General features: G+C 57.1%; 9 protein-coding genes across 29 annotated transcripts; 5 read left to right on the forward strand and 4 right to left on the reverse strand.

The window, feature by feature from the left end:
• Nucleotides 1-2,903: 2,903 nt before the first annotated feature.
• NPDC1 (neural proliferation, differentiation and control 1) lies at nucleotides 2,904-25,752 on the forward strand. 3 transcript variants are annotated; one of them, XM_071453607.1, is made up of 9 exons: nucleotides 2,907-3,109; nucleotides 15,936-16,079; nucleotides 21,212-21,319; nucleotides 21,436-21,609; nucleotides 21,725-21,791; nucleotides 22,748-22,832; nucleotides 22,983-23,062; nucleotides 23,163-23,259; nucleotides 24,210-25,752. In XM_071453607.1, the coding sequence occupies exons 1-9, from the start codon at nucleotides 3,016-3,018 to the stop codon at nucleotides 24,285-24,287; spliced, it is 927 nt and encodes a 308-aa protein (XP_071309708.1). In that variant the 5' UTR covers nucleotides 2,907-3,015; the 3' UTR covers nucleotides 24,288-25,752. The 3 variants fall into 3 exon arrangements, with proteins under 3 accessions (XP_071309710.1, XP_071309708.1, XP_071309709.1); XM_071453608.1 differs by lacking the exon at nucleotides 15,936-16,079 and having other exon boundaries at nucleotides 2,908-3,109; XM_071453609.1 differs by lacking the exons at nucleotides 22,748-22,832; nucleotides 22,983-23,062 and having other exon boundaries at nucleotides 2,904-3,109.
• Nucleotides 25,753-29,812: 4,060 nt separating this feature from the next.
• LOC139603136 (POU domain, class 5, transcription factor 3-like) lies at nucleotides 29,813-35,099 on the forward strand. Its single transcript, XM_071453625.1, has 5 exons — nucleotides 29,813-30,310; nucleotides 31,854-31,965; nucleotides 32,367-32,497; nucleotides 33,005-33,169; nucleotides 33,919-35,099. The coding sequence occupies exons 1-5, from the start codon at nucleotides 29,813-29,815 to the stop codon at nucleotides 34,168-34,170; spliced, it is 1,158 nt and encodes a 385-aa protein (XP_071309726.1). The 3' UTR covers nucleotides 34,171-35,099.
• A 2,069-nt stretch (nucleotides 35,100-37,168) lies between these two features.
• On the reverse strand, nucleotides 37,169-40,327 carry FUT7 (fucosyltransferase 7). The gene is made up of 2 exons (XM_071453603.1): nucleotides 40,021-40,327; nucleotides 37,169-38,514 (listed from the first exon to the last, which is right to left on the reverse strand). Exon 2 carries the CDS (start codon nucleotides 38,468-38,470, stop codon nucleotides 37,427-37,429), a length of 1,044 nt encoding a protein of 347 aa, XP_071309704.1. The 5' UTR covers nucleotides 38,471-38,514; nucleotides 40,021-40,327; the 3' UTR covers nucleotides 37,169-37,426.
• Nucleotides 40,328-43,230: 2,903 nt separating this feature from the next.
• ABCA2 (ATP binding cassette subfamily A member 2) lies at nucleotides 43,231-77,753 on the forward strand. Of its 5 annotated transcripts, none has more exons than XM_071453573.1 (49): nucleotides 43,231-43,479; nucleotides 50,753-50,846; nucleotides 53,134-53,245; nucleotides 53,668-53,834; nucleotides 54,037-54,164; nucleotides 54,333-54,437; nucleotides 54,904-55,089; nucleotides 55,171-55,389; nucleotides 56,019-56,353; nucleotides 56,600-56,759; nucleotides 56,971-57,099; nucleotides 57,382-57,549; nucleotides 58,282-58,378; nucleotides 58,728-58,901; nucleotides 58,982-59,084; nucleotides 59,636-59,750; nucleotides 60,099-60,289; nucleotides 60,528-60,678; nucleotides 60,977-61,181; nucleotides 61,638-61,802; nucleotides 62,114-62,297; nucleotides 62,564-62,776; nucleotides 63,092-63,288; nucleotides 63,369-63,551; nucleotides 63,969-64,147; nucleotides 64,236-64,356; nucleotides 65,097-65,384; nucleotides 66,408-66,626; nucleotides 66,779-66,881; nucleotides 67,225-67,550; nucleotides 68,006-68,219; nucleotides 68,398-68,503; nucleotides 68,799-68,910; nucleotides 69,330-69,390; nucleotides 69,646-69,820; nucleotides 69,906-70,021; nucleotides 70,475-70,622; nucleotides 70,833-70,956; nucleotides 71,785-71,917; nucleotides 72,079-72,196; nucleotides 72,310-72,488; nucleotides 72,795-72,936; nucleotides 73,266-73,400; nucleotides 73,577-73,680; nucleotides 73,947-74,039; nucleotides 74,334-74,436; nucleotides 74,572-74,709; nucleotides 74,919-75,125; nucleotides 75,356-77,753. In XM_071453573.1, the coding sequence occupies exons 1-49, from the start codon at nucleotides 43,414-43,416 to the stop codon at nucleotides 75,389-75,391; spliced, it is 7,527 nt and encodes a 2,508-aa protein (XP_071309674.1). In that variant the 5' UTR covers nucleotides 43,231-43,413; the 3' UTR covers nucleotides 75,392-77,753. The 5 variants fall into 5 exon arrangements, with proteins under 5 accessions (XP_071309674.1, XP_071309676.1, XP_071309675.1 ...); XM_071453575.1 differs by having other exon boundaries at nucleotides 65,097-65,303; XM_071453574.1 differs by having other exon boundaries at nucleotides 62,117-62,297.
• Nucleotides 77,754-78,970: 1,217 nt separating this feature from the next.
• Nucleotides 78,971-81,381, forward strand: CLIC3 (chloride intracellular channel 3). The gene is given in 5 exon segments (XM_071453621.1): nucleotides 78,971-79,215; nucleotides 79,568-79,693; nucleotides 79,833-79,939; nucleotides 80,245-80,420; nucleotides 80,743-81,381. Coding segments are annotated over 5 exon segments (816 nt in total). The 3' UTR covers nucleotides 80,905-81,381.
• A 398-nt stretch (nucleotides 81,382-81,779) lies between these two features.
• Nucleotides 81,780-84,108, reverse strand: PAXX (PAXX non-homologous end joining factor). 4 transcript variants are annotated; one of them, XM_071453738.1, is made up of 7 exons: nucleotides 83,991-84,108; nucleotides 83,849-83,909; nucleotides 83,683-83,717; nucleotides 83,365-83,555; nucleotides 82,821-82,892; nucleotides 82,270-82,363; nucleotides 81,780-82,163 (listed from the first exon to the last, which is right to left on the reverse strand). In XM_071453738.1, the coding sequence occupies exons 1-7, from the start codon at nucleotides 84,074-84,076 to the stop codon at nucleotides 82,124-82,126; spliced, it is 579 nt and encodes a 192-aa protein (XP_071309839.1). In that variant the 5' UTR covers nucleotides 84,077-84,108; the 3' UTR covers nucleotides 81,780-82,123. The 4 variants fall into 4 exon arrangements, 3 of the variants coding, with proteins under 3 accessions (XP_071309839.1, XP_071309840.1, XP_071309841.1); XR_011683600.1 differs by having other exon boundaries at nucleotides 82,270-82,892; XM_071453739.1 differs by lacking the exon at nucleotides 82,821-82,892.
• Nucleotides 84,050-113,065, forward strand: TMEM141 (transmembrane protein 141). 12 transcript variants are annotated; one of them, XR_011683603.1, is made up of 8 exons: nucleotides 84,050-84,196; nucleotides 84,300-84,366; nucleotides 84,477-84,560; nucleotides 84,720-84,851; nucleotides 95,935-96,083; nucleotides 102,234-102,637; nucleotides 105,126-105,205; nucleotides 109,453-113,065. XR_011683603.1 is itself a non-coding variant. In XM_071453744.1 (5 exons), exons 1-5 carry the CDS (start codon nucleotides 84,050-84,052, stop codon nucleotides 85,542-85,544), a joined length of 510 nt encoding a protein of 169 aa, XP_071309845.1. In that variant the 3' UTR covers nucleotides 85,545-85,773. The 12 variants fall into 12 exon arrangements, 3 of the variants coding, with proteins under 3 accessions (XP_071309845.1, XP_071309842.1, XP_071309844.1); XR_011683604.1 differs by having other exon boundaries at nucleotides 102,234-102,385; XR_011683602.1 differs by having other exon boundaries at nucleotides 102,234-105,205.
• ENTPD2 (ectonucleoside triphosphate diphosphohydrolase 2) lies at nucleotides 87,951-99,168 on the reverse strand. The gene is made up of 9 exons (XM_071453736.1): nucleotides 99,038-99,168; nucleotides 93,177-93,294; nucleotides 92,536-92,686; nucleotides 91,752-91,911; nucleotides 91,432-91,659; nucleotides 90,847-91,113; nucleotides 90,537-90,656; nucleotides 90,125-90,259; nucleotides 87,951-89,114 (listed from the first exon to the last, which is right to left on the reverse strand). Exons 1-9 carry the CDS (start codon nucleotides 99,146-99,148, stop codon nucleotides 88,914-88,916), a joined length of 1,491 nt encoding a protein of 496 aa, XP_071309837.1. The 5' UTR covers nucleotides 99,149-99,168; the 3' UTR covers nucleotides 87,951-88,913.
• Nucleotides 113,066-120,265: 7,200 nt separating the features above from the next.
• On the reverse strand, nucleotides 120,266-132,134 carry SAPCD2 (suppressor APC domain containing 2). The gene is made up of 6 exons (XM_071453737.1): nucleotides 131,674-132,134; nucleotides 127,040-127,173; nucleotides 123,781-123,927; nucleotides 123,565-123,663; nucleotides 122,948-123,061; nucleotides 120,266-122,063 (listed from the first exon to the last, which is right to left on the reverse strand). The coding sequence occupies exons 1-6, from the start codon at nucleotides 132,077-132,079 to the stop codon at nucleotides 121,935-121,937; spliced, it is 1,029 nt and encodes a 342-aa protein (XP_071309838.1). The 5' UTR covers nucleotides 132,080-132,134; the 3' UTR covers nucleotides 120,266-121,934.
• Nucleotides 132,135-132,581: the final 447 nt, after the last annotated feature.

A 132,581-nucleotide genomic window follows, 5' to 3' on the forward strand; every position in this document is an offset into this window, starting at 1 on the left:
GTGTAGCAGCTTTAGTATTGGGCTGGGAATGCAACTCTGGAGCTTATGGGTAGAGGGGGAGGATGGAGAATCCTCGTGGCAGGGAAGGGCTGGGTACCATGAGTCCCAGCTGTGTCTGTGCTTAGCCTTCATCAACTCAAGACACTGATGGATGAGACCACACCACAATACAGACCGGTGGAGCTTGCTGAAAGGACCAGCAGTGTCATCAGGGATAAAATAATCATGAATTCCTGTTCTGAGAGTTCAGGGGAGACCCCTGCTTCCTCCAGAGAAGCCAGGGTGCATGCAGCTCCAGGGGTACACAGGGCAACCCATCAGGGTGCAGGAGGAAAGTATATTTGGGCAAATATACTTTGGTGTTATATATTTAGTGCAAATATGTACAAATTAATGAACAAAATAAAATAATATTTTGAATGAGTGTTATTAAATCTTTATCTTATCCTTTTACAATGTCTATTCATGTGTATGTTTTACAATCTACATGTATATAACTTATGAATAAAGGGAGATATCCCTGCCAGAGGGCAGGAAGTGCCTGCAGTCAGGGTAGAGGCACGGGTGGTTTCCCAAGCTTTCATCCACCAGGATCTTGCAGGCCCCAGGGTGGTGACCATGGCTTTCGGGGGGTCCTGTCTAGCTCTCCCAGGAGATCAGGTCCCACCTTGCTGCCAGCCCTGTTTATCCTTAATGGATCAGTGCTGGAGGATCCAACTCAGCCCCACTGTGGTTGGGGCACCCATGGCCCCATCCATCTCCCCACCCACCACTTGCTCCCAGATGAAGAAATAGTGCCCCTACCCCATGACTGAGTGTGATGCTAGGGAGTGCTGAGGTCCCTTCCCTAAATTCCTCCCATGTCAAGCTATGACAGGTCTCAACAAAAGTGCTGTGTCCAGTAAATGGTTTTTATCTCAACTCACATTTTTGTGAGTTCTCCAGTTCTCAACTCCATTTCCATAGCAGGAAGAAGGTCGTAGAAGGGGGGAGGGGGAGGGGGGGCAGGGGAGGAGCAGGATCTGGCTTGGGAGAGTTTTGGGCAGGGGGCACTAAATTGAGGAGTGCCATTCCTAAACCATGACAGCAGCTTTTTCTTGGGGAAGTAAAATCCCAGACAGGGATTTTTTTTTTCACAGTCCCTTTCACAGGAGCAAAGGGCCAAGGAAATTAAGGAATAAAGAAAATTTAAGAGGTAACAATTCTGCTGGGAGCAGATCACATGGCTGGCCCCATGGCATGCTGTCACCCACCTCTACCTGGCACCTTCCTGCTCAGCCATGGTGGCAGGGGGAACCATGAGCAGGTGGCAATTCCTTCCAGAGCCAGGCCTGATATCCCTGTCACACCACACCATGGCAACTTGCTCTCAGCATTCCTTGGACAGGCTTGGAGTGGGCTGACAGCCTGCCAGGGCACCACTGAGGCTCTAATGGGGCTCCCACTGTGAGCGCGTCGGCTGGGGCTGAGCCCAGCCAGGCAGCAGGGCACAGCCACGGCAGTCCCTACACTGAGCCCAGCCAGGCAGCAGGGCACAGCCACGGCAGTCCCTACACTGAGCCCAGCCAGGCAGCAGGGCACAGCCACGGCAGTCCCTACACTGAGCCCAGCCAGGCAGCAGGGCACAGCCACGGCAGTCCCTACACTGAGCCCAGCCAGGCAGCAGGGCACAGCCACGGCAGTCCCTACACTGAGCCCAGCCAGGCAGCAGGGCACAGCCACGGCAATCCCTACACTGAGCCCAGCCAGGCAGCAGGGCACAGCCACGGCAATCCCTACACCGAGAATCAGGCAGCACATGCTGGCCAGCAAGATCCCAGACAGCAGGTCCCATTCAGCATCATGTCATTTGTGTTTGTGCCAAGGCCTCAGGTCTGTGCCCAGAGCATGGGGCCAGAGACTGGATGCCAGGATTTTGCAGAGCATCCCCTGACTGCATGGGGGAAAACCTTGGGTGGCCTGGGAGCTCTGAAGCAAACAGGGACAACCTGGCATCCCTGTTGGACATGGCTGTTGGTGTGACTGCGGTGTCCATGTGGAATCTCTGGGCCTTGTGGCTGTGGAGGCATATCACCACCAAGCACCCACTGTCCTGCAGCCAGATGGGACATTTGTACTCGAAGGGGACATAGGGGTTGAAAAGCAAATCCTAGAGATATGAGACTAATCCAGGATATGGAAAGAGGTTTTGCAAGAGAGTGACCCAGGAATGTGGCTCTGACTGGGAAGGGAGGGGGTGCTTTGGCAGTGCACTCCTCTATCCAAAGTCAACGGCAGATAAGGTCTGACAAACCCAGCACTCAAAGCCATGTGCCACAGCTGCAGAGCAAGCAGGGATGAGATACCTCCAGCCATCAGCCTAAACATTACCCCAGCAGCCATCAGCCACATGACTGACAGATGACATTCCCCAGCTCATCACTCCCAGTGTATGCCATTCATGTGGGACTGGGGGAATAACCAGATCCCAACATAGCATTACAGACTGCAGTGGGGTGGAAGGGACCTTTCAAGGTCATATAGTCCAACACCCCTATCATGGCAGAGACACCTGCCACTTGCTCAGAGCCCTGTCCAACCTGGCTTTGAACGCTTCCAGGGATGGGACAGCCACAGCTTCTTTGGGCAACCTCTGCCAGGGCCTTTCCCCTCTCATAGGGAAAAACTTCTTCCCAATATCCCATGTAACCCTGCCCTCTGGCAGTGGGAAGCCATTCCCCCTTGTTCTGTCACTGCAGGCCCCTGTCCAAGGTCCCTGTCTAGCTCTCTGGAGCCACCCTGGGCCCTGGGCCGGGCTCTGCGGCGCAGCACTCGGGGAGCCGCCGGCTCGCTGATGCCAGAGCGCTCCCGCCGGGGGCTGCGGGGGCCGGGCCTTGGCGGCGGGGGTGGAGCCCAAACGCGCTGGAGCCCCGCCCTCCGCCTGGCCCCGCCCCGCCCCGCCGCCCGCAGCCGCCGCGGCCCCGCGCCCGCCCGTGTCCGTGTCCGTGTCCGTGTCCGTGGACGTGGACGTGGACGATGGTGGCGGCCCGGGGCGCTGCCGCCCGCCGCGGAGCGCTGCTGCTGCTGCTCACCGCCCTCGGATCCTTCCGTCTGCGCCTCGCCCGTGCCGGTGAGTGCCTCCTTGTTCCCCCCACTCCCGTCTCCGTGTCCTCTCCCTTCCCCCGCGGATGCTCATGTCCTCTCCTACGACGAACCCTGGTGCAGTTGCTCCCCTTCTTCTCCCTCATTATCCCCATCCCCACCAGGGATCAGCATCCGTGGGTGTTCGTGTTCTTGGGTGGAGCAAGATAGGAGGTGCCCCCGTCACAAAGCCCCACGGGGGTTTCTCCCACCCCGCAGCGCTCCCCGGGGACGGGCAGCGCCTCCCCGTCACTCTCCTGCCCGCTGCTGCAGGCAGGGGCCTGGCAGCGGGTGGCAGCGCCGCAGGGCCGGTCCCCAGCAGCTGTTTGAGGGGGCTGGAGGGACCCACAGATGTGGATCCTGGAGTGGGGAAGGAGCACGTAGTCATGGGAGCGGCCCTCATGAAGCACCTTTATTGGTAGGAAAAAATTAAAACAACATCAAAAACCACAAAGAAAAAAATAAGGACGCTGCAGTGACCGAGCCATCCCGGGGAGCCTCCGGGGGCTGCGCTGGAGGGAGCCCTGTTTGCCCAGCTGTCTTATTGCCCCGGGAGCGGCCGCAGCACCGCCCCGGTACACCAGTGACGGTGACATTTCTGCTCTCCGCCGTGGCAGAAGGAATGGGTGGCCTTCGCGCCTTCCCGTGCAGCACCGCCCTAAGCTGCCCAGCTGTCTTCCTAAGGGTTGTTTCGGGGCGTTCAGGTTTGATTTGTTTGAGTTTCAGGGTCTGGGTTAGGACATTTACCCTCCTGGGGCGTCTGGCACTGGACATGCTCCGTGTCCTCTTGCGCTGTGCCCACTGCTGGGGTGCGCAGAGCTGTGATGGGCACAAACAGCGGCCCCAAAACCCCGGCCAGCCCCAGGCCCCGTTGCTGCCTGCGGGGAAGGCTGTGGCTGCCCGCCCCGGGGAGGTGCCGTGTTCCTGCCTAGGTACGGCCTGTCTCGGGCAGGTGCTTTCCGCCTGGCTGGCGCAGGAGCCGGGAAGGGCCTCCTGGCTCCCAGCATTGTTTGCGAATCCGATATTGTTTCCCTTCTCGGGCTCCCGGCAGGGCAGACGCCGGGCCGGCGGACGCCGGGCAGGCAGCCTGCTGTCACCGGGGCCCGGGTGGCCTCTCCGTGCTTCTGAGGGACGGCGGGAAGCTGCAATATCAAAACGTCTGTGTGTTTCCACGTCGGAGGGTTGGAGGCAGAGGTGGGGATGCTCCTGCGCTCCCCCTCTTTACACGAGCCAAGGCTGGGGTAGCCCAGCCAGAGGTATTCCTAACACAGGCTGAGATGAGAGGAAGGAGATCCAGGCTCAGATGAGCCACCAGTGATCCAGCATAATCTCTGCTCCTCCTGAATTTAGGGGTTAGTGTGGGATCATCTGGCCTGGCAGTGCTGGTTGGGCTGGGTCACTTGAGGGGCTGCTGGGGTGATTGTGGCCAGGTGCTGTCAGGGAGTGGTGACAATTTCCCCTTTCCTTCCCCTCCCTTCCCAGCACTAGGAGGATGCTGGAGATGAGGTGAGCATGAGGGGCCTGGCACCACATCAGCAGCCTGTTCCAGTGCTGAGATATTGCATGCTCTTGGCAGATGTGGGATTGGATTTTCAGCTCAACCTCTTTTCCCTGAGAGAAGCTAGGGATGGTGTCTTTGCGCTGTTCCTGACAGCAGCATCCCATTGCCGGGAGTTTGAGGTTGTATGGCATGTGGCAGTGGGGAGCTCCAGGTAGGTTTCTCCTGGGGACGGCGGAAGAAAATATCCCTGGGGTGCTGGGCAGGCAAAGGAGTCTCTGTCCCAGCCCTACCACCTTTCTCTGAGTGCACTGGGGCACAGGAAGCATTGGCTGTTTCTTCTCACTTTATAATTGCCTTTCCTGGGCAGATGGGGCCAAGCTTGGCTTTCTCTGGGGGTGACTGCAAGGTGGAGGTGGCAAGCCCAGGAGCAGCTTCTGTGCTGTGGTATGCTGGTGAAACTGGCTCCTGGCAAGGAGGGAGCCAGGGAAAAGGTCCTGCACTACCATACCCATGTCCTCCTGCCTCTGCAGCTCCATCAAAGCTTCTTCAGAAAGCTTCAGGGGGTTGGCATCTCCTTCTCCTCCTCCTCCTCCTCCTCACTTTCCTTGGCTGGCGCTGCGACCCAGAGCCCCTGCAGCAGATGCCATCTCCCGGGATGCAGCTGCACGTGGCTCAGTAACATCCTCATCTTGCTGTGAGCCTGATCCAAGCTGGACGAAGGGCAGCAGTGCTTTGGAGGCGCTGCAGGTGGTTTAGGTTCGCTTGCTACTCCTCAGCTGGGCTTTTTTCTCCCACGTGTCTCTATGCATCACACCAGGCTTTGGGCAGAGGGCCTGCCTTGCTTCGTTTTCTGGCTTCATTTCCTGGAACATGAGTGACAGCCATATTTCTCCCCGCTTCTTGAGTAACTAGATTGCCAAATTTCATCTATTATTATCCTTGTTATTATTGTAAACAAAAAACCCAGTTTTCCAAATGGGATGACAGGCTAGAACCCCATTTTTTAATAATCCTGAACCCCACTGCCACAGCCATCAGTCCACATCCCAGACATCTGGAGAAGATACTCAGCAAAATCTGAATTTTGTTTCCAGTCCAAGTGACCCATTTGGCCATGTTTGACCTGCTGGCTCTGCACTGCTGCTCCTCCTCATGCCGCTCTGCAGGGACGTGGGTGGGAGCACAGATGCTGGTGTTGATACTGGCTGCCCCTGCTCTGCAGTGGTGCAGGTACTGCTCAAACTTCCCAGCTGGGCATGGCTAGGCAGGAGCCATCCCCTGGGAAGTTCCCAGGCTCAGCCTGTGGTGGGACTGTCCATCTCTTAGCTTTTCCTCCTTGCCTGCTTGTCCATCGCTGCACTGGGAACAGGCTTGGGACACAGTGGGTGCAGTAGCCCCAGGGACCCCCATGCTGACCCCTGAAGCTGCTGCAGCTCCAAGCCACTCTTGGGAGCAAGACATTGGGACTGGTGCTGCACCTGTGGTGCTTGCAGGGGCCTGGCTGCCTTGCCAAGTGAAGGGAGTGATCTCAGCCCTGCAGCATTCTCTGATTTGGTCTGTAGGTAGCAGCCCCAGTTTTTTCTTGAGGCACAGGAAAGGTTGTCTGGGTCCCCCTTGGGAGTGGTGGCGGTGGTGGGCAGTGATTCCATCCTTTCAAGCCCCCTGTGGTGGGGGGTCCTCTGCTACACTGGTGCAGACCAGGTGTTTCTCCAGGCAGCAGCTAGGGTGCTGCCCATGTAGTTTTATTCTTGGAAATAATGTCTCCACCTTGTTATCTGGGGTTACTTGTGCTCAGCTGGTTCTCCCTGTGGGAAAGGAGCCCTTGTGGGCATGAGGTGTGGAGGAGCTGGGATGTGCAGCACAGGCATCCCACAGGGCTCCAAGGAGCTGGTACCCATGCCAGGGACATGGGCAGGGCTCCGTCTGCAGGCCTGAGGAGGGGAAATGGGTGAAAAGATGTCTGATAATTCCAATTACAGAATCAGCATCAAGGAAGAGTTTATGGAAGAGACAGGGTGAAAATCCCTCATCCCTTTTGCTGTAGCTTTGTGGGGACTCACAAATCCATGTGCACCCCAGCAATACCCTGGGGATGCTGATGCGTGGGGAGCTGGAGCTCAGGGTGGGGAGACTGGGATTCTGGAGCCAGGGGCCTGCTTGCACTGTGCAGGGTCAGGTCCTTTGGATCTGCAATTTCCTGGCAGCTCTGGAGACTGTTCCCCCACCCCAGGGATCCCTCAGTTCTCAGAGAGCCTGAGTCTTCCCACAGCTCAGGGGAAGGTGCATCAATGTTTGCCTGAAATGTCTCTTCTGGGCCATGGGGGTATTAAGGGAGGTAATCGGCTTAGCCCTGCCGGGTCCTTCCGGGGGGGCACAGCATCAGGGGGTGACAGTGTGGTCAGGGCACTGGGGACACGGAGGTTGGTGGTAGATGCTGGAGACTAGAGGAGTGATGGGGGCTATCAGGGGTGACAGTGTGGCAGGGGGAACAGAAGGGGTCACGGGATGGACAGTGTGCTGAGGACAGGAGAGGTGTGGCGATGCTGGAGACAGGAGGGGTGATAGCACAGTGGGGACTCTAGGAACGAGAAAGTTAATGGGGGCTGCTGCGGACAAGAGCGATGGGCATGTTGTGAACAGGATGGGTGGTTTGGTGCCCAGGGACAAGAGGGCTGATGGGATGGCCTCTCCCCATGTGCAAGGTGCTGGGTCCCTGGGCACAGGGTACAGAAGCTGCCATCAGTTCCACCCCTGCATTAAATCCATAAACACTATGCCCTGGTGCTTGGGCCCCACCAAGAGCTCTGGGTCTGGTCCCCAAGGGGGGTAGTGGCTCCCCTGGGCCGGCTGGTCCCAAAACACTTGGGCCTGACCCCAATGCCACTGCCAGCACTGAGGTATCTCCCTCCTGTGCCTAGGCATAACCCAGCACTGCTGCTGCTCCAAATGGCAGCTGCAGGCCTGTAATTAGCCACTTTGTGAGCTAACGAGAATTGCAACAGGAAGAAACTGGCCGTTAAGTGCCTGGAGTGATATTTGAATTGGTGGAAGGAAACGCAGCCAGAGCAGGTCCTGGTCCCTGCCTTATCGTGCCCTGGAGCACCGTGGGCTGCAACCGCCCATGTTAACCCATGCACACTGTGGCACATGCTGGGGTACTACTTCCTGCACAGATAGAGGATGGCAAAGCTTTTGAGAGGTATTCCCTGTTTGAGTGGGAACCCATTGCACTAGGTGGGTGACATGAGAGGTGACATGTCAGTTGAGTGCTGTCAGGGACCCTGACTCATCATGATACAGGGGTTCCCTGGGCTCCTGGCCTCTGTTCCGTTCCTACAGAAAGGAGATTGTGGTGGGGTTGGAGACAGGAGGTGTGGAAGGTGCAGGTCTCCAGTGCACCCATAGCACCCATGGCTGCTCTTGTAGGCAAGGAGCTGCTCTGCCTTGGGGACTTCATCATCTCGCACCTGTCAGAGGGAGTGAGAGGGCCCTAAATCAGAAGAGAGGGCAGCCTGGTGAGCTGCTGTAATGTGACCCATCCTGCAGCAATCTTTCCTGGCTTCCTGGCTAGGAAGGAGAGGGTTTCCCTGAGCTGACTCTTCCTATGCAGCATATACCCCAAAATCTCTGGGTCCAGCTCTTTTGGCACCATCTGCAGCCCTTTATCAAGAGCCCTCGGATGCTGCATGCACCAGCACCCCTAGGATGCAGCTGTGCATCCCATGGACACCCAGTTTCTGTGTTGATGGGGCCTCTCAGTTGCTGGGTTCTGCTCCATGGGACACAATGGCCCTGCAGGTCTTTATCACTGGTGGTGGCTGAATCAGTGCAGGTATACCTGTGGGTGCAGCCACAGCAGGGTGGATGCTGCAAGCCCCGCATTTCTGCCTGCCTCTGCTCTTGCATGTCCACCAGCATGGAGGGTGCCCACCTGGAGTGCCCTTGATAGCCCTTGTTCCAAAGGCTGTTGTTCCAAAGACTCTTCTTCTAATGGCTGTTCCAACAGCTATAAAGGTTGGCCCCTATTGCTCCAGCACTCGTGGGTGAGGAGCTATGTCCCCAGGCATCTGTTTCAGGGTCATGGGCTGGTGGGAGTACCAGGGCTGGTGCCAGGCAATGACTAGACAAAGGGAGCTGGACAGACAGACAGAATCCCCACCTTGAACAATGCTCCACCTGGAACAGCAGCTCCACTCTGAGCTGCTGGAGGCATCAGCAAAATTTTGCTCTTTCCCAAAGGCTACAGGATGTCTCTGGTGGTGGTGTGGGATGCTTTGGCTTTGCTAAAGGGCATCTTGGCCCTAGCAGGTGCAGTGGTACTGCTGCTCCAGATGGATATTTCCAGCCCAGTGGTGAGAGTGCATGGGAGCCTGTGTCTGCTTTCACATGACTGAGCTATGGTGGCCCCCAGCCTGGCAGCTCCTTGGGTGCTGAGCTGTGGGGTGGGCTGCCCTCTCCCACCTCCCTGCCATCACACAGAGAGAGTTAACCCAGGGCTGTGGCTCTGCTGTGGCTCAGTGGGCAAGTGTGTACCCGTGGGGTGCTCTCCTGCTCCTGGGTCAGTGCCCAGGAATGCCCTTAGGAGAGAGCTGGACCCCGCTCCCTTCCTTCCAGACTGCTCAGTGCTTCAGGTGGTGTGCTTGCTGTGCACCACAGCCCTGGCCACCACCTGCTTCACTTGTGATGTGGTGCAAAACTTGCCCAATAAGAAGGGAATTAAAGAACCCAACCCCAGCCCCAGCAGGCTCAGTGCATGTGCAAAGTTCATTGGTATTTACTTGAGAAAAACCTGATAAACAAGTCTCCAAGTGGGTGGTTCAGGCTGCAAAGAGCAGCCAGATGCACTGGGATGAGGTGGCACATTGGTGGCAGCCTGGGGTCCCCAGCGTAGGTGTGCATGCAGCGAAGCAAAGCCAGCACCAGGTTTGGGTGGGTAGGCCTGGGGAAATGGCATACGGCACCTGGTTTGCCTTTGGATTTTTTTATTATTTCTTCTCTTCCTGAATATCTGAAGCCACTTGTGGCTGGAGACCCCCTGGCACAGCAGGGACACAGGGTGGGATGCAGTTGTGCACATCCTGGGTGTGGCAGCCTCTGCAGGGCTGCAGTTGGGGCTGTCAGCATTCGGGGTTGTTGAGGCTGGGATACCCCTCGCTGGCTTGATGCCTTCCACACCAGCCACAGGCAAGGAGAGCAATGTTCTCTACTACCTCCTGGCTCTGCCCAGTCTCTGCTGGGGTCTGGATTTGTGGTTTGCTGGAGCAGTTTCCAACCATCCTGGTGCTATCTCCTGTTCCTATGGCCCTGCCAATCCAGCTGTTTCGTTTGCACAGCAGGCAGGCTGCCAGGGCAAGGAACAGGGATGTTTCTGGCCTAGTTAAGTGCTTTGAGTAGTGATACAAAATTCCATTCCCTCAGCCTGCTGGAAATTGCCTGGTTCTGCCCCAGCCTGGAATCACAGGAGCAACTTGGAATTTTGGGGTGCTTGTAGATGGGATCTCCTCTAGAGCAGGGACAGACTCTGGAGGAACACTGATGTTTGGGAGGCAATGTGTTTGGGCATGCCGAGGGCTTGGCGTCTCCCCACCTCTGCAGGAACCTGGCTCAGCTCTTCCTGGCCCTCCCTTTCCCCCTTGGCATTGAACGTGGAGCAGGACAAGGCTCTGGAAGCCCATCATGATGGCCTCAGGGCTGCACCATGGGTGCCCACCACACTGTCTGTCCTGCCTAGCCCAGGGCTCTGGGTTGGTGGCCCCAAAGCAGCAGCAGCTAGGTGAGGATGAGGGTGGGAGGTGGGAGTGGGGGGAGTCGTGAGGATGAGGCCTTTTTCCATTCTTCCTGGGGGTGGGGCTGTGTCTGGTGGGACTGTCCCATCAGTGGGACTGTCCCCTCGGTGGGAGCAGGGTGCAGTAGAGGTGTTTGCTGTGCAGGGATGGGGAATGCTCCCAGGGGTTCCCTACAGGTGTTCCCTGTCCCGAGTCTGTGGCACAAGGCTGCTGGCACTGTTTCTTGGCCATGACAGAAACTGTGCTGGAGATCATCTCTGCCAGCTGGGCCAGACTTCAGCACCCACCAGCCGAAGCTGGGAGTCAGGACACAAGCCCTGGCGGCTTCAGGGATGGGAGCTGGTGACATGTTGCATCTGCCTGACCAAATCTGCTGAAGCACAAAGAAGCATTTCCAGCTGCTCCCTTACTGGTGGACTAGCATACACCGGTGCTGCTGCAGGATATGGGGTCAGACTGGTGGCTGTGGCTGTGGCTGTGCCACATGCTCTGTCCCCAGCGGTGACGTGATGTGACCAGCATCCCCCCAGTCCTGGTTTGTGGGGTCAGCGCTGCTCCACTGTCTCTGGGGGAGAGGGGGCTTGGCTGCTGCATTTTCAGGGGCAGGGGCAGGAGCACAGCAATGACATGAGCAGCTGCTGGCAGTGGCACAGGGACTGCCCCAGCAGCAGTGCCAGCTGTGTCCAGGAGTGGGCATTGCTCCAGGGGTTCAGCCCAGTCCCCATCCACCTGCTTCTTAGTGCAAGAGATAGCAGGGCAGGTGGATGCAGGTGGGTCAGGAAGCCCACCAAGTTGCGGCCACCAGTGGAGTGTCCATCCTGCAGTCACTCTGTGTGTCACTTGTGACTGGTGTGTGTCACCTCTGCTTGGTGTGTGTCACCCGTGGCTGGTGTGTACAGCATCCAGCCTGGCATTGCTACTGCAGCTGCTGGCAGTCACTACCGCTGACTCACTTCAGGAGCCACATCCCTGGGTGTGGGGCAGTGCAGGTGAGGTGCTGAGGGGGTACCTCAGCAACCCCTGCTCCTGCCTGCTGCGGAACAGCAGCACTGCCTCTGCCCAGGGAGGCTCTGGACAGGGGGAAGTGAGACCTCGAGGACTGAGGTCTGATGGGGGCATCATGCCAGCCTGCCTGCCTGATGCCTGCCCGCCAGCCTGCCCTGGGCCTGCTCCAGAGTCCTCCTTCAGAGCCAGGAGCACTTTACAGAGCTGGGAGGGAGCCACGGCCAGTGCCAGCTGGCAGTGGAAGTACTGGGAGGGCAGGCTGCAGGCAGGGCCCTCAGCAGTTCCCACATTATCTGGCTGGAGGAGGAGAATGAGGAAGAAGAGGAGAAGGAATGACCTTGGAGTGGAGCTGGCAGAGACCACACCACTGCAGGCCCTGCGGGGGCTGCCACCGCTGCTGGGGTTGTGTCATGGCCTTGCTATGGTCTTCCCTCAGCCTCAGCCAGCATGCAGGGGCCCAACGTGGGAGTGAGACCTGCACCCTGTTCCCCAGACACCCCGATATCCCCCCTCAGTTGCCCATGTCCCACCAGTGGTCCTGGGCAGGCTGCTCTGTGCCCACGTGGCTGTGCAGCCAGAGCCCTGTGGGCTCAGCCCATGCCCAGTGGGCTCTGCCAGCTCCCACTGTTGGCACTGGGGCTGGCAGCTGAGAGGGAGGCTGGGTGTTGGCGTTGCCAGGACCTTAAACATTCACAGCAGTACTCGGTGCTAATTAATTATCCTCTTACGTTCACTTTTATCTCTCTATCTGCAGCAGTGACGCAGCGGGGGCAGTCCCTGCCTCCCTGGCCACACAAACGTCCTCCTTGGGTTTATTTTTGTTTCTTTTTCACCTGTATGTTTTGGCATGAGTATGGAAGAGCTGCTCCATCCAGTCTGAGACTGCCAGTGGCTCTATGCCCTGCCTGGGCACCCCCTGTCACAAGCACTCTGCTGAGTGCCACCCTGGATGCCTGGCACAGCTCTCCCCAGGGTGAGTCCTTAGGGATGGAGCTTTGTGCTCAGCTTTCCCCCATGGATAACACATCCAGAGGCCTTGCTGCTCACATGACCGTGTTTCCTCCTGGGCACAGGTCTGTTCCTGCTTACATGTGTCCCCAGCTCATGCCCACCTGCTGTGTCTGTGCCAACTGCTGTGTCCGGTGCACCCGCTGGCCTTGGGCTGGGGTCCTGCCTGCAGGGAGTCACTCAGCTCCTCTGGCACCAGCAGCTCAGCCCAGGCTTGAGCTCGGTTTAAGGGGTTACTCCAGTTGTGCTGTTCTGGGCTCCCTGCCCACCTGCACAGGAGTTGAGCACCATGGCAGGGCAGTATCAGCAATTGGAGCATCCCCCTCCTCTGAACACCCCTGGCACATCTGGACAGCAGCATCCTGGCTGGGCTGTGTCTGGTGCTGGCTGCACATTCCATATCATTCATCGCTTGCTCCTCTGGTCTGTACTGTCCTGCTGGCAGGGCCATGCAGGGGTAGGGTCCTTGCAGGACCCCAGCTGGACCCCAGCTTGGGTCCCTCTGCCCATCCCACTTGTGGCCAGGCCATGCTGGGCTGCACTGGTGCTAAGCAGGGACCGTGGTTGGGGTGGGGGGGATCCCAGACTCCCCAGATTCAACAGCAGCCCTGCAGCTGCAGAGGCAAGACAGGGAGCTGCAGCAGGCATCCTGGCACTGTTAACAGGTGGGTGGCATGGTGGTGACATGGCTACAGCTGGGTGGAATTGGGACCCACATACTGTGCCAGCCCAAGTACTCTGCCTCAAGGTGAGTGTTCATGAGGGGGGTATCCATGGCCAAAGTGTTGGGGAACCCAACGTCTGCCTGCTCGAGCACTGGACAGGTGGCACCAGCCACAGGAATGTGTGAGTGTGCAAGGATGGGGCAGCATTGGGGCAGTGTAGTTTGACATCACCACAGGGTGGCAGCAGTCAGGGCTGGATGTGCCCATGTGGCACCTGGGTGGTGGCACACAGAGTGCTCGGTCCCCATCACCTAGCATGGCACTGAGGTGCCCACTCCCACCAGCAAAGGATTCTTACTGCTGGGCTTTGAGTTGGGCTCAGGGAGTAAAGCCCCTGTGAGCCCCCTCAATCCACAGGGTGCCCACGCAGTAATGCCAGCTCACCAGTCACTGGCTGGTGACACATGGGGAGCTCTGAATTGCAGCCGGTGACAGCTGGGCAAGCACAACTCATTCCTCAAACAGAGATAACAGCCTTCACTGGAATCCAGCCTGGGCTTTATGTACCCAATTGCTGGACTCTGGCTCGGGGCTCTGCACCCATCACTCATCACAAGGTGGCTCTGAGGCTCTTGTCAATGTCTGGCTCTGTTGGGGTGACCCACACTGGGGTGACTTCCTCCGCCAGTGATCAGCTTCTGGCAGCACCTGTTTTGGGAGGAAGTGTTTCCATGAGCCTGTGGCACAGACAAGGGCCCCTACATGTGTGTTCCCCACTGCCCCACGGGGCTGTAACATGTCCCCAGCCTGAGGCTGCACAGTGCCACGACCTCCTCCTGCCCTGTTTTTTAAACAGAGTGGCCTTGAGAGTAACCCTGGGGAGGTGAAGCCAGGAGCCAAGTCCAATTTCTGTGCTTAGACATCTGAGTATTTGCCCATTAAGCACTAATTGCCCCCTAGCCACATGGCCAAGCCCCACACTATCCCCAGGGAACAAACAGTCCAGCAAAAAACCCAGCTCCCATGGGCACAGTGGACACTTTCCCCCCCTCTGAGCGCACCCCCTCCAGGCAGCTGTGCCTGGTGTGGGGGTCAGCCAGCACTAAAATTGCAGTTGGTGCATCCTTGCCAGTGGCAGCCGAGGTGGGGAAGGTGATGACTTCCTCGTGGAGTGGAGTGGAGTGGAGTGGAGTGGAGTGGAGTGGAGTGGAGTGGAGTGGAGTGGAGTGGAAAGTTGCCTGGGCACAGGCTGGAGATTCTTAGTAGCAGCTGCACCCTCCAGGGAGCAGTTTGATGGTGAAATATGGCCATGGAAAAGCAGGGGGTTGCATATCCCACTTGTGTGGCTTTGGGGTGATATCTTTCCTGCACCCTTGCTGGGGGAGCAGAACTGTCATGATTTCATGATTCATCCTCTGCCGGTTCTATCCTGTTTAGGACTCTCAGCTGTGTACTTGGTGCTGCCCCCATCAGTGCTGGAGTGCGCCGGGGCTGTGCCGGGTGTTGCCGTCCCCCGGGGCAGGGACAGGCAGGTGGCCCGTGCATTGCTGGTGCCGGTGTGGGCAGCGAGGGCTAGCAGGGACTGCTCGGGGTGCGTGGGCAGGTGCTGGGAGCCTGTTCCTGCTATGATTCATTGCCAGCCTGGCCCTGCTCCCAGTGCAGCCCCACAGTCCTGCTCCCTGCCTGCTGCTGCCTGTGGGAATGCTGCGGGCGTGGTGAGGGACAAGGTGAGGGGCAGAGTAGGGCAGATATGTGCCACATCCTCAGCCAGCTATGCAACCCCATCCAGCTGTGGCCCCATCCAGCTCTTCCTCCCACGCACAGTTGTGCCCGGCCTGAGTGCTGGGTGCACTGAAGGGCACCTGATTCCACAGCGCCACCACTTGTGAGGGAAAGACACTCCAAGCTGCAGCAGGACCAGCAGTGTCACCATCAAAGCCGGGACCCCATTGTGCCCCAAACAGCCTTCTGCCACAGGTGGTACTGAGTGCTGGCTCTTTGTGTCACAGTTCCTGTCTGTCTCCAGCTCTGCACATGGTTTGCCACCGTCACCTGGCCCAGGACTCAGTTTTGTGTAGGACATGGGGACCTTGCGCCTTGTGTTCCCCAGAGAGGTTCACTTCCCGGGATGAAGACCCAGCCATGATGGCACTGCCATGGCACAATGGGTTGGTGAGGCTGGACCTGGGGGACTCATGCCTGTGTCCAGGGAGTGGCGTGAGATGCCCCATGAAACTGTGAATGAGGTTTGGGGTGCAGTTCAGTGCCAGGGAGGGCTGGCTCCCACTGCTTCCTGCAGGGAATCCTGAAGGGATGGAAGCCTAAGTCACAGCGCTGTCACATCCCGCTGAGGCTTTGGGGGAGTTTGTGACTTTTGATTTAACAGTCACCACACCAGCATCAGTCTGTGCTGGTTGGATTTCATCTCCCCATGCAGGGCAGGCAGCAGCAGGTGATCCTGGTGCTGCAGCACTCCCACATTGTGTCCCACAGGATGGTGGCACCCTGGGGCTGGGGACCCTTGGGGGGTATGGGCACTGCATGCATGCTCATCACTGCAACTGCCTTGTGAATGTCATGGAGTCACAGACTACCTCAAGTTGAAAGGGACCCATGAAGATCATCGAGTCCAACTCCTCGGTAATTAAGCTCGTGATTAATTCCAGGTGGTAATGGCCTTGTGGAGGCAAAGTGGGGCCTTGGGGCAGCTGTGGTGAAGCCCATTGATAGCCGGGAGCTGCAGCAGGGCAGCCTGGGGCAGCTGGGTCCCACTCCAAAAAGCTGTGAACAGACCTAGGGGTGTGTTTGACCCCTCTCCTCCTCCTGAGCTGTTTTGTCCTGTCCCCACAGCAGCATCGTGTCCCCGGAGCCTGGACTGTGCCCTGCAGCGCCGGGAGTTCTGCCCGCCAGGCTCAGGTGCCTGTGGGCCCTGCCTGCCCCCATTCCAGGAGGACGACCACGGGCGCTGTGTCCAGAGGCAGCTCTCACCCAGTGGTAGGTGCACCCACCCTCTGCCCCTCTGCCTGCACACCTACCCTGCATCTCTGCAGCTCTGGGAGGTTCTGTGCCTCAGGACAGCCCCCCCCACCCCAGCAGCACCCCATGCTCTTCCTTTTTTCCATGGCAGCTGTATCTCTGTGGGGACAGCTGCTCTTCTCCCTCTCACCCCACTCACCTCAGATGAGGGGGTGGTTTTGGGCTGGCAAGCCCATCCTGCTCTACGTGCATCCTGCTCTGGTGATTGGCCCCGTCAGCACTGTGGGGAGCCTAGGACCTCCAAGGACAGGAGTAGGACAGGCAGCTTCTGGGGATCTCCAGGATATTCACGGTGTGCCTGGCTCTTCCAGGGTTCAGGCTTTGCAGGAGCAGAAAAGCCATCTTCAGCACACAGAGCAGTGACTCATGCTGCCCATGGCCTCACCCATCCCGGGGTGCCAGTGGGATTTTAGTGCCTGATTCCCTTTGGTTTGAGATATTGGTCGGTGGTTCAGGACTGATGTTTCCTCCTTGGGTGATGCCCAGCATCCATGCTGGGAGGACTTGAGTCAGCTGTGACTGGGAGGACCACTCCCTGGCTGCACACCAGGGCACCGAGGGCCGTACTGGGTGTTATTCCTGGCTCTGTCCCCAAGGGATCTAAGGGGCTGTGGCAGCCTGGGTGCAGCAGCCTATGGTCAGCCATCCCACTGCTACTGCAGTACTTGAAGGGTGCTCCCAGTGCAGCTTTGGCACCTGTGCCCCTGGTTCAGCTGCAAATACAGTGCTGGGGGCCAGTCATAGGCATATTTTAGCCTGACAGTCAACCCTTCATGCAGCTTGGAAAGCTGTGGCAGAGTTACTTTTGTGCCCCCTTATCATGGGCTCACCTCACAGGTAAGTTAAGACCATAATTATGGCTTCACACAATTATTTATTGCTATAAAGTGGAGTGGCCTCTGTGGCTGGGGAAGAGGCCAGGACTGGCCACACCCTCAGGCTGTTCCTGGTAGGTTCTGCTGGGGACTGCCTGGATGCAAGGTACTCTGGAGCACCTCTGAGTCACCTCCTGGTGCAGAACGTATTGGTATCTCCCCCAGCCCACCCTTCTCCACCTGCTCTTCACTCCCGCTGCCCCCAAAAGTCTCCTGCTAAGGGGTTCCCAACTCCTGGGGAGCTTCTAAAAACATGCAGGATGGACAAGCACTGGTCATTGAACCAGGAGCAGGTTCCCCTGCATCTGAACTCCATGCAGACATGGAGAGGTCCTCTGAGTTTTAGGGGATTGCTTTGTGTTGTTGAGCATGTTCAGGGTCTTGTTGGGGTGCAGTTGGAGATATCCTTCACCCATGGCTCTGCCCAGGTGGGCACATGGAGGATGTCAGAACCCAGCATGCCTTCAGTGCCATTCCTCCTAACAGGAGAATTACCCTGTAAATCAGAGGGGAGACCCCCAAAGCAAGACCCTTTGGCTGAAATGAGAGGGATGGCTGGGGGGATAAGAGGGATTGGCACAGGAATATGGTCTAGACTTGATGTTTGACAGCAGTCAGTGCCCCTGCCACGGGTTCTTCATTCACTGGCACTGAATGGGTTTAACAGTTGTTTATAGTTCATTTTTTAATGTGGAGTCTTGAGAGCAAATTCCCCTCTCGCAAGGGCTGCACATGCGCTGGCATCTCCATAGCAACCCAGCTCCTTTCTGAAGGATGTGGCCACAGTTGCATCCTTATGCAGAGAGATGCAGGACCATGGTACCATCCTCTAAGGACCCACCATTGCAGGATGGTGACACCAAAGTCTCTCCCAGTCCTATCCTGTTGTCCCAAGCAATGCTGCTAGCTTGTGGCAGCAAAAGTGTGGGACTGCGTTAAAAAAAAAAAGGGGATCTCCTTCCAAATCCTTTGTTTTAGCATTCTGAGGATGACCAGCTACTCTTGGCAGGGAGGCACCATTTATTTTTCAATGGGGGCTTTCTTTCTCATCCTGCCTGTACCTTTATCTGGTAGCAGCACTGGAGAGGGCTGTGAGGATGAAGAGGGGCTGTGATAGCTGCATTTAGGGGGAGATGCAAAGCAAACAGGGGGCTGCTGTAGCCCAAGGATGCCTTAGCCTTTGAAGGGGATACCCATGCAGCCCTTTTGCTATGTAGGCAGACCCTTTAAAGGGTTGCACATCCTTGAACCACTTGTGACTGCTGGTGATGCCAATCCTGGGATCCTGCCACTGTGCCATCCCCACTGCTTCTGGCAGGAGCCAGGGATCCTCTCCCAAAAGCAGCTTTTTGAGGTGAAAAGCACCATTTGGGGTCTCAGGAGGGCATGTGAGTGTTCCTGCCATTATGTGTAGGTCTTTCGGCATACCTGGCACAGAGGTGAGATGGGATGTATGGAATCTGGGTACACTGCATCCCACAGCTGGCTGTCTGCACCTGGCTGCTGCTGTCTTGCACAGGGCTCTGAGCTCCCCAAAATCCCATTCACTCCATGGTGCTGCATGTGTCTGTGCTGTGATGGGTTTGAGTGATGTGCTTTGAGATAGTTGGTCTTATCCTGCTTCTGCTTGACCAGCATGGAGCCCCACTGGGCTGCAGGAAGCACTTTGGGAAAAGGGGCCTCAGCTCACAGACATGGATGTTCCTCATTCCCTGCCCGCTGTGCTGCCAGCATCAAAGAGGACATCAGCCATCCTGGGCGGGACTATAGAAATTAGTGGATGTATAAGAATTTTGTGCCCTCATGTGGACACTGTCAGTTACAGGTTTCCTCAGCCCAGGGCAGAAGCCTCATGTGTCTCTTCTTGGTCCCTGTTTCCCCAAACTGTCAGGGTAGGTGTGCGTCCCAAGGTTGAGCCCTGAGGAGGTGGAAGCCCTAAGGAGAGGCCAGGGGCAGAGCAGAGGGACTGGGGGACTGTGTGCCAGCCTGGCCATGACATCCTGCTGCAGCACTGGTGGCAACTACCATGAGGGGGCACCCACACCCTACACAAGCCCTGCCTGCACCCCTGAGTGCCCCTGTGCATGGCCTGAGTGCCCTGTCCCTATCCCGTCCATGCCTGGTGTGCCCTCCCTGGACACTGTTCCTCCCCCGCATCTCTGCTCCTGCTCCTGGGGCAGTCAGGCAGGAACTGGGGCTCACCTCGGCCCCCTGTTCCCTGGAGCAGCTCAGGGCCAGCATCTCACACACCCACAGTGCCTGGCCGGACCCAGCCCTCAGTGCCCTCAGATGGGTGGTGGAAACTGTGGCATCACTGGGGGAGGTTTAGCTGCCACACAGAATGGGAGGTGGGCAGCTTTTAGCCACTTGAAGACAATGTGCTGATAAAGCTGGTTAGTGCAGGTAAGTGGCACAACCCAGGCCCTGCAGCAACACCGGAACCCCAAACCACTGCCTCAGTTTCCAATGTGCCACTTGACACACCCCCACAGGGTGGGAGACTGAGGGACCTGGCAGCTGCTCTGGCTGCTTTTTCAACTTTATTTTCCTTTTTCCAGCCACATCACATCCAACACCAGCACAGCCTGGTGGTGGCACACATGGGATGGACAGGGTTGTCCCCTATGGAGACAGACTTTTCCCAGAGTGCAGAGGTGAGCTAGAGCCAAATGTCCCCATCCCAGGCATTAGGATGTCCTCTGGCACAGGGCTATCCCAATCCTGGGCACAAGGGTGTCCCCCTAAGGCACAGGGCTGTCACACTGGGTCCCATGCAACTCCCTTGCCCGTTGAGAGACGTTGGCCCTGTGCTAGCACCTTGTCACCATGGCACTCACCTATTGGGCACAGCACTGGCACAGCCCCATCCTGGCGCTACTTGACCATGGCACTGCTCTGGGATGCAAATAACAGGGTGCAAAGAGCCAGGGAAACCCAGGGCTCTAGCTAAGGGTAGGAGGCTGGGGGCAGTTTGGGGACAGCAGGGCATGGAGGATGTAGGAACAGTGACTCTTGGTGCTTTTGTTTAAAGCAAGAGTGTCCCCCTTTTCAATTGTTTTTTGGCTCATGTGGTTCTGAGTCATGGGGCAGCAAGGTGGCAGTTGTGCATGGCTCCAGAGGGAATCAGGGTTTATTTCCAAACACTGGATGTGAGGACAGATTCCAGAGGAGATGTAATTCTTATGACCTTGAATTATGTGCCAGTACCACCTTGCCTTAGTATGTCTGGATTTAGGCCCAAGGGCTTCTCTGAGGGGACAGTCTGAATATGGGCAAAAGAAGCAGGGATAGGATGGGGATTGAGATGGGGACAGGGATGTCTACTGCTTTGATGTTTGAGTTTAATCCTGTTAAAAGCAGTGGTGAGTGTCAGAGCTGGACTCTGCTTGATGAGCCTGAGAAGAGCGACTCCACTCTTGCTGCAATGCTGTCACCTCAGGCCAGAGTGGGAGTCCTGCCTGTGCCTGATGCTGCAAGAGCCCCCTGAAGAGCAGATGTGTCTGGTGGCCACTGTGCTGGGACATGGGCTTGGACAGCCACCTGTGAGATGCTGCTGGGGCCAGCCCCTGGGGGTACATCCCTTGCTGAATGGGGCTCCCAAAGGAGCTGCATCCCACCAGGCACTGGGCAAGAACCAACCCCTCTACTGGAGCAAGGGCTCCCATGCTCTGATGAACAACCAAGCTGAGCTCTGCTCTGGGGTGGCTCCAGCCACTCTGCTCTATAAAGGGCCCTGATCTATTTTTGAGGTGAAAACCAGTGTTTGGGGTGTCCCCTGACTGTAACTGTGCTGAAGCTACCCCTCACCCCTGAGGCAGGAGGGCAGATGGGGAGTATCTGTCCTGGTCCAGCTCCCATCCTTCCTTCCTTGGAGCTGCTGTGTAACCCCAGGGGCAGGTGCTGCACACTGGGTGCTGGCACCCTGCCCTCTCTCACAGAGTCTGCAGGACCTGCTGCCTCTGGCATGAAGGCAGATGCTGTTGCTCCTGATCCTCCAGAATTTGTGGGGTGAAAATCGCACTGAACGCAGCAAGGATACCCGTGGGTCTCGGGGCCCAGCTTTCAGAGAGCTGCATCTGAGGGGCCTCAGACTGAACTCCACCCGTGTTTGCTGGAGCTGGGACAGAAGCTCCTTCTTGGGGGTACTGGTCTCGCCCTGGGGGTGGGCACACACCTGCACCCCACAGTGCCCATCTCACACCTGTTCTCCCATAGGACGGACCTCTGTTCCCAGCTTGGAGGCAGAAATTGATTTTCTTGCGGATGTGCTGGCCCGGCAGGAGGCTCCTCGCCACCACCCACTACAGGATGGCAGACCCAGGAGTAAGTGCTCATCCCTGTTCCTAGCAGTTCCTTGCAGCCAGACCCTGCACCCCAGGCAGGTTTGCCTTCTGGAGCTGCCTGGACACCACTCACCACTGCTCTGTCTTCTCCTGCAGCCACCCTGGTGCCCAACAGTGGCAGACAGCGTGTGGCCAGTTGGCTGAGAGATGGGCATCTGCAGCAGGGTCCCGCCAGCACCATGGCAGCCACCACCCTCCCTACCACTGCCACTGTCCAGAAGTACCCGGTGGAGGCATCCCCCATCCCTGAAAATGACAACATGGTGCTCGGTGAGACCCTGGGACTCAGAGGAAGAGGTTTCACATCCTCACCAGGGAAGCATGGGCTGGTGTCACCATGCTGCCAGCTCACCTGCTGTCCCTTGCTGTCCTCTCCACCTGGCAGGGCTGATCGTGGTGTGCACGGTGGCCGGGATCTCCGCGCTGATCGTGGCAGCCATCTGCTGGTACAGGTGAGCTGGGGCTGCGGACAGTCCCTCAGTGACCCTGTGCCCAGGGCAGTGTATTCCCATGCTTCCCAGGCATGAGGGGTTGCAAGAGAGGCAGTAGTCCTCCCAAGGAGCAGCATCAGCTGGCTGGAGCAGGAGGACAGTAGTGAGACACCTCTGTGCCAGATGCAGGCTCCTGGGAGCAGTGGCACCTGGTGTGGGCATCACTGTGGTGCTGGGTGCTGACACTGCCAGCACGTTGGTGCCTTGTGCCCAGGCCCCATGGGATGGAGGTGGTTTTGCCTGTCATGGTTGCCATCACAGGGAACAGGGCTGACCCTCCAAGGGTCACTGGCTCCTCAATGGAGTTGTCTGCTTCTATGGCTCCCCATATCCTCTAGGATGAACTAGAGAAGTTCATTGTGCCTACAGTGGGCACTGGTGAGGCACCTCATATCCTGGGTTCAGTTTTGGGTCCCTCATGGCAGGAAAGACATTGCAGGTCAGGAGCATGTCCAGAGAAGGGAATGGAGCTGGCGAAGGGTCTGGAGCACAAGTCCTATGAGGAGCAGCTGAGTGAGCTGGGAGGGCTCAGCCTGGAGAAAGGCAGGCTCAGGGGGACAATCATGCTCTGCACAACTCCCTGACAGGAGGGGGCAGCCAAGGGAGGGTCAGCTCTGCTCCCAGGGAACAAGGGACAGGATGAGAAGAAATGGCCTCAAGCTGTCTCAGGGGAGATTTAGGTTGGATATTAGGGAAGATTCGTGTAAAGGGTGGTCGGGCATTAGGCTTCAGGAAGGACTGCCCAGGGAGGTGGTGGAGTCACCATCCCTGAAAGTGTTCAAAAAACATGTGGGTGTGGCACCTGGGGATGTGGTTTCGTTGTGGGCTTCGGCAGTGCTGGGTTAATGGTTGGGCTTGATCTTAGAAAACTTTTCCAAACTTTGTGATTCCCTGATTCCAATGCCCCTTCCTGGCAGGCTGCAGAAGGAGGTCAGGCTGGCACAGAAAGCAGACTATTCAGCCCAGCGAGTAGCCAGCCCCCTGCCCTATGACAAGATCTCGGTAAGGTGCCCATATCCCTCCCTGTGAGGTGTTTGGCACACGGGCCTCAGTGCTCTGCTGGAGGTATTCCCACATGGTGGAGGCCCTCCACCAGCCAGTCTGGGGCCCTCCACAGCCCAGTCTCCACAGCTTTTCCTGCTCTCTCCACAGCCTGGGGACAAGACGCTGGCTCAGAGCGCCCAAATGTACCACTACCAGCACCAAAAGCAGCAGATGCTCTCCCTGGAGAAGTAAGCAGCCTGGTAGCAGACAACGTGTCCTGCCATTAACTGGGATGGTCCTCATCATCCCACTGGGTTTCACCGCCTCTCTACATCTTCTTCCCCCCAGGCATAAAGAGGAGCCCAAGCTGCCAGACTCAGCGTCATCTGATGAGGAGAATGAGGATGGAGACTTCACCGTGTATGAGTGCCCTGGGCTGGCTCCGGTATGTGGGTGCAGGAGAGCCAGGGGTCCCTGTGCCTGTGGGGGTGTCCAATAAGTGCCTGGGACGTGCCCTTCAGTGTGAGGAGCCTTTTCCACATGTTCTTCATCAAACTTAGAGGTGGTCCAACCTCTGCCCCTCTGTTGCCCCCATGTCCCTGGCCAGCTCCCACTGAAGCTCTCCGGTGGGCAGGAATGCATGTCCTGGCACAAGGATTTCCTTGGGAGCAGATAATTAGAGCAGCCCTTGGCCCACCTGACCCACCATCCCTCTGGCGACGGGGGCATGGTCACCGCTCCTAGGCACCGGGGCTGGGGGGACTCGTCCTTGTGCCCTCCCAACGTCTGGAGCGCAGTCATGCGACCCCTTACAGCCAGAGGGTGTTCTTGGCTAGCAGGGGACTTTGGGGACGGGCATAACAGCCCTGGCTACAAAGAGCACAAAGGGACGAAGAGGAGCCTTTTACATGGTAATAGCTGCGGAGCGCGGCCATCAGGGCCCAGATCGAGGGTCATCAGTGGGTCTTTACAGGCCCATTAAAGGGCACTTGATCGCAGGCAGGCAGTCTGGACAGGGCATCCCATTCCTGCCAGCCGTGCTGAGGGGCCCATCCTGGGGTCCCCAGCCTGATCAAGAAACTGTTCCTGCCAGCCAGGCTGGGATTGCTGTCCTGGGGTCCCCAGCCTAACTGTGGGGTCCCATCCTACCCAAGACCTTGAGTTTTACACATCACCCCACCTCATTCCCTCCTGCCAGGGAGGCAGCACCTTTCCAGGGTGACGGAAGTCCTGGTGTTTGTCATCCATTGCAGCCCACTTGGTAGCCCACTTCCCCTGCTCCCTGCCGGTCTGGGGTTGAGACCCAAACCCCTTGGGCTGGGGCAACTGAATTCCAACCTGCTTTCTGACCTCCCGCCTTTTCTTTCCCCCATCCCTCTCCCGCCACCACGGCAGACCGGAGAAATGGAAGTGAGAAACCCGCTGTTTGACGACTCCTCCCTACACCCCTCCAGCCCCAAGTCGCAGCAGTAACCGCCCCGTCTCCTGCGCTCCAGCTTGCTGCAGACTGGGCCCAGTGGGGTGGCCGTGCTGGAGGAGCACCCACAGCTGGGTCGAAGGACGCTGCCAGACTGTTCGACGCCTGCCCAATAAACACCCACTAACAGCTATGGGGGGGGATCGCCCCCGTTTCCAGCGTCCTTGTCCTCTTTGCTGCTGTGATCGCGTCCCTGCATTGCCGTTTGCTCACAGCTCTCGTGGGCGCAGGGGAGCGGCTGCTTTGGCATAGAAATTGGTGGGGGAAGGGGGGGGGGGGGGGAGGCTGCGGCACTGTCCCCTAGCTGAAGCTACATAGCAGCTGGGAAGGAGCCAGCGCGAAGGTCAGAAAGCAGAAGAGAGCCAGGAGGGCTGGGCACGCTCATGCCTGGCATCAGGGCTGCCAGCCTGCCCAGAGCACCTCTGCCAGGGATGGAGCCTTTTCCTGGAGCAGGTGGCATCACTAAGGGCTTCAGTCCCCATTCTCCTCTGCCCCAGCCTGGGCAGCTCCTGGCAGCAGGATAGTGCTCCAGGAGCCAACAGCAGGAGCAGCTCAAGCAGGCACTGGCATCACTCCTCAGGCTGCTCCTTCAGATGCTGTCCTGTGTTCTGACCCCATTAAGAGTGCTGGGCTTCAGGACAGTCCCAGTGCTACTGTGGCCTGGGAGCCCACATCAGTCTGTGCGGGCAGAGGATGGGCTCTCTCTTACCCCAGGCCTCAGCAGGGTAAAAGCTCAGAAAAAGCGTTCAAGGTTTTGTTTTTAAGCTTATGTGCTGTGGGGGAGGAAGGAATAGGACTGGAGGGAGCTGGGGTGGCTTGAGAGGGGTAGCCAAGGCATGGGGGCTTTGCTGTGCTGCTTCAAACCCCACAGAGCCCATGCCGGGGCAGCATACCTGTGGAGCCTGACACTGTGCATTCTCTGAGCATCCCTCTGTGGCAGGTGACAGTCTCCACTGCTCCATCCCAGGCACCTCTTGGGCCCCAGACACTCCCTGCACCCCTACGTTGCCCACATCCAGCCTCACCAACATGTTCTTGCTTGGAGCCCAGTGCTGCTCCTCCAACCCTCCCAGGTACATAGGCCATGAACCCCTCCAGTGGAAGGCCCAGAACAGGGTTTGGGTTACTTTGCACAGATGTGGCTTCATGTCCAGACCCTGTTGTGGACTATCACGGGCACAGGTCACCGGTTGTGCTCACTGGAGCCATTGCACACTCAGGCAGGCATGGGCAGGGCAGGCAGCAGTGGCAGAGATGTGCTGGTGAGTGGTGGTGGTATGGGACCGTCCCTGTCCTTGGCGGGGTGGCTGGGAGAGGCCATCACGGCACAGATTCTGTCCCCATGTCCTGCGCTCCCCCTCCCCTGGGCTGCTGCCACTCTTCCCACACCTCTCGTTGTTGTTGTATGAATTGTAGTTCTTTTAAAAAGAGATTTTATTAAACGACCATGTTTGAGACCCATGCGAGTGTGTGGTGTGGGGCCCGAGGCTTGGGGGGCTCCTCTCGACAGCAGGGTGGGACAAGGGGACAAGAAAGGAGGATGCTGTGGTCCCCAAACCTTCCCTAGGGAACAGTGAGCAGCCATTCTGCTTCTGCAGCTGGAATAGTGTTCAAATCCTTCCCAAGGGTTTTCCCAGGCACATAAAGAACCGGGGATAATTTTCTTGTCTTTCAGTATTTGCCAGGTTTCAGCAGGGAAAGGTCGGTGGGAGCCCCCGCACCCAGCCCTGCAGCACCCACCACCCACCCCCCCCTCCACCCCTTGCCCCCAGGGCCCTTAGCACCTCGGGGATGACAGATAAGGGCTATCGAGTCCCCGCATTGTGTGCAGCCCAGTTCCTTTGATCACGCCAGCCCCCCCCCATCAAGCTGATACCATCTCTCCAGGTTTCAGCAGCCGGAGGTGGGTGCTGACTCACCGCCAAAGCACCCACCCAGGATGCTCCTCTCATGGGAGTCTCCAGCTGCACCTCTGGGCAATGCACACCCCAAATAACCTGAGATGCCCCCAGGGCTCAGTCCTGGGAAAACCCAGCCTAGAACCCACTCCTCTCTGCCGAGGTCCCCAAATTTGTCCTTCCTTTGCTCCCACAATCCAGCAATCTCTCTTGGAGCACATCCAGACATTTTGGGAAGCTCTAGCTTAGAGTAAAATTTGACTGTTCTGCTGGGAAGACCCCCTTGCTCAAGGCATGGAGGCCACAGGAACCCTGTGTGCCCTGGGAATCCCTGTCCCTACCACACATCCGGGCATGGAAGAGTCATTTGTCCAGGACCAAGGGCCCCTGATGCAGACATCCAAGGCCTTCAGCCCCCACCTCACTTCCCACAGCTGTGGGACACAATAGGGTGAACTTACTGGTGTGTTCAGGCACTGTGATGGTGTGGGTGACACTCACATTATAGCCCAGGGCCTTCATAATAAGGGGACAGAACTGGACCAAAACACCCTCTGTGATTTTCCCCAGGGCTAGGTGGGAAGCGCTGACTCCATACTGTCCTCCTAGGCCAGCTGCAGCCCAGCAAGCTGTGCTGACAGGGACCAGATCAGCGTTCCTCCAGGCATGGGGTTTCTGGAGATGAACCCCCTGTCCAGCCCTCCTTAGATGGTCCTGGAGTGGCCCCCCTCACCACAAGACCCTGGCCCACCACATGCAGGACTGCAGCCCCCCTTCGGTGGGCACTCAGGGGTATCCAGCACAACCTCCCCAATGGCCCTTCCATCACCTGCTACAGAAAAGGGTGGCCTGACCATGAATAAAACATCATCCATGCTCATCCACTCTCTTAAAATCCCAAGCAGCTGGAGCCACACCAGCACACTCAGCAAAGGAAGGATGGGCAGATGTACATCTCAACCTACTCCAGCCTGCTGCCATCTCAGCGAGCCAGTAAAGCAGACGCATTTCTTTCTGCTCTCATTTTCTTAGCGGGATCCCACTGATCCCTGGCTGCCTTAGACAGAGCCAGGCCAAGCCTGGAACACTAGCAGGTTCCAGATATGGGCTAATGGAAGGATGCATCTATCAATCTCCTCTGGAGCAGGCAGAAGAGATGTGGTCAGTGGTGCTCGAAGACTCTACACAATAACTTCACACAGCCCCCCCCCTCCAAATCACCCAAAATCATTGAAATGTATGGGGGGGACACACACACTGAGAAACCCCACTGACTCCTTCCACATCCCCCAGCTAAAACCATCACTGCCACAATGGGCCCCCGTGCCTACAAAGGGGCCGGTTCAAAGTCAACGTCTCCCTTCCCCTCCGTCTGTATATGAAAGGACAAGGAATGCGTTTGAGGGCCGGGGGGGGGGGGGGGGGGGGGGGTGGTGTGGAGGGGGGGGGGAGGAAGGGGGGGTGGGGATGGGGGTGAGGGGGGCCTGCCTGGGAGGCTTCCCGGGGGATGGAGAGAAAAAGTAGGTTGGCAGGAGGAGGGGTCCAGCCCGGGAACAATAAATCAAAGGGAAGGGGAGTTACTGCCTAGCCAAGGAGCTTCTGAAACCCTGGGCCGCAGCAGGAGCTCGGGAGGAACAGGGCTGATGGCTGCCATCGGGGTCCCGCAGAGAGATTTCCTCTGCCCGCTGGCAGTGGGGCAGGCAGCAGCATAACAGGCAGTGGGCAGGTCTGCCCGCACAGCACTGGGTTCAGCCTCCTCTGCAGCACGGTAAAGTTAGTCCCTTGGCAGATTGAATCCAGCCCCTGCCGGGGAAGGTGCTTCACCATTCTGGGCATGGGACCCCCGAGGTCCAGAAGCCACAGGGCTTACTCAGGGCTGCCCATGTCCGCACTAACAGGGTTTTGGATCCTCAGTTCATTTTCCTGGGGCTGCCCTCCCTCCTGGAGCAGTCTGGCATAGCCAGGATGGGCAGCCTGGTACATGTCCTGCCAGGCATCAGGAACAGACTTTAATTTCAGCTCATCCATCGGGCCATTTTTTTTCCTAAGAGGAATATCATCAGGAAGCTTAATTGTTCCACTTCCCCTGACATGCAGCAGTGCCATGTGCTGGGCCAGGGACTGCTGCTGGCATTGTGGATACCAGTCCCTAGATGCCAGTCCCTGGATGCCAGCTGTGGGTATAAGTCTTTGTCTGCCAGCCCTTGGGTGCCTGTCCTAGGGCATTGCTCCCCGGGTGCCAGTCCCCGGGTTCCAGCCGCCTCAGCAGCCAAAGCAACTGCTTCATGAACAGCATTAAGCACCTTCCCTGAGTTCCCCCGCCCACAGCCCCATTCCCATCCCGTCGCGGGGGAGGCTGCTCCAGCCTATCTCCTGGCCATATCTTCAGTGCGAGACGGCTGCAGCTCCCGGTAATCCGGGTTAATAAACAGGCAGCAGTGTCGGCAGCGGGATAACTCCCTGCCTTGCTCCGGCTGGGATCACGGGGTGCTGGCAGAAAAAGCACTCCTCGCGTTGCTCCAGCTGAAGTCAGGGGGTGCCCACCCATGCTGTTGGTATCTGCCAGTATGCAGGAAGTGGCATCGGGCAGAGCCAAGCAGAGGCTGATGCCATGGCAGTGTTAAGATGGGGAAGCTGAGCCAGGAGGGAAGGAAAGAGGAAATGACTGGAGCCGAGCCAGCCCTGGTGAAGGCCCATTGTGAAGGGCAGTGTGAAGGGAAAGTCTTTAAGACAGAAAATATGGAGCGTGCTTTAATGTGGAGCCAATGGACACAATAGTTGGGGCTGCAATTCCTTCCCCGGCAGCACACTTTGAGCTCTGAGGTCCCAGGGACAGACATGCTTCTGCAAGCCACAACCCTTCTCTGCAGAGTGAGAAAGAGGAGAGGAATGGTGAGACTGTAAGGGGCCTCGAGAGCCTCAGCTCTGTCCATGCTCCCCAAGAAGCTAAGGCTCAGTAAAGAAGATCAGGCATTAAGAGGGGCAAGAGGTGATGCTCAAGCCCTGGACCACCCCTGCTGCTGCACGATGACACTGGCATCTCGCGGCTTGTCCTCTGTACTGGGGACAAGTGGCTGCCACAGCTGGATGGGCTGCCCTCACACCAGCCCCTGGCTCCGGTTCATGCCTCCAATATCTCCCCAAAGCCATCCAGTTTCTTGTCTAGACTCCGCAGCGCTGGGGGTTGCCAGGTGTGAAGACCCGTGGCTGCTGCTGTCCTAACACGGGCGCGGTGCCCTCCGAACAGCGTGGGGCCGGAGAGGTTGCGGGGGACGTGGGTGTCCTCGAGTCCCCCGGGATTGGAGAGGGTTGTGAGCCCCCGCGGCAAGATCGGTGTCCTCCCCCTCCCAGTCCCATCGGGGCCGCCCCGTCCACCTCTCCGCCGGCGCTGGGTGCGGGCCGGCGCAGCCCCCTCCCATAGCACCTTCTCTCCGTGCCCCCCGCCCCCCTGGGGGATCAAGTTCACGCCCGACCCACCGATGCGGGGCCCAATGGGGCCGGGGCCCATCTCCATCCGACCCGGCCCGTCCCCTCCACTCTCAGAGGCCCCAGCGGCGCCCCAGGAGTGAGGTAGCGGCCGGCAGCCCCCGCATGGAGCCCTAGGGCAGCGGGCGGCGGGCAGCATGTTCAGCCCGGACGGGGGGCTGCCGGCCGCCCCCTTCGGCCTTCTGACCGATGCCGGACCTCCCTTCCCCCGCGGCAGCTTCGACGGAGCGCCCGCTCAGCCGCTCTTCTTCCCCTTCGCCGCCACCGCCGAGCCCGAGCCCGCCCGCGACCCGCCGCCGGCCCGCGCCTGGCTGCCCCCGCCCGTCCCCGCGCCGCCCGCCAAGGTGGAGGCGCGCCCGGGCCGGCCCTGCAGCCAGCCCGAGCCCGAGCCCCGCGCCGCCGCTTGCTGCGGCCCGGCCTGGCCCCCCCCGCCCTGGGCTGGCCCGGCGCCCTCCGGCCCCGCCGCCCTGCCCGGGCCGCCCTTCCCTGGCCCGGCTGCCCCTGCCTTCCCTGGCCCCCAGCTCTGCCCCTCCGCGCTGCAGCCGGGCTCCGGCGGCCCGTCGGGGCTGGGCAGCAGCAGCAGCTCCAGCGGCGCCGCCAGCGAGGGCGGACACTCCAGCGACAGCGGTGAGGAGGTGAGACCCGACGGGCCGGGGACGGGGCGGGTTGCCCTGCCCCGCTCCCTCCGTCTGCACACGGTGTGCCCCTGGGGCTTTCCTTCCCGTCTGGAGCCGCGGTTCACCGCCCCGTCGGCAGGAGCTGCCCGGCTGCTCTCGTTTACCGCCGAGACCTGCCGGTGCCACCTGTCGGGGCCCGCCGTCGGGAGCCCCCGGTAGAAGCCCTGACCCAGCGCTGGGGCTCGTCCCGCATGTGTCAGAGTCTCCGCAGGGGGAGAGCCTTGGGGAGGCTGCTTTGGGGTAAGATAGGGAGTTTTAGGAACTTGGGAGAGCAGCTTTCCGTACGCGATGCGGCGGGGCCGTCCCGGGTAGCGATGTCGAAGGTCGGCTCCGGCGTGATACTCGGGGCAGCGCAGCGAGGTCACCGAGGGCTCCTGGCCACCCCCCTCAGTCCCCTTCGGTCGGCTGCGTCCCCGGCCGCGGCTCCCGGAGCTCCACGGGCACTGACGTTTGCTGGGGCAGAGACAGCCCGGAGATGAGGGCGGGAGGAAGACGGGGGCAGCAGGGCTGGTTCCCGGCACGACTAATTTTGTGGTTTGGGCTAATTTTAATATTTAATATTTTTCAATGTTGACGTGTCACGATCCCGCCCCGGGGAGAGCAGCGGCGGCCGATGTCGGGGACTGGCCCCTGACGGGGTTGGGGAGGATTCGCACTACCGCCAGCGGGTCGCAGCTGCGGGAGGTCCCACGCCACGATCGATACGTGTGTGTCCTCGGGCCGCAACCGGCCGCTCTGGATGGGAAGTGGTCATGAATGGCATTTTCTAGCTGCGGGACGGTGATCTGGGACGGCATCCCTCCTCCACGGGAGGGATGCTCTTGAGTTTACCGGTGCTGATTATACGCCAGAAACTACTAGCCGTGGCTCGGTGACGGGAAAAACTCCTGAAGAACCCGAAACCCCGCTGAAAACGTAAATTGGGTAAAAAGCTTCATAATGACCCCGTTGACGCTGTAGGCTGTTTGGCAGGAAGGTGGGAAGCGCCTGGGTAGCCGCTTGCCAGAACGAAAGAGCTGCCTGGTAGCAAAGAGGCGCTTAAATTTAACGCGGCTCAGGGGCGCGTTTTGTCTCTCTCTCCACGGGAGTCTTTTCCCTGCTCCGTACGTAGGCGGGAGAGAGACTGGTGAGGGGCTGCCTCAGCCCGAGAGCCATGGGGAAGTAAATCGGACAAACCTGGGACTCGGCCAACGTGATCATTGGTGCTGCCTCTGGCCAGGTCAAGGAGGCGCGAGCCAGAGGAATAAAGGAACATTTCCAAGGCGTGTTGAGGCAGAGCAGGAGCTCTTGGTGCCCTTGTGCTACCCTTGTCCGCCGCCGCGCCAGATTGGGTGGAGCCGAGCAGTGTGCGTGATCGGGGTGGGTCCTGTGTGAGCTCGGTCGGTGTCAGTGCTCGAGGGCTCAGCCGAACCCTCTTCTGCCGCTGTCCTTCGGGAACCCAAACAGACCCCGGACCCTGGGCACGACTTGTCCCTTCTCAGTGTCTTTCTGCCCTTGCCAGGATGCGCCAACCTCAGGAGAGCTGGAGCAGTTCGCCAAGGACCTCAAGCACAAGCGCATCATGCTGGGCTTCACCCAGGCTGACGTGGGGCTGGCACTGGGCACCCTCTACGGTGAGGGGTCGGGGGTGGCGGGGGGAGGAAAGGCCCTTGTGTTACCCCACAGCCGGTGGGAAGGGAGAGGCCCGCGAGGGATTTGAAATCACTTGGGATAATGATTTCTGCTCCTTAACGACCTGCAAAGGAGGCATCAATCTCCAGTCCTGGGCTGGGGCTCCCAGAGGGGTATCTCCAGATCTGCGGTGAGAAGCTTCGAGCTCACGGGAACTGGTTTAAAATAGCTACAGTTGCTTATTGAGACGTATTTCAGGGCTTTAAATCCCTGTTGAAGGAACAGGGAGAATGCCGTTCCTGGTCTCCCAGGAACAGGGCAAGCTTGGGGGTGGTGATCCTGGGATGCTGCTGGCGAGGGAAGCTATGTGGTGTGTAATGCCCTGCCTGCCTTGGCCGTGCAGGGAAGATGTTCAGCCAGACAACCATCTGCCGCTTCGAAGCGCTCCAGCTCAGCTTCAAGAACATGTGCAAGCTAAAGCCGCTGCTGCAGCGCTGGCTCAATGAGGCGGAGAACACGGACAACATGCAAGAGGTGCAGGGCTGAGGGGGCTGGGAGCCGGGTACCTGCAAGCCCTGAGCCACAGATTCTCCTTCCTCTCCCACGTGCTTTCAGGGAGAACAGAGAGGAACAGAAGGCATCTTGTGGCACAGCACCATCTTGCTGCATGGCTTAAGTCTGGCTTGAGGGCAAACCACTGGGTATCACCTCCTGTCAGGCCTGGGGGGAGGAAGCCCAATCCCCCTGCAGACATGTTGTGGTTGTGACAGCTCCCATTTTGAGTAGCCAGGTCCTGCTGGAATCTCAGATAGACAGATTGTGCGGCTTGCGCTCCCTGGGGGGGATGCAGAAAGATATGTCCAGCCTCACTGCTGGCAGTGCTGGGACACTGGGAATGGCCCCAGTCACAGTGGAATGATGCTCAGTGGAGAGTCACAGGGACACAGTCTGTGCCCCAAGCTCTGCAGCCAGCTACATGTGTTCCAAGCCTGGTGGAGACTCTTCCACCTGGTAACAAAACATATTCCCTCTCATTCCCAGATGTGCAATGCAGAGCAAGTACTAGCCCAAGCCCGGAAGAGAAAACGCAGGACCAGCATCGAGACCAACGTGAAAGGGACGCTGGAGAGCTTCTTCCGCAAGTGTGTGAAGCCCAGTCCCCAGGAGATCTCTCAGATTGCTGAGGACCTCAACCTGGACAAAGATGTAGGTTGGGAGGGTGGGGAGGATGGATGCCCTAATGATGCCAGCTCCTGAGACTTTGATACTTTAGCTCAGAGCAAAAATGAAATACACATGAAGAGATGTAAAAAAACTTCCCTTTAGCTGTGCCAGACAGTTAGGATATATATGGCTCATCAATATGAAAAAGAAAAATCCACTTGGTTCTACAGAAGACTTTGGTTCACAGATTTAACATTTAAAACTTCAGAGAGACAAAAATAGTTCCCAGACCCAACTACAGGCATCTGTGTTTGTGTGTATGTACATAAATATGTCAAAGTAATCGATAAAAGTAATCATTTGATACTAATTTATCTCCTAAGAAGTTGATTTTTGATCCCAAGAACTTACGTGGATAGTTACAATGTTTTTCTTCTGAAATGGAAATGCACCAGAAGAGACAAACCACAACCCACTAACAATGCACAAGTTTGCACACTGGCTTCATCTGGCTATGCTACCAGCCTTTGGAGAGCAGCCTTTCTTTTGATTTGTTATCTTCTTTCCTATTTAACATTTGCCATTTTTGTCATCTCTCAACTCTGGAAGCAGTGGGAAAATGGTCATGGCTGAAGTTTGTTTCAGCTGAGCCTAGCTAGGAGTTGTGACAGGGAGGGGGCTACACTGGCAGGTTGGGGTGCTGTGGAGATGCCACCAGCAGAAGGGTCTCCTTGTCACCCACATGGTGTGCCTGGGTCAGCCCTTATCCTTCTCTGTCTCCCTTCCCACAGGTGGTCCGGGTCTGGTTCTGCAACCGGCGTCAGAAAGGCAAACGGCTGCTGCTGCCCTATGGCAACGAGGCAGAGGGGATGATGTATGACATGAACCAGCCCCTGGTGCCCTCCACTCTGCCCATCCCAGTGACGTCCCAGGGCTACAGCCTGGCACCCTCCCCTCCTGTCTACATGCCGACCTTCCACAAAGCTGAGATGTTCCCACAAGCGCTGCAGCCTGGGCTCTCCATGAGTAACAGTGGCCACTGAACCAGGGGCTGTGGGCTCACTGCAGGTGGGCTGGTGCTCTGAAGCAGCCCCCCTTGCCTTTGGCTCACACAGGCATAGCCCTGCTTCTGCTTGCTGGGCTGATGTGTGCGGCTTTTGGGGTACAAGGGGCTGAGAGCCTGACCCAGGGATGGTGCCTGCTCTCCGCAGATGCTCCCAGCCCTTCCCTGTTAAATGAGCTTACTGGTCCCAGCAGCGTTGGCCCTCGCCCCGACTTCTCCTGGGGCCAGCTCCTCCTGCCCTACTGCACCCTCTGAAGCCACATGTGCCCGGTGCTCTTGAGCCCGTACCTGGCCCCAGCCCAGCCGCTCTCCTGCAAGACGCAGAAAAAAATATTTTTTAGATTTTGGGAAGGGTGGGGGGAGGTGGCGGTTTTATTATTTTTTAAAAGGTTTTTGGTTGTAGTTTTTAAAAAGCAAAAATTTTTGTAGTGATCTAGTTTCCCAGGTGTCTCCTTCCGCCCTGTCATTTAGAGAAGGGCTGGGGTGCCATGCCCAGGGCCAATGGCTCTGGTGGCTCTGCCCACCCTCCTGGGCGGCCAGGATGAGCCAAGGGCTGGGGCAAGGGGAGAAGGGGAGCCCCTTACCACCCCTCACCCTGTGGCACAAGAGAGCTTCACTGCTCTGTGGGGCAGCTGATAAAGCTTGTTTGGGATAGGGGGTCCTCCCCAGTGCTTTGTGCCCAGCATCACCCCCAGCCCCCCCCCCCCACTCTCCAGCCTCTGTCCCCCAGCCCAGCTGCCCAGAGACCACCTTTCCCTGGAGGGCCCAGCCCAGGGGGCCTACACCACCCTTTCCATGCTGCTAGCACCCCACGCCTTCCAGCCTGCTGTAGTTAATGATGATTTTTATATTTTTTGTTCTTAATCACATTCCCTCTGGCAGTGAAATAAACCTCAGAGCTCTTTGAGGCAAGAATGAGTTAAACATTTCCTAGCCTTCCTCGCATTCCTGCTCCTGCAGCCCAGCAGTTGAGGGTTGGCTGCATGCAGGGGCACAACAGGGCTGGAGCAAGGCACCCTAAGAAGGTGGACATGTCCCTATCATTGCCAGCAACATTCAGCTCTTGGCTGCCTGCAGCTTGGCCTTCCTCCATGACTGGTGGCAGCTTGGCCCTGGAGTGGTACCAACTTGTCCGGGCTGTTGCCCCTCAAAGCAGAGGGGGTCAAAAGTGAAGGGAGGGGGTCATCTTCCACTCAGTTCAAGCTACTGGTTTGCTGTAACTGCTTCTGGGAAGGTTGGAAGCAGTGTGAGCTTACTTGTAGACTGCTCCAGCAGCTGTCAGGGACAGAGAAGGACTATGGGTGCAATGTAGCAGGATAGGAAGTGAAGAGGTCTGGAAAGCTGGGGCTGTCCTCATTGTAGTATGGTGCTGACAGGGGAGGGATGGATGTTCCCATATGTGTGGTCCAGCTGAGGCAGTCTCTGGTGGGGTGATAACAACCCAGCCATGCAGGTCCATTGGGCACTGGGAGCTGAACTGGTGAGAGCGGAGATGTCTGGGGGATGACTCTTCACTTTTTCCCACCACACTCTCTCTGTTGGCTTGCTCCCAGTCCATTCTCTCAAGGCCCCTTCCCCAACCAAACCTGTAGGGAAATTTGGAAAGCTCTGTTTTTTCAGCTTGATGGGTGATAGCTGGGGTTTTGCTCTCTAGGGCTACCTGGAATAGGGGCAATGAAGGCAGCTGCTCACAGGGCACCTTGGGACCCTGCAAAGGGCTGGGCTGGGCTAGATTCCAGCCTTATGGGGCAGGGCCCCTCTGCATCCCTGCTTGCTCCCCAGAGCCTCCTAGTTGCCTGCCCACAGGGTAGGGGCACAGCCACGTGTGGCATCCATCGGAAACTGCCCTCTGTTGCTGCTGCCCAGTGCTGCCTGGCACTTTAGGGGTGCAGGAAGCTGGCAGGGTCAGGAGCAGAAATCTGAGACAGATGTAATCTGTCAAAGGTTTGCTTCTCTATCTGGTTTTCTGAATGCAGCCACACAAGAGCTGCAGCCCACCATGGGACCCCCACATCCTGCTACCCTGGCACCCTCTGCCCATGAGTACCCAGCATCTGTCTGTGGGCACTGGCAGCCCCTCCCGTTCCGCTTCTGGTTGACCCAGAAAACAAAGCGGAAATCGGAAGCCACAGAAGTCAGAAGAGCACAGTGTGCCCATCCAGCTGTCACCTCACTGGGGCTGTGCCAGGGAAGGGATGTCCCCTCTGCTGACTCTGGGTGCTGCCAGTCCTGGGCGCCCAGCAGCTGGCAGGGTGGTAGAGATGGGGTTTGGTAACTTAAGGGCCACAGGAAAGAAAACTGGAAAGGAAGCTTGTGACAAAAAGAATTGTTTACATCAAGGGAGTTAAAGGCACTGAGTAGGGGCAAAGAGCAAGGGATGGAGCAGTAATGTCTTGCCCCTTGTCCTGGCGCTCAGCCCTGACAGCACCACCGATCTCAGATGGGTACTTGGGATGCTTGTGGTGCAGGGTGCCCTCTGTGTCGGTTGTGCAGGGTTTCCCCAGTGCAATGTGTGCATGTGCAAGTTGCCTTGAGACTGGCTTTGCTTCAGGGTTGTGCAAGCCTCCGGAGGCTGTCAGCTCACCGGCTTCCTGTCACAGCAGGGAGGGAGTGACAAACCACAGTGTCCCTCTGCCTGCCTGGCAGCACTGAGATTGCTCTGAGAGCATCCGCTGTCCTGTGGCTCCTCACTGGCACAGTGGCACCCATGGCTCAGGGGTGGGGGACAGGAAATGGGTGTTACCAGGAAGAGGGGGAGCAGATACTGTCCTTCCTCCCTGGCCATGGGGTAATGGACCCTCCTGGGTTGATGCCCACTCCTCCAGCCTAGCCACAAATGTCACCACAGGGCCTCTGCTGCCATGACTTTGGCACTCAGCAGGTGCTGGCAGGGACATTGAGGATCATAGGAGAAGGCTAGGGAGCCCTGAACCACCCACCACCCTCCTGACCTGCCCACACCACAAGCACAGCCTCAGCAGCACTATGCCATTTATTTCCAAAGCACCTTCTGGTCCTGCCAGCACCCTGGCAATGTGTTCGGTGTTAGGTTGGGGTGATAAGTCCTGTTTCACAAGAATCGAAGTCATAGGGAGTTGCTTGAAGTTGCAGTGTGACAACAGCTGGGTTAGGAGGAGAGTGGGGGTTCCTGTCCTTGTTTCACATCCTGTGTGCAGGTGAGTGCCTCACACACCTCCCACCCCTGCCTGCATTCATCCCAAGGGTCCCAGCACACACTAGGAGTTGAACCAGCTCTGCAGGTCAGGATAGAGGTGGCCATGGGGCAGGTGGGGGTAGGCCGTGCAGATGGCACAGATCCGCTCCCTCCAGTCAGTGTAGAGTTTCACACTGAACCTCCTCTGCCAGGCAAAGAACTGCTGGTAGCGGCTGGAGTTCATGGTCTTCAGGAAAGTGGCCAGATCCTCCAGGGAGCCAAAGTCGTTGACATGGATGAAGGAGTCTGCAGGAACAAACTGCTCATAGTTGGCCCTGGATGGCCCCAGCACCACAGGCACGGTGCCGGCCAGCAGTGAGTTCCTCCAGAGTTTCTCTGTGATGTAGTCCCGGTGGATGGAGTTCTCAAAGGCCAGGTAGAACTTGGACTTGGATATTGTTGACAAGAGGCAGTCCTTGCAGAGGGGCTTGTTGTTTGCTTTCCCATATATATTCACATGGAGGTACCTGGAGAGGTTTTTGTAGACTTCGGCTCTTTTCTGAGTCCTGTGGTAGTTGCTGATAACCCAGGACACCAAGTTGGTTTTTGCAGGGATGTTCACAGTGGCTGACCGGTTGGGCACAAGCTTGCCATAGGGGATGAAGATGTCCGAATCCTGTCTGTAGGTCATCACCCAGTTGAAGGTCTTGTTCCATGCTGCTAGAGCTCTAGTGTTGGAGGGAGACTCCAGGGACACCCATACCCAGTTCTGCCCTGGCAGCCTCTTCTTGGGTAGTTTGTCCCGGCCAGGCTGGAGCCTGGAATGGGGGAACACCACCACATCGGCCTGGTGCAGGAGCTGCCGCTCTGTGGTGAGCTGGCAGCCTGTGATGCTGTACAGCTCACGGCACACGTCTCTGCTGACATTGGGGACCTGCTTGGAGGGCCATTCCCACACTAGGATCATCAATGGCTCCCTGTGTTTAGACTCTTCTCCAGAGCCCTTGGAGGGGTCGAGGAAGAACCTCAAATTCCAGAGGGTGGTTACAAACACCCCAGCAGTGACCAAGGCTTTCACACCAGGCCGTCCCCATGGTGACCATCGCAACGGCAATGCCCAGGGCATGCTGGTGGGTTGGCTATCGCTTCATCGAGTGACAGAGCTGACACCTGTGAGAGAGGAGAGGCCCCTGAGGACGATCAGCTTGGCTTGCCAGGGACGAGGGGTGATGGGGAGGCACTGTGGCCAGAGGGGGCGGAGAAAGGGCTTCTTCATGAAGCCTAGGCCTCAGCATCACCCCAGGACCCTCTGCTTCCCTGTGCCACAAAGTTCCCCATGTATGTGCTTTCACCCCAGGGCGGCCTTTGATAATGCTTTTGTAGTCCCTTGTGACCTTTGGGGGAGCACAAATGCTGCTGGGAGGTGCAGAGTTGATGGGAAGTAGCCACCTGTGCCCCTCTGCCCTGCCTGGCTGGCCCCACTACAGACAGTCTTTGCTTGCTCTGTGCCTCAGCTTCCCCACCGGACACACAACCACAGTCTCAGTCCTTCTTGCTTTGCACAGAATAGGTCAAACCTGATATGCAGCCAGCCTTGCCTCTGCTGTGCACCAAAGGACAAGAGGGAATGTCCCAGTCCCACCTGAATAGCCCCATGGTGACGCCTTAGCTGCGAAATGGGGTGACTGACTCTGAAGTCCAAAACTCTGACGAGGGCCAAGTTTGGCAGTGCCCTGCCCAAGAAGTGCCCACTCACCCCAGCATTCTCCTGTGACAATGGCAAGGAAATTGCCAAGCTCGAGGTGCCCTCCCCAGGTCAGGATGCACTCCCCAGTCCCTAAGGGCATCAGGAGCCCCAGCAGGCTGGGGCCCAAACACTCATATTTAGGATGTCAGAGATACCCAGTGCCCCACTGTGTGAGCACAGAGGAGAGAGAGGACAAGGGAGAGCAGAGAGGACAGTGCAGCACTTGGGGCTGCCACTGGTGGGGCTCAGCTTGCAGGCACATGGGCCCCCCAGCTGTGGGATGCTCACCCTGCCAGGGTGCCCATCTGCCTGCCTCGGGCTTCTGTGGTTTAAGCAGCAGCCCTGCTGGGAGCAGAGCAGTGGCAGAGGTGGACAGGGAGATGGTTGGCTGCGCTGGGGACTAGCCACCAGCTTAAGCCCCCTCTGGAGGGCTGGTCCCACTGCAGGGCTCAGAGCATTCAGTACCAGAGGTGGTTTCTCCTTTTGTGGAAACCTCTGGAAACGTGTGGGCTGCCTGAGCCCTGCTGCCAGCTGGGGCTGAGCCAGTGCCTCCAGTATTGGGGTCTCCTGGAAAACAGTGCCCTACTTTCCCACCCACTGCAGCACTGCAGCTTGGCTGCAAAAAAATCCCTTCCCCACCTTGGCCCACTCCATCTGTCCTGCTAAAATGCATGAGCTAAGTTTAAGCTCCAGACAAATCTGGCATGGGAAGCAGAAAGGGATGGGAAAGCATTGCTGGTTCTCTGTACTGCACATCAGTGCTGCAGGTCTCTGTCCCCAGCAGCAGGAATGTTGCTTCTGTTTTGGGGATGTTGCCCCCATTTTGGGGATGCTCTGAAAGGAAAACCCCTGCTGTAGCAGTGGCAGGGGCCAACCCATTTCTCAGCCCCTCTCCCCTCAGTGGTCAGTAATGTTGGACTCAGACTTACTGTGGTGGAGGTGTGCGAGGTGCCAGATTCGTCTGCCTGGGTGCTGCTGGGCTGGGGCACTTGAGGGCTTCCTCTTTTTTCAGTTTTGTCTTGTCCCAGCCCCACAGCAGGTCCTTCCTGCCCCATGTGTCAGCTGGCACACCCCGCTCCCAGCACTTCCCCTGCATTGTGCTGGGGGGTGGGTACCCTGTGACTGGGTGGGTGCCCCATGGCTGGGTGGGTACCTTCTGGCCAAATGGGCACCCCATAGCGGGTGCATGGCCCAGAACAAGATGGGTGCCCCATGGCTGGGTAGGTGCCCTCAGCTTTGACGAGGTGCCACCCATCTGCCACCCGCAGCTTAGTTGCAAACAGGATATCAACTCCCACTGACTCATCCTGAAACCATCAACTAACAGCCCCAAAGTGCCACTGAGCTCTGGGCACTGTCCTGTCTGGGATTTTTCCTGCCAAAAGGGGAAGCAGGCACGTGTGAGCCTCAGCAGTGTGTACACAGAGAGCTGCCTTCTCTGCCCCTGCCCTAGTTCTGCTCTGCTCTCTGTCCAGCGCAGTTTTGTCCTTTGCTGGCATTGCTGTTCAGGACCCAAGTCTCCATGAAAGCCCTGGCAGGCAAAATGAGATGGGGAAACTGAGGCAGAGGCAAGAGAGGAGCATTGAGGTGTGCAGCACTGTCCCTGAAGCTGGTAAGGGTATGTCCTACACCTTGGCACACACAGAGCTGGGAACAGGGCTCCAAACTGCTCCCTGGGGGTTCTCAGGCTGCTCCCCTACCCCTGGGGTCTGCACTCTCAATCCTGCTGGCTGCCAACCTCTTGGGATCCCTGTTGGGTACAATGCCATGCCACCATGCCACAGTATATCAGGGCTCTGTGGTTTCACTGACACCCCAGGAATCCTCAAAGGCCAACTGCAGCCCCAAGGGAGGGTGTTCCTTCTTCCACAGCCATGTCCATTTCCTGTCATCTTTTCTCACTCCTTTTCTGCATTTCTTCCCCTGCATGATTGAGAGCCCAGATACTACAGTCCATTCCCAGGGCACCATTCTGAGCCTTGCCTGTCCCAGCCTTGCTGCCTGTGGTCAGTAGTCCCTGCCTGGCTGGAGTATTCAGCATCATCCTGCTGCTGCCCCCTAGCTTGAGAACCCAGGGCCACATGGGCTGGGGCCATTCCCCTCCATGGAGGACAGCACTGGAGACAGCATTTCCATAGGGTATTGAGGATGGCTGGTAGAGCAGCAGGGAGCTTTTCCTTGGCACCCAATAGCTATCATGTGCGGGTGCTGCCCCAAGACACCCTGTGTGCAGGGACAATGCCCTGGGAGGACTTGCAGCCAGTGGATCCATACACCGTGACCCTGTGGACAAAGGGACATGGCTCTGAGCCAGGCAGGGAGCCAGGGCCAGTGCTGTCTGGGTGGGTTGGGCAGAGATCAAGGCCAGAGGCCAGGCCATGAGACCATCAGGAATGCTGGACAGCACCAGCACAGAGCAGAGAGAAGTATATGCGTGTGGGTACTGCCATCTGCAGATGACTTCATACAGAGACAGGAGCCTGGCCACCCCACAAAGGAAGTCCCCTGAGAGGAGCTCAGGGGTCCATGTTCCCAGGTCTTCAGGACCTTTTGTCCATGGAGGAGATGGGCCACAAGGTCTTTGGAGCTTCTAGACCAGGGAGGGGTTGGGCCTTGGGCATCAGGCCCTGGGTCCTTGGAGGATTTTTGCCACAGTGTCTCCAGAACTGTGCTGTCTCGTGGTGCACTGCTGGGTCTGTCTCTTGCTGGCTTCTTGGGGTTTCCGTGGCCATGCCAAACAGAAGAGCAGTTGTGAAGCTCCCCAGGACCCACCCAGGGGCAGCAGGAGGGAAAGTGCAGGAGACCCAGGTCAGGGCTTTGACCCACCCATGGGTCCCCACACTGTGCCACTCCAAGTTGGGACCGACTCTGCTGCAGGACAGGGGCTTGGAGATGCTCCTTGTGTGGGCTGTGGGCAAACCATGCACAATTCTTTGTGAGGAGTCTAGGGTGACTGCATCCTTCCTTCCCCAGGGACCTAGAAAAAGCCTAGCTCCCCTTAATTCTGGGCATCTCTGCTGCCTGTAGCCCTGCCCGTGCACCCAGCAACCCTCACAAACCACTCTCACCAGAGCAGGGAGCTGGGCACACAGAGCCTCTCCACCACCACATCACCAGGAATCCTTTGTCCTCCTGGACCTCAGCAGTGTTTTGCCCAGAAGTTTGGGGAATAATGCTGCTTTGTGTTGGACAAGGGGAGCTTTTGTTAGCCCCGGGCAGCTGCCAAGGGGCCTGCCCTGAGCACAGGCACCCTTGGCAGCACCACTGCGGCTGGGACAGCCAGAGAGGGATTCACTGCTCCTGGCTACACTTGGCCCATGAAGAGCATGGAGAATGAGATGGTTACAGAGAGCTGGAGGAAAGGAGAGGGAAGAGGGAGAGAAGGCTGAGGAAGAGCAGGAGGAGGGAGGGACAGGTGGGAAATGGAGAGAACCAGAGGAAAAGGAAAAGGGAGGGAAAGAAGGATGGGGGAATGGATGAAAGCAAGGCCAGATGGAAAGAGGAAAAGATGGCAGGAAGGAGGAAAGGAAAGAAGAAAGGATGGAAGGAAGGATAGATGGGAGGATAGATGGACAGATGTAAGGAAATGTGGATAAGAGGAAGGATGGATGAATGGCAGGAAAAAGGATGGATGGAAGAAGAGTGGATGGGATTAAGGAGGAGAGCTGGCCTGGTTCAGTCCTTACTGCTGAAGGCATCCAGCCCTAGGTTCAGAGCTGACAGGACACAGATGTGGCAGCAGGTTGGTCCTTCCAAAAACACCCGTGGACGCCCCAGCACATGCCTGTGGGACAGGTCAGGCAGGAGCAGGGTGGGCAGCGTGCAAGAGAAAGGACCAGCCGTGGCACCCTGGTACACAGGTCCCGCATCCACGGGCTAGTCCTTCCTGTTCTGGGGGAGCACCAGGGGCAGAAGCGCCGAGGTGATCAGTGTATGGTTGAGGGGCGGGAGGGTGGCGGCTCGAGGGGAGCGAGGATTCCCCGGCCCCTGGGGCAGCAGCTCCGCTCTGCGCAGTCAGTACCGAGGCCACCGTTGCCGGGATAAGCCGGGCGCGGGCCGCGCTGTGCCGGGGCCGCCGTGCGGGCGGAGCGGGCGGGTTCGGCGGCGCCTTTAAGGGGCGGCCGCCGCGGGCCGGGGGTGGTGCTGGTGCAGCGCAGGGTCGGGGCGGGTGCGGTGGAGCCAGGCCTGGGCCGAGGCCGCTTCGCTTCCTTGCAACCCACGGCAAGCAGTAGACGCCGGCTGGGAGGGGATGGCGGTGGGCGGGGGGTGACCCCAGAGCTGAGCGCGACGCGGCCCTTTAGCGGGGCCGACCCGACCCGACCATGGGGTTCCTGCATCAGCTCCATCTTCTGCTCTGGAAGAACGTGACACTGAAGCGGCGGAGCCCGGTGAGCGGGGGCGGGGGGGGCCCTGCAGCCCCGAGGGGCGAGGCCGGGTTCCGCGCGAAAGTGGTGCCGGAGGGTTCCCCCAGTCCCTCGGCCCGGCGGTGTCCGCCTGCCTCGGGCCGCCCGTGCACGAATCCTCCGGCCCAGCGCGCCCCTGGGCCTCTGTGTGGCAGCAACAGTTGGGGCTCTCCCGCTTCGCTGTCGTGTCCGTGAGGCCACCCGGGGGCCGCAGGAGGAGGGGGGCTGGATGTCGCCTCCTCGGGGTGGGATCGCTCCCCGAGCCCCGATACCCACCGGGTATAAATAGGTTCTCAGTCCATATGTGGGTCGGAGCCGCCTATCTTCCGTGGGCTGTAGAAAAGGCAACTTCGTGGGGTTAGGGGCCGGGGGGCTGGTGTGTGTCCCTCCCGGGCTGGCAGAAGGGGCAAGATGACATCGACCGTGCTGGGGCCTCGGGGCCACTGCCGCCCTGTCGCAGGCTCCCTGTGTGGGGTCATCCATCGGCCCCCCGTGGGATCCTGCACTGTGGGCCGGGGGTGGGTGCGCGGCCCGAGGGAGCCGGTTATTTTTAGCGGCTGGGGGAGGGGAACGAGCTGCTGCTCGCAAGCTGGCATCGCTTTTCTTTTCCCTTCCCAATTATCCCGCAGGCCCGATCCTGCTGTTCCTCACCGGCAGCCACCAGCCCCAGACCCCGTATCCCGGTAACCGGAGCAGCAGAGGCTCCTGTGACAGGACCAGGCATGAGCCTGGCGCTGCAGGCAGGTTTCCCTGGACTGACAGCCCTGGTGCCCCCAAAATGGATGAGGGGGATGATGCTGTTTGGCTGAGTCATCTCCCCTCTTTACCCTTAGCAGAGTTGCATGGCCACGGCAGGGGCTGTGCCGGACCCTTGCCTGCAAGGATGAGCAGCCTGGCACGGCTGGGCCCTGGCACACACCGGCTGACCTGGCCTTGGCTTCCATGGCCATTGGGTTACAGAGTGGGGGTGCACACAGCTTTTGGGGATCCATTTCTCCGTGACCCTCCCTACCAGCCCCGTGGGCAGTGTGGGGGTGCAGCACAGGAAGCTGTGGCCAGAGGAGGAGGATGAGGAGCCCAGGCTGCATCACCTCCATCTCTGTGGACTGTTGCTGGAGTGCCACTGCTTCAGGCAGGGTGGCAGGGTATGGAGCAACCCATCCTTGCCCACCCAGCGATGGTGTGAGTGCAGGGGACCAGCTCTGAGCCAGGACGAGAGCTGGTGCCAGTGCCGCGGGTGCTCATGGATGGATCTGATGCAGTCCCTAGGACAGCTGTGCCCTGAGGATGCACGTGCCCTGTGTATGTCACCTCCCTCCTTGTGCTACTGCTGTGTGTGAATCCCAGAGCCACTTGGTGTCCCTGGTCTGCACAGGGGCCATCATCCTGCCCACTCTGTGGGGAGCTCTGCCCTCTCGGAGTAGTGCTGGGCTGAGCTGCCAGTGGTGACTGGCCAGGGCAGAGCCAAGCCCTGTGTGGTGGCTGTGCCTGGCACTCAGCAGTGGGTTCCCCAGTGCAAGTCTGTCCTGGCAATAGCTACAGATGAATGTTTCACTATGAGAAACCAGCTCCCACTGGCGTGATCTTACTGCAGCAGCCAGAGGCTGGGGGACTGGAGCAGCTGCTGCCCCTGGTGTTCACCCAGGAGCAGGCAGAGTTGGGAGTCGCTGGGCTTCTTCCAGTCTCAGAGAAGGAGTGTGGGCACAGCAGCTGCCTTTTGGTCCATCCTAGTGCTGCAGGTGCTCCCCTGGGGTCAGTCCTTGCCACCATGTGCTCCCCTCCCGGCAATAGGTGGAGTAGCAAACCCAGTACTGCAGGGTAGGGTGGGAAGCAGAGACCTCAGGTTTGACTGAGGGCTCTGACAACTGGAGCAGTTCTGTGTTCTGCCTATGAGTGTTGGTGGCCTGGGGGTGTCCCTATTGTCCCTGGCAGCAGGGGCTGTTCAGGAGCAGGATTGCAGTAGGGTACAGCCATGGTTTTGGGACAGACTTTATTCATAGTTTAGACAGACTTTCATATTCACAGGCAGACTTTATTCATTTATTCATAATTAATATTCATTATTTAGGTGAGGACTTGGCCAGGCCACTTATGGGTGGATGGTGGGTGCAGGGAGACCTGCAGCATGGCCAGGCACTGTCCCTGGTCAGTGGCACCTCTGTAAGGCCTTGTTCCCAGCCCATGGTGGCTTTGGGCCTTGCCTAGTGTGGCTGAGCTGTTCCAGGGACTGCTTTGGGGTTTGCCCATGACTTTATTCTTCCCAGAGCATAACCCTGGGATGATGGAGGTCTGAGCAGAACAGCATTGGTGGCTCTTGGTGGAGGGAAGCCCGAGCTGTGGGGTCCCTTGGAGGTGCCCATGGCAGCCCTGGGGATTGCTGGCTGTGCCTTGAATCTGCTGGGACAGGAATTGTTAAAGGATGGGCTCTCCCATGACTTTGGTATCTGGTTTAAACCTATGTTAGATGTAAGATTTAGCAGGTGTTCTCTCAAAACTCACCACAGGCACAGTTCAGGGTGTTCACCTTCCTGCCCTGGGGCTCTTTGTACCCATTCATTTGGGATGGGCAGGCAGCCACAGCTGGAGCTCTCAGTGATGGAAGTGTGCTGCCAGTTTGCTTGGTCCTGGGGAAGGATTGGTGGGTAGGTCAAGGCTCTTTTGTGGGAATGGTGGGAGCAGTTCTATGCTGTTTTGGTGCTGCAGCACACTGATGGGGCTCCCTGTGGCACAGGCACTGGAATGAGGGAAGGGAGAGCTGATAGCAGTGTGGCTGTTCTGCTCCATGCAGGATCTGTGCCTTCTGCACTTTGTCCTGAAGATGGAAAACTCTCCACACAGGAGCTGGCAGATCTGTCCTTTCCCCCTGGCTGGTGGCAGAGAGCTGGGGGGAAACTGATGCTGCCAGAAAACGAAAGGCTGAAATTTGGGGTGCTGGGGGGCTGTAACACTGCCTCTGCTGGGGTGCAGTGTCCCTAGGACTGTGTGCCTGTGGCCCTGCCAGCTCCTGCTGGTACTGAATCCTGCAGCAGGAATCAGTTGGGTACTGCCCTGGCTCTGGGTGCTCTTTGCCCTCTCCTTGTTTGCAGCAGGTGTGGGGAGGGGAAGCGCGGGTTTGGCAGGGGTGTGGTGGCCCAGCAGTGTCTCTGTGAGTCCCTGTTGGCATTGGCAGCCGGGGCATACCCGTTGTGGAACACCTTCATCCACACTGGCTGCTGGCATGACCCTGTGCTCAGGTCAGGCATCTTGTGCCAGTGGGAGGGTGGCCATGTCCCAGTGCTGTGTGGCCTTTGCACAGGGCACTGACAATGATGTGCCCTCTTGGCCCAGCACACAGGTGCCTGGCTGACACTGCAGGAATGGGGAGAACCGTGGTGGGTGTTCCTGGGTCCTCAGCTCAAGAGAGTTGTTGACAAACCCCAGCAGGAATTTCTCGCTCCTCCAGCCTCCCCAAGGCAGGACCCCAGGGTGCCGTGCAGGGGCTGTCGGGGGTGGGGATGTGTCCATGCTAGAGGCAGGGGGTAGTGGGACAGATGGACATAACTGGAAGTGACCAGAGGCAGAGGTGAGGGTGGCCAGGCCTTGGCAGGATGGGAGTTGGCAGCCCCTGGACCTGGCCTTGTCTGTCCCTGTGGGGCAGGTGACCTTGAGGGAAGCCTCTCAGGCCCCACCTGGGTGGTCAGATTTCCACTGGAGCTGGGCAGCTTGGCACAGCCTCATGCATTTTGGGGCCTATTTTCCCCCAGAGCTCTCAGTCTCATCTTTCCCAGTGACCACAGCTTTACCTGCCTTTACGTTCTGGCTGTGGGCAAAAGTGGGCATCTAACAGTGATTAAAGTGTGGGACCATGAAAATTTAAAGGTATTTCTGCAGCCTTAAAATGCTATTGGAAAAGTTGGATCCTGCAGGACTTGAGAGCCCAATCCCTCAGGGTTCCTGCAGGCCAGCACCTATTGCCAGTTCCTGCTGGCACTCTGGGCAGCACTGGCATGGGCAGAGAGGCTGGCATGGAGTAGGCAGCAGCTCCTTCCTCCCATGAGGAGGACAGGCAGACCCTGCCCTGTCCTCTGGGGGGTACGTGCAGGGATTTTGGATGCTGTGTGTAATGCTGCTTCACCTGTGTTGGAGCCAATAAACCCCCTTGCTGGTGCCAGGCTATGGGCAGGGGGACTGACATGGCAGGTGTGGGGAGCAGGGATGTCACTGGAGTTGCCAGCTTGAGCGTCTTAGTATGGGAGTGCCCAGTCTGACTGCCCCTCTCCCACACCATGCTGGCTGGAGGCTGTGGCTTGTGGGCATCAAACGTTGCTGGGGGCACAGAGGAGAGAACTGAGTGGACTTTTGGGTGACAGCCTTGGACAGGAAGAGCTGCCTCTGCCTGGCCTGGCTGTCCCCATGAGGACTGCCCCCTGGGCTACTGGGACATGAGTGCTGCCACATCCTGGGGACACCAGTGGAGTTATGCAGTTGTTAATGATCTGACAGCCATGTCTGTCCTGACCCTGGCTCCAGCACATCTCCCAGCTGTCCCAGCGGTGGCTGGAGAGTGGGCATGGTGGCACCGTTGTGCTGGGCCGGGCTGTTTACTCTGCTCTGTTTGTATCACTGTCCTGTGGTGCTTGTCTGGCCTTTTGACCTGGCTGTGTGGGAGCTGTGTGTCGCAGCAGGCACTGCTGCCTCCTGCTCAGCCTCCTAGCAGCCTCTCGCTCCCATCTGACAGTGTGGCAGAGGATGGGCCCAGGCATTGAATCACTGTCCCAGTGCTCCCGGAAAGACATGTGCTTCTGCCAGGGGCCAGCACCCTGCTGTAGCACCCACCCAGCTCTGCCTCCCTGCTGGGGGAATTGGGCAGGACCCCACCACCCCTGTCTCCAGCCAAGGACAGGGCTGAACGTGGGGCAACTTACCCCACTGTCTGTAGGGTGGCAGGTTGACACCCAGCACTTGTGCAAATCTGAACAGCGCCTATGACCTCATCCTGCTCACATACAACCAGGCTGAAATGAACATGTGGCAGGGGATGTGGAAGAAGAGAATGCCACCACCCAGGAGCTGTCCCTGGCCCCACAACCATTGTCACCTGGTACCAGGGCTCCTGGGACCAGTGTCCCACCCTCAGTCCTGCACCTGTGCCCTTGTCAAGAGAGCAGGGGGGCAGGGGATGGGTGACAGAGCAGGGCAGACTGGCTGGTACACTCATGGCCACCTGCTGGCAGGCACTGGCCCCTCTCTTCTCCTCTCCTTGGCTCTTTCCTACCTACTGGGGAGCGTATCCTTCTCATCTGCTTGTATCCTGGCCTTTCCTCCTTGCTTCCTCACACAATCCCAAAATGTCCCCCTAGTTGTCTTGTGCCTGCACGTGGGGACCCCACCATCCCCAGGCTGTGCAGGTGTCCTGGTCTGGTGCCTCGCTGGAAGTCTGAGGCTCCGTTGGGCCCCACTGCATGCCAGTGCCCCTGGGGACCAGGGGGGGCAGGGTCGGTCCTGGAGGTGCAGCCTGGTAGATAGCCATCAGCTACCATGTCTGCCCATCACCATGCCACTGTGGGTGCCAAAGGTGTGGGACAGCCTGCTGTGACACTGGGATATGTGGGACAAAGGGTGGGGACAAGGGACATCTCTGGGGATGGAGATGAGCAAGAGTCAATGACCTTTGTCAAAAAAATAAATAACAACAAGTAGCTTCCAATAAGCTGTTGCCACCAAGGACAGTTCCCACACGAGCCTGGTACAGGCCAGCATGGGTGTGTGGGGATGGTTCCCCCAGTGCCTGGGCACAGAGGCCTTGTTGTGTGCCTGGTAAACAGGCAGGGGGTGGGGCAGGGGCCACGGGACTGCAGTGTGTGTCAGGGTGTCCCCTGCTATCCTGCTTTGTGCAGGACCAGTGACAGCAGGGACTGTCCCTGGGACTGGTGTTATCAGAAAGATGACTGTTCTCAGGCACTGCTCCTGGGGGCATTTTCCATCTCCTCCAGCTCTTCTTCCTCTTCCTTCCAGAGTTCCAAAACCAGGAACCTCTGGCATGGCGAGTGCAGCATGGGCAGCATCCACGGGTGCAGTTGTGCTCATCCCACGGAAGTAGCACTGTGGCCATTTGCTGGCAGGGACCTGGGTGCAGGGCTCCCTCTGCTCGCTGCCATTTGGGGCTGCTCTCACTTTTTTGACAGAGTGTTGGCAGCCCCTGAGTGAGGCAGCATGGAGGTAATGTTGGAGACACAGGGTCTGACCCTGTCACCTGTTGGCAGCTGCATCCTTCACATTAAAGTCTGTTCTTGCCTCTCCATGGGCTTGCCCATTGGCACTGGTCACTGGGAGGAAGCCGGTGTGGGTGGTGTAGGAAGCACCTTCCCAGCAGTGGAGCTGGGCCCTGCCATGCCTATGGGTGGCAGCAGTTTCAGGGTCTCAGCAGCTGCCTTGGGTCTGATCTGGCTCTGGATTGAGCCGAAGTTGGCTCACCTCACCCTGTGCCTCAGTTACCAAGCCTGCAGTGGTTCCCTGCTGCTGGGCATCGGGGCTGTGCCATTTCTGGGCACTCCAGTGCAAAGTGGCAGCAGCTGTGCTGGCAGTGTGCCGGCTGCTTGCTCCTGCCCATAGCTGGAGATGCTGATGCCTATCCCCAGGGCCTCTGGGCACAGAGCCTAGCTGGGACTTCTGAGCCACTGTGGCCAGGAATTCCTGGGGATTTGCTGTTATTTACCATATGCTGCCAGTGGAAATTCCTTGCAGCCAGAACCTTTTGGGAGGGCATGGAATGGGTACCAGGATGGCCCAGTTGCACCTGGAGCTGGTGGCAGGGCGTGGCTGAACTGAACTCTGCTATTGGACTCAGCTATTGCTCCTTGTGAGATCCAGCAGTGGCACAGGTGCTGAGGGGGCATCATGCTGCTCCAGGCTGTGAGGGCACTAGCCTTCAGAACTTGAGGTCTTCTCCCTGGGCAGGTCCAGCTATGGTGGACCTTTATGGCTGAGCTCAAGCCTCAGCAGCCTGTTTGCACTACTGGAAGAGGTATCCATCCCCTCTGTGTACCCTGCCCTGTCCTACAGTGCTCTGGACAGGGTGGTGCAGGCAGGAGGTTGTGGGATGCCCAGGAACCTGTTTGCCGCTGGCTGAGCTGTGACAGAGCCACCAGCCATTTGCAATATGTGGACACAGTGCTGCGCTGCACCAATGCCTGGGGACCCCTGTACTGCCTGTGCTTCTCCCAGGTGGCTGTGTTCTGTCCCTAAGCATCCTGTTCCCTCTGCTCTGTGTCATCCCCAGTGGGTACTGGCCTTCGAGATCTTCATCCCCCTGGTGCTCTTCTTCATCCTCCTGGGGCTGCGGCAGAAGAAGCCCACCATCCCTGTGAAGGAAGGTGAGTCCCAACAAGGTGGTGCTTGGGGCACTCCCACACTTGGGGCCACCCTGAGGCCCTGGGGAAGTGCTCCAGCCTGGGGGCAGGGGGGACCTAGAGAGGCCTTTTGGGGGACATTGCACTGGGCAGGGGCTACAGCCAAGGACTGGTGGAAGTAGCAGAGTCTATCCCAGCCTGGGGAGGCTCCCCTGGGGGTTGCAGCACCAACCAGCCTGTGGCTGTCATCAGCATGGACATTTTGCATGGGGAAAGGCAAACTGGATGGTGCTGGAACAGCCACAGTCCCCCTAAGTAGTTGAGGATCAGCTGGAGTGGCTCTGGGAAGGGCTCCCCAGTGAGGGGGAAAGTGACCTACAGAAAGCCCTATGCCTGGCCCTGGTGTGCTCAGAGGCCTGGCAGGATGATAAACTGTTGGGACTTGAGCTGAGGGCTCTGGGAGAATTCCAGCTGGAGCTTTGGCCTGGGTTGTGGTGGCTGTGGGCTGTGCAGCTGGGAGGAGGCAGTGGAGTGAAGCTGTCAGCTCCCAAGGGCCCACTGATGCCCACCTTGGTGGGTGATCTGGTACAGATGGCACAGCAGGGCCAGGGGAGATGCTGAGCACTGCTGGTGACCCCATGTGACGATGGTTTGAGCCTGTATTTCAGTGTGTCCCGGCGAAGGAGAGCCCAGCTGCCAGTGCTGTGCAGCTGTGGCAGGTGCTGCCAGGGTTCCCGCCTTGGCGCTGACATACACTCTGTGTTGTGTGGTTTTTCATTCGTTTTTTTTGTTCTTTTTTGCTCATGTTTTCTTTTTCTTTCCCACCATTTCCCCTGCCCGCCTGCCCTTCATGCCTCAACTGCATGCACCAGTCTGTAAGTTGGTGGGTTGGGTGGGCGCCTCCTCCCATTCCCTTACCAGTGCTGGCCTCATAGTCTGGGGAGGAAGAGCTTGGTTTAGATCAACTCACTCTGGCCTAATCTATGCCTCTGTAAACCCCTTGCCTTCCTCCACAGCTGGTGAAGATGAGCTCAGGCAGCATAGTATGGCCCCTGCCTGCTCCTCCCCAGGGACTTGACCAGTCATGATGGTGTACCCCCTTGGTTGATGGTGCTGGGTTCCCAGGTGCTGGGTTCCCAGGTGCTGGGGTCATTGGTGGCCATGTCCCCGGCCTCCTGGGCTGCATAGGGCACTCCAGCCAGGTGGAGGCTTGTCTTACTCCTTCTTATTGCCTGCTTCCTGGAGCAAAGTCTATTTGGCTCTGTCACCCATGTGGTTGCCTGTGGTCACCCAGTCTTGCCCAATCACCAAGGGGTTGGGGCTGGCTCCCACCCTGGCACCACCACCAGGTCTCTGTCTTGGCCTCTCATGGCTGGGACAAGCTGGAATGTGGCACTAGAGCCTCAAGGTCAGCAAGATGCAACGCACTGACTTTGTCACCAAACCGTGGCATGGCCACCAGTGTGGGTTCCACCACCCCAAGAGGCTGCTGGCCTATCCCATGCTGCACCTGTTCCTTGTTCCTGCCAGAAGCCCATCTTCACCAGTGCCCACCGTTTGTGGCCTTGTTAACAGCATTGACCTATCTCTAACCACAGAGTCATTGGCAGGGTGGCGAAAGCAGGGTCCCTGCCTGATGACAACCTGTGGTCCCCATCGGGCAGTGGCATTCTGGGCTTGCCCTGCCCTGGGGAAGGACATGGGAGAGTCCCAGCAGGGATGATGGCTCAGTGCCATTGGAGGGGGCGGGGGGGGGAGGGTTGCCAGCCCTTTGCTGTTTCTTGTTTCTCTCATCTCCGTGTCTCCATTTCCACCTACCTCCGGCTGCCACATGTTGGGGCAGCTGGGTTGGGGGGGAGGCTGGGGGCTCTGGGAACTGCAGATGACAAATATATTTTCCCTGTTGTATTTGTCCTTCTTTTCCTCTGGAGATCCACCACTGCCTCTGAGGCTACTAACAGGGGGGATCGGGGGCTTGGAGGAGGTTGGTGGCCATCTTGGGGGCAAGTGGTAGAAATTGGCATTGTCATGGGACACAAGGGAGCCATCACCCAGGGGAGAGTGGGTGGGGGTGAGAGGGCTGGAGCTGCCTGCAGCCCCACAGAGTCACCAGCCAGGACAGCCCTGGTGGGAAAGTTGCTGACTTCTGACTGTGGCCACCAGCCTCCTGTGGGCTCACAGACCCCAGCGTGTGCTTTTCTGAATGGAATGTCTGTTTCTCTGGTGGCCCCTTCCCCCTCCCTGCCTCTTTGCCTTTCCCCCCTGCTGCCCGCACTTTCCTTGGCCTCTTCTGCCCTCTTACTGGCTCCAGCTTTCTACACGGCGGCCCCGCTCACGTCAGCCGGGATCCTGCCGGTCATGCAGTCCCTGTGCCCCGACGGCCAGCGTGATGAGTTTGGCTTCCTGCAGTACTCCAACTCCACGTGAGTCTTGCCCTCACCATGCACTTCCTCTCCCACCCCTCGTGCTCCCACACAGAGCCCCGTTCCACGCTGACATTGCCACCCTGGGGCTGAGGCAGAAGCTAGCATCCCCCAAAACCGCTTGGGTGCAGACCACCATGTCCTTGGTGCAGAGGACACCTCAGTCTGTTCTGCTGTGGGCTCCCAGGTATTCAGTGCTGGGAGGAGGACAGAGGTGGGTGGCTCTTGGAGACACCATGAGGTGCTGGGGCTCTCCTCTGAGCCCTGGCACACTGGATTCAGCGTGCAGGCAAGGGCAGTGGTGCCCCGTTTCAGACAGGACTGCTGTCCCCTGCACCTGAGGGGCTCTGTCCCCCAGAGCTCTGGGGAAGGTGTCTCCATCCCTCTGTCCCTGAAGCCAGGGCGGTGCTGGGCTCTCACAGGGTGACACAGATTCTGGAACACCTCAGCGAGGCAGTAGAGCAAAGCAGCCTCTTCGACCCGCAGCATCCAGGACTGGAGGAGGAGCTGGAGTCGCTGCGCCGGCACCTGGAGGCCCTCAGCAGCCCTGAGCCCAGCTCCATGGAGACCCGCTTCAGCAGCCAAGCAGGTGGGTTGTGCTCTGCCTGCCTCCACTACCTCTTTGGCAGGGACAGATAGCACCAGCTGGCCCAGCACCCAGCAAAGTGATGGTGTGTGGCAGTGCCCTGCCACTGTCCCATGTCTCTGCATTGGGCAGGGCCAGCTCTGGTGCCATGCCGTGTCCCTCCTGCTGGTGGGCTGCTCTGACCTCCCACCTTATTCCTTGGCAGGGTCCGGCTTCACACTGGCATGGGCAGCCAAAGACCAGGGTGAGCTGCGGCACTTCCTGATGCAGAACCTGTCCCTCCCCAACAGCACAGCTGAGCTGCTCCTGGGCTCCAGCATTAACCTGCGGGAGGTGGGTGACCTCTGGGCTTTGCAGGGGTCTGTTCTACCCTGTAAATGGCACCCAGCTTGGATTTTTCCGATCCTGCTGCCCCATGCCACGGCCTTGCTGGGCAAGGAGGTGCAGCACTGGTGCTCCACTTTTGGCACACCTGGCAGTTGTGCTCTCATCTCGGTGCAGGTGTACCGGCAGTTTTTTGATTCCTTTCCTTTGGTACCTGATGAGACCCATGAGCGAGACCTGTGGGATGGGTTTCGCCCCAGCAAGAAGATGACACAGCTGGAGGTGAGGAGCAGTGCTGCATGCAGGAGACATGGTTGAGTAGAGCCCATCCTCTTGTCCCTTCCATATCCCACCCCAGGTGATCTGGGGGTCTCTGTTCCAGTAGATGGGCCATGACAGAATATTTTCAGGGGGCAGAGAGTAGCAGGGATGGCAGGGTCCGTCCTGGTGCTGGCACCAGCTCCCCCAGTTTTATGAGACACACCAGTACCTATGCCTGGGTTTACCATTGCAGTGGGGATTGGCACTGCCTGGGTGGTGGCTGTGGAGGGAGCAGGGGAAATTGTTCCCCCCTTGCGTCTGGCATGCAGGGAATCTCTGCTCCCTGCATCTGTCCATCCTTTTTCTTCCCTGCCCTGTGGAGACCATGGATGCTGTGGGGCTATTCATGTATGCTCAGGGACACACAAGGAGGGGGACCTGGGAGGAGCCCCCATCCCACCAGCCATCCCCATTCTTCATCTTGCAGAAGAGTCTCCCCGGTGGCTGGAGGAGCCTGCAGGAAGGGCTGGTTCACAGGGTGCTGCGGGACCCAGTGGCAGCCCCACACCATCCAGCACTGCTCCACATGCTCTCCCAGGCTCTGGACCTCACCAGCACTGCTGTGGCACCTGCTATCTCTGATAGCCCCCAGGCCTTTGTCACCGAGATGGAGGTGAGCACCTCATGGGACAATCTGGGCTGCTCTGCCAGAGCAGGCACTGCAGCCCTGTCCCTGCAACTTCCTGCCCTGTAGAATGTGCTCTTCACCGGGCCAGTGCTGGAGCAGCTGACTTGTGAGCAGTACCCAGGGGGACTGCACCGCCTCCTGCGCGTGTCTCCCAGGCAGCAGCCACTGCTGGCAGCATACCAGGCACTGGCCTGCAATGGCAGCCGGACCATCCGCCAGGAGCGCTTTGCCCAGCTGGCCTCCGAGCTCCAGAAGCAGCTGGACACCCCCAAGATAGTTAGCAGGGTGAGTGCTGGGCAGGTGGGGTAGGCTGGTGGCAAGGATGAAACTTGGGAAGGATTTTAAAACTCAGCTGGTGTTGTATTGGGATTGGGAACAGTTCAATGTCCTGGCTTCCCTTGGTGACCCCCTTCTCTGACATGAGTACCCCCCTCCCACCTGGCTCCATAGTTAAGATCCCAGGTGGTTTCCCCTCTAGCACTTGCTTGAACACTGCCTATTGGATGGGACTGGGTGTCCCCAGCATCTTCCTAGGTGTCCTTAGGAAGCCAGCTTCTCTCCCCAGGACCAGCAAAGCCCTTGCTGGCACAGCTCAAGCCTGACTCTTGAGGTCCCACTCCTTGTCCCACCCAAGCTCGATGTGTCCTTTGTAGGAACAGAGGACCACCCTTCCTGTCTTGAGTGGTATCTCGTGTCCTCACGCAAGTCTCTGCCAGCATTTGCCACCATTCTCACTGCCTCATAGGCACAGATGCACAGCAGTGAGTCCAGGGCCCTAACCTTGGCGCAGCTCCAACCCTTTAACCAAGAAAGTGGAGTTGCTACTGCTTGAGGTCCTCGTTGGTCCCTTCCTAAAGGCAGGCAGACCCTGTTGTCCCAGCAATGAGTAACTCCTTGTCCACGCATACTCACAGCTGAAGCTGGAGGAAGTGAACAGCACAGCCACTCAGCATCGCCTCCGTGCCCTCCTCGAGGACTTGGTGGAGATGGAGAAGATTCTCCAGGACATGGACATCCTCTCAGCACTGGCTAAGCTGCTCCCCAGGGGAGCCTGTGCCAGCAAGGCCGTGCCACCCATGGCCAACAGCACCAGCTGGGCCAGCGCCAATGCCACGGCTGGCAATGCCACGGCAGAGGAGGAAGAGGGCGCCGGGGAGAGCCCGTCTGGCATTGACAACCCCCAGGGGCAGTTCTCAGCATTTGTGCAGCTCTGGGCAGGGCTGCAGCCCATCCTTTGCGGCAACAACCGGTAGGAGCACTGGGGGACGGCTCCAGGGTCTCCCTGCGTAGGCCAGTTGTGTCACCCCTTGCTGAGCAGGCAGGATGGGTGCTGTACTGCAGCCTTGTCCTGCAGCCAAGGATGCTCTCTGTGTTGGGCAGCACCATGCAGGCACTGGAGTCAGTTTGAAGGCCTGTCACGGGCAGGGATGGGGGCTGCCTGCAGCAAGGGGTCCTGAGCCTGAAGCAGAGTAGAAAGCCTGAGCTCCCTTTGCAGGACCATCGAGCCTGAGGCACTGAAGCAGGGCAACATGAGCTCGCTGGGCTTCACCAGCAAGGAGCAGCGAAACTTGGGCCTCCTTGTGCATCTGATGACCAGCAACCCCAAAATCCTGTATGCACCTGTGGGCACTGAAGTTGACAAGGTCATCCTGAAGGTGAGGATGCATAGGTTGGGACCCCTGTCCTTCTTCTCCCACCATCCTGCTCTGCAGATGGGCTGTGTGGCAGGGAAGAGGTTGACTGCCAGACACAGGGAGCTCCCACAGGCAGTGGGAGGTGGGCAGGTATCTCCATGACTGCTAGTCATCCCAGAGAGCAGGAAGCCCCTGCCTCCGCCCACTGTACGACTTTCTGCCTGGCCCCCAGGCCAACGAGACCTTCGCCTTTGTGGGCAATGTCACCCACTACGCCAAGGCATGGCTGAACATCTCCCCTGAGATCCGAGCCTACCTGGAGGAGGGCAGGCTGCAGAGGCGCATCCACTGGCTCCAGCAGGTAGGACAGTGTGGTGAGGATGAGCCTGCCTGGAATTTACTGCCCTGGCAGTGGAGAAGGGGTTGTCCTCCCCCCCCACATACCCTGTAACTTCTTCATGGGGTACTCCCTAGTATGCACCTTCTCTTGTGGAGACTAGTCTGGATCCCTGCACAGTGTGCACACTGTTCCTCATCCCCAGGAGGAGTTTTGGGTCCTGCCTGTGTCTGTGGGGGTGGACAGTGACCTGAGAGGCAAGGCATACCCCAGCTTCTCCCTCCCATGTCTTCCTCTCTGTCTCAGTTGACTGCTGACCTCCACAAGCACCCAGAGATTCTGAATGTCTCTGACAGTGATGTTCTTCACAACTTTCTCAATGGCAACTTCTCCCTGCCCAATGCCAGCATCCTGCTCCAGCAGCTGGATACCATTGACAATGCTGCCTGCGGCTGGGTCCGCTTCATGGCCAAGGTGAGGTGGAGCACACCTGTGAGAAGGTTGAACTACCAACAGCCAGGGTCTGTTGGGCTGAAGAGGGTCAGATCCAGTGAGACCTTTTTAAGAGCATGGGACAGGAGCTCTGGGGAAGGTGGTGGTTCCTGCAGTGTCCAGAGCTTTGGGGTAGATGTCTAGGGTGGAGGTGCTCACACACTGTTGACTTCAGGGACTGGGGTTGGCTTTGGGTGATGCATGCTGTACCATCTGCAGGCTCTGTATGCTAGACCCATCCAGGGCCTTGGGATCTCACTAGCCTGCTGGAGCATGTCCAGAGAAGGGCAGTGGAACCAGGAAAGGTTTTGGAGCACAAGTCTGATGAGGCAGGACTGAGACCTCAGGGAGCTCAGGCTGGAGAACGGGAAACTCAGGAGGGATCTTCTAAGTCTCTGCAATTACCTAGAAGGGTGTTGCAGCCAAGTGGGGGTTGGTCTTTCCTCCCAAGTGACAGGACAACAGGAAACAGCCTAACATTGTAGCAGGGCAGGTTTAGGTTGGATTTTACGGAAAATTTCTTCACTGAAAGAGTGGTCAGCACTGGAACAGTCTGCCCAGAGCAGTGGTACTACCCCTGTGTTCAGAAAATGTATGAATTTGACACCTGGGGGCATGGTTTAGTGCTGGGCTTGATAGTGTTTGGGTTAATGGACTCAATGATCTTGGAGGGCTTTTCCAGTCTTAGTGATTCTATGATTCTCCTCCCACTAGGTCAGCGTGGACATCTTCAAAGGCTTCCCAGATGAGGAGAGCATTGTCAACTACACGCTGAACCAGGCCTATCAGGACAATGTCACGGTCTTTGCCAGTATGTCCCTGGGAACCAGCTGTTCTCAGGGTCCCTGAAGCTTTGCCCTTCTCCAGCTGTGCCCTGGAGCCACTGGCTTCAGGATGTGGGTCCCTTGGTGCACATGTTGGGTGGATGAGGGGGCTGAATATGGTGCCCATCCTCTGCCCCAGGCTGCTGTCCTGGCTCTCCCACTGGCACGGCCTGCTGTCTGTGTGCCTTCGTATCCCATGCATGTCCACATCCCCAGCCATGCCACCCATCTCATCCATGGCAACGCTCGCAGTACCCTCCCCATCCCTGCCTGTTGCTGTGGGCTGGCTGATGTGGCTGGCCCCTGTGGACTCCCTGCTTCTTCTGCTGCCCACAGGTGTCATCTTCCAGACCAACAGGGATGGCTCGTTGCCTCCCCATGTCATGTACAAGATCCGTCAGAATTCCAGCTTCACAGAGAAGACCAACGAGATCCGGCGGGCATACTGGCGGCCTGGCCCCAACACCGGCGGCCGCTTCTACTTCCTCTATGGCTTTGTCTGGATCCAGGGTAAGTGTCAGTGCTCTGCCACAGCTGCCCATGGCCCTGGCCTCTCTGCGCTCAGCCTGGCCTCTCCTTCTCTTCCACAGACATGATGGAGCGTGCCCTTATCAACACATTTGTTGGCCACGATGTGGTGGAGCCTGGCAACTATGTACAGATGTTCCCGTACCCCTGTTATACCCGGGATGAGTGAGTAACACTCACCTGCAGGACCTTCCTCCTTCCACTTTGCAGGCCAAGATACTTTAGCTGGGAAAAGAGAACAAGTTTGGGGGCCAGAATGAGATTGGTGACCCTGGGAGTGATGAGCAACCAGTTAAGTCCAATTCCTTGGACTACCAGGCTCAGGAGGGCAGGGGAAAGTAAAGAAATGGCACATGGATCTGTTGGTGATTATGGATTACAGTGGTCTGGAGGCAGCACCTGTAGAAGTCCCAGAGCCACTAACACTCCTGGGCAGGAGGTTGGAGAGAGCCCCATCCACACCAGGGTAGCCAGGGCCCTGGGTGGAGCCCGTGGCTACTACTTGCCGGCAAAGGCCTGCCAGCCGTGACACTGGATTGTCCTGTGGACTCACTGGAGAAATTCTTTCTTAGGGCACTAAGGAGGAGCTGGGTTAGAGACTAGTTGTTCCTAAGCAGTGGGAGAGCCCCTCCAAGGCCCCTTGCCCCAGGGTCCCTGCAGGTCTCTGTGGCAGTGCCACCATCCAGTTCTCCCCCTCTCTTCCTCTACCCCATCAGCTTTCTCTTTGTCATCGAGCACATGATGCCCCTCTGCATGGTGATCTCCTGGGTCTACTCAGTGGCCATGATGATCCAGCACATCGTGACAGAGAAGGAGCATCGCCTGAAAGAGGTAGGGATGGTGGAAGAGATCTTGGGGAGGAGTGGGCATATCTGCGCCCTACATTCTGTGCTGTGTCCCTGGTCACCTTCCTTGTATTTCTGGGTTACGTGAACTAGGGCAGATGCAGATCCAAAATCCCTGGGCGGAGCTGGTCCTTCTGAGTGTCCCCAGCATGAGATGATCCCTGGCCAGTCCTGGCGGGAACTGAGCTCCTTGGTACCCCAATAGAGGGTGCTGTGTCCTGCCCACTCCCAGCAGCTCCCTTGGTGCTACCCCTTGCCCTCCCAGCCCAGCGAGAATAGAAGCAGGGGTGCACAGGGTTGGGGACAGTCCCGCTGAATAGTTTTGGCCCCACAGGTGATGAAGATGATGGGCCTGAACAATGCGGTGCACTGGGTGGCTTGGTTCATCACTGGCTTTGTCCAGCTCTCCATCTCGGTCACAGCACTCACTGCCATTCTCAAGTACGGCAAGGTCCTGATGCATAGCGACGTTCTCATCATATGGCTCTTCCTTGCCATCTATGCTGTGGCCACCATCATGTTCTGGTGAGCTGCCTGGTCTGTGCGGGCAGTAAAGGGGCATGGGCAGTGCCATGTTCTTTTGCCATGGAGGGTGGGTGCTAGAAGCTGTGTGGGCAAGGGCCAGTGGAGGGGCACAAGTCCCTAAGTCCCTCCAAGCCACTGATATGGGGAGCCAGTTTATTGCCTCAGCACCACCAAAACTAGATGGTGTGGGGAAAGTCCTGGTGGGGTGGGATCCAAGGAGATGCTGTCCTCCTCGCAGCTTTCTGGTGTCAGTGCTCTACTCCAAGGCCAAGCTGGCGTCTGCCTGTGGTGGCATCATCTACTTCCTCAGCTATGTGCCCTACATGTATGTGGCCATCCGGGAGGAGGTGGCCCATGACAAGATCACAGCCTTTGAGAAGTGCATTGCGGTGAGTTGGCTGCAGCAGCTGGGGACACACTTGGTCCCAGGTTTGCCTCAGGTACCTCATGTCCAGTACAAAGCCACCAAACTGTCATCAAGCCCTGGGCAAGCCATTGCCTGTATGAACCAACTCCTTGTGGGGCTTTGGAGGTATCTCCAGAAGGTTTGGTGCCTCTCAGGTCCAGGAGCATTTCCATGGGGTTGGGTGGGGCAGCACTACGTAGGAATTCACCCAAACCTGTTCTTCTGGAGTTGACTTGCGGTTCCTGCTGACCTCCCATTCCCTTCCCTCCACCTCTTCACAGTCTCTCATGTCCACCACTGCCTTTGGGTTGGGCTCCAAGTACTTTGCACTGTATGAGGTGGCTGGCGTGGGTATCCAATGGCACACCTTCAGCCAGTCACCTGTGGAAGGAGATGACTTCAACCTCCTGCTGTCCATGATGATGCTGGTCGTGGATGCCATGGTGTATGGGGTGCTCACGTGGTACATCGAGGCCGTGCACCCGGGTACGTGTGGGCAGAGGGGCATGAGGGCCCCCCAGACCTTACAGGAGCCTCTTTGCTGTGTGACACCTCCCACATGTTCTTATCTGCTGGTGTCAGCCAGGTATCTCAATTCAGGGGCTGGCTGTAGCAAAGCCAGATGTCCACAGCTGAGATACCAATCCCCCTTATCCCCACCCTTGTGGAAGCATCTCAGTTGCTCTGTGATTTTTTCATTGTAAAGCTGAAGCATGAGTCAACCCAACCTGAATCCCAAAGGAATTTGTTTCCTGGCACAGCCCACAGAGCTACCCTGAGCCCAGCTGGCTGGAGTGTTCACAGCCCCCACCCTGCAGTGGTGACCTGACCTGGGAAAACTCCCAAGCCCTTGCCCATGCCAGGCTCTGACCCAGTCCTCAGCAGCTTCTGCATGGGCCTGGGTGTAGGGTTGGCCCTGACTCCCTGGGGCTGTGGTTGCAGGCATGTTCGGCCTGCCACGGCCCTGGTACTTCCCTTTCCAGAAGTCTTACTGGCTGGGCAATGGGCGCGTGGAGACCTGGGAGTGGACCTGGCCATGGTCACGCAACACCCGCCTCAGCATCATGGAGGAAGATCAGGCCTGTGCCATGGAGAGCCGGAGGCTGGGTGAGGGCAGCTGGGGGTGGCAGTGGGTGGCACAAGGGTGGCCCTGACTCTGCCGCAGGGTCGTGCCTTGGCCATGGACCCCTGTGCTCTTGTCAGGGCAGGATACTGGGCCAAACACTGTGGCCTCTCTGGGAGCTGCCACTCCCACTGGCGTGGGAGGGGGAAAAAAATTGGCAAGAAGCAGAGGGTAAGGGACCACAAGCCAGCATAGCCACCATGGGATGGAGGCGGGTTGATTCATTCCCAGGGAACCCCACTCAAAGCCTGGCTTCCCTGCCCTCCCCTGGCTCCTCACTATCCTACTGTCACAGCAGAGGAGACGAGGGGCATCGAGGAGGAGCCAACCCACCTCCCCTTGGTCGTCTGCATTGACAAGCTCACCAAAGTCTACAAGACAGACAAGAAGCTGGCGCTAAACAAGCTGAGCCTCAACCTCTACGAGAACCAGGTTGTGTCCTTCCTGGGGCACAATGGTGCAGGCAAGACCACCACCATGTGAGTGCCTGTCCAGGCAGAGAGACCATGTTCCTCTGGCCAGCTGCAGGGCGTGAGGCAGGGGCCTGTGGCAGCTGGTAGCATGCCCAGAGGGCAGCAGTGTGGGTGTGGGGCTGGCACAAACATGGGAAAGGAGTAGGCTCGTGGCCCTGTGCTGATACTGCTCTGCCTGGGGCCCAGCAGATGCTCCCAGAGGTGTTGGGACTGGGGCCAGACTGGGGCCAGTATGAGCTCCCTCACACTGTTGCCTTTCTCCATCCACCCAGGTCCATCCTCACTGGCTTGTTCCCTCCAACATCGGGCTCTGCTACCATCTATGGCCATGATATCCGTACGGAGATGGACAAGATCCGGAAGAACTTGGGCATGTGTCCTCAGCATAACGTGCTCTTTGACAGGCTGACAGTGGAGGAGCATCTCTGGTTCTACTCGCAGCTCAAGAGCATGGCAGAGGAGGAGATCCGCAAGGAGATGGACAAGTAGGCACCCTCCAGCTCTTTTCTCTTCATCCATGCCTTTGGCATGAGTGAGTCTCCTTCCTGCTGGCTGTGCTATGGGGGGCGATCTGGTGGCAGTGGTTTCCCATGGAGCAGCTCCACCAGGTGTTTTCCCACCCTTGGGGTGTCAGGCTGTGGAAGTGAGCAGAAGATTCTCATAGCCTGACTGCAGCTGGGCAGTCCCAGCAGCTGAAGGCTGCAGATACCATGTGGGGAAGAGCCGTTACATACTCCCCACAGGCACTGGGCACCAGTACAGCCCCCACAGCATTCCTGGTGCTTCTGCCCTGTCCCCAGGATGATTGAGGACCTGGAACTTTCCAATAAACGGCACTGCCAGGTGCAGACTCTCTCGGGTGGCATGAAGAGGAAGCTGTCAGTGGCCATTGCCTTTGTGGGTGGGTCGCGAGCTGTTATCTTGGATGAGCCCACAGCTGGTGTGGACCCATATGCCCGAAGGGCCATCTGGGACCTTATCCTCAAGTACAAGCCAGGTGAGCAGAGCTGGGCAGAGCCTAGCATGCTCCTCTGTGGCAGCCATGGCCCCTCTGCTGAGGCTTTGTGCTGCCGTCAGGGAGGACCATATTGCTCTCCACACACCACATGGATGAGGCTGACCTGCTGGGGGACCGCATTGCCATCATCTCCCATGGCAAGCTCAAGTGCTGTGGTTCTCCATTGTTCCTCAAGAGCACCTATGGTGACGGCTACAGGTTGACAGTGGTGAAGAAGCAGTCGGACACCAGGAATGGCACAGGTCTGGGGAGCAGTGGGACCCTTTGTTAAAGGAGTAGATGGCACCCACCTTCTTCAGCCTAGCAAAGGAGAGGTCAACACCCAAGTACTCTCATCCTGAGTCTCCTTAGGTCACATGGAGGGCAGAAGGGATGGGGCAGGGATGTAGAAGGCCCCATTGCTCAGCCTTAGTTTTTCCCAGCTGGGTCCTTGGCCAGACCTTACACAGTGGCATTTTTCTCCAGGTGCTGGTTCTGTTGAGTCTGTGGGTTGCCCTGTGGGTTGAGATGTCCAGTGTGGGCCACACTGCAGAAGACCATCCCCAGGCCAGTCAGGGTGACAGGGAAGGTCCTATGGCACTGGGGAGTAGGGGAGATGTGGGGGTCTTGGAGGGAGGCCAGGTGTGAACTGACTGATGGGTACTGTCTCTCTGCTTCAGAGGCAGGCCACAGCCCCCTGAGCCACTCCTCTGTCAGCCCCTGCTCTGAGCCTCGTGTCTCCCAGTTCATCAAGAAGTATGTGGCCTCCTGCCTCCTCATCTCAGACACCAACACAGAGCTCTCCTACATCCTGCCCAGTGAGGCTGTCAAGAAGGGCTGCTTTGAGAGGCTCTTCCAGGTACCTGCAGGGGCTGGCAGAGTCGGCAGGCACAGGGCTGTGGCACTGTGGACATCTGCCCTCCTCACACAGCACTTTGCTCCCACAGCACTTGGAGCAGAGCCTGGAAGAGCTAGACCTCACCAGTTTTGGGTTGATGGACACCACGCTGGAGGAGGTCTTCCTGAAGGTGTCTGAGGAGGATCAGTCTCTGGAGAACAGTGACGTGGGTACGGGTGTCTGGGGGGGCACAAGGTGCTGCTGGGGCTAGTGAGGGGCTCTGTGATCTTGCTGGGCTTGGTGGCTGCAGGAATCTCCTATCCCAGGTGGAGGAGAGATTTCCAGCAGAGCCCATCCTGGCCAAAGGCAGCCAGCCTCTGCTCCACTCTGGCTTTACTCTCACCTGGACTAGTGGCTAGCTCTGGTGTCCTCAGCACAGGTCTCCAGAGGACACCATGGAGATGGGAGATGCTCCGAGGGCTGGCGCACCTCTGGCATGGAGCCAGGCTGGGAGAGCTGCAGGTGTTGACCAGGAGAAGAGAAGGCTCCAGGGAGACCTTATGGCACCTTCTAATGCCTAAAGGGGGCTTGAAAAAATCAGAGAGAGGGATTTTAAATGGACAGATAGTGTTAAAACAAGGAGGGAATGGTTTTAAACTAAAAGAGGAGAAGTTTAGATTAGATGTTAGAAAGAAATTCTCCCCTGTGAGGGTGGTGAGGCCCTGGCACAGGTCATGCAGAGGAGCTATGGGTGCACCATCCCTGGAAGTGTTCAAGGCCAGGTTGGATGGGGCTTGGAGCAACTTGGTCTAGTGAAAGGTCTCCCTGCACTTGGCAGGGGGCTGGAATGAAGTGAGGTCCCTTCCAACCCAAACGAATCTGTGATTCTGTGGTACAATCCATCCCCAGTCGGTGCTATGCTGCAGTGTAGAGTAGCATGGCTGGTGGCAACCCACATTTTTTCTTCCAGACATGAAGGACTCCAAGGATGCCCTGCAGCCGCCTGCCTCTGAGCTGGGCCCAAAGTCTGAAGCCAATGGGGAGTCCCTGGCTGAAGCAGCCATGCCAGAGAAGCCCGAGGTGGAGCTCAGCAACCTGGTGACCTGCTCCAAGCTGGCGCAGTCGCAAGCGTCCCTGCGCTCAGCGTCCTCGGTGGGCTCCGTGCGTGGCGATGAAGGTGGGGCTTATTCTGAATTCTTTGGGGATTACGTGCCCCTGTTCGATAACCGGCAGGACCCCGATAACATCAGTCTGCAAGGTTGGTGCTGCTGGTGCCTGGCCAGTGGCAGGGGCCGTGGGCGGCACTTAGCTGGGATGTGGAGGGTTCGCCCAGGGTGGGCAGAGCTGACCCGGTCCCTCAGGGTATCTGGCTGTGACTGAGATGGGTGGCTGTGGCTGCTGGGACGAGAGCCCATGGGGAGGGGGCTAATGGGACATCCAGCAACACAGCAACCAAAGAGCCACAGCCTGGGTGGGAGGGCTGGGAACAGGCTCTTTCCATGAGTTTGTACCCCATGCTGGTAGTGTGTGCCATGCGGGTCTCGTGCCAAGGCGTGAAGCCAGTGAGAGCAGCCACTGGCTTCTGTGGGTCTCCAGTGCCACCTTGCAGACTTGCCCCACTAACATGGCCTCTTCCCACACTGTCACCAGTTGGGTTTCTCCTCTTGGTCCTTGGGCACAGAATCACCTTCCAGGTGATGGCTTCACCAGTCATACCCTGCCCCAGGTGCAAGGCTATCCCCACCTGGATGCTGGGATTGCTGGATAGAGAGGGTGCAGGCAGGTGCCTCGAAGTTATTGCTGTAGTCAGAGATCCTGTTCTGGGTTATCTCACAACTTATGTGACTAATTTAGGGATGTGCCACCTCTTTCTCCCACCAGGGCTGTGGGAGGTAGAGGTGGGATAGTGCTGTGACAGAGCTCCCACTGTCTCGCTGGGACTCCCACCTGTATCTTGTCCCTTGTTCCTGTGTGTGCTGACCCCCCACCAGCTGGCAGAGCTGATGGGCAAATGGAGGAGTCCTAGAAAAAAGCACCAAATTAGGTTGTTTTTTTTAAAACTATTGTCTAAATTTTCCTTTTGGGGCCAAGAGGAACCTGCCAGCCAGATACCATGCTCCTGACTGCACTGCTGCTGTGGCTTGGTGGCAGACTTGGGGTTGGGTGCTGCCCTTACCCTTGGGGTGGCTGAGCTGGGCTGGGTGTCTGGCCCAGCTTCCTGGGAGCCCAGGCAGGTGTGTGAGCAGCTGTGCCAGAGGGCTGATGTCCCTCTCCCTCCCAGAGCAAGAAGCAGAGGGGGAAGCAGAGGATCGTGACCTGGCAGGTCAGGGAAGCTTCAAGCTGGAAGGCTCGTGGCTGAAGCTGCGCCAGTTCCATGGGCTGATCGTCAAACGCTTCCACTGCGCCAAGCGCAACACCAAGGCCCTCTTCTCGCAGATCCTGCTGCCCGCCTTTTTCGTCTGCGTGGCCATGACTGTGGCGCTCTCTGTGCCCGAAATAGGTGCATGCAAGCCACCTACCTACCTGCATGCTGGGCAACCTGTTCTGCCTCTTCCAGTGTGGCCACTGGCTGCAGGAGGACAAGGCCAGCACAGTCTCCCTGTGTGCAGTGGTGCTGTGGGTATGAGCAGGTTCCTGTCCTTGTCCCCACAGGTGACCTGCCACCCCTCATCCTCTCGCCATCCCAATACCACAACTACACTCAGCCCAAGGGTAACTTCATTCCTTACGCCAACGAGGAGCGGCGTGAGTACCGGTGAGAGCTGCCACTGCTAGTGACCAGCACCCTGTGCCCAAGGCCCATCCATGGGACTGTAAGGGGGGCAAGTGGGGAGGGCAGCCCACAGGAGGCCTAGTGCCAGGGCTGGCTCAGGCCAGGAGCAGAGCCTGGCTGGTGCCATGTCCCCTGATAGAAAACAATCTCTGTCCTGGCCAGGGTGTCTCTGGGAGATGTGTGAGCCCTGACACTGTGATTAGCAGCTCAGCCATGCCAGGCATAGGCTGTGTGTGCCCATGATCAGTGCCAAGGCCTCAGGGAGGTCCCAGAAGAAGATGGCCATGGTGCTGAGATCTGTGTTTCCTACTCCTTGCTCCTGCAGCATTAGGCTGTCTCCCGATGCCAGCCCTCAGCAGCTTGTGAACACTTTCCATCTGCCTTCTGGTGTGGGGGCCACCTGCGTGCTCAAGACACCCTTTAACAACACACTGGACCAACCCATGCAGACCCTCAACCTCAATAGCAATGAGTCCAAAATGCTGGCAGCCAAGTACTTCGATGCCATGTGCATCGACTCCTTCACCCAGGGCCTTCCACTTTCCAACTTTGTGCCACCACCTCCATCCCCGGCTCCCTCTGACTACCCCATGTCAGTGGATGAGGACCTGCTCCATGCCTGGAACTCCACAACCTTCTCCACTCTTAAAGGTATTACCTATGCTGGGTGCTCTTGTGTCTGGGATTTGTCTCCAGCAGGGGGACAATGCCTCTCCTCACAGAAGTGGCTCCAGGGACCTCTGGGAGTACCTGTTAGTCTGGCCTGGCCACACAGCAGAGCTCTGTTGGGCAGAACTTGTGGCTTTGACCCTGGAACAGTGTCCTCATTGAGCCCCAGCCATGCCAGTAGAGCCCCTTGGATGGTGACGCTGTCACAAAGTCCCATGGCCAGCCTTGCGTCAGCTTTGCTGGATGTGGTCCCCAGCCCTTTCCTTCTCCAGCCATGCCTCATGGCCCATCTCTGAATCTCTGTCCCCCCAAAGCTTTTTGCACATTCATCTCTTGGTCACCAGGACCCTGCCTGCCCAACCGCCCCACCCTCATGCTGTCCCCAGCAGCTGGGGCAGGCAGGAGCCTGGCTGTGAGCCACCCCTTCTGCTCCTCAGGGACCGTGACCTCAGCCCCTGCCCTTCCCCACATCATCCATGAGCCCATCAAGTGCACGTGCTCCATGCAGGGGACTGGCTTCTCCTGCCCTAGCGGCGTGGGGGGCCATCCCCCACAGATGAAGGTGGTGACAGGGGACATCCTGACAGACATCACAGGGCGCAACGTCTCTGAGTATCTCCTCTACACCTCGGACCGCTTCCGGCTGCACAGGCAAGAGGGGAGGCCGGGAGGGTCTGTCCTGCACCACAGAGTAGGGATAAGAACCAGGGGTCTGGTGACACCTGCCCCAGGGTGCTGGCTGGATTCAGCAACATGCTCAAGCATGGTTCCACCCCTGGACGTGGGGGGCAGGCAGTTGCAGCTTCCTCAGCAGTGCCTTGTCCCACAGGTATGGGGCACTCACATTTGGAAATGTCCAGAAATCCATCCCGGCCTCCTTCGGAGCCAGGGCTCCGGCCACAGTGCGCAAGATTGCTGTGCGGAGAACGGCCCAGGTGGGACAGCACTGCACCTCAGGGCAGGGCAGATAGGTGGGGAGGAAAGGGGGCAGCAGGAACCCCTGGGACTGCTCTTCTGCATCTCCCCAAGTGCTTTGGGAGGCTCCAGCCACAGGGGAGTGGTCAGCAGGTCTGGCCCAGCACAGTCAGCAATGGCCTATTCTCCCTACAGCCTTGAGCACAGGGTGGCTGCCCTGTGGGTGGCTGTCCATCCCATTGTATCCTTCTCTCCCAGTATATGTTTGGGCCCAGCTCTCTTGCCATGTCCCACTGTTCCTCTCTCCTCCTCCAGGTCTTCTACAACAACAAGGGCTACCACAGCATGCCCACTTACCTCAATGCCCTCAACAACGCCATCCTGAGAGCCAACCTGCCCAAGAGCAAGGGCAACCCTGCTGCCTATGGTAAGGATTTGCAGGTGCTTGAGGGCAGGAGCATGTCAGGAACAGCATTAGGGTCCAACCAGGCTCCAAAGTGCAGTGTCCATCTTGGGCCAAGCCGGCTAGTGTCCAGCTGGAACAGGGGTTCACACACCTCAGCTCTGAGATATGAAAGCTGGGACAAGCTCTTTGCCAGGCCTGGGCTGGACTGTCCCAAAGTGCTGCCTGGAAGTGCCTGGGCTTGTGACATGTCTAGGGGTGCTCTTCAGTGAGGGAAGGGCTTGGCACTGAGGTGCTGAGTTGCTTCAGAGAGCCCAGCTCCTCTTGAGCTTCAGGTTGGAAGCCCATCCTGCTCAGAGCCAGGACCAGGCAGGCTGGGGACAGGGCTCTGTGTCCCAAGCCAGTTTTCATGCTTCCATGTTTCTTCTTGGTCGTTGTTGCAGGCATCACAGTCACGAATCACCCCATGAACAAAACGAGTGCCAGCCTGTCCCTGGATTATCTGTAGGTCCAAGGAGAGGGTCTGAGGGAGGGTGGCTGTCCCATGGGAGGTAGGGGGCTTTTTACTCGTGGTTGCATGGGAAGATGGAGGCTTCTGCTTCACAGGCTGCATGGTGGGGAGGGACAGGGTGGCTGTGATGTGGGGGTCCCTGTGCCATGCCCTAATCTGTGCACAGTGACTGTCCCACATCAGGGTGGGTGGCCCTTCCCAAGCAACTGAGGGTGATGGAGTCCATGTTCTCCTTGCTCCCCATCCAGCCTGCAAGGCACAGATGTGGTGATTGCCATCTTCATCATTGTGGCCATGTCCTTCGTCCCAGCCAGCTTTGTGGTATTCCTGGTGGCTGAAAAGGCCACCAAGGCCAAACACCTGCAGTTTGTGAGTGGCTGTGACCCTGTCATCTACTGGTTGGCCAACTACATGTGGGACATGGTAAGCAGGACACGAGGCCCCACTGGCCTAGCCTCCGGGGCTGTGCCAGGGAGTGGGCAGTCACAGATGTTTCTGTCTTCTCCAGCTAAACTACCTGGTGCCAGCCACATGCTGCATCATCATCCTGTTCGTGTTTGACCTCCCAGCATATACCTCTCCCACCAACTTCCCCGCTGTCCTGTCCCTCTTCCTGCTCTATGGGTATGTTGCTCAGAGGGCGGTAGTCAGGAGGCACCAGGGATGCCTCCAAAGTCTTATGGGGTGGTGGTTTTAAACTAAAAGATTGCCATTTAGACCAGATATTAAGAAGAAATTTTTCATAATTGGGGCAGTGAGGCCTTGGCACAGATTTCCCAGAGAAGCTATGGCTGCCCCATTCATGGAAATGTTCAAGGCCAGGTTGGACAGCTTGGAGCACTAGTGGAAGGTGTCCCTGCCCATGGCCGGGGACTGGATTAGATGTCCTTGAAAGTTCCTTTCCAGTCCAAACCATTCTGTGATATTCTGCAGCCCCCCCATAGCTGGTTGGAGTGCAGTGGCTGTGAGGGCTGGCGTGGGAGAGCCTGGGAGCAGCAGGATGGAGATGGGCAGTGCCAAGGCTGGGGGCCCCTCTGCTGCCATAGTGACGTGTGCTGCTTCTTCTCAACTCCCCAGCTGGTCCATCACCCCTATCATGTACCCAGCCTCCTTCTGGTTTGAGGTGCCCAGCTCTGCTTACGTCTTCCTCATCGTCATCAATCTCTTCATTGGCATCACAGCCACTGTCGCCACGTTTCTGCTGCAGCTCTTTGAGCACGACAAGGTATGGCATTCACAGCTCTGCTGAGGGCCACCAGGAAGGGAGATGCTGCCATTCTGTTTGTGAGGCAGCTCAGGCCAGGAGGGACCTCAGGAGGTTTCTGTTTCCAGCGCGATCAGCCATGAGACCTGACTGGGCTGGATCTTGGGGATCCTGCTCCTACCACTCACTTGGGGTTGGTGGATGGTTGTGTTCTCTCTGCTGTCCCCACAGGACCTGAAGGTGGTGAACAGCTACCTGAAGAGCTGTTTCCTCGTGTTCCCTAACTACAACCTGGGCCATGGCCTGATGGAGATGGCCTACAATGAATACATCAATGAGTACTATGCCAAGATTGGTATGGCCTCTTATTCTCTCCTTCCCTTGTGCCAGGGCATGTGGAGCTGGAGGGGACCATGATGCCAGCACATCCCCTCTGCCTGCCCCATGGGGGTGTCCCAAGGCCCAGAGCAACCTGGAGCAAAAAGCCAAGGGGGTGGATTAGATGGGGCACAGAAGAAGACACAGCTGAGGGTCAGCTGTGGCATGGTGCCAGCATTTCTGAAAGTGGTTCCTTGGGTCATCCCAAATAGCAGCCCCATGGGGAGAAGACGGTATGAGCCCTGACAGAGGTGTGTGGTTCTGCTGCTGCTGCACCCTGCCTGTGGTGGGCCATGGCGAGGCTGTGCTGGATCTTAGTGGCAGCATAGTGTAGCTGTGGTGGGCCATGGTGGGTCTGTGCTGTAACAGGAGGGATGGAGGCTGCAGGGACTCTCCATAGAGACAGGGTTTCTTTGGGTCTGCACTACCCAACCAACATAAGCCTTTTGCCACTTACAGCTTCATCCTAGCCTCAGAAGCTCCCCTGCTCTCTGTTTTTTGAGCAGCTTCTGTACATAATCCAGGTGCTGCTGGCATTGTGAGGGACAGTTTTGGGTCAGGGTTTGACAAATCCCTCTGATTTCACTCTCAGCTGGGTTGACTCATCCTAATGAGGTTGAAAACTTGCCAGATGATTTCCACAGCACCCATGCTCTGAGAGGGCATTGTGTTATGGTGAGCCCAGGCAGCTGTGGTGGGTGAGCATGGGAGCAGTGTCATTGTCATAGGTCAACTCAGGAGGGACAACCAAGCTGTCTCCATGGGAAGGTGTCCCCAACTGCTCTATGCTCTTCCTCCTATTCAGGGCAGTTTGATAAAATGAAATCACCCTTCGAATGGGACATCGTGACACGGGGGCTTGTTGCCATGACAATTGAAGGCTTTGTTGGCTTCTTCATCACCATCATGTGCCAGTACAATTTCTTCCGGAAGCCCCAGTGAGTGTGGCACAGGGCAGGGATGTTGGGGTAAAGATTTGCCGTTGGGACCCTTCAGCTTCAGGCTGCCTTTCTGGCAGTGTTGAGTGGGAGCTGCCTGGTCCTGTCATGGGTGCAGCTCCTGGTCCCACATTCCCCCCTGCCTCTGCTCTCTCCCACAGGCGCCTGCCCGTCTCCACCAAACCCATTGAGGATGACGTTGACGTGGCCAATGAGAGGCACCGGGTCCTGCGTGGTGACGCCGACAATGACATGCTAAAGATTGAGAACCTCACGAAGGTGGGGGCTGCATCAGGCTGCAAGGAGACTCCAGGGACCAGCCCAGCCCAGGGATGTGGGTGGGGCAGTGGGTCCAGATGGCTTCTGGTGTGCTGAGTCCCCTTCCCTGCCAGGTGTACAAGTCCCGCAAGATTGGGCGCATCCTGGCTGTGGACCGGCTGTGTGTGGGTGTGCGCCCTGGGGAGTGCTTTGGGCTGCTGGGTGTCAACGGTGCAGGCAAGACCACAACATTCAAGATGCTGACTGGGGATGAGAGCACCACAGGTGGAGAAGCCTTCATTAACGGACACAGGTAAGGGGGGCCTGGGGGCTGCCTGCTTTCCTGGGGATGGGATGGGGTCTGCTTGGAGAGCTCCCAGGATAAAGCAGCATGAGTGAGCTTGTGTGTCCCAGTGGGACTCGGCAGCCTTGTGTCCTCCTGGGTGACCATCTACCTGGGATGTGGGTCAAGAGACACTGGCCCTGTGCTGAGGCTGCCCAGTGGGGTTTTACCTGGGGGAAGATGCTCCAGTGTAAAGGCACGTGAAAGGGGACTTTCAGCAGCAGTCCTCACAAAAAGAATTCTTTCTTCCCACAAGTGCTCAATCCTCTCCCACAGCATCCTGAAGGAGCTCCTGCAGGTCCAGCAGAGCTTGGGCTACTGCCCCCAGTTCGACGCGCTCTTTGATGAGCTGACAGCCCAGGAGCACCTGGAGCTCTACACCCGCCTGCGTGGCATCCCCTGGAAGGATGAGGAGCGGGTAGGGCTCTGGGCAAGCAGTTGGCAGCATCCAAGGGCTGGTGCTGTGCCACAGGGATGGCATCTCACTGGACAGCAGTGGCAGCCTGAGCCAGTGCTGCTGCTCTCGTGGCAGTGCCACCCTAGCAGTGTCCCCACATGGGCTGCCAGGGCCAGGCACATGCACTTGCAGGTCCCCACCAGTGCTCATGGCTGTGCCAGGGGCTGCCATGGGGCTTCCCTGATTGGCACTTGGCTAGTAGTCCCCTCAGCAGCTGATGTGCCAACCCCTGCCTGTTCTGCCAGCCCTGTGGCCTTGGCAGGATGACAGCAGTCCCCCATGCCTTGCAGGTGGTCAAGTGGGCACTGAAGAAGCTGGAGTTGACCAAGTACGCAGACAAGCCTGCCAGCACCTACAGCGGGGGCAACAAGAGGAAGCTATCCACAGCCATTGCGCTCATTGGATACCCAGCCTTCATCTTCTTGGTGCGCCCTGAGGGTAGAAAAATTACTCCAGGTGGGAGGTACCCACCCCCTGCTTCACCACACGCCATGCATCTCCTGGAGTGTGGGATGGTGGCCTGAGCTGGACTCAGGACAGGAAGGGAGTGGTAGGGTCCGTCCCAAGGCTGGCATGTCTGAGGGTGCTGTCTGTCCCCCAGGATGAACCAACCACAGGGATGGACCCCAAGGCACGGCGCTTCCTCTGGAATCTCATCCTGGATGTCATCAAAACTGGTCGCTCCGTGGTGCTCACGTCTCACAGGTCCAGAGGGGTTTTGTGCCCATGATGCCTCCAAGCACCTGGGGTGCTGTGTGGGAGGGAGAGGGCTCCCCAGCAATTGGCTCCCCAGTCCCTGGCATGAGGAGCAAGGGGAGCCTGGGACACCCTCTGTTGCCTTCTCTCATCCCTGGTGGTGGGGCCGCTGCACTTGGGTGATGGCCTGGGAGGCCCAGCTCTCCACCTACCCCCACCATAGCCCTGGCACTGTTCTCCGATGCCCTCCTCTGAACCCTCCCTTGTCACCCCAGCATGGAGGAGTGCGAGGCCCTCTGCACCCGCCTGGCCATCATGGTGAACGGGCGGCTCAAGTGTCTTGGCAGCATTCAGCACCTGAAGAACAGGTAAGAGTGTGGCAAGAGCTCAGAATGCCTGCATGGGGCCCAGCAGCCTGTGTGTGCCACTGGGCAGGAAGGGGCTGGATCCCCATGGTTGGGTGACAGTGTGGCATCTGTGACAAGATACCAGCCCTCTGTGTGGGTGCTGCTTTAGAGGTGGACAGGAACGGGGTCACTGAAGTGCCCTGCCACTGGCCTGGTGTCCAGTAGTGGCTGCCTGAGAGCATCGTCCCCTTTCATAGGGTCACGGGGGAGCAGACGAGGGGACAGGTCCTCATTCGGTGCCTTGTTCCTGTGCAGGTTTGGTGATGGCTACATGATCACAGTGCGCACCAAGTCCAGCCTCAATGTCAAGGAGGTGGTGAGGTTCTTCAACCGTAACTTCCCTGAGGCTGTCCTCAAGGTGAGCTGCCCATGGTGGCCATGCTGTCCCCTGCCAGCCCCCACTTCAGGGCACAAGCAGCCTTCATCCTCCATCGGGTGATGGGAGGGAGTCAGGGGGTGAGGGCTCAGTGTCCCCTCTGTGATCACCTCCCAGGAGCGTCATCACACCAAGGCCCAGTACCAGCTGAAGTCAGACCAGATCTCACTGGCACAGGTCTTCAGCAAGATGGAGCAGGTGGTGGATGTGCTGGGCATTGAAGACTACTCTGTCAGCCAAACCACACTGGACAATGTAAGACTGGGGACAGCATGGGCAGCTGGATGCTTGTCCCCAGGGAGTGCCAAAGTGCCAGGCAGGATTTGCCTTTGGGGCAGGGGCTGGAGCTAGACGGGGGAGCATGGTGGCAGCCACCACACAGCAGGATGCCCTGGGTCCTGACCTGGCAAGCATGGGATGGAGGTGCTTGCCAATACCTGAGTCTCCTGCCCCTTCCTCCTCAGGTGTTTGTGAATTTTGCCAAGAAGCAAAGTGACAACCTGGAGCAGCAGGAGACCAGCCCCAGCTGTGTCCTGCAGTCACCCCTGGAGCGTGTGCTGAGCCTGCTGCGCCCCCGCACCGCCCCCACTGAGCTGCGGGCCCTCGTGGTGGAGGAGCAGGAGGACCTGGAGACTGATGACGAAGGCCTCATCAGCTTTGAGGAGGAGAGGGTAAGAGGTTGTCCCCAGATCTGGGTGTTCCTGGTCCCACCTGTGTCTGTATCACAGGCCCTGGGACTCAGTGCTGTGACACCACACACAAAGGTGACAAAATGGAGTGGCTGGGCCTGGGAGGGGTGGGGGCTCTCTGCTCTGCCGCCTGTGCCAGACTCTGGCCCCAGATGCCCTGGGTATGCTGGCTAAATGGGCAGCCCCTGAGCCCTGCCTGTCTCCCTGCTCAGGCTCAGCTCTCTTTCAACACGGACACGCTGTGCTGAGTCCCCGGGGACAACCATGTTGTCAAGCCACCAAACCCTTTTGGCCTCTCCCCTCCCTTTGCCCCATGGAGTGGAGTTGCCACAGCTGGAGCCACATGCCAGGGAGGACACAGTGGGTACAGCAATGCCTGGATGGACCTCGGAAGCCACCACTGGGGTGGCTATTTCCCCCTTCAGCTCTGGAGCAGCATCACCGCATGGTGCTGGGGGCATGGTCCTCAACATGCCATGGATGGAGACTCTGAAGGAAAGGACATGGCTTGCTGCCAGCACTGCCAGCCCCACTCACTTTGGGGCAGACACACAGGCCTGTGAGCAGTGCCTTTGGACACTCATGTTGCACTCACTCTGGGGACCTTTGGCTGTGGGCACCTCCCCAGGCCTGGCCCCATGGAGCTAGAAGAAGGATGGCTGCATCCACATCCCCCCTGGCTGATGCTGCCCTGGGCACCACTGGGCAGGTGCTCTGGTCCTTCACCTATAACCGATTTCTGTCACCAGCAGGATGTCACTGGGAGTCTTGGCCTCACTGGTACATCCTGCCCACCTTGGGGTCTGTTTTGCCCTGGCCCTGCCTGGCCTTGGGCACTGGCTTCGTCCCCAGGCAGCAGTGCTGTTGCAGAGGCACGTGGCAGCGTAGAGGGGTATTTCACAGGGTATTTCACATGCTGGCACCAGCTGTTTCTCCCCTCTGCCCCTAATCATGTCACTCACCCTCAAGTCTCTGATCCTGCCTCCTGCCTGCCCTCACCACTTGCTTCCTCTATCACAGGGCATTGCTGCAGCTCTGCCACCTTTCTGCTGTGTCCCTTTCCACTTCGCTTTTTTCCTGACACTTGTTCCTCAGTGTCCAGCCCTGTACAGGAACCAGCTGCACTAGGTTCTTATTGTTGGGTCACTGGTGGTACTGGGAGAGGGGTCACAGCACCCCAGCTTGGCTTTGGAAGCTGGTGGTGGAGTGGCCTTAAGGTACGAGGTCAGGACAGTCCGGGTGGGTGCCAGCAGCCTGGCAGTGGTGCCTGGGGTGGTGGGGAGGGAAGGATGGACTGCAGTAGTGTGACTGGCAGTGTCACTGGCCAGCAGTGGGCACCCCCTTAGTCAGCAGTGCTCCTCCTTTTTGCAGAGGGTCCTGCTGCCTTGTCACCCACAGGGACCATGGCTGGCACCTGCAGCTCTCAACAAGTTGCAGCTGTGCCCAGAGGTGGGCCTGTGATGCTGACCCGCTCCCCCCTGCTGGGTGCCACAGTCTTTGGCAATCCCTCAGGGTGGCTATGCACCTTCCTGGGGAGCAGCCATGGTCCGTCTGCCCTGTGTGCTCCGATGCCCTTTCTGCCTTCCTGGCGCAGGCTTGGCTGGAGGCCCTGAGCAGCACCAGGCACCTCAGCTGGCTGCTATGGGAAGTGGAGGTGGAGAGAGGCTGGCTCTGGCCCCGCTTGGGCACAGGAGCAGGGCCTGACCTCAACTGTCCCCATGCCCCCTGGTCCTATCAGGCCCATATACCACCTGCTATGGATTGTGATACAATATACAGTATTTTCAATAGGGGGAAAACTGGGAGAAGAAGCTCTATTTTCAGATTTTTGAGACCATTTTTTTAAATGGCATATGGGAAACTGGCTGGATCTGGGATGGGTTGGAGGGCACAGGGGTGCAGCCCTTACCAGTGCCCCCTGCTGTGCCCCTGCTCCTATGCTGGCCACACTCTGCCTTCCCCAGGGGATGCTGGGGGACAAGCCAGCTCAAAGTTTGCTGTTTGCCAGCAGGGAGAGGGGATAGTGTCATCTCTGAGTCCCCAGCTGTCACCTTGGTGGCACCCTGGAGCACCCCAGAGTGGGCAGTGCTGTTGTGCTCTGGGCTTTATCCTTGCCCCATACCTGCCACACTACGGTCTTGTTCCAGGTTCCAGAAGGGCACTGGCACCCCAGTCACAGTGTCTTCCCTGTCCACCCAGTCTTCCCCCTGCCACCATGCCATCATTTGCATGGCTTCTGAGGGTCAGTGGAGGTGCCCACACAGCCTGAGTGGCCACAGTGGCCTACCTGCCATGGGCTTAGTGCTGCCCAGGCACAGTCACTGTGCTAGAGTCAGTCCAAGGGTGGAGCGGGAAGGTAGCACCCCAGGGCAGGGGTGGCTGCTGCCTTAACACTGTTCACTTCATTGAGTTTGGCCCCGCTTCCAGCCTTGCCTCCCTCTCCACGTCCTTGGCCACCAGCCGCAGGCATGGCGCCAGTGCCATGCTCAGCCGCGGGTGTGGGGCCCCTGGGGGTGGGAACATCTTGGAGTTGCCTGTATATTGCTACCAAACAAAAAGAAGAGGAAATGTGAAAATAATGACCGTTTTAAATAAAAAATAATAACTGAATCCATTGAGGCTGTGTAGTTGGGCATGGGGGGAATGGCAGGGCTGGGTACCTGAGAGGGCCTGGGCTGAGGAGGAGAGTGGCAGTGCCCAGGGTGGGGGTTCAGGATCCTGCTAGGGACAGCGTGTGCTGGGGCACAACACAGGTCTGTGCCCAGTGCTTGTTGTCATCCAAGCAGTGGGGTGGTTGGGGGTACAGGCAGGAGTGGCAGCAGCTGGCAATGCCACCAGCTGCATTATCGGTCTGGGGTTGGCAGCAGCCACGGTGGCAGGGCCCCACAGCAGGGCGTCCTGTCTGTGCCACAGAGCCAGGCGTGGGTGGGAGCGGGTGCACCCTGAGGAGGAATGTGGGCTGGGAGGGGCCGTGGTTTCAGCTGTGGCACTGAGTACAGCAGTGCAGCAGCAGCCGCCGCTCAGCATGGCCGAAAAACCCCAAATCCAGCTCTTCATCAAGGTGAGGGGGGTCCTCAGGTCAGTGCCCCAGGTCACTGGTAGCTCTGGCAACCAACTCTGGCAGCGCTGTGGTGGGGTGGCTGGGTTGCCCCTGTCCACTGCAGTGCCCAGATGTGGGGCACTGGGCAGGCAGGGGGGCAGATAGCGGGCAGTGGGTCAGGCACTGGATAGGCAATGGGGCTGACAACAGACAGTGGGGCCGGAAGGGGACAGCAGACATGTGGGGGGATAGGCAGCAGAACAGGCAGAAGGCAGCTCGGGCTCTTCTCCAGGGCACACTGCTTGCTGCTTCCTGCCCTGGAGGCACAGGGGCTGTGGGGGCTAAACCTGGGGAGGTTGGACCAACTTCCCCCTGAAAACAGTGAAAACAGGGCCCAGCAGGCCAGCACCACAGCATCTGCCTGCACCTGCCAGGCCCTTCCCAGCCACCTGGCTAGGGCAGTCTGTCTGGCTGTGCAGGCCAGGACAGAACTCACATGGGATTGTGGCTGGGGTTGACAGGGCCACCAGCAGTATCTCTGTCACCTTCCTCTGGCACATCTTTGCTGCTGGACTGTCCTCTGCTACTGCCACCCCTGCTGCCACACTTGCTCTCAAACCCTTGTCCCACTGACACTGTGAGGCTGCCGCAGCCTGGAGGTCCTTGTCCCCAGAGGGTGCCAGGGCCAGCACTTGCTGTGCCATGTGGCTGCTCTGGGGTGTGGCACTGAGGCTCTGGGAGCAGGCAGGGGCCAGGAGCTGGCGCCTTGCCAGGCATAGCAGGTGCCATGGACAGCAGCACAGCTTGCCAGGCTGGGCTGGGGCATGTGCCCTATCATCTTCACCCTGTACCCTCTGGGACGGACCCCACTGAGACCATGCCAGGGTGAAAGCGCAGCTGAGCTCTCCTTCTGTGCCCACAGGCAAGTGAGGATGGGGAGAGCGTAGGGCACTGCCCCTTCTGCCAGCGGCTCTTCATGGTGCTGCTGCTCAAAGGGGTGCCCTTCACCCTCACCACTGTGGACGTGAAGAGGTGAGTGGTGGCCCCCTCCTAAGGGGTGCCAGCCTTGGGGCCAGGATCATGTGCAGGGTGGGAGGTTGGTGGGTCCCCAACACTTTGGGAAGGGATGTGAAGGGTGGGGCACTATGGGATGCATGGAGCTTTTTGTACCTCCCCAGGTGACCACTGGTGCTTGGGGGAGGTTGGCAGGTATTTCCTTGGCCACACACTGAGGCAGGAGGGGCCTGGGGGCACCACCTTGTGCACCAGCCCACCAGAACTCCCTTTGCTTGGGACATGTGCACAGTATGAACACACACACACACACAGTGCCCTGCAGAACGCTGGACATGCCAGGCATCAGTGGCTTACCCATCTCCCACAGGGCACTGGACGTTCTGAAGGACTTCGCTCCAGGTGCCCAGCTGCCTGTCCTCCTCTACAACGGCGAGCCCAAGACCGACACCATCACCATTGAGGAGTTCCTGGAGGACCAGCTGAGCCCCCCCATGTCAGTGGCTGGTGCTGCCTTGAGAGGAGGAAGGGGCTCCCCTAGAGAAGGGCAGGACAAGCTGAGGGATGAGGGGGCTGACAGCACATGAGCCTGTCAGCCTCTGGTACCTGCCTCAGCTGTGCCCATATCCCCGCAGGTGCCCCAGTCTGGTCCCACAATACCCGGAGTCAAGCCTGGCTGGGAACGACATTTTCCACAAATTCTCTGCCTTCATCAAGAACCCGGTACCTGCCCAGGACGAGGGTGAGGAGCGGGTGGGGGAGCACCCCATGCAACCTCGCGGGTGCCACACCCCAAAGCTTAGCCTGGTCACACTGAGCTTTCCCAGTCCCCCCACCGAGTCCACAGTCAGGTCTGTCCAGGCACTGCCCTCTCTACATGGGCCAGTGTGGCTATGCCAGGTCTCTGTGGGAGGGCAGAGGCAGGTGCCACCCTGAGCCAGGTGGGAAGAGGCTGACAGGTGCTGCCTGGACACCTGGGCTGGGCTGGGCTGGCAGGAGGCCACAGCAGAGCAGGGCTGTACTGTGACCTGGTCACCCTCCCTGCAGCACTGCAGCGGAGCCTGCTGCGGGCCTTGCTGAAGCTGGATGAGTACCTGAGTGCCCCTCTGGAGCACGAGCTGGCCCAGGACCCCCACCTCCGGGTCTCCCAGCGCCATTTCCTTGATGGAGACCACCTCACACTGGCTGACTGCAACCTGCTGCCAAAGCTCAACATTGTTCAGGTAAGCCACGGGCATCCCAGCACCATGCTCTTCTCCTTTCCCTGACATCCCTATGCCCTCACTTTCCTCTTGGTACCTACAGCAAGCCCCTGCTCCTTTCCCAGTTGCTCTCAGTTCTGTGCCCCCCAGCATTCCTCTCCCTAGGAGCCCTGCCCAGCACCATGCCCTCCCACAGATCCCACTCCTTTCTGCATCCCAACTGCCAGCCCTCCACTGCGCAGTGCCATGAATGTCCCTGGCTCCCTGCCACCCTTCCCAGCTGGTGCCTGCCCTGGTCTCCTTGGCACAGTGTCAGGCAAGTCTCCCCCGTTTGTACCCACAGGTTGTGTGCCAGCACTACCGCCGCTTTGGGATCCCCAAGGACTTGCAGGGCGTGTGGCGGTACCTCAACAGTGCCAGTGAAACCAAGGAGTTCAAATACACCTGCCCCAATAGCCAGGAGATTATACAGGCCTATCGTTCCGTGGTCCGGGCACCGCAGTGAGCCGGGCACGTGCACTGGTGGGTGCTAGGCCAAGGCTGGGGTCAGGCAGGAGGTCAGCACCCACCCTGCCCCTGCCTGCAGGGGCTCAGGAGAGCTCTGCCACTCGCACCCAAATTTCCTCCGCTGGCACACAGGTGCTGGCAGCAATCTGCAGTGCACTCAGCCCCTCTTGTGCCACCCACCCTTCCTCACAACCAGGACAAGCTCTGTGGCCCTTCGAGCATCAGGATGAGGGCAAAGGGGCACGGCCACGGGCACCATCGGTGCCATAGCTGTGCCCAGCTGAGGGCAGGGGCAGAGTTGGGGACAACAAGCTGCCCTGCAGCCACTTGCACAGGCAGGCAGACTGTGTCACCCACCTGGGCAGCAGGCACCACAGGGTGCCCTCACACCTGCACCAGGTAAGAGGATCTGGCACAGCCATAGAGACCTATGAAGGGAGCTGCCGGGGGGGGATAGCACAGGCAATGGACACAGGTCAGTTCCCCCCAAAACTCACTACTAGGAAGCTCTCAACAGACTTGGGGGTTGTGAAGCAGGGAAAGCACAAGCTAAGCTTCAGAGCTCCTGGAAATCAATAAAAGCTTTGCAAGTAAGACCAGTGTGAGTCTAGAGTGACCACCCCAGCAGCTCCTCCCTCACAAGGCTTTGTACTAACATCCTCATCCTCTGCCAGTGCCCAGCAAGGCAGAGCCCACCCTCCCAGCTCTCCAGAGGGGTTGACCAAGTTCTAACCACACACCTGTCAGCCCACTTGCAAAAAGCTGTCAGGGAAGGGAACTTTTCTGAGGCCCAGACATCTGGGTTCAGCTGAAACAGGCCCAAGGCTTCCTGAGAAAGGGAGAGGCAGAATGGACAGACGCACCCAGAGAGAGTAGCTGGCTAAAAACACCTTTACTGGCAAGAAACAAAGCACAGGTGATCTTTCCATTCCATGGTATCAAAGCTCCATCCAAACTCCACCAGTTCATGGTAAGTGAGGTCAGGAGCTGGTCCCTGCCAGCAGGGAAGAGCTGCAGGGGATAAACCCACCATGCTGGTGTCCCCTCTGCTCCATCTGTTCCCCCCAAAGGGGAAAGCTGAGGGTTGGCTGCCAGGTACTGCTGCCTCTGTTGTCTCCCTGGGTTGAGGAGCTCAGTAGGTCCGGAACAACAGGGACACCTCCTCACTCAGACACAGTGGTCCATAGGGCTGTCATCAGGGCACAGGACAGCACCCATCAGGAGTCCTCGAAATTCACTCCAGATGGCACCTTCTTGCTGGAAGGAGATGGAGGAAACATCAGTCACAAGCCCCAAGCCCTGCTGCCACATAACTTTGGAGCAGAGCCCACAGGGTGCCCAGTGAGCAGCACCCAGCACTGACCTTTTGAAACCAGGGTTAATGAGAGACTCCCCCGGTACCTTCCTTTTGCCTGGCAAAGCTGAGCCAGAAGCCTTACTCTTCCTGGGGCTGGGGTCTGCCTCGGTCAGGAACAGGCAGGACACAGATTACAGGTTACCCAGGAGCTCTGGCTGCCCTGCCAGTCCCTCCACGGCTAGGGGGAGCCTCCAGGAGCCCACCCTGGCAGGACCAGCAGCCACAGAGGGCAAGGGCCAGGCTTGGCCTTCTCTCCCACAAGGAGGCATGGATCCACACAGCCTCCAGTCTGGAAGCACAGGAAAGCCTGCCCTCCTTCTGAGGCTGGCAATGCCCAGCCTTTGACCTGAGCATTCCAGACACCCTGAGAGCCACCACACTAAACCCTGCCCCTGCTCTGCCTGGAAGAGCACCAGGACAACAGGTGGCTGCCAGCAGCCAGAGCTGAGGGCACTCAAGAGTGTCCTGGAGAGCACATGGATACAGGAGCAGCAGCCTCCAGGAAGGAGAAGACAAAAGACTGCAGGAGCAGGGCAGGTGCCCCTGGCAGTGCCTACCTGGCAGGAAGAGCTGCTGGCTCCGGGCAGCGTTCTTCTCAGGGCTGCAGGAAGATGCTAACGTCTCCACTGCTACTGAGACAGGAGCCAGAGCCGAAGCTTGTGACAACGCCTCCTAATTCCACATGCAGCACCTTCAAGCCTCCCTCAGTGAGCTCCCTCCACAGCCAAACTGAGCCCCATTCTCCTCTCAGCACTTCCAGCCAGACTGATGCTGCTCCAAAATCTTTCCACCCCTCAGACAAAGATATCTATAAGGCGACTCTGACATTCAGGATGCTAGTGTGGTGCGGCCATGAGAACAAGGGCTGTGTTTCCACACAGAGACATAGCACTGTGTCCTCCCGGCCCAGCCCCAACAGGGAAGTGACGGGCAGCAGCTCTTCTGCTGGTCTACTGGGACCGGTGAGAAGAAACCACCTGGGGTGAAGCCCTCTCCTGCTGCGGCTGAACTGGGGCACCTAGGGCACTTTAGGTCGGGGTGACGATCCCATGAAGGTGGCAGGAGCTGCTAGCCCTCCCCTCTTCTAAACCCACCACGGACCTTCCAGGCGCCTCTCCAGGCTCTCGATGCAGCCGGCCATGCCGAAGACCAGCGCCTGCAGCTGGCTGCGCGCCTCGGCGGCGGGCAGCTGGGCGAGGGCCAGGGCCGGGCACTGCGGCTCCTCCGGCAGCCGCAGCGTGGCCGAACCCGGGCCCAGGCTCAGCGCGGCGGCTCCGTGATCCAGGGCGGCCCTGCGGGGAGTGGGGGTAAGGAGAGCAGGAGAGAGAGGGGCTCCGGGCGAGGTGGGGCCTAGGGGGGGGGGAGCCCGGGGAGAGAGGGTGCCCGTAGCGAGGGAGGTCCCAGGGCGGCAGCACCCACCTGAGCATCGCGCCGTGCTCCTCCGGCGGGCACCGCTGCAGAGGGAGAGGAGGAGGAGAGCGCGTCCAACACGGCTTAGCCTGGGTCCAGATCCATCCCTGCCCCTCCGGCACCCCGGTCTCAGTCCCGGGCTCTCCCGCCTCCCCCTGTTCCCCCCGGTACATACAAAGCCGAGCGCCGGGCAGTCACCGAGCTCCCCGGCCCAGACCTCCATCGCGTCGGTCACACTGCGGGAGGAAGCAGCTCAGGCCAGGGCTGCTCGACCCCCGCCCGCCCCCCACCTGCTCCTTCTCCCGCCTCGCTCTCACTAGACGGCGCCGTCGGGTCCGCAGTAGCAGAGGAACCGGCCTGTCCCGGTTCGGAGCACATGAAAGGGCCCCTCCGGTTCCGCCATGGCCGCGGCGGAAGGGGCGGGTGGCAGGGGCGGGTCCTGCCCCGGGCCGGGCCCGGCACCCTAGCCATGGTGAACCTGGGCGTGCGGCGGGTGGAGGACGATGTGGCTGCCAAGCACCCGGTGCGCCCCGCGGGGGACGGGCTGGGGGGCCTGGGGGTGCGGGGTTGCCGGGACTGAGGGGTCCGGGTGGGCCTTCGGCCCTCGCGCTGATGCCTCCCCGCAGGCGCTGCAGCAGTACGCGGCTTGCCAGTCTCACGCCTTCATGAAGGGCATCGGCACCTTCTTGGCAGGTACGGGCCGGTCCAGCCACCCGGCATCCCCCGGGCTGTCCTTGGCCGCTCCGCGGGGGCAGTGGGGACGTCCCGGCCGTGTCCGGTAACCCCGGCCTCGGTCTCGGCAGGCAGCGGGGCCGCCTTCGCGGTGCAGAATATGGCGCGGCAGAAGCTGCCATACAGCCTGCAGTGGAGCCTGCTCTTGGCTGCGGGTAAGTACCCAGCCCGAGCGGTACAGAGTGGTGTTTGCCACTGTTATGGGGGCTCGTCTCTGGCTCCAGCCACCTCCCAGTGCCCCGGTCCCCAGGGCTCAGGAGGGTTCGTGGCAGCGGGTGCTGCTGGCACTCCCAGGAGCACCTCGGCCTCCCCAGCTGCAGGGTCCCTCGGAAGCTACGTGGTAACCAGAGCTGAGACGCAGAAATGCTCCAACTTCTGGATTTACCTGGAGACAGGCAAGTCCCTACAAGAGTTCGCCGTGACTGGTGGGGTGTCTCAACCCGCAGGTACAGTCATATCTTCCTACTGCTTTGCCTGAGCTTGTTGTGCCTGGTTCTTCCCTGATGCAATAATTACTCTGCTGGTGACCGTGTCATTGCCAAAATCTCATTATATAAGTCCCACACTGGCACCCTGCAGCCAAGGGGTGGGAGCAGGAGCACCCATGGTGGGTGGAGCTCCTTACCTAGTTTCATGCCTCCCCTGTCCCTCTGTGCACCCGGCACAGTGGGTTCCTGAGCAGGGCTGGTGATGTGGGCTGGGTGCACTCGCTGCTGCTGCCTTCTGTCCTGCCTGCTTTGGGTATTCACAAAAGCCAGCACAAAAGGCTCATTTGCTGGGAGCGGAAGAAGAAGGTAAGGGATGGAGAGAGCAACCGAGGTGTGGAGGGATTTGCTGCCCAGTAGGGTGGGCGGAATTGGAGGGGCATCAAGACAGCAGCTGCTGGACAATTCTCATTGGTGCTCGCTGCTTTCTCCCATACATACCTTGAGCTTCCAAAGCTAGGCCAACTTGAAGAGGCTTTACGTGCTTCACCAAGGCTCTGTGGTTCTTTGCCCACGCTTGGCAAACCCATCAGGGTAGTTGGAGGTCCAGGGAACTTGTACTTTCTTGTTGCAGAAAACCTCCCTAGTGCAGAAGACAGGGACGGCGCTGCAACACTGGTGAGGAGGAACAGATACGGTGACGTGGTGGAGTAGCCAGCAGCGCATAGCCTGCCGTGCCCGTGTCCCACTTCACCCCTTCCTGTCTGCCCAACCTGACACTGCCCATGCTGCCTGTGAGGGTGGTGGGCTTGGTGACACTTCTGGAAAGCTCTGAGGACTTGATCCTGCCAGAGACAGCATGGTGGAGGCACCTCAGGGATTGCTGCCTGCCCCATGGCCTCTGCACATTGTGCTCGGGGTACAATAAAAGTTGAGAGCCGAATGCACTTGTTGTGGATGAGGTGAAGGGCAGAGCAGGTGGTGAATGTCAGCCTGAGGCAAGCTCTGGTCCCTCTGTGGTGATGGCAGTCACAGTCAGTACTTGGATTGCTCTGAGACTGCAGGCGCAGACCGGTCTGGTCTGAGTTGTGAGGGTAGAGCTGTTGCTGTGTCATCTTTCCTGAGCCCAGCCAGTCCCCATGTCCCTTCCACCACAGCAGCAAGGCTTTTCATACCTACCTGAACAGGCCTGAGCTAAGTCCCACAGCTGGGTGGCCTCTGGGGTGTCCCCTTCCCCTGCAACAGAGCTGACCATGTGCTCACGGCCCCTCTCTGCAGTGCTCACCTGTCACTGGCTAGTCCCAGATTGCCCATCCAGATCCATAACTGCTCGGCAAGGTAATGGTACTGTCTCGAATCCCATGCACACAGTGGGGCATGTGGGGTTTTTCCATGTCAGACTCCAAGTCTTGACTAGGTCAATTGTCTGCTTTTGGTGGACGTCCAGCTCTGATTCAGCTGCAGCTGAATTTCTTAGAAGAGGAAACTCAGCCTGAATTCTGGGAGCTGCCCAGGTTCTTAGAGCAGTGTTTCAGCTTCAGGAACCAGTAGTGCCTTCTCCATATGAGATACATAGACAGGCCCTGAACATCACCACAGGAGGGAGTCCCTGTGCTGAGGAGATGAGCTTGGGGAGGAAGCTGGGCTCGGAGGTTCACAGCATCCTCTCAACTGGAATCAGGTTTGCTCTGTGCAGAGAGATGGGGAGCAGCCAGTGGAAGAGCTGAAAGCAAAGTGCTGCAGGGAACAGGTGTGTTAAGTCAAGCATGGTATTCCAGCTGGAGCAGGGAAGGGTGTTGGGAAGTGAGCAAACCCACGGAGCAGAGTTGGTGCTGCCAACAGGAGCAAAGAGGGCAGTGAGAAACTGCAGCTCCCTGCAGCCATTCCTCTTTAGTGTTCAGGGAACGTGCAGGGCAGGGGAAGGCTTCCGAAAGGATTGGAGAGCTTGGACCAGTCCCATGCAGCTGCTGAGCACTGCAATGTGTGTCCTGGTGTCTTGTTGTAGTGCGTTCTTATATTTTGTAATACTTTAAAGTAGTTTGTTTTGTATTCCCATGTTTTTCCCAAATGGTTTATCCCAGACTGTACCCCCCCCTCCTTTTCCCTCTACTTGTGTTATCCCTTTCCCGGGATAAGATCTCCAAAACCCCCACCCTGGCTCTCTGCCAGTCACCTCGACATCCCAGCCCCCTACCTAGAAGTTTCGGTCCAAGTTGTCGAGTGATTAGCCAGGGGCCAAGGGTCAACCCCCCAAGTCCTGCCCCATACGCTGTTTTGTATGTCTGTCCCCCCAGCACCCATCCCCCAGAGATACCTATTGGTCAGTAGGATTTTATCTATGTTAGTTTCCTCCCCCCTTTAAATGTGAGCTCCAGACTTCCCCCAGTGCTCTCGGCAGGAGGACTCCCTGAGGTATAGGAGCTCCCTCGGGACTCCTTAATAAAACCTTGGAATACCCCCTGCTGGGAGTCGGCCCCTTTCCTCTTCCACCGACGTCTCGGTCGTCTCTGCTGCAACGAAGGCAACCAGCCTGAGTGCCCTCAGCACCCTCGGGGCACAGAGAGTGTCTCCCCGCAGTCGGCCGTGGTGGGGCTACCCCCCCCACTCTCTGCCGACCCGGGTAAGGCCCAGGGACTTGAGAGGCTTGCAGAGAGACTGGGACAGTGTCTGAGCTGCCAGTGACTGCAGCAGCAAATGTGAGCTGCTTTGCTGCTGCCCTTGAGCACCAGAGCTGGGCCCTGGCAGTGGAGGCTGCTGGCAGGTTGTTTTTCTGGGGGCTGTGGCAGTGAGGGACAGCTTGAGCTGCCTGCTTCTGGCTTTGGGGTGACTGTACCTCCAGCATTGGGGAAGCACGAGCTTGGTGACTGGCTGGCTGCAGCTCCTCCACCTCCAATGGGTCTGGGTCTGGTGTGAGGTTTCCAGCCCACCTTGGTCTATTTGAGGTCATCTCCAGGCTGGTAGAGTGCACAGAGCTGTGACGGTGTCTCAGCACTGGACAGGCTGCAAGGGCTGAGACCTTTGTGCAGAGAGGCTGACCTGTGGATGTGGCTGAGGGGTTCTGCCCCCATGGGACAGACAGGCTGAACTGCCTGTTGCTGATCACAAGCCACTGAGCCATAGTAGTGGTTACAAAGGTTTATTTCAGATTATTTAAAAAAAAAAATCAAGCAAAACCAAACCTTCTTTATGTTTGTACATCCCTGTTCTTACTCAATTGGAAATGAAGGTGCATCCTTCTAGCTGCCTGGTGTGGGGTGATGCCAGGCTCAAATCTCAGTGCAGAGCAAAGCCCCACAGTGTGGGAGCCTGTTGGCTCTGTGCCAGCATGGCCATGCACTACAGAGCTGCAGGAACCAGGGTGTGCAGGAGTCTTTGGATGTGGCAAAGACAAGTCTAGCATAGGAACCATGGGGGTAGTGAAGGCATTATGTCTGGTTGTTGAAGTGGGACCTGGAAGCTGCCATCTTCCCACATGTGGTTGTTTCTAAGTCCTTACCCAAAGCTGAGGTCAATGGCCAAGGAAAAGACCTTACCTTCAGGAAGGTCACTGGGGTTTGTACATCAGACAGAAAGACAACATGAGCTTCAGGTGATGCCCAGAGCTCCCCAGGAGGCAGGGCTGATGCTTCAGGGACAGGCGAGCAAGGTTGGTGGTTGGCTATAAGGACTAGTGTAAGTAATATTCCCCATTCATACACATACATATGAAAATTAATCCTGTTGTTGCTTGGGCTCATTGGCTCAGTTCAGCTCAGCTCTGGTGGCAGAAAGATGCCCTAGCTCTGAATGTCCCATTTCCAAGCCTGCTCCAGGGTCCATCCCTGAGTAGTGCAGGGAAACATTTAAGCCCTTCTCCCACAGGGCCAGTGATCGGCTTCTTCCTTTCCCACAGCTAGAGGGCAAAGGGAAGGCAAAAGGACACAGCTAATCTTCTGGGATGGTGTCAGGTTTTGGAGGAGGACATTGCTGCTGAGCACTGCAATGCTGCTGAGCACTTGCCACATCCCAAGCATTCAGAGCATGGAACCTCCAGCAGGTAGGATGGTGCTGGTCCTGCAGATATGGCCCACCCTGTCCCTGCCATCAGATTATGCTGGACTTGCTGTGCCGGAGCAGGCAGATAGCAGTCACCAGGGATGTCAGGGTGGTGACCACGAAGAGCAGGATGAGGAGGACCCAGTAATTGTACAGCATGCTTTTGTGGGAGGAGGGCTTCTCTGCCGGGATCATGTTGGTGAGGTTCAGCATGTAGCCCAGGGCCCAGCCAATGGAGGTTTCTCCTGCCTGTGGAAACAGCATGGCATGGTCACCATCCAGCCAGCCCAGCTGCATGGGCCTCAGGAGACCATGGAATCATGGAATCACTGAAGTTGGAAAAGACAACTAAGATCATGGAGTCCAACCAGTAACACCAGCACTGCCAAGGCCACCACTAAACCATGTCCCCCAAGTGTCACATCTGCACATGTTCTAAATCCCTCCAGGGATGGTAACTACCCCATCCGTGGGCAGCCTGTTCCAATGCCTGACCACACTTTCCATGAAGTAATTTTTCCTAAAATATAACCGAAACTTCCCCTGGCACAATTTGAGGCCATTTCCTTGTCCTGTGACATGTTAACCTGCGAGAAGAGACCAACCCCCGCCTGGGTACAACCTCTTGTCAGGGTGTTATAGAGAGTGAGAAGGTCCCCCTTGAGCTTCCTTTTCTCCAGGCTGAGTTCCCCCAGCTCTTTCAGCTGCTCCTTGTAAGACTTGTGCTCCAGACCCTTCTGGGACAGCTTCAGTGTCAGCCCAAAAGAGAAGAGTGTGGGGGAAGCCGCAGCCCCCTTGAGCCTCTGCTTGCCCACAGGTCCAGCCAGCCCAGGGACAGAGCAGTGACCATCTTGTGCAGAACTGAGCTCATCCCCTGGGAGTAAAACCTTGTATGCTCAGGCCAGTCCTGATCTCCTTGCACATCCCATAGCGTGTGCAGACAAAAGTACCTCCTGCCCTGAGGTAACTTCCCAAAAAGCCTCAGCAAAGCATTGTTTGGGATGGCTGGCATCTTGAGAGCCAAGGAAGGGCTGAAGGACCTGATCCCATGACCACCCCAATAGCCAGCTCAGCTCATTTGTTTCCATCCCCTGGGAGATCCCTCCAAAACCTGAGAGTTCCATCCTGCCCCTGTTCACTGAGATCTTCCTTTATTTTGCTTTGCTCTTTTTCCATGAGGGATCATCTCTCCTGCAGGGTTCTTTGGCCTAACTCCAAAGAGATCCCGTGGGATGGGGATGGATTTTGGTGCTACCCACCTTCTTCTGGAAGGCAATGTTGGGGAAGGAGTGGTTGTTGAAGCTGTAGCCTTTGGTGGTGAGCAAATACACAAATGTGCTGACAGCACAGTAATCTGGCAGCCTCTTCTCCAGCTTTGGGGCTTTCAGGAGCAGCTGGGTGGGATGCACAGAGGAAAAGAGAAGAGAGGTCAAGCCAGCAATGGCCAGGCTTGTGTCTGTGGCCTGAAGCTCAGGGTGTTTACATCTGTGAGGCCAAGGCTACCCCTACCCACCTGAGCCCTCTCCCAGTCCCATGTAGGAGCCATCAATTGCCTTCCCCCTACTCCATTGGTGCCAGGAAACCCCGGGACCTCCAAGGGCTTCTCTCAAAGCCTGGGTGATACCCCACATGAAGCAGCCCCCTTCTTCCCATGATGCCCAGGGAGCCCACCTCACTCCAGCTGGTGGCACAGATGGTCTCTGCAGCATCCTTCAGGTTGTTGGGCAGGTGCACGGGTCTTCCCATCACAGTCTGTATGAAATCCACTGTGTAGAAGAAGGCAGAGAAGGCCTGATGGAGGGAAAGGAGCAGCTGTGAGACAGGCCCGGAGTAAACTCTGATCATGAGCAGACACTCTGGCCAATGTGGTGGGCACCAGAAACTGCTGTTGCAGAGCTGGAGGTCTGATTTTGCTGCCACATGATGCTGGGGAGCTGCCCGGCCAGCAGCCGAGTCACCACCCTCCTCTTAGGGGACTTACAATGAAGTTTCCTGAAATCTTCGGCTGGAAAACACCATCAAAGGAGCAGTGGGAGAAGGAGCAGTTGGTGAAGTCAAAGAGCTTGCTGACATGCAGAGTGCAGAGGTTCCCATTCCCAGTGCCGACCAAGGTAACAGTGGTGTTGAGGGCAAGGCTTGGTCTCTCCTTCTCCGTGCAGGGGCTGTCATAGATGGTGCTCAACAACAGGCTCTTGTTGTAGCCCATAGGCCAGCAGGGATGGGAGACAGTTTCTTGGTAGCGCTCGGCCTGCCAGAGGAGGGACACAGGGGGTGCATGAGCTGTGCATAGCACAGCTTCCCCAGAGCTTGAGCAGCCAGACACAGAGCAGTTGACAAAAGTGTCTCAAAATGGCTTGGAGTGTCTTGGCTCTAGCCAAGAGCTGCATCATCTAATGGAGATAGTGGGAGAAAGCCCTGGGAACACAGGAAAGTGTTGGGGGCAAAACCGAAGTTGGCTGGTAAAGGTGTGCAGCTGGTCCAGGGCTGAGGGACAGTGTAAACACGGAGGTGAGGGGGCAGCTGTGGGGTCATGACAGCCAGCATCCACATCAAGCACACACTGTACCTGGAGGAACTTGGAGAGCAGCCTCTTGAGGACCTGGTCCCTCCCATAGCAGAGGAAGCTGTGTGTGTACACTTTGTATGCCTGGCCATACAGTTTCAGCATCACCTCATTTCTGGGGTTTTCAATCGTGTCCCTGGTTTCAAAGGTGATCTGTGTGGAAGCACCTCCAAAGTCCATGGCCCCCAGGGTCTTCTTCTGAGGGTGGATCCATTCTCCGAGCCATCCACGCTGAGCCAAGGAGGACAAGAGCAGGCATAAGCATATGAGGAGCTGCCCAGCCACCACAGCCATCCCACTGGATGTCACTATCCTCTGCTCACCTTGATGAAGTTCTCCAGGAGATAGTTTGCAGTGACCCAGCCAAAGACCCCTTCCTCTTCCCCTGACAGGATCTTTGCTCCCCGGAAATCAAAGGGGTACGTCTTCAGTGTGGCTGCTACAGCTCTGAGGACAGCGTCCGATGCCTGTGGGTCCGCAATGCTGTGGGCCGAGTGAGAGGGAGGAGTGACAGACCTGTGCCACAGTGCTGCAGAGCCCTCCCTGTCCCAACGGCCCTTGAAGGCCAGCACTGCCATAGCAGGGCCCAGGAGGAGAGGTGAGCCCTTGCCTGGGTACTCATAGGCATGTCCCAAAAAACCACTAGCTAATTCCCCTTGTCTCTGCTGGAGGAGGCAGGTAGCAGGAATGAAGTGTGCTCCTCACTGCTGGGACAATGGAATCCATCCTGCCTGGGCTGAGTGAGGGGAGCACAACTCCTCCCCCATGTGCTTTTTGAGGGGTGTTTATTCTCACTGTGTCCCATCAGGCTGGCAGTGGGTGCAAGGGATTTTCCTCCTAGCATCCAAAAAGTCTGGGTGGGTTATCCTGGTGCTGGCCCCTCCACCAGCCCCCACTAGCACTGTGCTGGCTGTGCCCTGTAGAGTATATCCTGCTCTGAAAGGCAGGACCACTTCTGCAGGGGACACAGCACTGGGCAGGTCGGTGGTCAAGAGCTTTGCCCAGCAAAAGGGCAACACTTCAGCCATCCTTCCCCACCTCCACCCCTGCTGTGTGTAGCAAGCTGGCATGTTAGACTGGCACAACAGGGCCCCCCTGAGCACTCACTTGAGCAGACGCATGCCAGCCGTGGCACCCAGGTAAAGCGGCGTGCCTGCATGCTTCTCCTTGGGCACATCTCTCAGGGCCTGGTTCAGGCAGTGCTCCAGGCTTGTCCCAGCCGCCAGCGGGTTTGAGCTGTAGCTGGAGATGCCAGGACCTGTGAAGAGGAAAAAGCATTGCTCCCTGCTGGTGAGGGGATGATGCTCAGTGGGAAAATGCCTGGTGAGCAGCTTTGCCCCTTTCAGGCTGTCCAAAAGGCAGTTTTCTGTAGGCGTGGAGCCATCCAGGGTCCAGCCACATCTCTCTGCCCACGCTGCATCCTCTGCTGGCTGACAGTCTGGGAAAGGTTGATAAATGGAGAGTGAAAGACTGACCCTGGCTCCTCACTGGGCTAGGCAGGGAGCTGGATTGTTCTCTGGTGGTTCAGTACCTGCCAGGAAAGGACAAACCAAAGCATGCACAGCTGCAGGCCTTGGGGGGAGTTGGGGGACATTTTAGGAATAGAGCTGAACCCTTTAGAACACGTCACTACACTGGTGAATACAGAGGGAGGCAGCTGGGCATGGCAGGGGCACTCACACCATGCTGCCCTGCCACAGGGATGAAACAGACACGGCCACCAGCCCCGGACCTGGGCAAGCCCTTACCCTCCACATCACACATGCTGTGCTCGCTGACCACCCCGGTGTCATTCTCCTTGTCTGCAGGCCACTTGTAGATGAACATGGCGGTGTGGGAGGACCCAGCGTCCAGCACGATGCCATACTGCAGGGGGAAGGCAGTGGGTCAGGCCTGGAGGCTGAAGGTCCCCTGGGTTCTCCAGCCCTTACCAAGGGAAGGCACTGGGGCTCAGTGCACAACCCGTCCACACTCCGACCCTCAGTCCACACTCCCACCCTGTCAGTGCCCAGCAGCTCTGCAGTACCATCTGGCAGAGGCAGGCTTTGCCCAGCCCAGCCTGGCACTGCCGGGCCCACACCTGCCCAAAGAGGGCACTGCCTGGCATGTGACTGGGAGTGGGATACTGGCCATTCTGGAATGCTATTTGGAGCAGCACAGGGACTCTAGCTTTTTGGGTAAGGGGACCCCGTTGAGTGCAGCTCAGGGGCTCTTCCCCCACTGCAGGTTATCATCACTCCTGGCTGCCTGCTGAGCCATGCTAGCCAGTCCCTGGGACTGGTGGTGGAGAGAGACACCTGAAATGGCTCCTTGGGATGCTCTTGGCCAAAGAAGGGCAGCCAGGCCCTTCGTCCCTCCTGCCCTTGTATGGCTTGGCTATTCTCTGGCTATAAATAACCCTGCTCCTCCTGCCAAACAAGGTTACCCAGCTCCCAGGGAGGGGACACCATACATGCTGCCTGCAGCACCCCTGGGCGTAGCCCTCTGCCTGACCCCTGCTGCCCATGGTCTCAGGGTTGCCCATGCTGGCCCCCACTGTGCCACCTCAGGGCTGTGAGTATGGGGGAAAGCAAGGCAGGACCCAGAACCACCCCAGCTGAGCATCTCTGGGGTGAATCCATCTAAGGCTTAAACCTCCTATGAGTCTCTGTCTGCTCCTGCCCTACCCAGATTCAGTACAGCCAAGGGCTGGAGTAGGCAGCTCCTCTCCCTGCCCAGAAGCCACCCCAGCCCTGCCTGCCATGGGTGCCCCATGCTACCCCTGTCCCTATCACCTGGTTTTCACCAGCTCAGGCAACAGAAGTGTCAAGGACACCCGAGGTCCCCACTTATAGGTAGCCTCAATTACACCATGAACCCATAGCCCTGCACCAGTGGTACCTCCTGCTCCCTCAGAGGACCATCTCACATAGGTGACCCGCCCAGACTCACCCAGTGATTTGCTCATGCCCTGTGCCAAAAACTACAAGCCAGCAGAGAATCCCCCTCTGTGGCCAGGCTGGAGCAGTGGAGTAGCTTCAGCTCCTGACAAACACTGCAGAGAGGAGGAAAGAGGCTGACAACTCCCCCCAACACCTCTCCCCAGCCTCCTGAGCTGGGTGCTGGGGTGCGTTTTCCAGGCAGGCTTAGAGGGCTCTCAACACCCTCTTTGCCCAGCGTGTGGCATCCCAGTCTGTTCTTGACAGAGCAACCTCTGCCTTGCCTTGCCTCCCTGGGATCCTGTCACCCCTGTATCCCCAGATGAGCAGTCACTGACCAAGCACAGGAGAGTCTGAGGAGGGTCCAGCCCTACGGGACCCCCTCTGTCCACCTCAGTGACACATGTGCCCATGCCCTCTGTAGTCACCATGCAGATGTCTCCGATTTGCTCACAAGGCACTGCATTACCCCAGATATCACCTGGAGTGACACTAGCAGGAGCAGGGTGACAAGACTGTCCCCATCAGGAAAGCATCGGTAGGTCATCCCCAAACTTGGGGCTAAGCACAGCCAACACCCCCTAAGAGTAGTCTCCAGTGCGGAGATGCCATGGAGGGGCTGAAGTCTACAGGGAGGGACAAGGCTGGAGACAGGGATATCTACAGGGTGGCAAGGGCTGAGAGATACTGTAGTATGAAACAATAAGGATGACCTGCAGTGCCAGGGATACCTGGTGCCACCCACCAGGAGTGGGGTCAGCCTGGGAGGGCGATGCTGGGGATGCCAGACTCACCCCATGGCAGGAAGGGACGTGGCCACATGGCTGGCTCTAGGGTGAGCAGGAGGAGACCCACCACCCGTGACAGGAGGAAGGCTGTTTCCCAGGGTTTCTTCCTGCATTCAGCAGGGCTGACTTGGCTGTGCCCCACTTCCCACCCCATGGAGAGCTGGTACCAGGATGTATGCATGGGGGTACATACCTGGAGTGGAGTTGCACATGTAAAGAGATGCACAAATGTATGTGCACATGTGCATGTGGTCTACATGCTGCAGGAGTGTGCATGTTTGTGTGTGGGTGCATGGGCATACAACGGAGTGTGCAACTTTAGGTGTGGATGCTTACACTATGTGCATGCAGACCGCACGGGTGAGGTCTGCATGCACATAGGTGCGCCAATGTGTGTGCACATGGGTGCATGTGTCCGTGCACACATGCATTTAGGAGGGGTATGTGCATAGGTGTGCATGGGCACACATACCATTGCGTGCCCAGGGAAGTGCAGGCAATGAGAGGCAGCACGAAGCCTACACCCAGAGTAAGCCCCACACAGACGTGACATGTTGGGGTGACAGCTGGGGCAGGATGCAGAACTGGCTGCGCATGTAGGCACATCCTAGTGCCCTTTGCTGCCAACACCTGTGGGTCGGGGTGGGGGTTTCTCCTCTTGGACCCCCAGTGCATTACCACCAGGTGTGGAGTGGTGGGTGAGGTGCATCCTGTGGGTCCCCCAGCCTTGGCAGTGGCAACAGCAGCACTTGGCCTGGCTGAGGTAAGGTGCTGCAACACGATGGTGCTTGCCTCTGCAGAGAGTGCCTGGTGAACTGCTACCACAGCTCACCCCACAGCCACCCCAGCAGGAGAGGAGTCACCACAGCCTCGTGCCAGCCCCTCCTGAGGGCACAGGATTTTGCACCCCAGCTTGTCCCTGTGGAGAAGACATCCTTGCCTAGGAGTGGTAAGCAGCGGTGAGAATCGTGTGCATGGTGCACAAAGGCACTGAGGCAGACATGGGCAGCCTAGTATGTTCCCAGTGATGAAGAAATGTCATCTCCTCCAGTCCCAAGGGTACCTCATGCCTCCAGCATTCACACAGAAATCATGAATGGGATAACCTACAGTGGTGTGCAATGGTGCCAGTCCCTGGCCCCAGATCCTGTCCCTGTTTTAGCTTCTGTCCCTGCCTAGAGCCTGGGCTTGGGCGTCAGAGCCACTGCATTCCCCAGAGCAGAGTGTGCTGCTGTGTGGGTCTGAGTCACGGCTGAGCCATGGACATGGGCGGGTAGGCTTCAGGGGCCCTACAGGTGGGAAGCCCCAGGAGGGAGAATAAAAGCCCACCCCGATAGTGATTTGCAGCATGAGTGCAGCCCTCAGCTCTGCCAGCTGAGCTGCCCTGTGCCTGCTAATAAGTACACTGCAAATGAGGGCTGGGGAGACACAGGGATGCCCTGGCGCACTCCCACACCAGCACCTGGCTCCCATCACCCCTCCCCTCTCATCTGCCTTGGCATGTTTGCCTACTGGCACCCAGGGCTTTGGCAGGGCCTCATGCATGTGGGACAGTCCCCACCACCAGCATCTCCTGGTAACACAGGGATTTTTCTAGCAGAACCCTCTGACCAGACCCTGGTGATGCTGCAGGCAGGGGGGACACAGAGAGGTCTCCATTGTGGCCCCACACTGGGACAGTTTTCCAATGCCAGCCCTATCTCTGCTGCCTCCTAGGTCACCCATGGTCCCAAGGGCTCTGCCCCAATGCAACATCACTCAGGCCAGCCCCATTCAGGGCTGCTCAGTCCTGAAGCCCCTGCAGAGGGGGCACAGAAGACAGTCATGTTCCCAAAGGCCATGCATGAGTAGTGCTTGGGGCTCCTGATCAGTGTATGGCTCTGCCCAGGGGAGGAGGCAGATGGGGACATTGAGAATGCCCCATGTGCTGCTGCCTGGCAGTGTGCTCCATGGCCATGCCCAGGACTCCAGCCCCCATCCCGCAGGCCCTCCAGGCTGTCCCATGTCGCATGAGGGGCTCATCCCTGGCCTCCCACCGTTCTGCCTTTGTGAAGGGTGGTGAGGTCATGCACCACTCAGGTTTGCAGTGAGATGTAACAGGTTTCCTTCCTGCTGCAGTAGCCACAGCAGCCACAGGACGTAGAAATTGCCAGAGGTACGTTTGCCAAAAGAAGAAAGAAAAGGGCTGTCAAGAGCAGGACGCAGCTCAGGGCAGTCAGGCCGTAACCTCCACTGCAGACCCATGAGGGAAGGATCAGTCCCTCAGCAGCAAGATAACGAATCCTGGGTGGTTTTAGGGCTATATTCCATGCAAAGGAGCTGGAAAGGGAAAATGTGGAGCTGTAGTTCAGCAGTGAACAGCACTATCCAGGAGCTAACATGGACTGAGTCAGCAAGGACACATCTTGTCCAGGCCATCAGAAGATGTGCCCAGGGTCTCCCATAGCAGGACCGACCTCTAAATCACACGGGCATCTTTTGGGCTGAGTTAAAATAACACAAAGTTCTGCATTGTCAAAACAGCACTGGGCTTTGTGTGAAAGCAAGTCCTCAGCACCTTCCTGGTGCCAGCCTCATGGGAACAGGCACTGTTGGACACTGAAGCACACACCATGCTGGACCTCATTGCACTTGGCATATCCAGGAGCACTGAGTCCCTGGGCCAGGCCTTGTGCAGAGCAGGGTCAGGACCCAGGTGGGTGTTCAGGAATGCTTGGTCCCAAACTGCAGCAGTGCCTGCAGACTAGAAGGTGCTAGCACTCAGAGGGAGAAAAAGCATCAAAAAAGGCACAAGAAAAAAAGTTTCTGGGAATTAATTTGGTTTAAAACCAAAGGTCCATTTTGGAACCAGGGAGAAGAAAGGTTTTCCAGGCTGATCCAAGTGCTACATATGGGGATCTTGGTACCAATCTAATTCCTTCATGTTCCAAAAGATAAAATCCACTCTGAAATCAGCTCAGAGTACTGCCCAAGATGGCCCAGCATGTGGTAACAGGTGGACAAAAAAGGTGTCACAGAGAGGGAGTTAAAAATTGGTAGTTATACTAAGAGCAAAAAGGGTCATCTTGGCTAAGCCTGCTTGTCTTCATTACATCTGACAAACCCAGAGAGAAGGCAGCAGCACATCTGGCATGCAGGCTGGCTCAGAAAGTTTCCAAGTAAATTGCTTGGGATGAGAAAAACGGGGTTTTAGATGAAATACTTTTCAGGACAAGAGCCTGGGACTATTTTAAAACAAAAGACTTGTCCTACAAAGGGAGTGCTTGGCCAAAAAGAAATTGTTCAGGAACCTCTTTCATCATCCGAATTTACGACAAAAAAAAGGGGGGGAAAAAAGCAGCTTGTATTCAAAGGAAAGTGCATTTGTCACCCAGCAGCACTGGCTCAGGCAATGCAGTGGAGCCCGGGGAGATGCTGGGGTGCGCAAGGAAGCCCTGGCCCAGGCAGAGCAGCAGCAGATGCTGACTCGGCTGCTCTGACCTGGGGGGCCGCTATCTTTCAGTGTGTCCAACGCATTCCCCTCCCAAAGCGCACGTCCCAAGGCACAACGCATGGACGGCCGAGGGTCCCGCAGCCGGCGGGTGCCGCAGCGGAGATGCCACGCAGCGGGTCTCGCTACTGGGGCAGCTCCGTCCCTGCGCACCCGGCGGGGGCTGCTCCCTGCGACCCTCCCCGCAGATGAGGGACCCCTCAGCCCTGGCGCCTCCCGTGACGCTGGGGATCCTCAGACGCCGGCGTCTCTCCCCCACCAGTATTCCCGCACACCGAGAATGCCGCACACCGACGGCGTGAGAATGCCCACGGCGGCTCCCCCAGCCCCCGGCAGCCCAGGACCTCCCGGTACCCGCCGCCACTCCGCGCCCAGTCTCCCCGCGCCCAGTCTCCCCGCGCCGCCCCGCTCACCTTGAAGCCCGGCGGGCCCCGTGTGTCCCCAGAGCCGAGGAGGAGGAGGAGGATGCCCAGTAGGCAGCCGAGGGCCAGAAGCAGGAGCAGGGCGGCCAGGCGGCGGGCCATGGCGGAGCCAGGCAGGTGAGCGGCTCGGCAGCGGCGGCGGCGGCTCCTGCCGCTCCTCCCCCGCCTCCTCCTCGCCTGCCTCTCCCGGCTGAGTCACCGCCGCCCCGGCCCACCCGGGCGGGACACCGGGCTCCGTGGCACTGCGCGGGGCGGCCCGGGCTGCGAGTCCTGCGGCTGCCCTGGACCCGCACTCAGATTTTCCTGCCCCCTCCGCCCCGGGACCAGACCGATCTGCCTCCCCCAGGCACGGTTCTTTTGCCCAGGATCAGCACCAGCCCGGCCCCTCAGGCACCGCCCCGGCCCTAGAATCAGCTTTGTCCCTCCAGCATCACCGTTACCAAGAGGGCTCAGCCCAATCTTGTCCCTCCTTCCTGGGTACAGCCTGTGTCCTTGGGATCGGCCCCATCTATCCCTCCGGGCAAGGTCCTTGACCCCAGGCTCAACCCCATCTTGCCCCCTCCCTAGGGCTTAGCCTTTAGATGGTTTCAGTGGGATGTGGGAACATCCTGAGATGCAGAAAAGTTCCAAGAACCTCTCATCTACAATGATTAACAGCTGTGGTTGCATTCCTGCTTTTAATCATCACAAGAACTTCGTGACAGCCCTGAGGAGCCCAGATGTATATTGAGTCTGTTTTCAATATGGTCACAAGTGAATAATGTGATGCATTTGCATAGGGAGCAGTGAGCCAAAGGAGGTTTGGTTCCTTCCTCTGAGAAGGACATTTGCAGCTTGCTTACACAGTGGGATACAACAGTGAGCAAAATAATAAACAAGGAGAGAAGGCTGGAGGTCACAGCTCCTAGAGCAGCTGGGTTGCAGGCTGCGGATCACAACCTCACACTGAGGGTGTGAGCTGAGGCTCCTCATGCCTGCCTCACTCCTCAATACTTTCTTGAAGCAAGGAGCTTTCCTGCTGCTCACAGCTGACCCATGCACAGCACACATTGCACCATTGCACCTTCTGCAGAGCTCCCTGACCATCACTGTGGTATTGGGGCGCAGGGGTGCTCATGGGGCTAAGCCTTTGCCCAGCGCTTGTGGTGCAGGAGCCTCCAGCCCTGATGCACCACTCCATTGCACAGGTTCTGCAGCTGTAGGTCCCACAAAGGATGAGCTCCAGTGCTGTCTCTACTTTCACCCTGGCAGTGCCCATCACTGTGGAGCAGGGCTTCTCTGCAGGACTGCTGTGAGTCTTTGCAGAGGTTTACCTCCTCACTTCAATTCATTAAGCACTTAACTCTGGAAAATCCGTGTTAATCTATTCCATACATTAATATATTAATTGATGTGAAAAAAATATTTGCTTTTGCTGCTGATTATGGCACAGGAAACCACAGTCCTGTCCCTGAGGCTCAGCACAGCATCATTTCTGCTGCCTTTCTGCCTCCCCAGGCTGACTCTTCTCAAGTTCCTATAGGAAAAATACCTGCCTATTATTGACTCTTTATGCTGCCCATCTCACTTTCTGAGGCAGTTGTCTGCCATCCTGTACAGTGCAATTGCACCAGGGATTATCGCAGAGAGATTTTTCTGGATTGAACTTAATCCCTTTCTCAAACCTCCTGCTTCACTTTTAGATGGACAGGCAATGAGGTCTTCAAAGACTAAAAAGGAACAAAAAAAATCTCTTTTCTGGATGATGGGGAGCAGAAACGGGGTTGGAGGAGCCCTGTGGGAGTAGGGATGGTCCCCTTGCACCTCATCCTTCTTCTGGTTTTGGAGACTTTGGAGCAAGTTCCTATCTGTCAGGTGGTCCTTGTTGTGGTGGGACCCATCCTGGGAGATGTGTGTCCTCCATACCTTGGTCTTGCGCAGACTTGGCCATCCTATTCCCGGGCTGTCCATAGGTGGCTTTGAAAGGGGGCTGGCATCCCTTCCCTCCCCAGGGTGGGCTGCTCCTCCTCTTCATGGGGTCACTTTTGCCACCCTCTTTCCAGCCCCAGGGGGATAGGAGCTGAGGTCAGAGGGAGCCTGTGCCATGCCCTGGACAATCACTGGTGTCCCAGGATACTCAACCTCCAGTGCAAACGGGAAGGCACCAAAAGCTTGGACATGCTGGGGTGGAAATACTCCCATTCCCAGGGGAATGTCAGCCAGACAAACACATGTATAGCCAGAGAAATACCCGAATACCCTGTGACAGTATGTTCAGGCAGGGAGCACCCCAACACGGCTGTCTGAGCTCAGCCCAGCCAGGGTCAGGCACTGCCAGCTGCTGCCCCAGTAGGGGGGGTGGGAGGGGTGGGGGGGGCTCATGTCAGTTTTCCTTTCCCATGTAGCCCTGTCAAGGCACCATAGGCTGGAGAGCAGGGCACCGAGGGTGGCAGTGCCTCTGCCCGTGGTGTGTGGGCAGCCCCAGCCACTCACAGGGAACCCAGCTACATCCCTGGGCAGGAGCAGGTGTCTGCACTGAGGTGGCTGCCCCAGGTGGGCAGTGCCTGAGCTCCAGGCACAAGAAAGTTCAGTGTGAAAAAGTGAGGGGCAGGGAAGGCTTTCTTTGCCATGGAAGACAAAGCAGGCAACTTGCTCCAATGGCAGGAGGCGAGAGCAGCCTTGTTTGTCTGAGGAAACAGGGATGTGGATTTTGGGCACTATCAATGAAAGGCAAGAACAGATGTCACCTCTGCAGGACTTGGGTTGCGAAGCATACAATCTGCCCCAATGAACAGGTTCAATGAACAAGCAGCTGTGTGGGGAGCCAGCCCGGCACAGCTGGGTTGCCCTGCCACATTACCACTCTGCTGCCTTTCTACCTGCCACGCTGTCACCTGTCTGCCTGCTACCCTGCTTACCATCTGTCTGCCTGCCAGTGTCTTATCTCTGTCACCTCTGTTGATGTCCACAGCGCTGCTCTCCATACATTCATCCTGCCTTGACCATTCCCAGGGACAGAGGCACGCCGTGAATTTTTAGGGAACTGCTTTGATAGTGGGAGGGACGGATCCACTCAGCATAACCAGATATGAAAATGGCATTGAAACCTGAAATAACCAGACAATCCACCAGGTGCAGGAGCAGGGTTTGCTGTGGGGCAGCAATAAGTTCCCCACAATTTAATGTCAATTTTTCATTATTATTACAGCCTGTGTCACCACCGTGATGGGGCCACAGTAGCAAGGGACCAGGTTAACCTGCCTGATCTCACGAGAGATCTCTCAGGAGCCCAAACTCCCTGCTGTGCTGGTGTCTTTGGATCACCCCATACCTGCATAAACACAGAGAGCTTAATCTCAGGTAAAGCTGGATGAGGATGCTGGTCACCAGCATGCCTGAGACACCTGAAGACTCTTGTCTGTATTTCTACATCCCCTGCAGCTGGTGTGGACATGGGCTTCAGCTCTGTGACTCAGGGAGACATGGCCTTCCTCCAAGGAGAGACACAAACTCTCAGGAAAGACAGGACATGCTGGCACCCATCCCAGCTGGGCAGAAAAGCTTGTCCCCACCATGAAGCAGGGGAAACAATCCCTGGGGGCAGAGTGGAATGTGAGTACAAAGAGGAGGTGGAGAGTGTATTAGTCACCCAGCAGTGCAGGGGACCTCCATTTCCCCAGACAAAGGAGAGAGTTTTTCTAATCTATCTCTTCCAACAAAAGGCTCGGAGGTGGGGCCACCTGGGTGAGGGTTGCAGGGTTGAATGAGGGATCAAAGGAGACACTGGAGCAGGAGAAGTAACTCGCTGGTGGCTCTGAGGGGTGGAGTTTGCTGGCTGTGGGACTCAGGGCTTCTCAGTGGCTTTGTAAACCATGAGCACATCTGGGAGCTCTGGTGGGCGGCCCTGCAGCTTCATATGTGGTTGGGGAATAACAGGAAGAACACAATGAGCATGTAGACACTGTAACAGGCTGCGGTCCAAAGGGAGGGGTTAGGGGCGGGGTTCTCTGCTCCCATCTGCGAGCTCCTCAGCAAGTGCAGGGGGCCATTCAATCCAGAAACATTCAACAGTTTTGGGATTGGTCCAGTGCAGGCGAGTCCTGAGCAATGCACAAACAATCCCACAACATACTCCAGAGCTGCTCCAGCACCACGTTGGTCTCAGCCCTGGCAGAAGCCCCAGGGGTCCTGACTTGCTCCTGAGGGAGCACTGGAAGCCAGTGGGGCTCCTCTGCAGAGGCACTGTCCTGGTTTAGGGCAAATTTGGGAGAAAACCTCCAAAAGGGGATCCCCCAGAAAACAAACCCATACGGCCCCACCCCCTAACCCATTTGGGAAAAATTTCCTCGGAGAGAAGTGGAAAGAACCTGTTTATTTAACAGGCAAAGCACTCCCCAACACAAAAAATGAACAATACCAGACGACAAAACTCAATTGCCCCTCTGAAGAGACGACAAATTCAGAAAGTCTCTCCTGTGGATGCTTGCTCTGTTATCAATCCCTCCGGCACTGGGAAAGGCTGCTGCCCAGAGTAGGCCCCCATAGGCCACAAAGTGCAAGCTCTCAGTGCTCCCCAGCTCCCAGTCTGCAGCAGGTTTGAACAGTTCCAAGAAAAGGGAAAGAAAAAGAGACAGTCTAGGGAAAACTCTGCCTCAGCCAGCTAAACCAACTGAAAAGCAAAGGAGCACTCTGTTCTGCTCCGTCAGTGCCCGGACAACACAGTGCAGCACAGAATGTGGAGCAGTGTTGCTTTTAGAAGAGTGAGTGCAGCCTCTGATAACAAACTCCGTGCTTCTTCTTCTCCCCACCTTTGCTCTCAGAACCAGACTTGAAGGCAGAGAATATAATATCCAGCATTAACAGAACAGATGGCTGAGGATACAAGCATCATAAAGTCACTCTAGGACAGGCACTCAGACCAGGAGCCATCAAGGACAGAGACGGGCTGGCTGGAGGGAAGCCTGTAGCAGCCAGGACATTTGGGACAGCATGAGGCTGCAAAGGTGCTTCCAGAAGGAGCACAGCCCCCATCTGCCTCTGAAGCACAGACCAAGGAATAAGGGCAGGGACTTGCTCCTTTGGTCTCAGGTTGGGCTGAGGCTGCTCACAGGTCCACAGGCTGTGGTCCATGGGAGGAATCCCCCAGCCCTGTTCTCAATCTAGATCCCAACTCCACTCCCATTCCCAATCTCAGCTCTGCCTGGGAGCTGCACTGGAGGCACAGCCAGAGAAAGGAGTGGGAAGCTGCTCCCAGGACTCTCTGACTCCAGTCAGGACCCGGACTGATGTACCCTGGGACTCAGCTGAGGCATCAGGTGTATTTTTCAGCAAGTGCAGGCCAATGCAGACCACTGTGCAAGCCCAGAGGTGCCTCTTCCTCAGGGACCCTCCAGGCAAGGTGAGTCCTGCATCAACCAAAGGACTTGGACATCCAGGCTTCCCCAGCTGCTGGGGCTGACTTCCCAGTATCCTGTTGCCTTGCATGGAGGAATCATAACACTGTGTGGGGTATCAGGAAACCTTCCAGCTGCCTGTCCTGCTGTTGGGCCTGTCCTACATTCCAGCATAGATGTGTGAACCTGGACCCAGAAAGATGCTTTTGCTCAGGGTGCATTTACCCACATCTCCACCTGCATGAAGTTGGAGTCAGACAGGACTGGAATGGAAGCAAGGATCTGTCAGGAATTTCTGGGGATGCCCACACTGAGTAAGGCCGCAGCATACACATATGAGGCATTTTGGGGTGTTTTTGAGTCTGCAGCCAGTGAAGTTGAAAATCCAATCAATGTTTACACTGGCAGAGTAAAAAAATAAGGGAATGCAACAACCTCCCTCAGACAGGAGTGAGCTCCTGACTGAGTGCAGCTCCTGCGGAGCCTCTGCACCCTGTGAGTGGGAGCCCACTGATGTATTCCACCCTCGGCTCCAAGCCCAGATCTTGTCCTCTTAGAGACATTGAAGGTCTGGAAGGATCTTGGTGTATCCAAGGCTATAATCCCCCTCCTGGCAAGGATCTTTGCCTGGAAGGAAAATCAAACCCAAGTACAAATCTCTATTCTTGCCTCACTTTCTAAACCCTTTTTTGTCTCCTGTTTTCCAGGACAGTGTCTGTGTGATGCAAGCCCTGAGGGGGTCCATGGGCAGAGATCCCTGTTGTCCTGGCATTGAACCAGCCAGGAAGTAAGTAGCTTTTACAGAAAAGCCCCATTGGTTTCTCCTGGTTGTTTTGCCCAGAGCTATCTCCTGCCAGGACAGAGGGTCAGGAAGTATTGAGGCACAGGGCAGCCCCTCAGGCTGACAGCCATGTTCCCACAGCCCTGGCACGACAACTGACGAGCTCTCTCCCCAAGCTTGTGACATGAGCCTGTGGATGCTGGCACAGGACAGGACACCTGCCAGCAGAACATCTGTCCCCTATGCTGTGGCAGGGCAGAGGTGTCCTTGGCACATGGAGGCCCAGGGTCATGGTCACATCCTGTTGGCTCCATGCAGCCACTGCAGGCTCACCTGTCCCTAAGCCTGGTGGGACAGGTTGACTGAACACGAGCAAAGCATGTGACATAAAGGAAGGGACCACCAGATGCAGATCCTCCTGGGCAGCCTTGTGGCAAGGGGCTGATCCCCATCCTCAGTGTGAAGGAGTGGATGGTGGTCGGGTGGGGACAGAGCTGGCAGGATGGAGGGGAAAATAATCTTCTACTTGGAATAAAGCAGGGAACTGCTTGTCACTTTTCTTAAACTGGCAAACACTACCCACAGGCTCCAATTCCGAGTGAGAAACCATGTTTTGAACAATCTCAGCTCATCCCCACAAGCATTAATGCGGCTCTGGGGTTTTCGGGGTCTCCCCGACCCCGGCTGCCATGGGTGTCCCAGACAGCGAAGTCCAGTTAAGCACAACCTGTCCAGGCCCCTCATGCAAGCTCCTAGCCGGCAATCTTAGCAAGCCCAGCTCTTAAGTGATTTTAAGAGATCAGCTCTTAAGAGATCAGCTCTTCGGTGATTCGCAGCTCTTTAGTGATTTCAGCTCTTTGCTTGCTAAGTGCCTTTGGCAGACGCAGGGAGAGAGAGGAGAAGGCTGTATGAGGTTCTACAGAGGTGTCTTTATTGGTATCTTCTGTGAAGAGTCCCAGTGACAGCTCTTCTGCTGAACTGGGCAGAAATAGGGGTTTATATAGGGCATAGGAGTTTTGGGAAACAGTCCAATAGTAAGGGTCGAGGCAAAAGTGACCCATCGTTTTACAGAGATAACAAGGGTCTGAGGGTGGAAGAGAGGTTTCTTAGGTCCGGTCATCATGACTAGGTATTTCCTGTCTTAGGCAACTGACTGCCAGGGAGGCCTTGCAGGCCCTGAGCCTGCTACAGCACACCAGGTAATGGCCACGGTGAGCAGCTGGGCCATGCAGAGACTGAGACCTTGCCTGGCTTTCAGGGCAACAGACTCACTGAAGCAGCCCATGGCCATCACCACAGACCCATGGAGACCCACAGCAAGAATGAACTCCCTGGGGGAGGCTGAGACACCCAGGCTGTCCCCATTGAGCCCCACCAAAGCATCAGGGGGCTCTGACTGAACAGGGTGCTGTTGGGGGCAGCTGAGAGGCTCTTCTGCTAACCCTGCTACTCATCACCCAGAAGCCTGAAGTGAACACGGCCTTGGGATTCTTGCAATGGTCTGTAAGTGACAAGATGACAGGCAGCAGGGCATGGGGAGGTAGGCCACGTGGGAGTGTCTTCTCTTCCTGAGGTGGGTACAAGCACTATTGTCCACTGTCCGCCAAAACCCAGATCCTTTCTGAAATGAAGTGGTTTCTTATTCCCCAGTTATCTACATTTAACCTGGCTATATGAAAGATTTGTGTCCCTTGAAGTTCCAAACAGAACCTATTACTCCATGCTCAGCTATTGTACTGATCTGCAAGGAGAATTCAAGTAACCTGACAAGATGTGGTTTGTATAGGCATCTCTGCATCAGCTCTTCTGTGCACTGAATTTGCTCTTTTCCCATTGCTGATGCATGGAGAAATTCTCTGCCCAGAGGTTCCCTCAAATCCCTAGAGTTGTTAGGGAAAAGCAAACATTTTAGGAGGGCTCTGAGCATCTCCCACCCTCGCACCGTGCCATAGCAGCAAGTTCAGGAGGGAGGAGCATCTCTGTTAGGGCATAAGCCACCTTCCTACTGCTATACTGTAGCTGCAGCTCTCCAGCAGCAAGTCCCAAGCCAACCAGCTGACACTGCTCCAGGACCCCTTTCTTGAGCTCTGGGAAAGGATACAGGAAGGGGTTCCATTTTGCACTGAGTAAAATCATCTTTCTTCCCTCTGATGCTGACAGTTGGCTTGAGGACCAGTATCCCATGGAGGGCTTGATTTGCCAGTGGCAACATTCTGTCCCTCCATACTGCAGCACAGCATTGCAGCGGGAGAAGTTGTCCCGTCCTGTCCTAGGGCTCCTGCAAATCTTTGGCATCAAACTATGCTTGTTTGATCCAAGACCTCATACTGGAAACTCAGCCTGTGGGAATGGAAAGGTCTCTTCTCTTCTTTGGCAGGACTTCAACAAAAAACAGGCTCCCAGTACATCTGGGGCTTCCTGGTGTGCCCCCCTGCCATGAGGTGGGGAACACCAAGAAAAGCTGTCCTGCAGCATTCCCTCTCCTCCCTGCCCGACAGTCCTTATGGGGAAAGCTCTGCATCACAGAAACTGTCTGTCTTGTCTGGACTCCTTGTTTTTGCCTGTCTCTTTTCCCATTGTTTTCCATCAGGAGCCACGAGAGCAGCCCCAGCACACTGGCTCAGATCTCCCCACAAGCCTGGAGCAGTCCTTTGTCAATACAGTGACTGTCTTAACAATGCTAAAGTTAAATTTGTGGCCCTGATAATGGATTTTTCTTGTGACAGATGGTCACTGCCTCCATGCAATGGTACACAGCCCGAAGGACACCCCTCCAGCCAGCAGGCTCATTTCCAATCCTTTACACATCCCAAAATGCAGCAAGAAATCTCAGGAGAGCCATTTCCTTTTCTAGAGTTGAGGGCTCCAGCCACGGCTGACACAATGTGCACTGTCTTCCCAACCTTAATCCAAATAACATTTTCCCACCCTCTCCCCACCAACTGGACAGCCAGATCCTTCCCTCCCTATTGGGATTCCGGTGTGCAGCCTCAGCCAGCTGACTGCTGGAGGTCAGGAGACAACTTGAAGCCACCCATGCTGGACCCAGACTGGAAGAGCATCTTTTGTTCCTGGACAAGGACTTCCAGGTGCCACCCTGGTGACAGAGCCAAAAACCAAATGCACTGCCCAGGGGCTCCAGCTCTCAGCTCCTACTGCCCTCGGGAAGTCAGTGCTCACATGCTCCCAAGGCCTCCCAGGACTCCCAGTTGTTGGTGGGGGCAGAGGAGCCCTTCTGAAGGGAGCAGTGAGGATGTCACAGGCTGTTGTTATTCCTGCCTTCGGCTGTCACTGCTCCTGGTACTGGAACAAACCCCTTGTGTCCAGCAGAGCAATGCCAGCATGATGCATAGGCAGGGCAGGTGGTGGCACACTCAAGCGAATGATGGCATAGGCAGTTGATGGCATGGGCAGACAGTGGCACACAGAGCACAGATTCATTTCCCACCACTATGGCAGGGAGGGCAGTGTGAGGTGCCCAAAGCAGCCTGGAATGCTCCTGACTGGCTGCAGGAGTCCTGTTTCAGGGCTGGCAGCAATGGACCTGCTGCAGCATAAGGGCAGGAGAGCGGGTGCTGTGACCCTTTGCAAAGGCTCAGCCAAGGGATCCCTCCCTCTCCCATATTGCCTGTCAGCCCTGGGTGCTTCCTGGCAGCATCCCTCCCTGTTCCTGATGCCCCAGACCCTGCAGGATCCCCACCCAAATCTGCTGACATCTGGGCAAATGGAAGAAGATCCTCCCAGCTGGGGGCAAACACTACTGGGACCTTGCTTTCCCGGAGACAATCCCTTAGCATCCACCTCCTGGCAAGCCCTCCAGCAGCCAGACTTTTCTCTTTCCAGCAAAACTGAGGCTCTACAGGGCTGCCCAGAAACAGGGATGAGCTTTGTACAGCTGCAGCAAAATCACCTTTTACTGCTGAGCTAAATCACACCCTGGCCAGGAAATTATTCAGCTTTAATCAATTTATTAATCCCATTTTTTCCCAGATTTAACCCTCCTGCTTCACCACCATTGCCCAACCCTGAGCCTTTTGTATGAACTCTCCTCCTGAATTCCTGGTGCACCCCAGGGGCCCCAGCTATCTTAAGAGCTTTTTCTCAAATAATTCAGAACTCAAAGATGGAAATCAGATTATCCAAAATCCTGACAATGAAAAACCTCTAACATTTATAACTGGCAGAGATTTTCACAGTTATACTTTTCAGGTTTTGGACATATCTGCAGAACTGGACTTTTATTTGTCTTTCAGGAGAAACTCAAGCTTCTGAGCTGATTGTGGGATGCCACCACCTTGAATGTGAGAAAATCATGAGTTGTGGAGATCTTAAAAAGCCCTGGGGAGCTTCATTCATTTCCTCCTCCTCCACATACTACCAACCAATGTGACTGATGGGCAGCTGGATGCTCCCAAGGATGCATAGGGATCTCTCCTGCTGCAGAGGGACACCCTCAGACATACCCCAGGGCTGCAGTTACCTATTCCTGTCCCAAAACAGACACATGTCTTTGGGTCTCTTAAGGCCACTTCAGGCAGGTCAGCTGGCTTTGTGCAAACTTCTGGAAACATGAAGAATGTTGCTTCAGCACGAAGCAAGTCTGGGACAGCTCCACAGCCCCCCTGGCACACAGTGCATCACAGTGCTGGGCAGGGTTCCAGCCCATTCTGGAGTCCAGCTCCCTCCTTCACTAACACTGGTCCAGAGGAGGCCACGGAGCTGCTCTGAGGGCTGGAGCCCCTCTGCTCTGAAGCCAGACTGGGACAACTGGGGGTGTTCACCTGGAGAAGAGAAGGCTCCATGGAGATCTCAGTTCCCCCTGCAGGGCCTAAAGGGGCTCCCAGGAGAGCTGGAGAGGGACTTGGGATAAGGGCCTGGAAGTGACAAGGGGGAATAGCCTCAGTGGTTAGATGGGATATTGGGAAGAAATCCTTCCCTGTTAGGGTGGTGAGGCCCTGGCAAAGGGTGCCCAGAGCAGCTGTGTCTGCCCCCTCCTGCAAGTGTCCAAGGCCAGGTTGGACAGGTCTTGGAACTACCTGGGACAGTGGAAGGTGTCCCTGCCCATGGCCAGGGGTGGAACAAGATGGACTTTAAGGTACCTTGCAACTCAAATGATTCTATGGTTCTGATCTGCAAAATATTTTTAAGAAAAGGTCCCATGAAAAATGTTCTCTGCTGCAGGACAAGAGAGCAATCAGGACCCTCATCTGCGGTGGCACCAGTTAAACTCATCTCTGAGGCTGAAGTAGATTGCAGAGGTGATTGAGTCACCAGGAGGGGAAAGGAAATAGAGAACAGCTGTGTTGTTCTCTATTCAGGGATGTTCATCTCTGGGATGATCTCAGGCCTTCGGGGCTGCTAATGCTTCACTCAAGGCCATGGCCCTGCCCTTTTAAGATACATTTGTGCTTTGCTCCCAGGACAAAAGGAAAAGAAAAACCTACTCAGGTTCATTTGAAGGAAACTGGCAGTGACCTCTGTGCCTGCAGGGATAGGGCCATGCCTAGGGTGAGCGTGGAAAGGATGCTTGTCCCACCTCCTGCTCTTAGGTTTCAACAGGTGACTTGGATGAAACTACTGAGTGCAAATTTTCCAGTTTCACGTGGATTTTAGTTTTATGTGAGGTGGAAGAACAATCATGGTTTCATGGGTTAATGACAGGTGCTGCAAGGAAACACTACCCTGTTATGGGGAAAAGCTTTCTTTACTGGAGTAATTTCTTTCTGCTCAAAGTCCCTGGGCAGGGTTGAAGTTAAACCCTCAGAAGAGAAACTGTGCATGAGTGTGAAATGGTGAGGTTCAGATCTCAAACTCCCTTGCACCAGGTGCTGGAGCAGCTGCCCAGGTTGGTGTGTCCTCAGGGGAGCTAACATCAACCTAGGTGTGTGAAGCTTCTGTCAGGACAGACATGCTCCTGCCTGGTGTGTATCAACCAGACAAGAGCTGGGCAGAGGCTGCTATGGATGGGCATCCACATCCCGCTTCCAGTGCATCCCCCTTCTGCTCTAGCCTGGTCCCCATCCTGCCAGGGGGCCATTGTGTCCTTGGGACTGCATTGGCAAGGTTTGGGCAGTGGGGGTCTGTAGAGTGCCTTAGTGAGACAGCACCAGAAGCTGTCCCTGTGTTGGACCCACTACCACCCAAAGCTGAGCCTGCCAGCAGTGAATGGGGGGGGGGTCCTCTGGGATAATGTTTTTAAGAAAGAGTAAAAACCACTGCACAGTCCTGCAGATCCTAGTTCAGTGGAGAGGGAGGGGAGGAGGTGCTCCAGGTGTCAGAACAGAGACTACCTGCAGCCCATGGGGATGACCATGAAGAGACAGCTGTGCTCCTGAAACCTATGGAGGTCCATGGTGGAGCAGATACCGACCTGCAGCCTGTGGAAGATCCCACACCTCTGCCTTCCCATGGCACAAGCCTGCTCAGCCTCTGAGGGCTGGTTTGAGCACCAAACTGGTGCTGGGAGCCTGCTTGACTGCCACTGTCTCCTACCCTCACCTTGTCATGCAGGAAGACTTTATGCATCTTGCTAAAGGATTCAGCTTCCATTTCCAACACATCTCTCTTTGGAAGTGAGCCCCAACATCAGCAATGTCAGTTCTTCTGTGGTTTGGAGGGGTACACAGTCAAAGCAGGACTTCCCTAACCCAGGGTCAAGAAGAGCTGCCAGGAAGCTGCCACATCCCAGCCACTTCCAGCCCAAGGCATGGAGTGCTTGAGCCCTGTGCCAGGCTGCAGGTGCTGCTCAGGCTCCTCTCAGTAATCTGCCAGGACCATCACTCCTGAGAGGCAGGGAGAGGATAGACACCTGGTTCTGTGGCTCAGCAGTGGGTTGCTGCACGAGGACAAATGCTTCCAGTATTTGGAATAACTCAGGTCTCCTGACAATCACTGGACTGCTCACCAGGGGACCAGGCACTTGCTTAGGCTCCTAGCAGTAGCTTTAAGCTTTCAGGTGATATCTTTACAGGTTCAAGTTCCACTTGCTTAAAAAAAAATGTCAGAATCCAGCTGGAGCCAGTGCCAACCACATTCCTGGCAGCCACATTCCTGGCTGGCACACATTGCTCTCCGAGATAAGCCTGGAAGCAGCCAGCAGTAACACAGATGTGATATTCCCACCATGCCCTCCTGCCACCCAGTGGTGTCCATGAATGAGGAAGGTATCAGCAAGCATATGGGATACTTTCTTTGAGCCCTCTCCCTGTCTCCATCTGTCTTCAGCTTGGGGGTTACCTGAGCCAGCCATGATTTTCTGATTTTCACTCTTCAGTAGATTCTTCCTCTCTGTACTTGTCAAAATCCTTCGATTGCAGTGCAGGCAAACCTCCAGAAGGACCATCCCTTATCAGGGAGCTGCTGCACCCCAGCACTGGGAGCTGCCTGCTTCAGGATGGGTTGGATCTGGCTTCTACCTTCACTGGAAGAGCTGGTGGCTCCATCCCTCTCCAATCTCTGCAGGACTGCCCTGAGTTTGCAGACCCCCGGTTGTATCTTCTCTGGCTGGAGGGACCAGTACTGCTTAGACAGGAAGGGTCCTTCCCAACAGTTTCCCAGGAGTCCTATGGCCATGTGATACCTCCTGGCAGGGCCCAGCTGTCCCTGCTGCCCCATGTGCCACTGCACCACCCTGGTGCATTCTAGGGGGTAGGATCAGTCCCCTCATGGTCTTTGCTGCCATGCTAATTGTTCCTACAGCCAGCTCCCACCTCACATCCCTCCTGGGGTGAACAGGATATCCACCACAGAGCAGAGGCATACTACTAAGCATACTACTATCCCACAGGCTGGCCCAGACCTTCGGGGTTTTTCACACCAGTGATGTACTTTCCATTGCTTTAAAAAATAAAATCCCTGTAATAAAAACTCCAGCTAATTTTATCCCCAGCCTGTTTTTTCCAGGCTGCTGCAGTATGAGGTGCCTCCCCCAGTCTTGTCTGGGGGGTTCACTGTGCAGCACCAACAATGCTCATGTGTCCAGGGTGTCTGGGGGCATTGGAGGGGAGGACATCGAGCCCCAGCAGTTGGTTGGTTGCCCATGGAAGGCCTCTTTCATCTTTGCCTTGCTGGAGAGCCAGGAATCAGAGGGAACAGTTTGGTGTGGTGAGAGCAGAGCCACAGTGCAAGCAAAGCCACAGTGTGAGCATGAATACATGTGACCATGGACAGTGCAACCCATAAGCATGATGTGGGCACAGATACAGAATAAGCATGTACATGGCATGACGACAGTCACAGTGTGTGCACAGATGCCATGTGCATGTCCACAGGACAGCCTGGCACAGCATGTGCATCTACAGCCACAGCTGTGCTGCTCTGCTCATGCCCTTATATGTGCCTGGGGCAGTGGATTTCTCTAGCAGTGCCTGAATTGCTGAGCATCTCCTAAGCACTACCATGCATACTGGTGCAGCGGTGTTGTGGCAGTGTTCCCCCATCCATCTGTCATTGGAGGGAGTCATTAGCATGCTCACAGGCAGTGCTGGAGCACCCAGCAGCTGTTGAGCTGTGGCAGTGGTCAGCCAAGGTGGCTGTCACAGCCTGATACTGGCACACACCAGCCATTTCTCAACCCTGCAGCTGGTCTGGCAGCTGAAAGGATGGGCAAAAGTTCCCTGGCCCTGAAGGCATCACCCTGGTGCCTCCAGCCAGCAGCAAGAGGGCAGAAGGGGCCCAGGGGGCTGGGGACCTTGAAGAAGGGATCCTGCTCTGCACACCCACATCCCATCCTGAGGCTAGCACACCAGCATCCTATGAACAGAGAGAGCTGCCAATCCCACTGAGAGGCAGGAGGAGGAAAAGCAGCTCAGGCCTCCATTAAAATGGCAGAAATCCATGGAATACTACAGGAACTGGAGAGGGGCTCCAGCTCCCATTGTTCCCAGGACACGGTGCAGTCACACTGGGAGCTCTGCCCCTCCTCAGACCCCCGAGGCACAGCTGTCCTGCGGGATGCAAAGCAATTGGGTCATTTCTGGGGGTGTTGGACCCTGTGGGATGAGCTGCTCCAAGGCTCACAGCACCAACAACCCAATTAAGTTTTGCAATACTTAACTTTTTCATAGCCCCTTTAGTTTCGTAATTCTGGGCTCCCTCTGGAGGCAGGTGCTGCACGAGAAACTGAGCAAAGGGAGCAAAGAAGGCTGAAGACCCTGGAGAGAAATAAACATCCTCTCCTAAAAGTATTACTTAAAAAAGCTGGGTTTTTTTGTTTATTTGTTTGGGTTTTGTGTGTGTGTGTGTGTGTGTGTGTGTGTGTGTGTGTGTGTGTGTGCGTGTGTGTGTGTGTGTGTGTGTGCGTTTTTCCCTCCTAATTCCTTGATTTTAGGAAGGCGAAGGAGATTTATGACTTTTTGGGACTTGACAGCAATGCAACAGTCTACTTATCCAAGGAAAATATGAAAAATAGCTGCGTTTGGAAAACCCCCTTAGGATTTGGGATAGAGAAGTAAAACAGGAGCTGACAAGTGAAGATGTCCAGGCAGTGCAGAGTGTGAGACACTGCAGGGGTGAAGCTGGTCCTGCTAACCTCCCCAGAATCAGCCACATGCCTCCAGCTGTCATGGGTGCAGGGGTGCCAGGGATGCTGCTGGGGTGCTGGGTCCCTCTAACCCAATGGGAAAAGCCTGGCATGGAGAAGTAGCTACAGGCACTCACCAGCCAACAGTGAGAAGGCGTTGGCATTGGTGCAGGAGCACCAGCACCATAATGTCTCTCACAAACCCAAATTATTTCCTTCCTAAGCCATCAATACTAAATATTTAATGATAGAATTGTTAGATTATTTGGTTATTAACTTCCTGGTTGAACCAGCTGAGGCCTATCCAAACTGGCCAGGGCACAACCGTTACATAGGATGGGACACTGGACTCAGAGTCGGGGGTGGCTCCCAGCCCAGCACAGTGAGATGATTGATCCATCTGTGGGACAAGGCCTTGCCCAAAAAGTGGTTCAGCCTGAGGACTAATGAAGGTCTTGGAAGATTTGAAGAGCTAATGGAGATTTTGGAAGGATCCCAAAGAACCATATGCTTTCTGCACAGCAGAACTCATGCTTCTAGAAAGAAAAAAGGGAAGTGTTTAAAACACCTGCACCGAACTCAGTGCAAAGCACTTTCATCTAGGGCTAAATAAAACCTTAGGGGCCAAGGCAATGTCTTTTGGGTTTCTTGATTTAACGATAGGACAAAAGACTGTTTCTTTCCCAGTTTGAGCAGCACCACCGGGGAACAGTGATTTTCAGCAAAGAGGCCATACCTGGGGGACCCGGGGCTAGGACATCCTGCTTGCACTGGGCTGTCATCGCTGTGTCACTCTGCCCTGCGGGACCCATCTGTGGGCATAAAAACATGGATGTGGTTGTGACCTTTGCCCATGGCAGCTGCAGGATGCCTTTGCTCGCTAGCAGTGCAGGTGGCCCTGCCTGCCCTCAGGTTCTTGACAGGAAGATGTCATAATTTAGATAATAAAAATAGGAATTTTTTTTACCCCCAAGGAAAAGGGCCAGAGGACATGTCTACTGTCTTCTTGGGCTTGTAGACACTCACAGATATCCTTCATGCACAGGAATTGTTTTCAGTAGCCAAAATCAACCAAACCTGCCTGCCTGGACCTACCTGAGGATGGGTTGTCCCTGGCTGCCCATGACTCATTTCTGGGCTTTCTTAGACCCAAAACAGGGAAGCTTTGGGGGTAAAAGGAGGGCACATGCCCAGGTGACACTCCATAGCAAAAGGACTTGCTACTCCCAGTGCTGTCGCCTGGATCCAGCCACAGGGCAAAGTGGGAGTCATGTCTCCCCTGCCCCATGTCCAGGAGGCCAGACAGCAGCAAGACGGGGGAGTGAAATGCTGGGCTGTTTGTGCCTATGGAATAGTCCAGGCTTTCTGCTTTGGTGTCATGCTGGTCCATGGAGGAGAGCCACAAAGACGATTGAGAGGGATGAAGCATTTCTCCTGAGGAAAGGTTGCATAAGTTAGGCTTTCTCAATCTCAGGAGAAGAGAAGGCTCCAGGGAGACCTTAGAGCCTCTTCTAGTGCCTAAGGAGACCCCAAGAGAGCAGGACAGGGGCTTTGGACAAACCCCTGGAGTCACAGCACAAGGGTGAATGGCCTCAAGGGTTAGTGTATTAGGAAGAAATTCTTCTCTCTTACGGTGGTGAGGCCCTGGCACAAGTTGCCCAGAGCAGTTGTGGCTGCCCCACGCTGGTATTGTTCAAGGCCAGCCTGGACAGGTCTTGGAGCTACCTGGGATAGTGGAAGGTATCCCTGCCCATGGGAAGGTGTGGAACAAAAAGGTCTTTAAACATCCCTCCCAACTCAAAATCATCTGGTATTCTTATTCTCTGATTCAATGGTTCATGTGCCCAGCCCTCATCTACAGCTGAGGAAGGGCAAGGGGTCTTTTTACATGAGTGGGTTTTGATGCCTCCCTGGGATGTGACTGCAGCCCAGACCTAGCACAGGCTCTGTCCCTCCAATTGCCTGTTCCCACCCAGAGCATGATCCAGGAGGAGCAACCAGAGGTGTCCCAATGGCACAGCAGGAGGATGGGGTCACCTCTACCCACTGTCTGCACCCACTGCCACACAGGTGTCCCACAAAGGGACACTTTGGGTCTAAGGGAACCCACACATGTGGTCTTCCAGGGTGTTGGCCAAGACCTCAGCCTCTGCTCTGCTCCCTGACAGCTGCTTTTCCAGATTTGGGTATCTGCCATGTGCTGCTGCCTCCTTGTGTAATCTGGGGGAGTTTAAGTCACGGTCCCTGTGGTACACAGCTGCAGAGCAAAGCAGGGATTCTGGGAGCCTCACTCTTCCCCATCACATGGGTCTCCTGGAGGCAGTATCTGCCTTCAATCAGTTGTACCTTGGAACAGAGCGGGGTGGCTGCGCAAGCAGAGGTGAACACCCACGCCAGGCTGGGATCACAGCCACAGTGAGTCATTGGCTCTGGCAGAGATATGATGGGACACTGAAGCAGAGCCTGGATGCTGTGCTTGATCCCCTCAGGATGGGAAATGAACCCCCCCAGAAATGAACCATGCTAGTGAGCAAAGGCTCAGCCTCCTCCATACCCTGCAGTGGGGAGGACAGACCCTCTCCATTCCATCTGGGAGTGGCCTTTGCTCACAGTGCTGCAAGTGTCAGCCACAGGCAGGGAGGGGGAACAGGGAGCACTGGGTAGCACCAGGTGATGCTCCTAAAACAGAAGGCAGTTTATACCAAGAGTTTATGCCAAGAGGAGAATAGAGTTGGCATTCTGGAACCTGGGATACAAGCAAGAGCCCAGGATACAGGAAGGGCTGCAGCAGCACAGCACAGGCATGGTCTGGGATGGGAGAACACTCTAACTGAGGGATCACAGGGATGATCAGCACCTGCTTACAGGTCTGAGATGCAACAGGCACCTCCTTAGTCCGGTCAGCCCTGCATGGCCCAGCTCCCCATCCCAATGAGAACCATCCCCAGGACCCAGGGTCTTCTTCCAGTCATTGCATCCTCAGTTTGCTTCCCAGTGAGTTGCACTGACAACAGCAAGGCCAGGAGGTGCAGAGCAGGACGGCTGCAGGGCCAGGGCAGCAGAGACTGCCCCAGCAGTGCTGAGCATATGGCAGGGAAGAAAAGCAAAAAAGAATGTTCAGGTCAGGGGCCCAAGATGCGTCTGCTCCTGCTGACATGTAGGATAATCGCTCCGCTGGGACAGCAGGCCTTGTCTGAAGGGGCAGCTGGGCATGGAGCCCAGGCTCAGAGGAGATGTAAAGGGCATGTAGCTGGGCAGGAGAGGAGAGAAAGTATGAATAGATAAACCTGGGTGACTGGATCCTTCCCAAACTGCACAGCTGAGGACACAGAGGATGACATCCTGTATCCCTGGGCAGCCCAGGGGCCAGGTATACCTCCAGACTGAGCTCAGGAGAGGGCTCACTCTGCTCAGACAGTAGCTCCAGGCTCTGGCAGTGGGGACCCCCCATGCAATGTCACCCTGGCACCCACCATAAATGCCCAGGGACAGGCATGTTGACCCAATGGTGTTGCACCTGTGTGTGACAGCCTCCAGCATGGAGAGTTGTGGGGAGGTGAGGTAGGTTGGCAGGAGCTGTCCTGGCTGGGAACAGCAAAGCCCTGTTCCAGTTGTTCCCAGTGTAACCACAGCTTCACACTATGGGATCCAACAGTTATCAGAGATGTTGTAGTGTTATTACAAAGTTTTTATACTTTGTAATACTTTGAAGAAATTTTGTTTTGTATCCCCATATTTTTCCCAAATGGTTTATCCCAGACTGTACCCCCCTCCCTTTACCTGTGTAATCCCTCTCCCTGGATGAGATCATCCCCAAACCCCCACCCTGGCTCTCTGCCAATCACTCGGCATCCCATCCCCTCCCTCTAGAAGCTTCAGTCCAGGTCCTCGAGTGATCAGCCAGAGGCTAAGGGTCAGCCCCCCAAGCCTTGCCCCATACGCTGTCCTAAATGCCAATCCCCCAGTACCCATCCCTTAGGGTCACTTCTTGGTTAGTAAAATGTTATCTACTTTGGGTTTCCACCTCCCTTTGAATGTAACCTTGGCACATCTCCCGGGGCTCTCGGCAGGAGGCCCCCTAAGGTGCAGGAGCTCCCCAGAGCCCCTGAATAAAACCTTGGATTAACCCCTGCTAAGAGTCGGCCCTTTATCATCTACCGATGTCTCTGGTGTCTCTTCTGCTGCAAAGGCGACCAGCCCAGGTGCCCTCAGTACCCTCGGGGCACAGAGAGTGTCTCCCCGCTGTCGGCCGTGTTGGGGTTGCCCCCCCGGTGTCTGCTGACTCAGGACTGGCCGAGGGTTCTGAGAGGCTCCCAGAGAGATAGAGACAAGAGCCTGGGAGGTGCCACAGATCTACGCAAACCCAGGTCCAACAGGAAAAAGCCTGAAGAGAATGGAACATGCTCACACACATGTCCCAGCATACACATCACTTACAGACCTGGCCACAAACGCAGGTCTCATGGCTCCTGAGCCAGCCCCCACTGTTAAGGGTGCCAAAGTGGACACAGCCCCGACCCACAGGGGAGGGTCAAGCCCATCAGGGACCTAAAAAGAGTGTGGCCAGGCCAGAGTGACAGCTTGAGGCGAACTCTGCAGTTCCCAGGGGAAACCTGGTCCCAGTGGGCTGTGGCACTCCCAGGGCTACCCCACAACCTACCACAGTCTCACAGAAGGTGGGATGGGAGCCAGTGCTGCTGGCCAGAACTGGGACAACCCCTCTGACCTGCAGCAGAGAGAGCTGCCCTGAAACAGTCCGGAAAGGGAACTGCGACTCTTTTTCTTTGGAAGCCCTCACGGGCTTCACACCCAAGCAAAGGCATGAAATGGGAACCAAGGGCAATTACCAACTCTCTTCCTGCCCCAGCTGGAACTAGTGGCTGCCCTAAGCAGCACCCGGAAGAGGCCATGGCAGACACTCCTTTGCCAGCTGTCAATAAGTGGACTGGGCTGTCCCTCTTGGCTCTGCTCCCCACAGGGGAGGCTCAGCCTCTGCAGGATGCAGGGTTCACCCCACAGCCTGGGAAAGGAAGGTACCCCAATCAGGGCAGAGCCTCAGGTTCCTCCATGTGAGTTGCCATCTCAGCATAGGGCAGAGGGACATGTGCCACATATGCCAGGCCACTGAGGTTCCCGGTGGCTGACCCTGTGGGAAGGAGTCACTGCGGAGCACCAGCCACTGTTGCCACCACTGTGGGGCAGCTCTGAGAAAGGGTACTTAAAAACAAGTAAGAGGTTGTGAATTGCACCAACACTGCCTGACCAGTGTGAGCCTCAAGCACAGCTTCTGGGGGAGTAAACAGATGAGGAAGGGGTGCAGGTGGCTTTAAGACCCTGCCCCACAGCAGGGGACAGGGTATCCCCAGACCCTGAGAAGCCCAGAGGTGATGGGAAAGGACATGAAAACATGTTCAGGTACAGAGACCCCCAGGCTCTTTGTTAACCAGATTGCAGCTTCAGCTCCCCCTGCATTCTGAGAGACAGGACAGTCAGGGACTTCAGGGCTGGCAGCAGTAGATGGGGTGATTTAGGGAGAGACAGGAAGATAAATTAAATAAGTCACCCCACTTTATTATCCCTAAATCCAGGTAACCCTCATAAAAAGGGTCAGTTCTAATTAACCTCAGACAAAACAGGCACTGGACACTAGAGGAAGCATCACAAAAAGGATGGCAGGCACTGATACCTAGGGGACAACTAACAACCAACTCCTGCAGACAGGGGACATGACTAGCCATGGCCTTGCTGCTCCTCCTCCACCATCTCCCTGGTACTCTGCTGATCCCCACTCCAGCTGCAGGCATAGGGCAGAGCAGGGATTCATGCCTTGCAGTGAGCTTTAACTCAGGATAAGTCTCAAAGAGAACAGCTGGATGGGACAGAGTCCTGACAGATAAGAACAGAAGTGAGAACAGAATTGGCCTGCTTGTGTCAGCTCAGGGCAGAACCAGCACTGCCCAGCTCAGCTCAGTGCCACAGAATCATGCCTGGAGAGTCAGACCATGAAACAACCCCAGAGAGAAAGGTCCTGGCCTTGGGGATACAGAGGGCCAGGCTGCGCTAAATAGGATCTCCAGTGAAAGTACCATGGATACCAAGTACCAAGCCACAGTCAGATGTCATTCAGCTCAAGCACCATCACCGAGCTGGGTGGGAAGCAGGAGGAGTCCTGAGATGTGCCATCTAATAGGACCCATCTTGAACGACCACCACCCCTCAAGACACCTGCAGAGGAGCGCAGCTCACAGTCAGGATGTCATCCCCCACAACCATGTGAGGCAGAGCTGCCATTTCTCCCTGTGGAGATGTGCACAGGGAAGAGCCTGTCAGCCTCTGCTCTGTCCCACACTAGGTTAAATACAAAACCAGGTTCTAAAGACCCTCTGTGAGGTCAGGCTGATGTGAGCATCCTCAGGCTATGAACATTGCTTCTCCTTTCACAGTCACCATGAAAATAATCTAATCCTGGCAGTCATCAGGAAGTATTTGCCAGGTCAAGCCAAGTAAAGACTGAGATGTCTGTCTCAACTTGTCAACAGCCCAAAACAGCAGCTCAGAGATGTAAGCTGTCTTGGTTGGGTCTATGGCTCATTTCCTGTAGGAGCCTACAGACATGTAAACAGCAACTATGGTATCCTTACCACAGACATGACAGAGTGGTTGCCATGAGGACCACCAGTTTGGGCACTACAGGGCCAGGACAGTGCCTCTGGCAGGCAGAACATGGGCAGCAGAGAGGGGCCAGGCATGCCTCCTTGGATTTCCAATTTAGTCTTCCAACAGTGAGACAAGCAGGAGCCAGCACCCTCTGAGGGCCAGGCTTGTCTGGAGATGCTGCTAGAGTGCTGAAGATACATCACTTTCCCAAGAGCATCCAAAATCCAGCCTAAGTCAGCAAGGGAACAACAGCTCACCCCACACAGGCAGCACAGACAGCAGCCATGTCTCCTGACTGCTAGGGGTCACAGGACTGGGGACAGTATCCCTGCAGCCCACTTAGAGACAAAAAAGGAGCAGCTTGAGAGCAGCATGGCTGATAAGCCATCAGCAGGGCAGGGATGCTTCCCAAGAAGGGTCCTGGCTCCCTCGCAGAGATGCCACCAGCAGCCCCAGACCTTGAGACACAACACCTGGAGCAGCAGGTGTGATGAGTTTAGGGCAAGAGTCCCTTGAAACCCCCAGGTAAGTTTGGGGATGGGGCAGGGGAGGCATGTGCTAGATGAAGGTGGAGTCCAGCTGGCTCATCTCATGGTTGTTGTGGGCACGAGCCTCAAAGAGCTGCTTGATGAGGGCAGATTTCTCCTGCTCCAACTGGGTGATGCGCTCGCTCTTGTCAGTCACCTCCTGCACAAGACAGGGGAGGAAAATGATAGTTAGAGGAGGAAACTGCTGGCAACTGGTTGTGTTGCTGGTAAAATTTCATAGAACCACAGAATCACAGGCTTTGGGTAGGAGGACATTAAAGCCCATCTCATCCCAGCCCCTAACCAGGGGCAGAAACACCTTCCACTAGAGCCAGTTCCTCCAAGGCTGTTCTTGAACACTTCCAGGGATGGGGCAGCTTCTCTAGGCACCCTGTGCCAGGGCCTCACCACTCTCACAGGGAACAATTTCTTCCCACTATCCCATCTCACCCTGCCCTCTGGCAGTAGGAAGCCATTCCCCCTTGTCCTGTCCCTCCAGGCCCTTACTCAAAGTCCCTCTCCAGCTCTCACAGAAGCCCTTTAAGCCCTGGAAGGGGCTCTGAGCTCTCCTTGCTCTTTTTTTCCCCTGGTGAACACCCCCAGCTGTCCCGGCCTGGCTCCAGAGCAGAGGGACTCCAGCCCCAGAGCATCTTTGTGGCCACATGCTGGGACAGAAAACCCCAGCAGTGAGACTGGCCCTGGCCTGAGATGGCAGACCATCCCTTCCCTGACAGCCCCCAGCTGCAGCCTCTGCATTCTCTTGTGACCTCCATTTGTCACAGTCTTTTCCCTCTGGCAGGAATGCCCTATCCCTGCCACTGACTCACCCAGCAAGCAGCTGGAGACAGCTGGGCACAGCTGTGTGCCAGAGGGCCTCCACATGCAGCCCACACCCCCTTCTCTGGGATGACCAAGTCTGGCCAAGCTGAAGGAACACTGTTCCTGTTCTTGAACACTGCTTGTCATTCCTTCCCTGGCCCTATCCCATCCCCTTCCTTTCTCAGCCCCCCCAAGGGCATCTCCTCCACCCCCACCTCCACTGACCTTGGTGAGAAGCCGATTCTGCTCCTTCAGTATGTTGATGGCTTGCTGGGAGCCTGTGGAGGCTGGGGATGTCACAGGGACCAGCCTGCTCAGTGCTGAGGAAGGGTTTGCTGCCTGTAGAGAGGATGAAGGCATGAGACACTGAGCCTTCAAGCCTGTGGCCCTTCCCAGGCCTTTTTCAAGGTGAGATGTTTCTATGGCACACACCTGAGAGAAGCCCAGCAGAAGATTAAAACCGCAACACAGGCCATCACAGGGTCTCCAGCCCTGTGAATGGGGCAGAACGGGGAAGCATTCCTGCCAGTGTGCCTGGCAGGACAGGCAGCAGTGGGCTGCACCTCTAGCTTCTGCCCAGCAGGACAGTCTGCTCTGAATTGGCTGACTCAGCACCTTGACAATGGCTGTACCTTTTTAGGGATCTCCTTTAGGCCTCCCAAAGCATCCTCCAGCCCACCTCAGGACCAGCTGTGCTGTCCTCTTGGCTGTCCTCCATCACCTTCCCAGAGCTGGGGGAGACTGCAGCAGCTCCAATGTCAGCCCAGCCACCAACGTGGGAGGGACAGGATGAATTCTAAGATCACACAAACAACCTCAAGCTGCTGATGTCCTGTTCTCACCTTGCTGGCAGTGGAAAGAAGATCACCCAGGCAACGGTTCACCTCCTGCAGCTTAGGGACCAGGCGCCCCAGGTGGCTCTGGCCACCTTCAGGGAAATCCTGCAGGATGGGGAGGAAGAAGAGGCTGGAGGTTACCATGGGGTCAGCTCCAGGTCTGGCCACCTCCCAGCCCTGTTCTCCAAACCCAAACTTAGGCAGAAGAAGCCCCAGACTCACAGCACTGGTTCTCCTCTTCCCCAGGAACCGCTGGTGCTCCTGCATGAGCTGGATGTGCTGGTGGTACCACTCTCGAGCCCGTTCTATAAGCTCCAGGCCCTGCAACAGGAAATCCTTCTCCTGTTCCAGCTCCTTCATGTACTTCAGCTGCAAGACAGAGCACATGGGTGTCACCCACTCCCCACCAAGGCTTTGTCAAGTCGCAGGAGTTGGTTTCTTCATGAGGTGTGGGGGGATGTGGATACAGGTAAGGGTCTCAGCCCCTTTCCCCAAGAAAAGCTGAAGAGGAGCAGGATAATGACTGCTGCCTGATGCTGCTTTGGAGGAAGATTTTTGGAAGAAAAGGACACTTGAGTCACCTCTACCCTCCTGCTCACCACTGCAGGTACAGGTTTCTTCACCTATTTACCCAGGGAGGCAGCAGGAGCAGTGCCTGCAGTTGCCCCCAGCTCCCTTTGGGGTGTGAGTGTCAGCCCCTGCACAGACACACTTGGATTTTGGTGAGCACTGAAGAGTCTAGCTTAGTCTGCAGGCTGGAAGTCAGGGAAAAACTGCAGCCCTGTTTCCCCAGTTTGCCTCACTCCCCGAGGCACATGAAACTGAGCAGAGCATAGCACACCACACCTCATTGCAGAAGATCTCTGCCAGTTGCTCAGGTTCCAACACCAGCATCACCTGAAGAGCAGTGGGGGCCTTGCTGTGCCCGGGGAGCTGCTATGAGGGTGCCTGAGCAACTGATGCAGTGACCTATTCATCATCCTCACCCTGTGACCCCATGGCCCTTCTCTTTTCAATAAAAGGCTGCTCCCCCAGCTCCCAAGGGCATGGGGAACTTCCTGCCTTGCTGCCTCTGCTTTCTTTGCCAAAACACAGCTTGGCCTTCACCCACAGCACAGCCTGGGATCCACAGGCACCAGAGACTTTGGTCACCCAGAAAATGCTGGATGCACCAGAACCTCCTCCTTTGGAGAACATCAGGAGTGGTGCAGCTCAGAAGTGACCCTGAACAGAACCCTGTGGACAAGTAGGACCATACCAAGACCTTCTTCAGGCCATCAGCATTTCCATGTCCCCACTGCCAGCCCCAAAGCCTTTCTGCATCCCATACCTGTCATCCATTACACTGGGGCTGCTCTTGCTCCTGCTGCTCCTGGAAACATATTTTGCAACACAAACAACTACCCCCACACCCTTCTCCAATGGCCCAAAGGGACATATCCAGAGGAAGAAGTGCAGAGCCTTGGTGCTGTTGCTGAGGGGCATGAAGAAGGTGCTGTATGTGGCAAGGACCCCCATCCAGCTGGAGGTGCAGCCCACTGCTGCCTGTCCTGCCCTCCTCCCACAGGGCTTGCTGGCCAGCAGAGAGACCAGAGGAAGAGGGAGCATCCCACAGAGCAGAGGGACGCTGCCAGCCTAGCCCAGGGGGGGACAGGCAGCATCTCGCCAGGATGAGACACCTGGGGCAGGAGACAGACAAAGCGCTGGACTTGGCTGATGCTCGGTGGCTGGTAAAGGGGAGGGGACAGAGCTGTGCCCTGGGCTGCTTACAAATGACAGTGCTCCACCTCTCAGGGAAGGTCTCATCCCAGCCACCCTCATGGTCATGGGAAAATAAGGCCAACAGATGAGGTACTGGCTGGAAAAATGCCAGCTGAGTGAGTGAGCACTAGATGAGAGAGTGCAAAGAGTCCTGGGGTTGCAGCGCAGCCTCCACACCTCTGCTCCCTGCTCAGGAGGAACTAGTCCTGGTGCACTTCAGGATGTAGGATGGGCACCAGTGCTCCCATTCCCCAAGGGCTTCAGGCAAATTAGTCTAATGACAGAGTTCCTTGTCCCTTGGGAGCCCAGCATCTGGGCAGGGAGGGGTAAGGAAGGTGACGGTACAAAGATTCAGTCCTTGCTGGACCCAAACCTGTTCCAGCTCTCTCTGTAGGCTTGGAAATGGCACCAGTGCCTAAAGGCTGTGCTCAGGGTGTCATGGAAGGCTGAGACACCATTTCTCTGGGGTCAAAAGGACAGAAAGGTAGTGCAGCACTTGGCAACATATAGGGAGAGAGGGAAGGAGGGGACATGCCTCCCACTGACCACATGACAACTTGGCGGAATAGAGACCAAGACAACACAAGCCCTGAGCAAGAATGCTTATGGCAGAACTGGGGAAAGACATGGTGGCCACCATTCCCCTCACAGAGCACCTTGAGCTTGGGACCTTGAAATGTACTCCAGCCCAGAGTTGCACACACAGGGAAGGGAAGCAAAGACCTTCCTCTCTCCCCAACCCCCAAAACCCCAAGAAGCAGAGCCCTCAATCCCAGACACACAGAGCAACATTTATCACTTCTTATCAGCACCTCCCAGCAGAGGTCCCTCTCATGGCTGCAAGCCCAGCAAACTACCTGCACAAACATCCCCTCCCCAGGCTGGCACTGGGGCACGTTGTGTCCCCCAAGGCCAGCGACAGGTTGGGCAACGCTGGTCAGGCCTGTTGGGCTGCAGGAGCAGGGAGACACCAGGGTGCAAGGAGTAAAAGTACAGTGGTGACCGTGCCACCAAGTACTCATCCTGCAAGCTTGGTCCTGGCTCTCTGCCCGGTACAATTTAGCTTGAGCCCGTGGACAACATGCCCAGGCAGCTACTCCATTCCACCTGGGAACAAATGAGATCCCTTCACCCGGGCAATTTGATCCAAGTCTCTCCACTCAGCAGTGGAGAGAGGGGAACAGACTCCTCCATCCTGGGCTGCCTTTATAAATTCAGTACGGATTTCTCCGCTTTGCTGCAAAAAGTCTGTTGGAAGCCAAGAGGACCTGCATATTTGAGCCCTGATCTACATGGAACATCTGCAAGGGGGCATAGCTTGGCCCCACTGCTTGCCAGTACAAAGCATACCTGACCCTCGCTGGGTCGCTCTTAAGGCCCAGAGATCCATCTGTTCCCACACCTCCACCTTTGTCTTCCTCTTCCCAAGACCTTGCCCATGGGAAAGGCAGCCAGTACACTGGCTTCATAGGCTGATCCCATTCTGGGGGAAGGATCCACCTCCTCCCTGTTTGGCAGGATTCAGGAAAGCACCTTGGAAATAATAGACATCCACATACATCAACAGACCTTCAAATCCAAATATCAGTATTTACCTGATGTCCCACAACTCACTTGTGCAGGGTGGGCAAAGAAGCCAAAGCCTAGAGATGGCATCAGCAGTGAGGGACCCCTGCAACCCACCTTCCCCTTCATGGGAGCCCACAACACTCCCCCTTACCGTGCTGAAATCCACGCCATTGGTGATGGTGTGTCTCCGGTGTTCTGCACGGCCTCTCTGATGCCTCCGAGTGTCCCTAGCCCCTGGGTAGTCAGGGTCTCCCTGGGGCTGCCCAGCAGACTTAGCATCACCACCTGGAACAGAGGAAGGCATGAGGCCACAAGCTACTTTCAACAAAATCCTCCCCAGGCCCTCTTCTGTGAGATGATCTGCAAGGTGGTCTTGCAAACAGGGAGAGAGTGAGCAAACCACCAGCCTGAATGTCTGCTCCTGTTTTTGTCCAGGCAGAACAGATGTCAGGAATGACTGACTCAGCTGTGCCAGGCTGGCAACAGATCTCAGTCATCTTGTGTAGAAAGCAAGCAGCTCCCAGGCAAAGCTGGTTCAGTCCCAGCCAGGGCAACTAAACCATTAGTGATATTGCCTGCCCTCACGTGTCCTCATGGGACACCTTGCTTCCACTCAGGTGGCATCAGCTCTGCCAGGAAACCAACTTCTCCTGAAGGCAGTTCTTGCTTGGCCATGTGGATATTCAGCCCAGACACTATGTCTATGATGCAACCATGAAGTAAATAAGACTGTAGATTTTCCACAATCTTATTAAAACCCCAACATCCTATCCTGCAAAAGACCAATCTAGTAAAAACACATGGTGCTGATGCAAATCTATGCATAACCTGGTTTTGAAGATTAAGTTCATACTGGCAGGTTCCAGGCTGGATCAGGCACCTCCTGCCTGTCAGCCAGGGCAGGAATTCCCTGGGCACCTGAAGTGAAGGCCATACAAGCCCCAACACTGCTCACCTCACCAGAAACCCAGCCCTGCAGTCACAGCCAAGCCAGCTCTGATCCACTGCTAGGTGAGCTGGTAAAGCAGAAGAACCCTGACACCCCACCATCCCAAACTGCAGCATCAGGGCAGCTAGGGGTGCAGCCAGCACATCCCCAGGCAAGTCTGGATAGCAGCATGGTGCTCCTCCCTTCCTGCCCCAGTCCCCAGCAAGTGCCCAGCACATCCTCTCTCATGCCACCCCCTCAGTCCCACAGCTTGCCTGCTCCCTGCACACAGCTTTCCTCAAGAGTTCCTTTCGAAATGTGGCTTTTCAAGAAGAGCAGCAGGGAGCCAGCAAGTGATGGCAGGCAGCTGGGGAAAACGCCCTCTTCCCAAGACAGCTCCCCACGTGTCTGCCAGGCACCTCCACCCCTCGCACGTCCTTCTACCAGAGCTGCCTGGCACAGGTCTGGCACATTCCGTGGCACAGGCACATAAAGGGCTGTGTCAGGACAGGGTGTGGGCACCACATGGGCCAGCACATTCCTTTCCTCTGCTCCTCTGCACAGGTTTCCTCAGCTGAGCACATGGACATGAGAGAGGAAGGATATGAGGCAGGTGAGGGCAGCCATGGCCACAGGAGCCACCCTTCATCTTGAAGGTACGAGGTGTGGGAGCCCTGTACCAGGGCTGCCTCTGCTGTCACAGTCACACTGGTTCAGGGATAGGAGACAGGCTCAGGGGCGCAGGCAATGCGACACCTCAGTTTGTCACTTTGTGTCACTGGAGAAAGAGGTTGCCATGTCACGGGCGAAGTCCTCCTTCTGGTCCATCACAGTATCTCACTCCACCTCCCAGCAAGTACTCTGGTACATCAGTGAATACAAAGCATTTGTGAACACAAAGCCGTTGATATCACCCATCCATCTGCTTTGCCAGCTCCCTTTGGTTTCATACACCCACATCTATCTGGGAGGAATCCAGCAAGACTGGTGTGACCACACACATTGTCCTAGCAGACCTGTAGTATGTCCTTCTCAAAAAGCTGAGGAATAGCCCCAAAACCAAGGATACTCTCAACAGTCAGAATCCCAAGGCAAAGCCAGGAGCACTTCTGGTAGGAGCTGCAGGACAATCACATGTTAAAACAGTTTTTGCTGCAGTCACCCAGCAGTGACCAGTGCTGTGTTGAGCTGAACTGCACCCATGATAAGCAGGAGCTCCTGGTCAACCAACTGAGCTCTGCACACCTGAGCTGACAAGCTAGTGGCTAAAACAGGACCTGCTAATGAGCTGGGATAGTTGTTCTTAGGGAAAGAACAGGATCAGATCACCAGAGGTGGAAGAGATCCTGCCATGTGATAATGGACAGGCTCTGCCCAGGGCAGACACTTCACGGTTGTTCTACACTTCTCCACAAGTATCCTTCCCAATGGCCCAGAGAAGCCCCTACAAACCATCCCCTCCCTCCAGCTAGTGCCAAAAACAGCTCTCCAGCTGCTAGAGCCAAGCCACCCCTGGGGCGAGGGAAAGCACTGTGCTGGGGAGGAGCCAGTGCCTAGGGCCTGGGCTCTTTCTGCTCTGTGCCTTGACTTCTCCAGGTCCCAGCTCACAGGGGAACTAGTGGGGTAAAGACCCCCAAGAGCGATGTGTTCAGACACTGCTGTGACAAGACCAGGCAGCATAACATAGGGACATCATTATGGTGACTTCCCTGTCCTGTGACTTCTTCAATATCCACCTCACCATTCTTGCATCCAGTGGGTGCTGTTGGCTCCCCAGGAACCATGGGGTGCCAAGCAGCAGCTCGCAGACTGCACCAGCACTGCTGGGCTGAGGAGAAGCTGGAAGCTGACTTAAGCAGGGACCTCAGAAGGACTTCTGCCCACAGAGGTTAGTGTGGAAGAGAGAACAGAATTATTGTCCCACTGGCTCACTGCACCCTTGGACATGCCAGGAGAACCACCTGACCCCAACCTCTGCCATTTTGCCATGAGTCACATCCAAATCACCTCTGACGTGTGTAGATGCTGCTCGGACCTAAAGCAGAGCTGGGGAGGCACTCTGTGAGCACCCTCTTCCCCTAAAACACAGGCGGGGAGCATTTTCTCCCACTCACCGCAGCTTATGAGCACTGACACATCATCTCACCGCATTTGGCTGGGGTCTTACAGAAGCCACCACATGCAGCTGGAGGCTCAGAGTAGCCTCACACCCAAATGACATCAGCTTAGTGGAGACAGGTCTTCCTGGAGCCACAGGCAGCTCCCAGCACCCACCACACATCTTGGCAGTGGGGATGGAGCCATATCCTGCCACAGCACTGCTCAACTCCCTTGCAGCCAGCTGAGAACATCCACCTGCTCAACTGCACCCCAGGAAACCACCTGTGGAGGGGCGCACTGGGCAGTTGTGCAGGATCTAGAGCTAAAAGAGGTGGAGTAACTGAGTTGTACCATTTTCTAAGCTGCTGAATGTACCTGAAACTCAGGCCTCTTACCAAAATATAGCCCTGTAGTGTGGGATGCTGGCAACAAGGGCTGAGGTGCTAACCCTGCCCACAGGCTCTGGACAGTTATGGAACATCACCCTGTAATGGAAAGATCCTCAGCAAACAGAAAGCTGCTGCAGTCATCTGCTCACTCCTTCCCAGGGCAGAGCTTTCAACCTGCTATCTATTCACCAAGCAGGATTTTTTTCAAGTTTTTCCAGATTTACACTCCTGATGATAGAAAAGTTAGTCTGCTTAATAATATTCCCTTAGATGTAGCTCCAGTGCTTAGTCTGGAGGCAAAAATAGAAAGCAGAGAACCTCATTCACAGTTAAAAGCTTCTTCTCTACCCAGCAGAAGGGACTGGGTTGGAAAGGCAAACCAGCCTGACCTTCCCAAGGCAGAGGAAGTCAATGCACTCAGGTGGTGCAATAACATGTACCAGCTCTGCACATAGACTTTGTCTCCTCTGATCTCAAAGCACTTCACAAACCTAGATAAAGAATTATTACCTACCCAGATAAGCCCAGAAGACTGGTTTCCTTGTAACATCTACTGACTAGCAACTAATCAAGATGCCAGTGAAACAGTCTCCCCTATGCTAGGGTCGGTGTACCACCCAGGAGGGCTCTGGCAGATCCTATGGAAAGGGCAGAGTCCACAGGGATGCACAGGTGAGCCCTGTGGACAGAGCTTAGGACAGCAGAGCATATTGCCCTGGTAACTTCTCTCCCATTTATTCATTGATTAATTATTTTTTATTGGGAATAGTGCTGTGGAACGATCCAAACCAAAAAGCTGGATCAGGTTTTGCATTTTTTGTCTAAACCATGCATGACATCGTGTAGGAGTCATTCCTGAGAGCCAGCCCAGCGCAGAGCCCACCAAGCACACGGCCGCTTCGTGACCACAGCTTCACCCCAGAGAAGCTGCTCTGCTTTGGGGGTCTCCAGGACCCAGCCATTCTCCGAGACGCCCAGCTGTGCCATCCATCCCCGGGGAAGGTCAGGACAGACTCTACGCCAGGGGACAACCACGGACACATTACGGCAAAGCCCTTAATTCCTCCTGTCAGCGCTATAAATAGCCCAGCGCATCGCGAGGGAAGCACAGCCCTGGGTGGGCGGCGGCGCTGGGATATTCGCACCGGAATCAGAGTTCAGCGAAGCCAAACCAGTCAATACCAACAGTAACTTTGGGGGAGTTTTACACCCGGCCTGCGGGAACCGCTGGCTCTGAGCCCAGAGGAGGGCACAGGGGAACGGGATGAACCGCGGGATCCCATCCCGACCTCCGAGCGCCAGACCCCGACCCTGGCGCTGTCATCATCCCCGCGAGCCCGAAGCCCCCAGTCCAGTCCCGCCACTCACCGCGGCCTCGGGGCTGGCCGGGCCCCGGTTCCCGCTGTCCGGGGCTCTTCCCCCGCCGCTCCTCGGAACAGCGAGGGCTTGGCGGTTTCTCCGCGCTCCGCCGTCCGCCGCTGCCACCCTCCACTGGCGGCTCAGTCCCAGGCAGGGCCGCCCGCAGCCCCAGTACGAACCTCTCGAAGGTAAGGTACCCACTGGCCGGCGCCGCCTGCCGCAACCCCTCCATCACCCCGGCGGGCAGCTCCTGGGCTTCCGCTCCCCGCCAGCGCGACTCGATCTCCCGTAGGTGCACGTAGCCCCGCCGCCGGTCATCCAGGATATCGAAAAGAGTCCGCAGGCTCTGCAGGAAAACCCGGGGAAGACCCTCGGTACCGGCGGGGAGCGAGCGATCACCGCGCTCCGGGGCCATCGCCGCCGCTCCGAGCGTTACTCCATGCTCCCCCGCCCCCCGCGCCTATTGGCTGACGGCGGAGAGTTCCGCGCTTCCATTGGCCTGCGGCGGGAAGGTGCTCCGGCCATTGGCTGAGAGGTCGCACGGCAATTTGAGTTGCACGCGGCGCCCGCCCCGCCCTGGGCCCGCGGCTCGCGTGGGTCCCGCTCCGTTCGCGGAGGGAGCCCGACCCTCCCCTGTGGACGAGGGACCACGATAAACGCCCAATCCTTGCTCTTTCTTCCCCCCGCTTTATATACTGGGCGTGATGTCGTAAAGTCCAGAATATCTCTTGGGTTCGTTTGGGTCAGCTGTCCTGGCTACGTATCCCCCCAACACCTAATGCACCCCTATCCCCCTCCCTGGTAGGGTAGGGTGAGAAGCAAAAAAAGACCGTGGGTCTGTACAAGCACCACTCGGCAATAAGAAAAATATCTCCATATTGTCAACACTATATTTTGGTCTCCATATTTTCAGCATA

This window comes from Agelaius tricolor, unplaced genomic scaffold (assembly GCF_023055355.1).
Source record: "Agelaius tricolor isolate 1412-34295 unplaced genomic scaffold, bAgeTri1.0.p SCAF_37, whole genome shotgun sequence".
Taxonomy (NCBI): Eukaryota; Metazoa; Chordata; class Aves; order Passeriformes; family Icteridae; genus Agelaius; species Agelaius tricolor.

Coding starts and splice junctions, on each gene's coding strand:
- NPDC1 (XM_071453607.1), top strand. CDS start 3,016: ATGGTGGCGGCCCGGGGCGCTGCCGCCCGCCGCGGAGCGCTGCTGCTG. Junction 16,080..21,211: donor GAGGCAGCTCTCACCCAGTG/GTAGGTGCACCC, acceptor GTTCTCCCATAG/GACGGACCTCTGTTCCCAGC. Junction 21,320..21,435: donor ACAGGATGGCAGACCCAGGA/GTAAGTGCTCAT, acceptor CTTCTCCTGCAG/CCACCCTGGTGCCCAACAGT.
- LOC139603136 (XM_071453625.1), top strand. CDS start 29,813: ATGTTCAGCCCGGACGGGGGGCTGCCGGCCGCCCCCTTCGGCCTTCTG. Junction 30,311..31,853: donor CCAGCGACAGCGGTGAGGAG/GTGAGACCCGAC, acceptor TGCCCTTGCCAG/GATGCGCCAACCTCAGGAGA. Junction 33,170..33,918: donor ACCTCAACCTGGACAAAGAT/GTAGGTTGGGAG, acceptor CCCTTCCCACAG/GTGGTCCGGGTCTGGTTCTG.
- FUT7 (XM_071453603.1), bottom strand. CDS start 38,470: ATGCCCTGGGCATTGCCGTTGCGATGGTCACCATGGGGACGGCCTGGT.
- ABCA2 (XM_071453573.1), top strand. CDS start 43,414: ATGGGGTTCCTGCATCAGCTCCATCTTCTGCTCTGGAAGAACGTGACA. Junction 60,290..60,527: donor GTGGCCACCATCATGTTCTG/GTGAGCTGCCTG, acceptor TCCTCCTCGCAG/CTTTCTGGTGTCAGTGCTCT. Junction 68,911..69,329: donor GGGCAACCCTGCTGCCTATG/GTAAGGATTTGC, acceptor TCGTTGTTGCAG/GCATCACAGTCACGAATCAC.
- TMEM141 (XM_071453744.1), top strand. CDS start 84,050: ATGAAAGGGCCCCTCCGGTTCCGCCATGGCCGCGGCGGAAGGGGCGGG. Junction 84,367..84,476: donor CATCGGCACCTTCTTGGCAG/GTACGGGCCGGT, acceptor CGGTCTCGGCAG/GCAGCGGGGCCGCCTTCGCG. Junction 84,852..85,464: donor TGGGGTGTCTCAACCCGCAG/GTACAGTCATAT, acceptor TTCTTGTTGCAG/AAAACCTCCCTAGTGCAGAA.
- PAXX (XM_071453738.1), bottom strand. CDS start 84,076: ATGGCGGAACCGGAGGGGCCCTTTCATGTGCTCCGAACCGGGACAGGC. Junction 83,718..83,848: donor ACTGCCCGGCGCTCGGCTTT/GTATGTACCGGG, acceptor CTCCCTCTGCAG/CGGTGCCCGCCGGAGGAGCA. Junction 82,164..82,269: donor ATTAACCCTGGTTTCAAAAG/GTCAGTGCTGGG, acceptor ATCTCCTTCCAG/CAAGAAGGTGCCATCTGGAG.
- ENTPD2 (XM_071453736.1), bottom strand. CDS start 99,148: ATGGCCCGCCGCCTGGCCGCCCTGCTCCTGCTTCTGGCCCTCGGCTGC. Junction 91,660..91,751: donor TCCTGGAGAACTTCATCAAG/GTGAGCAGAGGA, acceptor TCCTTGGCTCAG/CGTGGATGGCTCGGAGAATG. Junction 90,260..90,536: donor GTGCCACCAGCTGGAGTGAG/GTGGGCTCCCTG, acceptor CATCCCACCCAG/CTGCTCCTGAAAGCCCCAAA.
- SAPCD2 (XM_071453737.1), bottom strand. CDS start 132,079: ATGGCCCCGGAGCGCGGTGATCGCTCGCTCCCCGCCGGTACCGAGGGT. Junction 123,664..123,780: donor GGAAGAGGAGAACCAGTGCT/GTGAGTCTGGGG, acceptor CCCATCCTGCAG/GATTTCCCTGAAGGTGGCCA. Junction 122,064..122,947: donor AGAATCGGCTTCTCACCAAG/GTCAGTGGAGGT, acceptor TGTCTTGTGCAG/GAGGTGACTGACAAGAGCGA.